This window comes from Oryctolagus cuniculus, chromosome 18 (assembly GCF_051225735.1).
Source record: "Oryctolagus cuniculus isolate XC-2025 breed Fujian yellow rabbit chromosome 18, ASM5122573v1, whole genome shotgun sequence".
Taxonomy (NCBI): domain Eukaryota; kingdom Metazoa; phylum Chordata; class Mammalia; order Lagomorpha; family Leporidae; genus Oryctolagus; species Oryctolagus cuniculus.
Window position 1 is genome coordinate 13,132,910 of NC_142884.1, and position 136,837 is coordinate 13,269,746.

Below are 136,837 nucleotides of genomic sequence, written 5' to 3' on the forward strand. Positions count from 1 at the left end.
TTCCTGTCGCTGGATTGGCCGGTTCGGCCGGTTTCTCAGACACGGAGTCGCACGGGGTGTGCCCTGCTGTGTTGTATTCCCCCCACGTGGAGGCGGGGACCCGTGTTTCCTTCCTTTTGACGGCTGCGTAGTACTCCGTCCCACAGTGGTCAGTGCTGGTCCGAATGCCGGCAGACGAACATTCGACTGAACAGCTGCCTTCCGTTACCGTGAGCGCCTGCGCAGGGGTGGCGTTCCCGGCCGTTTCATTTTGTCAGCAAAGTTAGATTATCCGGCTGATGGTATCACTTCACGCACACACTCCCTGTGCCTAGGGAGCCCCTGACCTCCAGCAGAGCCCCCTAACACCTCTCCCTCAGACGGCCAGTTGCATTTGTCTCCAGCTAGAGTGAAGTGTGCACCAGACCTGTCCCAAGGTCCTGGGGCCACCGTCCACTCCTGGCTCTGGGTGCCGGCTGGGTCCTGGAGCGTGGGCTTCCCCTGCTTCAGATTCAGCCGAGGCAAATCCTGGGAGCCAGATGGGGGCACAGGTACTGGGGTCCCAGCCACCACATGGGGGACCTGGGTGGAGTTCGAAGCTCCTGGCTTCAGCCTGGCCCAGCCCTGGCTGTTGTGATCATTTGGGGAGTGATCCAGTCATGGGAGATGTAAATAAATAAATAAAGTTTAAACAGAAAAGAAAGGTTCTTGGAGTGGACAGTGGGCACAGGTTCAAGTGCGCCCACCGGTGTTCCGGTCCTGAGTTCCCGCCCCTGAGTCCCTGCCCGCAGAGACGTGGGCAGTCCTGAGAGCTGGGACCAACGGTCACTGGCCCCCAGGCAGCAGACCGCTCCGGGGCCTTGGCCTCCAGCTCCCTGGAGGCCACGTCTCGTCCCTCCCTGCCGATGTTACCCCGAGACGGGAGCCGGGGAGGGGCCTGGGCCAAGCCCTCGCCGGCGCCTGGCTCTCGCAGACCCCGATGTGTGCTTCCCCCAGCGTCTCCAACAGCCGGCACCACACAGCAGCCTCGGAGACCCCCGCGGCCACACCCTGAGGTCCTGCACGGGTCGGGGGCGGGAGCAGGGCCTCGTCCGGTGGTGCAGCCCGCGGGGCCGCGTCCTCGCCAGCGCCGGTGCCTCTCGCTGGCCCGGTCCCGACGCAGTCACCTCCTGGTGTCTGTCTGTGGCGAGCTGTCCTCACTTGCCACGGATCTGTAGGAGACAGCCTGCGGTGGACATGGCACAGTCAGCCTGGGGCCTCTCTCCCGCCCCCTGCTGGCCTGTCCACGCCAATGCCGGACCCTCAGCCTCCTCCCGCTCTTCAGGGAGCCCCCGCTGCACTCACCCCGTTGGCCGAGGCGCTGGAGTGGTCCGTGCCTGGAGGAGACACAAGGAGACTTGGAGGGACAGCGCCGGGAAGCCCCGCCGCGGGGTCAGGGCCCCCAAAGTGTTTTTTTATTTTTATTTCAGATTTTATTTACTTGAAAGAGACAGATAGCAAGGGACGGATAGGCCCACAGGGACTGCGTATGAAACTGGCCCAGTGGGTAAGAGGCCTGCATCCCACACCACAGGGCCTGGGTTCGAGTCCAGCTTCCTGCCGACTCAGACCCTGGGGGGCAGCAGTGAGGCTCAAGTGCTTGGGCCCTGACACCCACGCGGGAGACCCGGATGGAGTTGCCAGCTCCTGGCTTCCCCTGACCCGGTCCTGGCCGTTGGCAGGCATTTGGGGAGTGAGCTAGCAGGAGGGAAGTTCTCTCTTTCTCTCTCTGTGCACCTGTCAGGAGCTGGGGCTGGGCCAGGAACCAGGAACTCCGACAGGCAGGGCCCCCCATGTGGGCGGCAGGGACCCAGGTACTTGAGCTACGTAGCTGGAATCCACAGCGGAGCCGGGACTCGAACCCGGGCCGTGTCTTGCCCACCGCGCCAGGCGCCCGCCCAGCCTTTGCAATGTGGAGGGTGGGGCTGCAGGTTCCCGAGTTCCTGGGTCCCCGCCACCATTCTCTAGGGCGCCCTGCTGAGAAAGGCGATGGGGGGGGGCTGTGGGGCCCAGGGTGCGCACCTGCCCACCTTTGTCCTGAATGAAGAACAAAGTCTTTCTGGGGGGAGGGGCCTCCAGACCTCTGCACGCTCTGCCCCCCACCCCCCTTGCTAAATATTTGTAAAGTCAATGAGCGGTGGGCGGGCCTCCCTGGTGACGGGATCTTTCCGGTAAAACAGGGGTGCCCTGTGGTTCCCCGAGCTGGGGAATTAGGGAGAGGCTGACGGGGGGGGGGCAGGGGGAGGGGGGAACTCACGGGAGCGGCTGCAACGCCGCCGGAGGTAGAGCAGGATCCCCAGCAGGATGAAGCCCAGGACGCCCCCGAAGACCAGCACAAGGACGGTGTTAGTGACGGACATGCCCGAGCCTGGCTGCTCCCCGGGCCGGGCCTCTGGGCGAGAAGGAGGAAACGGGTGTCAGGTAAGGGGGCTTCCGGGGTTCCTGTCTGCCTGGAGGACACACCCCAGATTTCCTTTGGGAACTCCTCGGTCTAGGTGGGTCGGGTGGACCTGGCTCCACTCTCCGCTTCTAGGAGGGGACGCTGACTCAGGCCCAGCCAATCAGAACACCCATCTCTCCGGGCTGCTGTGATTGGTTCATCGACCCAGGTTGGGCCAATGAGAGGCAGCCCTGGGACTTTGGCTGGAGCTATTGAAAATGATTTTTTTTTCCACCCCTGGGATGGCTTATGTCTGCAGCTACTGGGAGCCACCTTGCTCTCCTGAGGACAAAGCCAGCATAGGAATGGCAAGAAAATGCCTGGGCAGGCTGGCGCCGCGGCTCACTAGGCTAATCCTCTGCCTAGCGGCGCCGGCACACCAGGTTCTAGTCCCGGTTGGGGCGCCGGATTCTGTCCCAGTTGCCCCTCTTCCAGGCCATCTCTCTGCTGTGGCCAGGGAGTGCAGTGGAGGATGGCCCAGGTGCTTGTACCCTGCACCCCATGGGAGACCAGGATAAGTACCTGGCTCCTGCCATCGGATCATCGCGGTGCGCTGGCTGCAGCGTGCCAGCCACGGCGGCCATTGGAGGGTGAACCAACGGAAAGGAAGACCTTTCTCTCTGTCTCTCTCTCTCACTGTCCACTCTGCCTGTCAAAAAAAAAAAAAAAAAAAAAAAAAAAAGAAAATGCCTGGGCTGCGTGCTTGCAGCACCTGGATCTAACCATACCTGAAGCTACTTCCAAAAAATGCCTCCCACTCATTGCTCGGGCTACTTTGAGCTGTGCCTCTGTCAAATGCAACTTAAGAGTTCTGCCCAAGACACTTGGGAAGGGACTCGGCCTGGGTTGACAGCAGGGTGCGGCCAGGCGGCTGGACGTCAGAGCCCATGATGAGATCTTGCCTGCCTCTCCCTCGGCGGGGACCCCCCTGGCCACCTGCTCCCTGCCCCACCTCCGGGGCACCCCTCACCTCTGACCAGGACGGGCAGCTCCCCGCGCCCAGTCCCTAGGGAGTTGGTAACGAGGCAGATGAAGGTGGTGTTGACCGACTCGTCCACTTTAGTGATCTGGAGCTGCCGGCCCTGGGCCACGGCAGAGGGTGGCAGGGGACCCGTGGTCCTGGGAGAGAGCAGAGGGAGAGAGTGATCCGGGTGAGGAAGTGGCCCTCCACGGGGACGGGAGAGAGCCGGCCCCACGCGGCCCCATCCCGCCTTTGAGCACTGACCTCCTGGGCCCAGGCTGCTGCCCCCTGCTGGACTCCCTGGCTGCAGCCTGGCCTCCTTGTCTGCCCTCCCCGTGGCCAGCAGAGGGCGCTCGCGGCCCCCCGAAGTCCGCTCAGAGCCAAGCCTCTCTCGGCTCGCCTAACTCAGCAGGGACCTGCCCCAGACGCCTCTGCCCACGGCACCCATCGCTCTCCCCTTCGCTCCCACAGCCTGGCCCAGCCCCGCCTGGTGCAGCCACCTGGGGCGTGAAGATCTCTCCCTCTCTCTCTCCCCCTTACAAAAAAGAGCAAAGGGACAGGGATCCCTGTGTCCCACCAGTACAGTGACTGGTGACCTGCACATGCAATCGAACCCCCGCAGCTTTAATCTGGGGGCCGTGGGTGCTTCGAGTGCCCGGGAGGCGGGCTGCCGGGCTGCGGGGGGCTGCCGGGCTGCGGGGGGGCTGCGGGGCGGGGCCAGCCGGCGGGATCACGCTGCGGTGGGAGGCGAGTGGGGTCTTGAGTGTTCGCCCGGAGATCCTCAGGACAAAATGTCGGGGGACATGGGGCCCTGTGTGTTGGACCCGGGGAGCTGCGTCCCCAGGCGGCGGGGACACGAGTGGCCCTGTGGGATGTGACTGAGCCGGTCGCACGGGGTGATGGGGAGACGGGATTGTTCAGGGGCCGGAGGTGTGGAGCCGTGTCCAAGTGTGCGATGTGGGTAATCATTAACCCAGATAAGGGCAATAGCGCCGGGCACGCGGAGTGCCGGGTCAGCAATGAGGCCCAGACACACCCAGGGCAGGGCGACCACGGTGAGACTGAGCACCCCTCCACTGCGGCCCTGAGTGTACCACGCTGTCTACTTCCTGCAGCCCTCCTCCCTCAGACCCAGGGTCCAGGCCCCGCCCCTTCTCCCTCAGACCCAGGGTCCAGGCCCAGCCCCTCCTCCCTCAGACCCAGGGTCCAGGCCCAGCCCTCCTCCCTCACACCCAGGGTCCAGGCCCAGCCCCTCCTCCCTCAGACCCAGGGTCCAGGCCCAGCCCTCCTCCCTCACACCCAGGGTCCAGGCCCAGCCCCTCCTCCCTCACACCCAGGGTCCAGGCCCCCAGCCCCTCCTCCCTCAGACCCAGGGGTCCAGGCCCCCAGTCCCTCCTCCCTCACACCCAGGGTCCAGGCCCAGCCCCTCCTCCCTCAGACCCAGGGCCCAGGCCCCGCCCTCCTCCCTCAGACCCTGGAGTGCAGACCCCCAGCCCCTCCTCCTCCAGACCCAGGATCCAGGCACCCCGCCCCTCCTCCCTCACACCCAGGGGTCCAGGCCCAGCCCCTCCTCCCTCACACCCAGGGCTCCAGGCCCCCGGCCCCTCCTCCCTCAGACCCAGGGCTCCAGGCCCCCAGCCCCTCCTCCCTCAGACCCAGGGTCCAGGCCCCCAGCCCCTCCTCCCTCACACCCAGGGGTCCAGGCCCCGCCCCTCCTCCCTCAGACCCAGGGGTCCAGGCCCCCGGCCCCTCCTCCCTCAGACCCAGGGGTCCAGGCCCCGCCCTTCCTCCCTCAGACCCAGGGTCCAGGCCCCCAGCCCTCCTCCCTCAGACCCAGGGTCCAGGCCCCCAGCCCTCCTCCCTCAGACCCAGGGGTCCAGGCCCCGCCCCTCCTCCCTCAGACCCAGGGTCCAGGCCCAGCCCCTCCTCCCTCAGACCCAGGGTCCGGGTTTAGCTCCTCCTCCCTCAGACCCAGGGTCCAGGCCCCAGCCCCTCCTCCCTCAGACCCAAGGGTCCAGGCCCCCAGCCCTCCTCCCTCAGACCCAGGGTCCAGGCCCCCGGCCCCTCCTCCCTCAGACCCAGGGGTCCAGGCCCAGCCCCTCCTCCCTCAGACCCAGGGTCCAGGCCCCCAGCCCTCCTCCCTCAGACCCAGGGTCCAGGCCCCAGCCCCTCCTCCCTCAGACCCAGGGTCCAGGCCCCCAGCCCCTCCTCCCTCACACCCAGGGTTCCAGGCCCCCAGCCCTCCTCCCTCACACCCAGGGTCCAGGCCCAGCCCCTCCTCCCTCACACCCAGGGTTCCAGGCCCCCAGCCCTCCTCCCTCACACCCAGGGTCCAGGCCCCAGCCCCTCCTCCCTCAGACCCAGGGTCCAGGCCCCCAGCCCCTCCTCCCTCACACCCAGGGTTCCAGGCCCCCAGCCCTCCTCCCTCACACCCAGGGTCCAGGCCCTCAGCCCCTCCTCCCGCAGGCCCCGCCCCTGACTCACGTGCTCCAGTTGTAGCCGGTGGGCTCTGGGTTGCTGCGGACGTCACAGGTGAGGGCGGCCTTGCTCCGGCCCAGGTACCAGTTGTCATCGTAGCCGGAGATGGAGACCTCGGGGGGGTCTGGGGGAGACGGGGAAGTGGAGCTCAGAGGCGGGCGAGTCTTGGGGTGGCCCAGCGCGTGTGGTGCCCGTGCGGGCAGCCCGCAGGGCCTCCCGGACCCTGCCCTTTCTGCTGGTTTTCCTGGCAGCCTGGGCCCTGGCTGGGTGTCCCGAGAAGAGGCCTGGCGGCCACTCAGCACCCAGAAACACGTTCCAGGCTCCGACAAGTTCTGCAGCTAGGAGCCCCCGGCCCTGCTCCACCTGTGCGGGACCCCGGGGCCGGCCAGTGAGCAGGGCCTTTGTCTTGGGAGGGGTCAGTGCAGCTCTCCCCCCCTCCCGCCCAGTGACCGTGTCCAGGGGACAGTGTGCCACCTGCTTGGCAGGGAGCAGCCAGTGTAGACGGTGACGGGAGGAACAGTATGGGGAGCTTGTGTAGAGATGGCCGCCAGGCCAGTGTAGACGGCTGGCTGGGATATTCGAGTAGATGGGTTGAGCAGGGAAGTGGCACGGTGGGGGAGGCAAAACCAGGCAGAACAGAGTTCAAAGACATGCTGCAGAGACAGTGTAGACAGGGGAGCCAGGGTACAGAGTAGGGGAGGCCCCCAAAGCCAGCTGGCTGTGCCTCTGGGGAATTGCTATAGACAATGTGGAGGGTCCGTGTAGACGGATCTCTAGAGAGTCGGTGTAGACAACCTTGCATGCAGTTTGGAGAGTGCTTAGGAGAATTGGTGAAGTGTGTCTATGTGGCTGGAGGTCGCTGGAGCCGGTGTGGACAAGAGGGGCAGGGCCAGCTGTAGCCCAGGGAAGCCAGTGTAGACGGTAGAAGGCAGCATGAGGACTGCACATGACAGTGGATGTAGACAAGGAGGTAAGCAGGGTTGACATTGGCTTGGAGAACAGGGTAGCTGTACGAGGAATGGCAGTGTAGACAGCTGGCCAGCCAGGCAGTTTTAGGCAACACGTGTGGGACAGTGTAGACAGTCCTCAGGAAGCCAGCAGAGATGGAGTGGGGTAGCAGCGTTGACAGCAGCCAGGGGAGTTCTGGGGACATGACCTGGAGAGCAACACTGACCGTGCACACGTAGCCGATATAGATGCGGGGGTGGGGCGTGTGGCTCAGGGAGCCAGTGTAGACACAGGGGTGAGGTGTGTGGCTCAGGGAGCCAGTGTAGACACAGGGGTGAGGTGTGTGGCTCAGGGAGCCAGTGTAGATGTGGGGGTGGGGCGTGCAGGCGATAGCCAGGGGAGCCGGTGTAGAGGCGGGGGTGGGCGGGGGGCAGCCGGCACTCACAGCGCACGGCCAGGGTCACGGGCAGCAGGGCGGGCTCCCTCTGGCTCTCATGTTCCACCCTGCAGGTGATGTTCTGGCCGTCAGCCTGGCTGGAGGGCACCAAGGCGAAGAGGCTGATGACGGTGGTGGTGCCGGGCTGGGGTCCTGGCTCCTGGCTCTCGCTGGCCGTCCCGTTCAGGTGTGAGAACCAGGTGATCTGGCCGGGCGGGCGGCCGCCCGTGGAGACGCAGCGAGCCACAGCCACCGTCTCCTCGGGCTCCCGGGGCTGCTGGGCCAACAGCACTTCCCGTGGCTCCACCATGTTCTGGGGCTGGGCTGGGGAGAACAAGGGGACAGTCACCCCCACGCCCTGGGCAGCCGGGGAGCTTCAAGTCCCAGCTCTGTCCCCAGCAGCTAGGTGGCCTTGGGCCAATCCGCGCCTCAGTTTCCCTGTCTGTCAACTGGGGATGCTGATAGGGTCACAGGCAGTGAGGTACCCAGGTGGGGCCGGCGGCACAGCGCAGCGGGGGGAGCCGCCACCCGTGACGCCTGCATCCTGTCTCAGGTTCAAGTCCTGGCTGCTCTGCTTCCGATCCAGCTCCCTGCTCAGGCACCTGGGAAAGCAGCAGAAGACGGCCTCAGTGCTTGGGCCCCTGCAGCCACGTGGGAGACCCGGATGGAGCTCCAGGCAGCTGGCCCAGGTCTGGCTGTTGCTGCCATGTGGGGAGTGAATCTCTCTGTCTCTGACTCTGCCTTTGAAATAAACCTTTATAAAGGGGGGGGGGTATTCAGGGAGAACCCTAACAATGGCACTTGGCGCATAGCAAGCACTCAGTAAACACCCGGGTGGGGAGGACCCATGGGCGCAGAAGCGGCCCCACACGACCATGATCCAGAGTGGTCAGAGCTGGGCCTGGGAGCCCTGCAGGACCACAGGAGGCTGGGCTGGTGGTCAGGGAGGGCTCCAGAGAGGAGGCGAGAGAGGAAGCGACGGGCCCAGGGCACGTGGCTGCAAGTGGTGGAGCTGGGTTTACTTATTTTTCCTTTTAAGTTAATTTTTTAAAAAGATTTATTTTATTTATTTGGAAGGCAGGGTTAGAGTGAGAGGTCTTCCATCCACTGGGTCAGACCCAAAATGGCCACAGTGACCAGAGCTGGGCCAGATCGAAGCCGGAGCTTCTTCCGGGTCTCCTACAGGGGTAAGGGGCCCAAGCACTTGGGCCATCGTCTGCTGCTTTACCAGGCCACACCAGAGAGCTGGATCGGAAGTAGAGCAGCTGGGATTCAAACCGGCGCCCATATGGGATCTGGCACTGCAGGTGGTGGCTTCACCCGCTACACCACCGCGCCGGCCCCCAGGAGCTGGACTGTTCACACAAGGTCTGTCACCTTGACCATCTCGGAAGCATCCCTGGGTGATTCCCAGCGCTGGGGCTCCCCCACCCCACCAGCCACCTGCTCGCCGCTCGGCAGGACGTCTCCCCCTGCCCTGACTCACGGCTTCTGTTTCCCGGCTCACCCTGCCCGGGAGGAATCCTAGTTTCTCTGGGGCCACAAGAGTTCCAGGCCCCTAACATCTCAGCAGCTGCTGGCCCCGGCTTATAGAAACCGAAACAGCTGTGGGTGTTTGCCACGGTCTGCTGGCTGCCAGTGACTCAGCAGTGGCTGTCATGCCCCGGGCTGTAGCCAGGGCAGGGCGCGAGCCAGCAAGGACGCCGTGGAAAAATCCTGGGTACGGAGCCGCTTAAGAAATGGGTCTGGCGTGGGTACCTACAGCTCGTGTCCCACTTTATTTCTCTATCTGTGGAAGGCAGGAAACTGGGCACCGTGGGGGCAGAGCAGGACCACTGAGCGCTCCTGCCGGCTACACAGGAGTTTGCGCTATCAACACCAGGGCTGAAGCATCCGAGGTTTCCAAACCTCCGGCCTCAGGAATGCCCAGGGATGGGGCGGGGGGCGGGCAGAGAAGGAGGAGAGGTGGACGTCCGCCCCGTCCTGCCTGACGCCCAGAAAAATGAAGCCGGGAGCCCGAGCGGTGCAGTCCCCGGGGGCTCGGGAAAGCTCTCCTCTGTGGGGCACCTCCTTAGGGTCCCGGCCACCCTTGCCTTCTCCACCAAGTGACGTCAGGATCAGGGACGGCGCAGGGGGCTCCCGTGGGTCAGCTCTGCCTCTGTTCCACGGCCTCACCTGGAGAAGGTCACTGAAGCCGTAGGCTGCTTTCTAAGGGTGGATCTGTTATTGCCAAGCCCATTTTAGGGATGAAGCCAGGAGAGGCCGGGAACAAGGCACTGGCCCAAGCTGCTGGGGGGTGGGGTGCTGGGCTGCAGCCCTGGACAGGCCCCTTCCCAGGCCTCTCCACCCCCCACTTCCACCCTGGCCCGCTCCTCCTCCCGCTCACCCAGCACACGCAGCCAGGTGCGGGCGCTCCTGCTGCCCTGTGGAAATGTGGCAAACTGGCAGGTGTAGTTGGCCTCGTCCTCGGCGCGCAGCCCCGACACCGCCAGCGACGCGTTCCACAGCTCCGCGCCGGGCCTGGCGGCCACGAACTCCAACCGTCCAGGCTCCGAGACGCTGGCGCCCCGCGTAGAGTGGAAGACCGCGACGTTGCGGGCGCCTCCGGCCGGCTCCTGCCGCATCCATGTCACTTGCGTCACTCGCATGTCGGCCTCCAGCGGCAGGTAGCACGGCAACGTCACGGTGTCGCCCAGGAAGCCTTGTATCCATGCGGGCGCCTGCACGGTCGCTGCGGGGGCGGGGGGGAGCGGGGACAGGTGAGACAGCGTCAGAGGGGGCGCCCGGGACCACCGCGGCTTGCATCTGCACACTGCGGCTTCGCGCCGCCAGGGAGCGGGGAGCGAGGTGGGGTCGAGGCATGGGAGTGGGCAGGCAGGGTGCCTGGGTTGGACCCGGAACCCGGCCAGTGGCCCTGTGTTGTAGCTCTTATTACCGTATTTCCTGCAATTACCGTATTTTCTCGATCTCATGAACATTATTAAAAAACAACAACTGTGGTTTTAAAAAATTAAATGCCCAGCCGGCGCCGCAGCTCACTAGGCTAATCCTCCGCCTAGCGGCGCCGGCACACCAGGTTCTAGTCCCGGTCGGGGCGCCGGATTCTGTCCCGGTTGCCCCTCTTCCAGGCAAGCTCTCTGCTGTGGCCTGGGAGTGCAGTGGAGGATGGCCCAAGTGCTTGGGCCCTGCACCCCATGGGAGACCAGGAGAAGCACCTGGCTCCTGCCATCGGATCAGCGCGGCGCGCCGACTGCGGTGGCCATTGGAGGGTGAACCAACGGCAAAAGGAAGACCTCTCTCTCTCTCTCTCTCTCACTGTCCATTCTGCCTGTCAAAAAAAAAATTAAATGCCCCATTGAAGCCCTTCAGTAGCAGCAAGGACTTCCACAGTATTGTCCACTGTCTGGGTCAAGAACTTTCTCACTGCTGCTGAGTCATCGATTGTAAGATGCACCATGACCAGGTCAATTACTGCAGGATGGCCCCAGCTTCGGAAGACCCTGGGCCTTAAAATCCATGAAATACGGTGTCATGGCAGATGCATGCAGGCTGGAGAGAGGATAGGGGTTCCTATCGCAGGCGGGGAGGCGATGGTAGCCCAGGGTTCGGGTGCCTTCAGATCGGGCGTGAGGCAGGTTAGTCGGGCTCGCTGTGGGACTAGGAGCAGGGAGCACCCCCGGGATGCTCCGTGCAGCTCAGGAGCCGGCTCAGCGCCCCGTGTTTCATTCTCAGTCAGCTCCCCCGAGGCCAGCACTGCGGTTAGCACCACTTTTCAGATGGCAAAACTGAGATCCAGGGCTGGCGCCACGGCTCACTAGGCTAATCCTCCACCTGCGGCGCCGGCACACCGGGTTCTAGTCCTGGTTGGGGCGCCGGATTCTGTCCCGGTTGCCCTTCTTCCAGGCCAGCTCTCTGCTGTGGCCCGGGAGTGCAGTGGAGGATGGCCCAAGTGCTTGGGCCCTGCACCCACGTGGGAGATTTGGCAGACCTAGCTCCTGGCTTTGGCATGACCCAGCCCTAGCCAGCTGAGGCCATTTGGGAGTGAACTAGCGAATGCAAGTCTCTCTCTCTCTCTCTCTCTCTCTCTCTCACTGTGCCTTTAAGGAAAAAGAAGAGATACAGTGTGATGCATTCTTGTTACTCTCAGTACGGACACTGGAGCAGGTGGGATGACTAAAGGACTCTGACCCTCAGCCCGAACCACTCCCTCGCCTTGGGCTCTCGCGCCTCAGTCTGCTCGTCTGTAACATGAGGGTTGATGGGCGCATTAAAGGATGGATATAAGTGTGTAAAAGCCTTGGAAGCTGTGTAGACATTAGCCTGTGTGTGGAAGAGGGAAATGGAACTTTTTGTGCCCAGGAGAAAGGATGTAATTGGGGGGGGAGGGTCCCAGGGGGAGGGGTCCCAGCCCTCTCCTGGGGGGCAGCTTTAGGGGTATCTTCCCCGCTCTGCACCAAGGGGGCTCTTAGGTCCGAGAGCCCCGTGTGGATAAGGCCCTGGGAGGATGTTTGGGAGCCGCCACCCAGCAGTAGCCCAGGAGGGGGGGGTGGGGGCAGGGAGAGCCGGAGGACCCCTGCCCACATCAGCTCCAGTCCTCAGCTCTCTGCTCGGACTCCCGCCTGGTCTGTCCCATGGATTGCACTACACTTGGCCACCTCGAGTGCCGCCATGCCCTGTCCCAGGGCTGAGCGCTCTCTCACGTGAAGACCAGTAGCCAAGGGAACACCCAGCCCAGCACTTCGTCATGGGGAGGAGGAGCAGGGAGGAGGTGGACAGAGGTGTTTGTACCGGACGCCGCCTGCGGGGAGAGGGCACGGCCTGGACACAGGTGATCGTGCAGGGGGCGCACGCTGCTCTGTCGCTGGCTGGCCCTGGCTAAGGGGGTCTCTCTTGCTCGGTGGGGCTCCCCCTTCTTGGGGTCCAAGCTTTCTTCCCTGGCAGGCGGCTGTGGGGATGACCCTGGGCGAGGCAGCCTCCCCCCGCTGCCCCCTTCAGTCCTCTCCCACAGGCTCGTGAGATCCACAGTTGTGTTTTCACACCCACAGGACACACACAGCCATGGTCACTGCCTCAGCAAGCAAGGCCTGGGCACAGCCTGGGCTGGGACACCTCAGGCTCCCCCGCCCCCACCCTGCCGTTGCTCCAGGCTGCAGGGGAGGGGCCGAGCCCTGGCACCTGCTGGCTCCCTGAGCCCTCGGGCACTTGCCCAGCCATGCCTCAGTGGGAGATGTTCCAGAGCCAAATACCTCAGCTGGGGGGTGTGTGGAGGGAATGGGGGGGATGGGGGATGGAGGGAATGGGGGGGATGGGGGGTGGAGGGAATGGGGGGGATGGGGGATGGAGGGAATGGGGGGATGGGGGGTGGAGGGAATGGGGGGATGGGGGGTGGAGGGAATGGGGGGGATGGGGGATGGAGGGAATGGGGGGGATGGGGGGTGGAGGGAATGGGGGGGATGGGGGGAGGGAATGGGGGGGCTCTGAGTCAGAGGCATTTCCCCTTCTGGGGGAGGCAGGGAGTGTTCTGTGAGTCACCTTTTGGGAACTGCAAGGCTACACACCGCGTCATCATTTCCCGTGTCGCACTTGACATTGCTAAACACCCTGTGCAGACACTGCCTGGGAAGGTGAGGGCCTGCCCATTCCCCTCCGCCACACACACAGGTGCACACACACAGGTGCACACACACAAACTCAGGGTGGACTAACTCAGGGTCCCTATCAGGCACAGGAAGCACTCTAGGTGAGCAGGGCGAACTTCTACATTTATGAATGAATGAATGCATGGCCAGGCCTTCAGTTAGCCATGCTAGGGTCGCAGTGGGCAATGGGGTCATGCCACACCCCCCCACCCCTGTCCTCTCCCACCCCAACCCCTACCCCCCCAACCCTGCCAGGCACCAGGCTCCGCATGGCTGCCGCCTGCCTGGCCAGGGCGTGGCGGCCATGGGGTCCCCCAGCGGCGGACGTTGAATCACTCTCCGGCTAATTTTCCCTGGGCCTCGCCCGTGGGGACTCAGGCCGGTTCCTAAGGCGGCCGGCCGAGGGGAGGGGAGGGTCCCGCCCGGGGAGGGAGGTGGGCGGCGGCGGGTGGGGGGGCAAGGCCGCTGGCCTGCGGGCAGCCGGGGAACCGCGCGCCGCGGCGGGGCAGGGGACGGCCGACCCGCGCGGGGCTCACTCACCGGCTCCGGGGAGCGCCCAGCACAGCGAAAGCAGCAGCTGCAGCGGCGGCAGCGGCGGCTCGGAGGCCGCGGCTCGGGCCATGCTGCGGCCCGGCGCTCCCTCCTCGCCTCGCCGGCGCCGGCTCGATCTGCCCGGGCCGCGCAGTAGGAACGGGCTGAGCTCCGCCCGCACAGGGGCGGGGAGGGGAAGTCCCGATCCGACCCGACCGCGGGGCAGGGGTGGAGGCGGAGCTGCGCGCGGTCCGGCCGCAGCCCGCAGGGTGCGCGCGGGTTCCCGGGGGGCGCCTCAGGCACAGGAGCTCCGCTTTGCAGGGGAGGACACGGAGGCGCAAGTGAACGCTATTACTCTCGCTTTACCCTTGTCACTGAGCACTGTTCAGGAGGCTGGTGATTCATGTCTCATCCGACACGCATTTCTGGGGGCGGGCAGGATTCTAGGCACCGGGGAGACAGCCGCGAATAGCACAGACAGGAGCCTCTGCCTTGGAAGGAGCTGACGCTGTGGTGCAGTGAGTTTAGCCCTCAGGCGGTAGGGTGGAGGAGCTGCGATCCCGTGGCAGGTGCAAGCCCCGGCTGCTCCACTTCGGATCCAGCTCCCTGCTCATGGGCCTGGGAAGGCAGTGGAAGACGGCTCCAGTGCCTAAGCCCCTGCCACCTACATGGGACTGTGGATGGAGTTTCAGGCTCCTGGCTTCGTCGTGGTGATTTGGGGAATGGACCAGTAGATGGAAGATTCTCTCTCTCTCTGTTTTTATTTTTAATTTATCTTAATCATTTTAAAAATGATTTATTTATATTTATTTGAAAGGCAGAATTACAGAGCAGCGGAGGCAGAGAGAGAGAGAGAGAGAGAGAGAGAGAGAGAGAAGTCTTCTATCTGCTTGTTCACTCTCCAGTTGGCTGCAACAGGTGGAGCTGCACCAATCAGAAGCCAGGAGCCAGGAGCTTCTTCCGGGTCTCCCATGTGGATGCAGGTGCCCAAGCACTTGGGCCATCTTCTACTGCATTCCCAGGCCACAGCAGAAAGCTGGATCGGAAGTGGAGCAGCCAGGACTCACACTGGTGCCACATGGAATGCCTTAACCAACTACACCACAGCACCAGCCCCTTAATCATTCTTTTATATAAAAAAATTATTTTATGTGAAAAGCAGAATGACACACACACACACACACACAGATCTTCTATCCACTGCTTCACTCCCCTGATGGCCACAACAGTGGGGGCTGGGCCAGGCCAGAGCCAGGAGCCAGGAGCTCCATCCAGGTGTCCCAAGTGGGCCGCAGAGGCCCAAGCCCTTGGGCCAATCCTCTGCTGCTTTCCAGGCCATTAGCAGGGAGCTGGATCGGAAGGGGAGCAGCCAGGACTCACACTGGATGCTGGCATTGTAGGTAGCAGCTTAACCCATTGCACTACAACACTGAACTCGTAACTTTGCCTTTCAAATAAAGAAAGAGCAAAAAAAAAAAAAAAAAAAAAAAAAATCCCTGCCTTTGTGCAGGCTGGGTTCCAGTGGAGGGAAACAGACGGTTAATAGAGCAATGCACGGGAGAGGAAGAGAGAGAACGAGGGAAACGCCCCTGTAAGGATAGGAGCAGAGGCTGACCGTGGGAGGGGGAGAGAGAGACCCTGGGCCATCGTCCAGAGAGCCTCTGAGAAGCAGAGGTGGGGCCCCCGCTGGCCAGGGTCCCCGGGAGACCCCCTCCCTGTGGCTCTGCCCCCCCCCAGTCTCCCTGTGGGTTTCACCTGCTTCTGGGCGGCTCTGTCCCTGGTGGCCACGCCTGGCGCACCTCACCCTGGATGTGTGTCTGGGATTTCTGAGTGGGACGCGGGTTGTTCTCTCGGAAATCTCCGAATTTTCCTGCATCCCAGTTCGGCCGTTATTTCCCGGCTGGGCACCCGTGACCCTCGAGGTGCGCTTCCTCTGGACGCTGACGTCACCGCCCGGGCTTCCCCCACTTCCCAGGCTTCCCTCAAGCTTCTGGCTGCTGGGGGGCCGCCCCTCCCACCCCCCGGGGGTCTGGGCTGCGCGTCTGGGGGCCCTTCACCCCCTACTCCCTGAGCCCATGAATCCTGGGTGACAAGGAGGTGCCTTGAGCCTGAAAATGCCATCCAGTCCTTGATCCTGGACGGTGCCACGTAACCACGCAGGCTGTGGGTCCAGGCGGGGTCGAGGGTCAAGGGTCAAGGGTCAAGGTGGATAAGAGGATGGGGTCTGAGCTGGGAGTCAGGAAATGGGAGGGCTTCAGGGAGGGGCCAGGTGGGGGTGGGGGCCTCCGGGGTTGAGAGGCTTCGATGGCCAATACTCTTGCCCACCCCCCAAAAAAAGGCCATCAATACAGAGGGAGGTCACAAGTTCCGCGCCGTGGTTGGCTGAATTAAGCCCAGAGTTTGCTGCCTGCTTGATGGTGGGCGAGGGGTGTGGAGCAGGGGACCCGGCCACCAGCTCGCGGCGCGTGGGTTGAGCCAAAGGGCAGTATAGCCCCCTGCCTGGCCACCCCCTCTTCCAGAAAAAACCTGGTGTGGGCGAAGTGGCCATAAGGTCTAAAGGGGACAAATAAAGGGGACAAATCCGAGCCCCCACCACCACCACGAGGGGTGGTTCGGTGGGCGCTGAGGACGGAAGGTGACCTGCGGGGTCTCTGGTGTCTGGGGCAGCCGCAGCGGAAAAGATGCGCCTGCTTCGAGGCCGGAGGAAGAGGACTTGGTAGACAGGCTGGGCTGCGGCTGACCCGCTTGACCCTTCCTAAGAAACCCCGCGGCTCTGTAGGCGCCACTTCCCTGCAGCCCCTGGCCACGCCCCTCCTCTCCGCCGCACGGCAGGGGGCTCCGAGGCTGTGGGGGCTGGGGTAGGGGGAGGGTGTGGTTTCCAGGGTTCCTCTTTCACCACCGATGCTGGGTTTCTGTGTCAGGGAGGGGATTTTATCAGTCAGAGTGGCGCTGGCGGTGCCGGTTCCTCCGTGGGGAGACATTTGGGGGTGAGGTCCAGGCATCTTGCTCGTGGCATTGGATGCCCAGGCTGCCAGCAGGTGGTCTTTCGCGGTGGAGGGGACACGGATCCCATGGTCATGGAGAAGACCACCCCTGTCCACCACAGCTGCCTCCTACACACTCCACTGTCATTCACTCTTTTGTTATTATTATTTTTAAATATCTACTTTGTTTATTTGAAAGGCAGAATTAGAGAGAGGGAGAGACAGAAAGAGAGATCTTCAATCTGCTGGTTCATTCCCCAGGTGGCTGCCCCAGCCAAGGTTGAACCAGGCAGAAGCCAGGAGCCAGGAGCTTTTCCCAGGTCTCCCACGTGGGTGCGGGGGCCCAAGCACGTGGGCCATCCTCCACTACTTTCCCAGGTGCATTAGCAGGGAGCTGGATCAGAAGTGGAGCAGCTGGGACTCAAACCGGTGCCCATATGGGATGCCGGCGCTGCAGACGCCACAGTGCTGGCCCTGAGTTTAATCTCAACCACTAGGCCATTCTTGGTGTAGCTCCAGGGAGTCTCCACCCTCCTGCTCTCCGCGCCCGGTGACCTTTGCACTCTCACTGGGGTTCTTTCGGCTCGTGTTTTCCTTATCCTCTTCCAGTGCTAGCTGCATTTCAGGGTTCAGTTTATGGTTATGAATTACCAAAGGGGCAAAGAAGCGTGAACGTCCAAGGGGCAGGTGAGGGGCATTCCGGCGTTGGCCCGGCAACGGAAGCCTGGCAGCTTATCTTAATGACTGTTGATCCCATGAGCTTTGGGGTGAGTGCCATGGTTCGCAAGATGGCAGCCATCCCGGGGGCCGCTGCCTGCAATGCTGGCGTCCCAACTGAGTGCTGGTTCGAGTTCTGGCTGCTCCACTTCCGATCCAGCTCCCTGCTAATGCACCTGGGAAAGCAGCGGAAGATGGCTCAAGTGCAGGGGCCCCTGCACCCACGTGGGAGACCCGGAAGCAGCTCCTGGCTCCTGGCTTCGGCTTGGCTTAGCACTGGGTGTTGCGGCCTCCTGGGGAGTGAACCAGCAGATGGGAGATCTGTCTGTCTGTGTTTCTCCTTCTCTCCCCTGTAACTCTGCCTTTCAAATAAATTTTTAAAAGAATCACTTAAAACCCCCCAAAAACAGACAAAAAGAATCCTTACACGTCCCTGCCCCTGAGCCCCAGCGGTTCTCTTTGCAACATCCCAGCTCTGGCCCCCATCCCTTGCTGACCGCCCCAACACGGGCCCTTTGTCCCCTACAGTCACTTAATCCCTGCGTGTTCACTGAGCACCAGCTAAGGGCTGGGCCCTGTCCTGGGTTCTGAAGATGCAGCATGAGTCACAGGCAAAATCCGAGCTCCCAGGCTGGCGTGGGGGGTGGGGACGCGGCGGCGGGGCGGAAGATGATACAAAGGGACGGGTGCTGGGCGGCAGCAGGGCGAAGGCCAGGACGAGGAAGGAGGCCTGGGAGGGGCGAGGAGGCCTGGTTCTCAGTGCCCCTTTGTGGCTGCTTCTGTCCCTCCCTCCACTCTCTCCTCTGTGCCCCTCCTTCTCTAGGCAGATCCCAGACGCTCACAGCTAGAGTGCGGCTCTGTGACTCAGGTGTCGCTGGTGGACTTTCGCTTGTAGGTGATGGGGCAGGCGGCGGCCCCGGGCAGGAGGCAGGGGTGCCGCCGCACTGAATTCACCGGGACCTCCAGGCGGGCGAGACAGACATAGTTCTGGAATAGCACAGGGGGTCCTGCACCTGCTCCTGGGGGGTGAGGTCTTGCAGTCCAGTCAGGGCCACCCTCGCGGGAGTTGGTGCTCTTTCTCTAGGTCAGAGTCGCTCTGGGCCTCCCTGAGGCTGTGCGAGCCGCCGCGAGCCCACCTGCCACCGCTGAGAGCGGCACCTCTGTTGTCCACGGCAGATGGCGGTGGGGCACGGGACGTGGCAGTGTGGCCAGCAGAGGCCTGGTTGACTGTATTATTATTGTTAAAAGAGTTATTTTATTTATTTGAAAGGCAGAGTAATGGGGGTGGGGGAGAGGTCTTCCATCTGCTGGTTCAATCCCCAAGTGGCCACCACAGCTGGGGCTGGGCCAGACCAAAGCCAGGAGCCACGAGCTCCATCCAGGTCCTCCCATGTGGGCCATCCTCTGCTGCTTTCCCAGGCACATCAGCAGGGAGCTGGATTGGAAATGGAGCAGCTGGGACTTGAACGGGCGCCCATATGGGATGCTGGCATCACAGGTGTTGGCTTTGCCCACTGCGCCACAGTGCCAGCCCCTGGTGGACTCTAGTATTGCCCCCAAGTATTAGTTGCCCTCTCTGCAGGAGGATTCTACTGCCCCCCCACCCCCAACAACAACAACAAAAGCAGGCCAAGTCATGTGACTTGCTTTGACCAATGAGAGGGCAGCGGAAGCGAAGTGGGCGGACTTGGTGCAGAAGTAGTGAAGCTGTGGCCTGGTTCATCGATTGCTCTTCTTCCAAGGTTTTATTGGTTTATTTAATTCAGTGGAAAGAGAGAGACGGCGAGCTCCTACGTGGTCACTCCCCAGATACAGGCAACAGCTGGGGCTGGGCCAGGCTGAAGCTGGGAGCCCTGGGCTCCATCCACGTCTCCCGTGTGAGTGCAGGGGCCCAGGCACTTGGGCCATCTCTGCTGCTTACCCAGGTGCATTAGCGGAGAGGTGGAGCAGAAGTGGAGAAGCTGGGACTCGAACCTGCGCCATGTGGGATGCCGGCATGGCAGGAAGTAGCTTAACCTGCTCTGCCACAGTGGGTGAGGTGGCAGCATTGTTTTGTCTCTCCCTGATCTCATGCAGGGAGCTTTCCATAGGCGGACATTGTAAGGCCAGCACAAAACACCAAACACCGGAGTTAGAGAACAGGTTTAGGAAACCTGGCGGGCTGGGGGGAGAGGGCGAGAGGGTAAGAGAAAGGAGAGATGAGAGAGAGCACATGTCCAGGAACAGGTCCCTCTTAAATCTTTGCCAGGAGCTGGGCCATCTGGTCACCCGGCTTCCAGCAATGGCAGGGGGCCACAGCCCAAGATGGCTGTGGGTGTCTGGGGGTGGTGCGCAAGGCTCAGCGCTGGGCGCCCCCCCCCCCGATCTCGCGCTGTTTCCGTGGGCAGGCGGAGAGTCTTCTGCAGGGCGGGGACCTCACGTTCCCCACGTGGACAAGGGCAGCGGCCACCCGGGCCTGCTCCCCAGTGGGATGCACCGGCTAGGCATCGGGGGCTGGAAGGAAAGCCCTGGAAACAGCCCCTGCCTCAGGCTCACACCACCGCCTTCTGGGGGCGGGCGCAGTGAGGGCTTCAACGTGGCAGCTCCCCTCACTCCTTCCTCTCCCTTCCTCTCAGACAGGAAGTGCTTCAGTCCGGTGGCTAGCAGGAGCCACACCCGCGGTGGGGCCACCCCTGGAAGCCCTGGCCGCCCCTTGGCCCCCACTGTGGTTTCTCAGGGTCCTGCCCAAGCCCCAGCCCTGCCGGCTCTGAGCTGTCGCTGTGGGGTGCTGTCTCTGGCCCACGCCAACACACACCCAGGGTGTCAGTTTCAGGTTGCAGGGCTCAGGGCTGGGAGTTGTTTCCTGCTTCATGAAAGGGAGCCGGTAACAGCACCCACTTTTCAGGGTTTGGGGAAGCAAAGGGAAATGATTCATGGGAGCAAACCTCATCTCTAGAGACCTTGCTGTGTGTGTGTGTGTGTGTGTGTGTGTGTTCTCTGGTATGGCCGACTCCTCCTCCAGAAAGCCCTCCAGGAAATTCTCTCTTGGGTCCTGTAGCCCAGCCCCGACAATTCCGAGCCATCAGTATCTGGGTACAGGAGTGTCTCCCACACTGGGCTGTGGGTACCAGGAGGGCAGAGCCGGTGCTGCTGTGGTCACCGCTCAGTCCCCAGAAGTGCCCAGCGCAGGGTCCCGCCCACCCGCACCAGGCACGAGGGGAGGGCGTATCGATTGAATGAATGACTGAGTGCATCAGTGACTGGCAGTTGTTGAGCTCTGGCTGTCCTGTGTCCACTCTGACATCCACAGTCATGTCCCTGTTACGCTGTTAATGCCAGGACTTTGCTCACGCCATGGTGTGTGTGTGTGTGTGTGTGTGTGTGTGTGTGTCAAAGAGAGACAGAGAGAGAGAGATGGAGAGAGAGAGAGAAAGAGAGAGAGAGAGAGAGAGGAAAACAAATGAACTTGGAGGAAGATTTCAGGTAATTTGAAGGAAAGAAGAGGCTGGGAGTGGGGGGCTGGGATTCGGCGCTGGGAGGGCGGGCCCACACCTGCAGAGCACGGAGTCTGCGGGGGGGGGGGGGGGCTCTGGGAGCACCTGTTGGGAGAAGGGCTGACCCAGATGTGGTTAAGCTGCCCAAACGGCCGCAATGGCCAGAGTTGTGCCGATCTGAAGCCAGGAGCCAGGAGCTTCCTCTGGGTCTCCCACGTGGGTGCAGGGCCCCAAGGACTTGGGCCATCTTCTACTGCTTTCCCAGGCCATAGCAGAGAGCTGGATGGGAAGTGGAGCAGCCGGGTCTCAAACCAGCGCCCATAGGGGATGCCAGCACTCCAGACAGCAGCTTCACCTGCTGTGCCACAGCTCCTGCCCCACAACTCGATGTGCGGCACAGAGCTGACGTCCGATCTGAGTGCCGTGTGATGAGTGAGAGGAACTTTGGCGCAACCAGAGAGGTCACGGAAGGCTTTCTGGAGGAGGTAGTGCCTGTGCTAACCTTGAAGGAGGAGAAAGAGCCTGCCGGCTGCGGAAACAAGAGTCAAGGTGACAGCCGCCTGGGGTGGGGTCCCCCTGGGGGCCGAGCGTCATTTGAAGCACACCGCTGGCACGTGGCTGCTGCGCTGTGGGGGGGGAGCCACATGTGGGTGACAGGACCGTGGAGTAGGCTTGCCCAGCACCCACAGCCCGGGAAGAAACAGTGCAGAACGCGGCCGAGGGCGTGACTCGTGGCGTGGCCGTGGTCTGTGGCGTCGACTTCTCCGTGAGTTGCAGGCTCTTCCGGGCCGTTTCTCAGGAAAGCCCCTAGATTTTACTCACGTCATATTCACAGGAACCCTGGGAGGTCGGGGTTGTGATCGTCGCGGTCTGGATGGGGAAAGGAAGCTCACAGGGCACCGAGTCCCTGGACGTGAGAGGGGCCGGCATTCGCTGCCGCTCAGTGAGCACCACTCACTCTGTCCTCACACCCCAGCAGGTGACGGCGTCAGCCGTGGCTCCATCTCCCAGATGCCGACACCGAGGCTCACGGCTGAAGTCACTTTGGCAAGCCCGCGAGGGTCCCTAGGTGATGGGGCAGAGGTTCAAATCTAGGGAGTTCCGGCTTCAGGACCTGGCCGAGGTCCTACTCGCCCTTTGTCTCTGTCTGGGAAGGACACTCTGGGCTGAGAATGTTCTAGGCAAAGGCATGGAGCTGGACCTTTAAAAGAAGAATTAGGGGCCAGTGCTGTGGTGTAGTGGGTAAAGCCACTGCCTGCGATGCTGCCATCCCATATGGATGCCGGTTCTAGTCCTGGCTGCTCCTCTTCCAATCCAGCTCTCTGCCATGGCCTGGGAAAGCAGTAGAAGATGGCCCAAGTCCTTGGGCCGCTGCACCCACGTGGGAGACCCGATGTATTGTGGTTGATTTCTTCTGAGAGGATTCGTTCCTGAGAGGAGGAGCGTGGTGGGGGCAAGAGGCGCGGAACCACCACACAGACCTTGGGAGTCGGATGAAAGCAGGCCAGAGGCGAACAGCCTGCAGACTCGTTTATTTCAGTTGGTACAGCGGCTTATATAGCCAAGACAGCCAGTCCGGTCCAGGGGCGGTCTATGCCCCAACCAATCACAGCCTGTTGCCAGCCAGTTTCCAAAGCCATCCAATCACAGCCTGTTGCCAGGCAGGCTCCGTTTACCATGTGGGTTTCAAAGCCATTCCTGAGTAACTGACACTCGCTTGCCAGCGGCCATCTTGGCATGGCCTTCTCATTCTACCACATTTCCCCCTTTTCGTTTATTTTTGAGCAACGGGAGGCATGATTCTTGGCTATACCATTGTTGACCCCGTTTCCATGTGGTCTCTGTACGCAGCTGTGCCTGTCTTAGGTTGTCCCCCAGGGGATCTTACCCGTCATTGACTAACCAGTGCTCAAATCGAGAGACCACAGGAGTGCTTGCTCAGATGGGGGTAGGAATGAGGAACAATGGTAATCAGGAATGGCGTGACCACACACAGACTGTGGGCTGTCTGAGTGGCTGACGAGAGCTAGTGGGGTATAAAGCAGTAATGGATGTGGCTATGGGCAGTTTCTCAGGGTAGGATGATAGGGCAGGTGCATCTGCTAATAAGGCGGAGTCTCAGTCTTGTTCAGCTGGTTCTGGTTGGCTGTCAGTTGCAGGCTTGATGTTTCTGGCTGGTACCCAAATGGGCTGTTCCGCATTCTCTGGAAAGACACAAGCATATCCTCGACCCTTGGTTAGCAGAGGGTGTGGTCCCTTCCATTCTCCTGTCAGGGGTCTTTCCTCCTAACCATAGGGGCTGGGGTCTGGGATGGAAAGGATCCCCAGTGATTCCCTTGGGAATCAAAAGTAAGAAAATCGATAGTGAAAAGGACCTCAGTCAAAGCAAGCTGTGGGTCTGGGGGCATAAGATGGTTTTTCTGTCTTTGTAAGAGATCTTTAATTGTCCTATGAGTTCTTTCACTGATGGCCTGTCCCTGTGGGTTGTATGGGATACCTGTGGCAGACTGTATGTTCCAGGATTTCAGGAAGGAATTAACCCCTGGGAGATCAGTACAGTTGGGAGAAATAAGGGCACTAGTCAAGGTTCTACTCCTTAGCCAGGATGGGCTGGTAAATATATTTTTGGACAGCAAATACTCAGTACAGGTAGCAAAGACGATCCCTTTGCAGTCTTTAACCTGACCAATAAGCCAATTGACCAGATGTTCACAACACTTAGAGAGCTAACTGAGAACAGAACACACCCATGGTATATCTCACACGTAAGATCACTTACTGGGTTGCCTGGCTTTATTTTCCAAGGCAACAGAAAGGTTGATCATCTTATCTCTTGCAACACAGCTTCCATTGGACACTTAGAACAAGCCCGTATTTTACACCAAAAATTTCATATGGCAGCAAGCAACATAAAATTGCTTTTCCCAGAGCTAACAGTGAGCCAATGCAAACACCTAGTGCACTCTTGCAAGAATTGTGCACCCCTCGCCCCGTTAGGCCCACTGCAACAAGCAGGAGTGAACCCACGAGGCCTTGCTCCTAATAAGCTCTGGCAAGTGGACGTCACCCACATGAACTCCTTTGGTAAACTTAAGTGTGTCCATGTGGTGGTAGATACCTAGTCAAAGGCTGTATTTGCAACAGCCCAATCCTGAGAAAAGGCTAGTAATGCGATAAAGGCGGTTAAGTCAGCCATGCTGGTCCTTGGTGTCCCCTGGACCATAAAGACTGATAACTGGCCAGCGTATACACCACAAGAATTTAATTCCTTCCTGACATCCTGGAACATACAGCCTGCCACAGGTATCCCATACAACCCACAGGGACAGGCCATCAGTGAAAGAACTCATAGGACAATTAAAGATCTCTTACAAAGACAGAAAAACCATCATATGCCCCCAGACCCATAGCTTGCTTTGACTGAGGTCCTTTTCACTATCGATTTTCTTACTTTTGATTCCCAGGGGGTCAGTCCAGCTTATAAACACTGGGGATCCTTTCCATCCCAGACCCCAGCCCCTATGGTTAGGTGGAAAGACCCCTGACAGGAGAATGGAAGGGACCACACCCTCTGCTAACCAAGGGTCGAGGATATGCTTGTGTCTTTCCAGAGAATGCGGAATAGCCCATTTGGGTACCAGCCAGAAACATCAAGCCTGCAACTGACAGCCAACCAGAACCAGCTGAACAAGACTGAGACTCCGCCTTGTTAGCAGATGCACCTGCCTTATCATCCTACCCTGAGAAACTGCCCATAGCCACATCCATTACTGCTTTATACCCCACTAGCTCTCATCAGCCACTCAGACAGCCCACAGCCTGTGTGTGGTCACGCCATTCCTGATTACCATTGTTCCTCATTCCTACCCCCATCTGAGCAAGCACTCCTGTGGTCTCTCGATTTGAGCGCTGGTTAGTCAATGACGGGTAAGATCTCCTGGGGGGGGGGGGCTGGCGCCACGGCTCAATAGGCTAATCCTTCGCCTAGCGGCGCCGGCACACCAGGTTCTAGTCCCGGTCGGGGCGCCAGATTCTGTCCTGGTTGCCCCTCTTCCAGGCCAGCTCTCTGCTGTGGCCCGGGAGTGCAGTGGAGGATGGCCCAAGTGCTTGGGCCCTGCACCCCATGGGAGGCCAGAAGAAGCACCTGGCTCCTGCTTTCAGATCAGCGTGGTGCGCTGGCTGCAGTGCGCCAGCCGTGGCGGCCATTGGAGGGTAAACCAATGGCAAAGGAAGACCTTTTTCTCTGTCTCTCTCACTGTCCACTCTGCCTGTCAAAAAAAAAAAAATCTCCTGGGGTACAACCTAAGACAGGCACGGCTGCGTACAGAGACCACATGGAAATGGGGTCAACAACGGTGTGGTCAACGATCATGCCTCCCGTGTTGCTCAAAAATAAACGAAAAGAGGGAAATGTGGTAGAATGAGAAGGCCATGCCAAGATGGCCGCTGGCAAGTGAGTGTCAGTTACTCAGGAATGGCTTTGAAACCCACATGGTAAACGGAGCCTGCCTGGCAACAGGCTGTGATTGGATGGCTTTGGAAACTGGCTGGCAACAGGCTGTGATTGGTTGGGGCATAGACCGCCCCTTGACCAGACTGGCTGTCTTGGCTATATAAGCTGTTGTACCAACTGAAATAAATGAGTCTGCAGGTTGCTTGCCTCAAGCCCACTTTTACTGGGCTCCTGGGGTCTGTGTGGTGACTCTGTGCATCTTGCCCCCACCATACTCCTCCTCTCAGGAACGAATCCACAGCAACAATTGACCATCAAGGAAGTGTGCAACCAGAAGCACTTTTGCTGTAGGAGATGGCTAAGAGACGGTTGCCCAGCTCACCTCACTGAGACTGCCAGGAGACTGGAAATACCCAGGCTGGAGAGTGATTAAGTCCCGTCTGGCTCATTCCTGCGCGGCGGCACTCCCGTCATGCACGAGGACCAGGAAGAATTCAGTGCCACGAGGGCGGTGACCTGAGCCAGCACCTGCCGCAGCCTTGGCCAGGGTTAAGGATGTGTGGACCGAGAAGACGGCACACAGCAGGAGCACACGCGGGAATGGCGGGGGAGGCGAGGCTGTGTGTGCACACGGCTGGTATCTTCATAAAATAGAGAAGTCTATTTACTTGACTAGCAGAGAGAGAGAGAGAGAGAGAGAATCTTCCCTCCTGCACTAGCCAGGGTCTCCCGCGGGGATCGGAGGGTGCTGGCTCCTGGCCCCCTCCCACGGCTGCGCTAACAGGCAGCAGGGGTCGGCGGTGGAGCTGGGCTGCCTCCCCTGCCCTCCGGGATGGGGTGGGGGATCCCAAATGGCATCTCCAGGATGGAGGCAGACGCCCACCCAAAGCGTCGCTCCAAGCCGAGCCTGGAAGTGTTCAACAATCAGTGTTCAATAATTAATTAATACGTGAATTAAAGAAGGAATAAGCGAGGTTTTTAGGGGTCTCTCGTGCACACACATGCATGTCCCCACACACATGCACATGCCCAAACCAGACTGTCCCTGCAAATCCTAACACCTGTTTACTACCTCTGCTGACTTAGGGAAAGTTACCTAATCGCTCAATTTCCTTATTTATAAAATGGGAACAATGTTTCCTTCATACCTCTTTTCAAACAACATGTATCTGTTTATTTGAAAGGCAGAGTTAGAGAGGGAGAGGCAGACAAACAGGCTGTGGCTTAACCCGCTCCATTCCTGATCCAAGGACCAAGGATTCGCAGCTGCGTATGACTGGCAGTCCCTGTCCCAGGCGGATCTTGCTGCTTCCAGAGGGCGGATGCCTGGAGCCAAGTGTGAACATGATTTCTCCAAGTTCATGTGTTGGACACGGAATCCTAGAATCCAGACGTTGATGGTGTTGGCAAGCAGGGCCTTGGGGGAGGTGAGGAGGGAAGGTGGGCTCCCCCTCAGCCTTGGCCGCCTCACAAGAAGAGGAAGCCGGCAGGATGCTGGACACCGCACCCTCCGGAGGTCTGAGCCGAAGAAACTTCCGTTCTGCAGAAGCCCCCGAGGCTCTGGGGTTTTGTTACAGCAGTGGGACATTGCCTGAGCCCCCCCGCTCCCGCCCCGGGGTGCTACACACCCGCCGTTGCACACGGCCCCGAGTGTCGGCCGTGCTGGGGCTGGGAGGCCTGCGGAGCGGGCCTGTGACCATGTAGGGCAGTGGCCTAACCAGGACACAGGGCTACCGCCTGGCGTTCTTCCCATCAGGAGTCTGACCACTGCTTTGATCCGCCCCCATGCTAAGTCCCCAGAGCAGCCTTAACAATGTCTTAAAAAAAATCCCTTGGGGAGGCTTTTAAGGCTCAGGATGTTGACCGGATGTTCAAATGCTAACTTAGGTAGAAGAATGAGGAGGACTGGCCGCTGCGTGAACCCCTCCTGGCCACCTCATTGGGTCCCGCTGTGCAGGCGGGTGGTGGTGGTGGTGGCGGGGGTGGGGCCTCAGACGGCAGCACCAGGACCCAGCTGGCACTGGAGCCCTGGCTGTGCTCCAGGGCCCACACTCCACCCTCCCAAGCGCTACCTTGTGGACCCCTGCAACAGCTCTGAAGTTGGCTCAGGTCCATTTTCCAGGCAGGGAAACTGAGGCACAGTCAGCCCGAGTCTCAGACTCTAGGTCAGAAGTGGAGGTCCAGGAGTTGTAGGGGGGCCTTGACCTCTGCCCGAGGTCCAGCCAGGCCACGGCTGTTCAGGCCTGAGGGTCTTCCGACTTTGCCAGCAGCGCTTCCAGCTCGTCCCAACACGAGGCCACCTGGCCTCCCACCCTAACCTGTCTCTGATCCGCATTCCCAGGGCCCGAGCACCTCCCCGCAGCTGTGAATAGTGAAGCCCTGGTTCCCCCCGAGCAGTGTCTGCAGCATTCCTCTGCTCTTCCACACACAGGGCTGTAACCAAGGCCTTTAGGGATATAGATATAGGTATAGGTATAGGTATAGATATAGGTATAGGTATAGGTATAGATATAGATATAGGTACAGGTATAGATATAGGTATAGGTATAGGTATAGATATAGGTATAGGTATAGATATAGATATAGATATAGGTACAGGTATAGATATAGGTACAGGTATAGATATAGATATAGATATAGGTATAGATATAGATATAGATATAGGTATAGATTAGGTATAGATATAAATATAGGTATAGGTATAGATATATAGATATAGGTATAGGTATAGATATAGGTATAGATATACGTACAGGTATAGATATAGGTATAGGTATAGATATACGTACAGCTATAGATATAGGTACAGGTATAGATATAGGTATAGGTATAGATATAGGTATAGGTACAGGTATAGATTAGGTATAGATATAGGTATAGGTATAGATATAGGTATAGGTACAGGTATAGATTAGGTATAGATATAGGTATAGGTATAGGTATAGATATAGGTATAGGTATAGATATAGATATAGGTATAGATATAGATATGAATATAGATATAGGTATAGGTATAGATATAGATACAGGTATAGATATAGGTATAGATATAGATATAGGTATAGGTATAGATATAAATATAGGTATAGATATAGATATGAATATAGATATAGATATAGGTATAGATTAGGTATAGATATAAATATAGGTATAGATATAGATATAGGTATAGGTATAGATATAGGTTTAGATATAGATATAGGTATAGGTATAGATATAGATTAGATATAGGTATAGGTATAGATATAGATATAGGTACAGTTATAGATATAGATATAGGTATATAGATATAGGTATAGGTATAGATACAGATATAGGTATAGATTAGGTATAGATACAGGTATAGGTATAGGTATGGATTTATTATTTTTTTGAAAGGCAGAGTTACGCAGAATCAGAGAGAGGTCTTCCATCCGCTGGTTCACTCCCCAGATGGCCACACAATGCCCAGAATTGGGCTTATCTGAAGCCAGGAGCTTCTTTCAGGTCTTCCATGCGGGTGCAGGGGCCCAAGCACTTGGGCCATCTTCCACTGCTTTCCCAGGCCACAGCAGAGAGCTGGATGGGAAGTGGAGCAGCCAGGTCTCAAACTGGCGCCCATATGGGATGCCGGCACTGCAAGCGGCAGTTTTCCTATCATGTTACAGTTCCAGTCCCTAGGGACGTATTTGAGGCGTCTTCAAAAAGTTTCTGAAAATGCTTATTAAGAAAAACCTTCATGGATTAAAAATATTTTTGCACCAAAATAAATTTATTTTTAAAAAATATTTATTTATTTGAAAGGCAGAGTTACGGAGAGGTAGAGGGAGAGAGAAAGAGAGAGAGAGAGAGAATGAATCTTCCATCCGCTGGTTCACTCCCAAATGGCTGCAACAGCAAGAGCTGCCGACCCAAAGCCAGGAGCCAGGAGCTTCCTGTGGGTCTCCCACGCGGGTGCAGGGGCCCCAGCACCCGGGCCATCCTCCACAGCAGAGAGCTGGATCAGATGTAGAGCAGGCAGGACTTGAACCGGTGCCCATATGGGATACCTACACAGTGCTGGCCCCTAAAATAAAGTTATCTTTAAAACATATTGATTTTCCTTTTAATTGAAAGGGGGAGGAGAGAGAGAGAGAGAGAGAGAGAGAGAGAGAGAGAGAGGATCATCCATTGGGCTGGGCCAAGCCAAAGCCAGGAGCTGGTAACTGAGTCTCCCCCATGGGTGCTTGGGCCATCACCTGCTGCTCTGCGGAGACTCGGAGATGTGTCCCCTGGAGTCTGGAGATGGGGGGACCTACAGCGGTAGCTCTCCAAGTGAGAGCTGGGCAGAAGCGGCCTGAACCTCCAGGGTGTGGGGTGGACCAGGGAGGCCATGGCTTTCCCGCAAGGGGGTGGCAGAGGCCCGGGAAAGCCGCCTGCTGGAGCCCATGCCCACTGAGGGGCTCCTGTCTAATTGATTCCTCATAGCGACCCCGGGGGAAGGTGTGGCCACTCTCACTTTCCATGGACTCCTCTATGTCACACAGCCATTCATGGGGCTTCCTCAGGGCCTTTGCACCTGCTGTTTCCTCTTCCTGTTCCCCCAGATTTATTTATCTGGAAGGCAGAGAGAAACTGAGAGAGACCTTCCATCCACTGGTTCATGCCGCAAATGGCTGCAATGGCCAGCCCATACCCAGGAGCCAGGAGCCAGGAATTCCATCTTCCGGGTCTCCCACGCGGGCACAGGAGCCCAATCACTTGGGCCACCTTCTACTGCTTTCCCGGGCCATAGCAGAGAGCTGGAGCGGAAGTGGAGTAGCCGGGACTAGAACCGGCGGCACTGCAGGCCGCGGCTTTACCCGCTGCGCCACAGCGCCGGCCCGGCTTGTTCCCCTTCCTGGCATTAGCCGCCCTGCCTTTTGGCCAGTTTGTCTGAGGCCTCTGCTGGGCGTTCGGCCGGTCGGAAGAAGACCGCTGGCGGGCGGAAGGCACCCCTCGGCGAATCTGTTCACAACGTCACGTGCACGGGCACGCTGGTTCCCACGCGCTGCCACTCACTCTTTCACCCAGGCAACGGCACCTGGATAAACCAATCAGCTCCTGGCGCAGCGGGTGAGGGGCTCCGATCTGGCCAATCAGAACACGCCATCCCCTGGCTACAGTGATTGGTGGAGGGCTGCACATGTGACCAAGCCCAGCCCGGAAGCCGGGCCCCGCGGAGCCCCGCGTGCGGGGAGATCGCTGGAGCTGGAGGGGCCGAGCCCCCGCGTTCCCAGCCCGCGGTTCTGAAGGGCGTCGCCATTCCTGGCCGTTGGGCTGTAGGGTGTACGTGGGTGACCTGGGACACAGGGGCAGCAAGGCCGCGTAGGAACGGGCCTCTGGCCAGTGCGGGCCACTCCGAAGGGCGTGAGTCGCACAAAACCCTCCTGGCCTCGCCATTGTGGAGTTTGGAGACCCCCGGGATGAGCTGGATGGAAGAAGCGGCGGTGGCGGCCGCTCGCTGCTGGCGCCGGCGCCCTCGAGGTGACCGGCGTGGGAGGAGAAGCCCAGGCCCCTCTCTGGAGACAGGAGCAGAGAAAGGTCGCCGTCCCGGGACAGAAGCCCCCAGCCCCGTCCCGCGCCCTCTCTAGGTCTCATGGCCCCTCGGGGTCGAAGGAGAGAACATGGGAGAGCCCTTGGCAAGAGGGCGGCCCGCAGGGACACATCGCTCACAGGAGCGGGCGCAGGGGATTCAGGTTTTGTTGGAGACGCCACGTGTTTGGTGCATTTCTAGGACGTTCTGCCTGTTTGGATTTGTCTCTTGGACAGCGACGCACGGAAAGACGGAATTCCCTGTGGTGTGCAGTGGGTCGCGTGGGGCTGGAACACCAAGGGTTGCTTTACCGCGGTCCCGCAGGCAAGGCTGGATTCACGGTTGAGCCTTAGGCTTGCAGAGGCCGGTGACCGCTACGTCCTGCCCAGCTGAGAGAGCGTGGTGTTTAACACTGTAGGAACAGCACTGTCAAAACCTGAACTAAGATGGGCTTTTTTCCTTAGCTGTAGGTAAACCAGCTGTCTTTAAAAGCCACTGTGGGGCCGGCGCTGTGGCGCGGTGGGTTAACGCCCTGGCCGGAAGCACCAGCATCCCATATGGGTGCCAGTTCTAGTCCCGGCTGCTCCTCTTCTGATCCAGCTCTCTGCTGTGGCCTGGGAAAGCAGTGGAAGATGGCCCAAGTGCTTGGGCCCCTGCACCTGCGTGGGAGACCTGGAAGAAGCTCCTGGCTCCTGGCTTCAGATCGGCACAGCGCTGGCCATTGAGGCCTTTGGGGAGTGAATCAGCGGATGGAAGACCTCTCTCTCCCTCTCTCCCTCTCCCCCCACCCCCGCCTTTACCTCTCCTTCTGGTGTCCTGGGAAAGAGATTTCTGATGTCATCAAGACGCCTTGATTCAGCTGTGCTTGAAGTCAATCCCGATCCTGCAGGCTTTGTGTTAGGCTGGTCTATATGATTGTGGTGTTTCTCCTGAGCCAGCTGGCATGGGACTCAGCCTCCTGCCTTCGAAAGAACACGCGCTGAGGGGACAGAGTGGAGTTTTGGAGGGTGTGGCGCTCGACCGAGAGATAGAGGCTGGATGGGGGCGGGAGCAGGGAGTTACGGGTGCAGTTGATCCTGGAGGGTACAGGAGGATTTAGCAGGCCAGTGTTTCTGAGAGTGGCAGAGCCCCCTCCAAACCTCTGCCCTGGGGGACCAAACTCTAGCAGGCTTTTGGGTAACGTGGCCCCAGCTGGTTAACATGGCGGAGAACTCAGTGCTGCCGGGAGAATTCTGCCTGCTGCGGTGAGAGGCGGCGTGCCCCCTGCCGCCCTTTCTCAGAGCAGTTCCTGCCGCGGGCCGGACGTGCTGTTCTTCACTGACCCTCCAGCAGGGGGTTTCAAAGCCAGTCCTTGGCCTGCGCTGCGGCTCACTAAGCTAATCCTCCGCCTTGCGGCGCCGGTACACCGGGTTCTAGTCCCGGTCGGGGCGCCGGATTCTGTCCTGGTTGCTCCTCTTCCAGGCCAGCTCTCTGCTGTGGCCCAGGAGGGCAGTGGAGGATGGCCCAAGTGCTTGGGCCCTGCACCCCATGGGAGACCAGGAGAAGCACCTGGCTCCTGCCTTCGGATCAGCGCGGTGCACCGGCCGTAGCGGCCATTGGAGGGTGAACCAACGGAAGGAAGACCTTTCTCTCTGTCTCTCTCTCTCACTGTCCACTCTGCCTGTCAAAACAAAACAAAACAAAACAAAAACAAAAACCAACCAACCAACCAGCCAGTCCTTGGCCATGGAATCATCCGGAAGGGTTGGCCTCATCTTGCATTCTTTGTGGGAGGAGGGACTCCTGCGTGGGACCCCTGGCAGCTGGCAGAGGCCCCCACTGGTCCGTCCACCCTCCCTACCTGCACCTGTGCCCCACCCACCCCGTGCCCTCACACTCCCACTGAAACGCGCAGCTCAGACTGGAACCGGGCCGGTGCTGAGCAGCCACGTGTTGTGGCTTTCGGTAGCTCCTGGCTTTGTGGACCTTGACTGGTCCCGGGACCTGAGCCTTCTCCCACCGCACTCACCATCCCCTCCACTTGCACCTCCCACCTGCATTTTAATTGGCTCAGTGTTTTTCTTTAAGACCCAGCTAAAATAAACAACTCAGCAACAGCCACAAAATCCCATATAAATATGCAACTTAGAAGTAAGTGCAGATGAAATCAAAAGGAGGGTGAAAATAAAATATATTGGGCCCGGCGCTGTGGTGTAGCAGGTAAAGTCGCCGCCTGCAGTGCCAGTATCCCATATGGGCACCAGTTTGTGTCCTGGCTGCTCCACTTCTGATCCAGCTCTCTGCTGTGGCCTGGGAAAGCAGTAGAAGATGGCCCAAGTGCTTGGGCCCCTGCACCCGCGTGGGAGACCTGGAAGAAGCTCCTGGCTCCTGTTCAAAGACAACTTTAAAAATATCTGCCTCTGGCTGATTGGCAAGCGCTGCTAAGGTTAAGGTCAGCTGTGGGGATTACATAAGGAAAGGATATAAAAGTAAGAAGAAAAACAAATGAAGGGGGTACTGATGGCTTCCCAAATGCTACATGTGTTGCCCGTGATGTCTTATTGCGGTGCTGTGGTTTTAAGTTTCTAATGGACGGGAGTCTTTGTAAATAAATCTTATCTTTCTTCCTTTTTTTTGACAGGCAGAGTTAGAGAGAGAGAGAGAGAGAGAAAGGTCTTCCTTTTCCGTTGGTTCACCCCACAGTGGCCGTTGCGGCCGGTGCACCGCGCTGATCTGAAGCCAGGAGGCAGGTGCTTCCTCCTGGTCTCCCATGCGGGTGCAGGGCCCAAGCACTTGGGCCATCCTCCACTGCCCTCCTGGGCCACAGCAGAGAGCTGGACTGGAAGAGGAGCAACCGGGACAGAACCGGCACCCCAACCAGGACTAGAACCCAGTGTGCCGGCGCTGCAGGTGGAGGATTAGCCTAGTGAGCCGCGGCGCCGGCCATAAATCTTATCTTTCAACTTTCATGGGTATGTGGATGTTTATTCGTGAATCGAGCCTGTCGTATTTATTTTATTTTATTTATTTATTTATTTATTTTTTGACAGGGAGAGTGGACAGTGAGAGAGAGACAGAGAGAAAGGTCTTCCTTTGCCGTTGGTTCACCCTCCAATGGCCGCCGCACCGCGCTGATCTGAAGCCAGGAGGCAGGTGCTTCCTCCTGGTCTCCCATGCGGGTGCAGGGCCCAAGCACTTGGGCCATCCTCCACTGTACTCCTGGGCCACAGCAGAGAGCTTGGCTGGAAGAGGAGCAACCGGGACAGAACCGGCACCCCAACCAGGACTAGAACCCGGTGTGCCGGCGCTGCAGGTGGAGGATTAGCCTAGTGAGCCGCGGCGCCGGCCATAAATCTTATCTTTCAACTTTTATGGGTATGTGGATGTTTATTCGTGAATCGAGCCTGTAATATTAAAGTCTGTGCACAGCTCTCGGCCGTATCACTATCTGGTCAAAACAGGCTAGCCCTGGCCGTTGCAGCCATCTGTGGAGTGAACCAGCGGATGATGACCTCCCTGTCTCTTCTCTCTGTAACTCTGCCTTTCAAATAAATAAAAAAATTTTGAAAATGAGATGTATTTGTGACATAGTCTGTGAAAGTTTTTTGTTACCATGGAACATGGGCTCCACTTGGAGGAAGTAAGCGTGGCATTGGCTAACACCCAGAACTTCACTTTGAACTTGGTACTGCTCCAGCGTAGTCTGAATTCTACCTGTACCTGTAAATGTATCCATTGGCTTGTGTATCCCTTCAACAACCCAGGAGGCAGGTGCCACCCTTTTCTCTTTGCACAGATGGAAACTTGGGCACAGAGAGGTTAAGTGACTTTCCTCAGGCCACCTGCCCAGTGGCTGCGCAGACCCAGGTTTCAGGCTCCAGAGTCGGGTCTTAACTTTGCACATAACCACCTCTTTTTTTAAAAAATATTTATTTGAGAGGTAAAGTTACAGAGAGAGAGAAGGAGAGACAGAGAGAGAGGTCTTCCATCTGCTGGTTCACTCCTCAAATGGCCACAATGGCCAGAGCTGAGCTGATCTGTAACCAGGAGCCAGGAGCTTCCTCCAGGTCTCCCACGCGGGTGCAGGGGCCCAAGGACTTGGGCCATCTTCTACTGCTTTCCCAGGCCATCAGCATGGAGCTGGATCGGAAGTGGAGCAGCCAGTGACACAAACCGGTGCCTATATGGGATGCTGGCACTGTGGCTTTACCCACTACGCCACGGAGCCGGCCCCATAACCACCTTTTCTCCTCATTTAGACCTCTGCCACCCCCAGCCGGCAGATATTATCATAGCCATTTTTTCACGGAGTTGAAAGAAATTGTCCACTGTCCCAGGCTGGTACATGGCAGGGCCAGGATTTGTCCCTAGGGAATCTGGCTCCTGACTGTGGCCCCGGGATGCGTGCAGAAAGGGGAGAACCTTCCAGCTGAAAGACAGCTGGGCTGACCCTGCGCTTCCCTCCTGACGTCACTTGGAACCCACTTCCCCAATTGCAAGGGGACTCCCTGCAGCCTGTGATGTTGGCTTTATTTCCCCTTGGTTAACTGTAACAAACCCACACCACTGTCCCCAACGCGTGCTGGTGTGCCCGGCTGCCTCCTGGGAGAACTGGCTTCGTCTCTCCCAGTCAAAGTTTACCCGATTGGCACCCTTGCCCTTCATTCCCCCCACCCCACCCCTGCACTTAGCTCCATCCCAAGCACCCTCACTTTCTGCCTCCTGTTCTCACCGTGCATTTCCTGATGGTCAAGAGCAAGTGCGGGCCTCCTGACTCCTCGGGTCCCCGCGGGATCCGGCATCTGAGAACCTGCTCTGTGTGTGGGTAGCGTGGTGAGCCGGCAGGAAAGCAGCAATTAGTTAATAGCAGGGCAAACACCGGTGGCAGGGTGTCTTGGAGAGGCTGTATCGCAAAAAGCAGTGTAAGGTAAAGCGGGCTAAGAGACACATCCTCTTCCCTGCCTTGTAAATGATTTATTTGAATGGCAGAGTGACAGGAAGCGAGAGGGAGAGGGATCTTCCATCCACTGGTTCACTCCCCAAATGGCTGCCACACCAGGAGCCAGGAACACCATCCGGGTCTCCCACATGGGTGGCAGAGGCCCAAGCACTAGGACCATCGTTTGCTGCTTTCCCAGGCGCATTAGCAGGGAGCTGCATCGGAAGTGGAGCAGCCGGGACTCGAACCCGTGGCGGCAGCTTAACCCACTGTGCCACAACACGCAGCCCTCTCCTCCCTGTCTCACTGGGACTAAGTCTAGGGGGCAAATCTTATCCTGTGTGTCTCATGCTTTTATGGCGAGGCTGTCCCTGTCACTCCCAGTCAAAGCCCTGCTCTGCCCGGCCCAGGAGTTTGGGAAATCCCGGGCAGGACCGTGAAACGGAAGTGACGCACACTCGGCGCCCCTGTGTCTGGTGGCGGAAGAGAGGACTTGCTCCGCCTAGTTCTCTTCAAGAGCCAATCAAATCTTTCCCATCAACCCCGGCAGAGTTGCTCTTGCTTGGTATTGGTCAGAATTAGGTCACATGCCCATCGCTGAGACTGGGGGCATCGTGATTGGCGCTGGCGTTGACCAATCAGGGTGTGTCCTGCAGGGGCGGGGCACACGGAGGCCGCCTGCATGAAGCAGATTCGGTGAGGTATAAGTATCCTTTGCCGGAAACGTCTGGGGCCGGAAGTGCGTCTGGGGCCGGAAGTGCTTCAGGCTTCAATTTGTTTGGATTTTAGAATCTTGGCGTCTGTGTTTCCCATACACCTTGGACACATAACCCAAAGGAAATGTCCGCGGTATTTTTGGAGCGCGTGTGTGTAGGTCGGGAGCCGCCGCGTGAGGCCCGGTGTGGAGCTGCCACTTGTCGCGCTGTCACGTGGCACCAGGAGTTTCGGGTTCTGGAGCTGGGGTGGCGGCGCCCCCGGGAAGCACCCGTGCCCGGCCCTCGGTGCGCACCGGCAGGCGCTGTGTGTGGGCCGTGGCTCACTCAGGTCGTCCAGCGCCCCCCCCCGCCCCCCCCCCGCCCCGCCCCGCCCCGCCCCCTACCCCCGCCCCGCCCCGCCCCGCCCCCTACCCCCGCCCCCCTCTGACCCCAGCCCCTCCGCCCCGCCCCGCCCCCACCCCCGCCCCCGCCCCCTCTTACCCAGCCCCATTCACCTGGTGCTTGGGCCGCGCTGGGCCTGGCACCTGCCCTTGGAGGTGGGCGCGCAGAGACTGCCCAGGAGAGAGTCACCTGCAGCCGCAGGCGTGTTGTCCGATTTCCCAGGGGGCAGGTGTTCGTGCAGGGGTTCAGCCCCCGCTCGGGACGCCCGCATCCCACACGGAAATGCTGGGGTCTGGGGTCCAGGCTGCTCTGCTTCTGCTGCCGGGCGGCCTGGAGACAGCCGGGGGTGGCTCCACTAGGGGGGCCCTGGGTAGAGAGCCAGACTCCCGGCTTCAGGCTCCCCCAGCCCTGGCTGTGGTGGGCGTTTGGGAAGTGAACCAGTGCATAGGAAATTTCTGATTGTCCTCTGGCACTTGCTCTCCCTGCCTTTCTTTCCTTCTTTTTTTTTTGGACAGGCAGAGTGGACAGTGAGAGAGAGAGAGAGAGAGAGAGAGAGAGAAAGGTCTTCCTTTGCCGTTGGTTCACCCTCCAATGGCCGCCGCAGCTGGCGCACCGTGCTGATCTGATGGCAGGAGCCAGGTACTTCTCCTGGTCTCCCATGGGGTGCAGGGCCCAAGCACCTGGGCCATCCTCCACTGCACTCCTGGGCCATAGCAGAGAGCTGGCCTGGAAGAGGGGCAACCGGGACAGAATCCGGCACCCCGACCGGGACTAGAACCTGGTGTGCCGGCGCCACAAGGCGGAGGATTAGCCTAGTGAGCCGCGGCGCCAGCCCATGTGGTTAATATTTACAATTGCTAATGAGAAGCTTTGTGTTTTCTCCCCAGTCATTCATGCCCAGTGTGCAATCGCCCCGACACACGCACGCCAGGCCCCGCCCATTTCAGCCACCCAGCTGTCCTGTGGGGCCAGAGGCCACCGCCATGGACAGCTCTGGAAGCAGGATCAGAGAGGTGTGGGGACTGGCTCAGGGCGCACAGCAGGGCCCAGGTCTGTCTGAGTACTCGGTGAAGCCTGGGCGTGAGGCCTACCCACGCGTGCTCACGCCAGGGGTTCTCCAGTGCTACGGCATCCAGGAATCACCTGTGGAGCTAAAAAGACATGTGGACCCCAGCCCCACCCACACCTACAGCGTGAGGACCTCAGGGGTGTGGGCCCCGGGAAGGTGCACTACAGGCGCCCGAGCTTGCGTGCTGTGTCTGCGGGGGCACCTGGGGCGCCCCTGATCCCCGACCGTGCAGACCCCGGGGGCTCATCAAGATCCCTGTGCTGGCCAGGAGCCCACCCGGAGCAAGTCACTCTTCCTTCGTGTTTTAGGTTTACTTTATGTATTTGAAAGGCAGAGTTACAGAGAGAGAGAGAGGTCTTCCATCTGATGGTTCACTCCCCAGTTGGCCGCAACGGCCGGAGCTGCGCCGATCCGAAGCCAGGAGCCAGGAGCTTCTTCCTGTCTCCCACGTGGGCTCAGGGGCCCAAGGACTGGGGCCATTTACTGCTTTCCCAGGCCAGAGCAGAGAGCTGCCAGGACTAGAACAGGTGCACATATGGGATGGCGGCACTGCAGGCGGCGGCTTTACCCGCTACACCACAGCGCCAACCCCTTAGTCATTTCTCTTAAAACAACTTAGTTATTTTCTTTTATTCACTTGAAAAGCAGAGGCAGAAGTAGGGGAGGGAAAGGAAGAGAGAGAGAGAGAGAGAGAGAGAGAGAGAGAGAGAGAGAGAGAGAGGTCTCATTTGCTGGTTCACCCCTCAAATGTCCACAACAGCTGGGACTGGACCAGGTCAGAACCAGGAGCCAGCGGCTCCGCCCAGGTCGCCCACACGGGTGGCAGGGGGTGAGCTTCTGGGGCCGTCAGCCACAGGTTACGCTGGAGCAGGCAGCTGGGCTGGAGGACAGGGCCGGGGCTTGACCCAGGCGCTCTGGCCGGGAGGCACCGCACCAAGCCCCTGCCCCCTCTTAGTCGCTGGCTCCGCCGGGCTCGGGGGTTTTAAAGGCAGGCATCCACCCACCTGCGTCACCTCTCTTCTTGGAAACAAGTCTGCGGGCATTTCTGAAAGCCACAACGCCCCCCTCCCAGCCCCGCGCAACCCCCACTCCGTCTTGGGGCTCTGGGAGCGCCCCCTGGCTGCACAGGCCCACGCGGCCGGCGGCCGGCCCTCTGCGGCTGGCTTGTTTCAGGGTTGGTCTGACCTCCTCGCGTCTGCGGTGTTTCCTTCTGCTTTGAGGCCGAGCATCCCCCCTCCCCTCCGCGTGCGAGGACCGCACCTGGCTTACCCGGCCGTCCCTTGATGGGCCCTTGGGTTGCTTCCGTGTCTGGCCGTTGTGAGTACAATTCCCTGTCTGAGACCTCGCCCCGCAGTCTTCTGGGTCTGTACCCGGAGGTGGAATTACTGCGTCGTGTAGGGATTCACCGTAAAAAAACATTTATTCATTTGAAAGACAGAGACAGGGATCTTGCATTCACTGGCTCACCCCTCACAACAGCTGAGGCTGGGCCAGGCCGAAACCTGGAGCTCCAGCCAGGGACTCCCACGTGGGTGCCGTGGTCCAAGCCCTTGGGCCAGCCTCCGCAGCTTTCCCAAGTGTCAGCAGGGAGCTGGATCGGAAGTGGAGCAGCCGGGACTTGAACCCGTGCACTGCACCACACTGCCCCCCAGTGGCTATGGCGTGTATTACACCCCTCCCTGGCAGTGCACCTGCGCTGTGGCTCCTCCAGGTCCAGGGCCCGAGGCTTCGGTTCTGCCTGGTTTTCTTGGGGGGGGGGGGGTCCGATCAAGGAGAGAGGTGTATTCAGCTTGCGGGGCCAGGATCCCGCCGCACCTCCCCCTCCCTCCACCCTCGGCCTCCAGCGAGGGACCCTGGCAGGGGCGGGCGCACCTGCGAAAGGCAGGGACCATGCTGGCTGTTTGGACATCTCTCTTCCGTGGGGTCTTTGGAGGGTGCTGCCCACCAGGACCTCAGCGCCCCCTGCTGGCCATCAGATCTCTCTCTTTTAAGTTTTTTTTTTTTTTTTTTTTTTTTTTTTTTTTTTTTTTTTACAGGCAGAGTAGACAATGAGAGAGAGAGAGACAGAGAGAAAGGTCTTCCTTTGCTGTTGGTTCACCCTCCAATGGCTGCCACGGCTGGCGCACTGCAGCCGGTACACCGCGCTGATGCGAAGGCAGGAGCCAGGTGCTTCTCCTGGTCTCCCATGCGGGTGCAGGGTCCAAGCACTTGGGCCATCCTCCACTGCCTTCCCGGGCCACAGCAGAGAGCTGGCCTGGAAGAGGGGCAACCGGGACAGAATCCGGCGCCCCGACCGGGACTAGAACCCGGTGTGCCGGCGCCGCAAGGTGGAGGATTAGCCTAGTGAGCCGCGGCGCCAGCTAAGATTTTTAAAAATGTATTTATTTGACCCCCTCTGCAAAACTGGCCAACACCTACACACCATTAAGGTCTCAACTTAGACATTGTGTCCCATAGGAAAACTTATCTGATTCCTTGAAACCCAGTTTTGGTACCTGATTGCTTGGCTCCTTATTATGTGGCATTCTGTACTCCTATGGGAACTTCTCAGGCTGTGTTGTAGTAGTTACTTATCAGCTCCTTCCGTTAGAATATGCCCTGACAAGAGCAGGGACCACGCCTCTCATGTCCATAATCGCACTGCCAGTGCCTGCCACGAGACCCGGCACATAGTAGGCGCTCAAATATTTGTCAAGTGAATCAACCAAGTTCATTTATTAATGTTCTCTCTATATTAACAAAGATCTACAGTTGATTGTACTTTAGGGTTCGTTGACTCCAAAAAGATACGCATTGTGCATAAAGAGAATGAATCAATGTATACATTGTGATTTGTATCGTCTGTTCACTTTTGGTGGGGGGATATTGCTGTTATTTGCATATGCATCTAGTATTTCTGCAATACACTGCACTTCTAAGAGGAACTGTATCTTGTGTTGTGCTTGGTTGATTCACTGTCTCTCCAGGAAAAAAATATTTTGCAATACACTTGGTCACTGATGCTACAAAAAAAAAATGTATTTATTTGAAAGGCAGAATTAGACAAAGTCCGACCTCTGCCCCGGCACTTTCTCCGCCTCCACGCCCTTCCCCCAGGTCTCCCTGACCTCCTCACGTGTTCGCGGCTCGTCCCCTCCTCGTGCCCCACTTTCTTCCTCTGGGCGGCTCTGGTCACTTACCCCTGGACCTTGGTGCGTGGATGGCTGCCCACCCCACGTGGGCTCCAGCGGGCAGGGGCTTTGTCGCGGTCACTGACGCACCCCCAGCACCCCGCCCCGTGACCGCCACTTGTGGGGCTGGCTTACCAGCTGCTGGGGCAGGAGGGGCCCGGTCCTCAGCCTCCTCCCCTCCCTGTGGCCCCCTCCTCCCGCCCCCACGGCCTCGCTCCTGCGCAGGTCCCTCCTGTCTTCCGCCTCTGCCCTGCCTCGGGTTGGCTTGTAGTTGGGGGCGGGGTCTGCCACAAGCCCCCGCAGCACTCGGACAGTGGGCACTTCATCCGAGGACGGAGTAGGGGCGGGGCCTCGGGAGGTGGTTAGTGGGATCAGCTCATTGGACTGGATCCCCGTGACCGCCTCAGGTGGCTTTGTCAGGACGCCAGGACAGAGTGCGCCCCGGGGGCCCTGCTGGGGGCCTGAGGGATGGGGCTGCCCAGGCTGGGTCTGTGCACCCCCAACACCATGAGCCGGCACGACTCCGTCCTCCTTAAGTAGGTTGTGTTGTGGTCACAAGAAGCTGACCAGAGCCGCCCTCGCTGTCTCTGGGGACCGCTGTCTCCCGTGTCCCCTCCCGTGGCCCTCCGGGGTGCAGGTGCAGACAGGGTGCGCGGCTGACCCTGAGCCCGGGCTTTAAAGCTCAGCTGCCTTTGTGTGCCCTCGTCCACGACCGGCCGCCTCCTGAAGTTAATGACGGGGGACATCCCTTCGTTTCCCTCGGAGGGACCTGGGGCGGCGCCAGCTGAGAGACGCAGACTGAAATGGCCACCGGGGTGGGGGTCGGGGTCCTGGGGATGGGCGAGAACGAGTTAGGAGGAGCTGTGGGATGTTGTGTCTCTGTTTCTGTAGGATTTATTCATTTGAGAGCGAGCGAGCGAGCACTTTCATCAGCTGGGTCACTCCCCAGATGGCTGCAGTGGCCAGGGCTGGGCCAGGCTGAAGCCACGAGCCTGACCTCCATCCAGGTCTCCCATGTGGGTGGCAGGGGCCCGGCTACCTGGGCCATCCTCTGGGGCTCCTGCCACCTATGTGGGAGACCTGGAAGAAGCTCCTGGCTCCTGGCTTCAGCCTGGCCCAACCCCAGCTGTTGTGGCCATCTGGGGAGTGAACCAGTGGATGGAAGACCTCTCTCTCTCTCTCTCTCTCTCTCTCTCTCTCTCTCTCTCTCTGTCTCCTCTCTGTGTAACTCTGACTTTCAAATAAATAAATAAATCTTTAAAAGTTTGTCGAAAATACATATTATGAAAAAAACCCTACACGTGGATTTCTAATTTTTTTGTTGCCCCGTAACAAACTCTTTTAATTAGATTTTCCACAAACTTTTTGAAGTACATCCGTAGGTCCGGTCACTTCCTCCTGAAGATACCGTTTTGGAACCAAAAACATTGCAGCGGGAGCCCAGGGCTGTGGCAACTTTGCCCCCTCCCTGGAGCAGGGCTCTCACTGTGGGCAGCCGCGCCACCTGCTGACCAAAGCGAGCCCTGCAGATGCGCGCTCCTGCGTGTGGCGCATCCCTGCACACACACACCCCCCTCCCACGGCTGCTGGGCTGTTCTCACTGCTCATAGAGGAGATCAGAGATAGCCAAGGCCAGTGGGACTACTCAGAATTTCCACTTTTTTTAAAAAAAGATCGACTGAATTGAAAGGCAGAGTGATAGAGCAAGTGAGAGAGAGAGAGAGAGGGATCTTCCACTCACTAGTTCAGTCTCCAATGGCTACAGCAGCCAGGACTGGGCCAGGCCCAAACCAGGAGGCAGGAGCTCCTCTGGGTGTCACACCTGGGCGGCAGGGCCCCGGGGAGTTGGGCCCTCCTGCGCTGTCCTCGCGGGCGCAGTGGCAGGGAGCTGGGTTGGGAGCGGAGTAGCGGGGGCTTGCGCGGGTGCCCGTCTGGGCTGCTGGCGCCGCAGGAGGCAGCGTCGCCCACCGCACCACCACTCCAGCCCCCCCCCACACCTCCTCTCCCCGCCCTCCCAGAGCCTGTTTTGGCCGCTGGATTCGGAACTCTGGAGTGGCGGTTCTTCTCTCCGCGTCGGGAGGTGTTGTGCCACTTCCCGCTGGCCTCCGGGGTTCCCGACGAGCAAGCTGCTGGCTTTTGCAGGCCTGGTTCTGTGCTCGGTGGTTTTTTTCCGGGTGCTTGCAGGAAGTTTCCTCTGCCTTTGGTTTCCTGTTGTGGGGGCGATGTGTCTGGGCACGGACTTCTTTGCACTGTGTGATGAGTGGGGGCTGTGTTCTCGGAGGAGGAAGTCTTCTACTAAATGCCTGGCTCCTTTGAGGACGATGTATTTTGTGAATTACTCACTCACCTAATTCTCCCATTATGTTGTCTTTTTCCTGTTGTTCCCCAGGGACTCTTTTTAGGGATTTTAAGCTCTTTGCCTGTTGTGTTATCCTTAACATTAGCACGCTGGGACAACTGTGGAAGCAATGCCGTGAGCGGCCACCAGGGGGCAGAGCTGCTCTCGCCAAGTGCGGGAGACCTGGAGCAGGGGAGGGGAGGGTGGGCTCAGGACTCGCTCCGGCCCCTGGTACTCTTGCTTCCAGTCTCTGAGAGTTTCCTGCTTAACTGAGGGGACATCAGTAGGGATGGCCACCATCATTTTTTTTTTCTGGGACTCATCAGTAACACCCCTAAGTTGGAGGCAGGGTACCGCTGTGGTTAGAATAGAGGGTTTGGCGTTAGGGGTGGGCCTGATTCCCACCTCCTCTGCTTGCGAGTCGTGGGGCTGGGAAGTGCCTTCACCTCTGTTGCCGCCTGCACGCTCTGGGATGAAAGCCCTCACCTGGGGCCGAGCGTTGGGCACAGGGCTTACGACACTGCCTGGGGGGCCTGCACCCCGTGCCCGAGCAACCGCGTTGAAGTCCTGCCTCTGCTCGCATTCCGGCTTCCTGCCAACTGGGGGAGGCAGCAGGCCGTGCTCGAGGACCTGGGCCCCTGTACCCACACGGGAGACCCCGGCCCAGTTCCCAGCTCCCGGCTTCAGCTTGGCCCAGCCCGGCTGTTGTGGACATCTGGGGAGTGGACCGTGGGCAGAAGACCTCTGTCTGTCTCTGTCTCAAGGAATAAAAAAGAGGGGCCAGGCTGGCGCCGTGGCTCACTAGGCTAATCCTCCGCCTTGCGGCGCCGGCACACCGGGTTCAAGTCCCGGCCAGGGCGCCAGATTCTGTCCCGGTTGCCCCTCTTCCAGGCCAGCTCTCTGCTGTGGCCAGGGAGTGCAGTGGAGGATGGCCCAAGTGCTTGGGCCCTGCACCCACATGGGAGACCAGGAGAAGCACCTGGCTCTTGCCGTCGGATCAGCACAGTGCGCTGGCCGCGGCGGCCATTGGAGGGTGAGCCAACGGCAAAAGGAAGACCTTTCTCTCTGTCTCTCTCTCTCTCACTGTCCACTCTGCCTGTAAAAAAATCTCTGTCTCTCTCTCTCACTGTCCACTCTGCCTGTAAAAAAAAAAAAAAAGAGGGGCCGGTGCTGTGGCGTAGTGGGCTAAGCCTCCACCTGTGGCGCTTGGCCTCTCGTATGGGCACTAGTTGGAATCCCAGCTGCTCCTCTTCCAACCCAGCTCTGTGCTACAGCCTGGGAAAGCAGTGGGGGATGGCCCAAGTCCTTGGGCCCCCGCACCCGCGTGGGAGACCCGGAAGACGCTCCTGGCTTTGTTCTGGCCCAGTTCCGAGTGTTGCGGCCATTTGGGGAGTGACCCAGCAGATGGAAGACCTCTCTCTGTCTCTTTCTCTCTGTATCTGTAACTCTACCTGTCAAACAAATACATTCTTAAACAAAGACCAAGAAAGAAAAATTAAAAAAGAAAAGCATCGCTTGATTTGGGCGGAGCTGGCTGCTCGGCGTGGGTCTCTCACATTCATTCACAGAACGTTTATTGAGCACCTGTTGTGTCGCTCACTGTCCCTGCCCACAGGAGCCCACAGGCACCAGGGGGCATCCGAGGCGCTGGGTGCCTTAGAGAGAAATAAGCTAGCAATGCGGGCTGAGCTCCGGGCCGTTCGCAGGACGAGGGGCCGCCTGGACAGCAGCCCGAGTGAGGGCAGCGGCAGACCGCGGGGATGTCTCTGAAGAGTGAGGCGGGGACAAGAGCAAGTGCAAAGGGCCTGAGGCACGGCCGTGCCCTGAGTGTTGCAGAACACAAGGCCAGCGAGGCTGGAGCGGAGGGCGGAGACTGTGCCCGGGATTCAGTGAGACCACGGCTGTCCAGCGCGAGGGGACTCCTGCTTTAGGTTTTCTTTCTTTCTGTTTCTTTTTCTAAGATGTATTTACTTTGAAAGGCAAAGTTATACAGAGAGGGAGAGGGAAAGAGATCGGTTTTCCATCCGCTGCTTCACTCCCCAGATGGCCACCAGGGCTGGGCCAGGCCCAAGCCAGGAGCCAGGAGCCTCATCCAGGTCTCCCACGTGGGTGAAAGGGCCCAAGCGCTTGGGCCATCTTCTCTCGCAGGTGTGTTAGTGGGGAGCTGGGTCAAAGCAGAGCAGTGGGGGCTTGAACCAGATGCTGACGTCACAGGTGGTGGCTTAGCCCACGGAGCCCCAGGGCCTGGCCCTGGGCACTTCCTCCGTCGGCTGCAGACGGTCTGGGTGTGCACGCCGTAGTCACCGGCGACCCTGGCTTCAGAGCGGGGTTCAGTGTCAGCCTCACCTACCCCACGTGTCTCACCCTGCAGCCACCAGTGGGAACCCGGGGCCCTCTGGCCAGCAGCTCCTCCTGTCCACTGTCCACCGCTGGAGTCCACACCCATGAGGCTGCCAGGCGCCACGAGCACGCTGGCTGTCCTTGTGGGGACCTGAGCTGACCAGAAGGAGATGGAGGAGCCCTGGGCATGTGTCCGCCCCAAGCCCAGGCCCTGGTCCTCGGGCATCAGTGCCGCCTCCCAGGGTCTGCCCCAGCGGGAGCCGGAGCCGGGCATCCATGTGGGGTGTGGGCATCTCACCCCTGGCTGAATGCCCGCCCTTAAGCCAGCTCTGGACTTCTCTTACTGGCTGCTACAGTGTACGTGTTGTAGGGACGAGGAACGAAGCCCGGATGTGCTCGGGGCAGACGCAGGTCAGCGTGAGGGGCGCTGTGGGGGAACCGAGGCGGGTGTGGGTGACGCCAGGCTGTGGCGGGCGGGCGGCTTTGCCCCGGCCCGGGGAGGTGCCAGGCGGCTCTGGCTGTGTGACAGCCGCGGGATCTTGGTGACCTGCAGCCAGTGGGCTGGTGTTGTCCAGGCCCGCTCACGGTGCAGCCGGACGGGGAGCTGTGTCTGCCAGCTTCCCATTGGGCAAAGCGGGCCTCGTGACAAAGACCGCTGTCAAGGGCATGGGCACGGTCTGCCCGGTGCGTGGGGACTGCAGTTACTTGACAAGGAATGTGAGGTCCACCGTGGGGGCGGGGGTGGGGGAGAATTGCAGCTGATGGTTTAGGCTTCCACCTGAAAGATGAGCAGGAGTCGGGTTATTGAAGAGTAGCTGGAATAGAGAAAGGGGTTGGTATGTGCAAAGGTCCTGGGGCACCGAGGCACCAGCAAGAAGGCCGCATGGGGGCATCACAAACAAAGAGAAGGGGAGCAGCATGTGGGGCTGGAGCCCACATTCAGAGCCCGTATCCTGAGGGCAAGGACAGCTCTTGACCAGGAGAGACACAGCCCAGTCTCTCCGTGGCAGTCGACTGGGGAGGGGAAGACACGAGGAGTTTAGGAGGCTGGTCCGGAAGCTGGGCGGCGGCGGGGGGGGGGGGGTCATTGCAGTGTCTGTGCCTGGCGTCTCTGTGGAGGAGGCGGGAAGGCCCCTGCAGCGTGGTCTAGCCGGAGCAGGAGTCAGGGTTAGCGCGCAGGGCCCCGGCCCCTCTGCACACGCGGCCACCGCAGCAGCCCTGAGCATGCGCGGGTTTGAAGGAGAAGGAAGAGACGCGGGTGGAGTGCGCCTGGAGGAGGTGTGGCCCCGCGTGCTCAGTGCTGTTAGCGGCAGTGACTGTCAGGAGTGGGCGCCCGGGGCTACACTGTCTGCGCCTGCCGGGCGCTGAGTGGAGGAGGGTAAGGCGCGGGGTCCGGCTCGCGCCTGGAACCCCGCCGTCTTCCGCCGTCCCTGACGGAGCCCACGCCTCCTGGCTGCCGTCACCTGACGTGAGTCCCCCTCCCCTCCCACAGAGCCTCGCAGCCATCGGGCGGCTCAGAGACAGCCCTGCCCCCTCCGATGAGGACCGAGGGGCGCTGCGCCCAGAACGCAGGGTCCTCGCCCCCTCCTAGGACGCGACCCTGGAACTACACGGGGCCCCAGCAGGGTGAGGCCGGCCGTTCGGCCACCTCCAGCCTCAGCAGCCCTTCCCCGAGAACATGAGTGGGCAGTTCCCAATGCCCTCTGCCCGTCTTGTGGGTCCCTTGGCAAGTTCGAGTAACAATAACAACAACAGTCAACACCAGTTACTACTTCCCGAGCCCGTTCCTTACTACTTACTGCGCCCTGTTCCTGCCTCAGCTTCTTCACTCCTCACCCACAACCTGTAGGGTGAGCACTGTGACTATCCCCATTTCACAGATGCCAAAACGGAGGCTCAGCAGAGGTAAAATCAGCTTCCCAGAGCTGCCCGTGGCAGTGACGGATCGGATCTGAGCAGCCAGCTCCCAAGCCGTACCCCTGACCCCTTGCTAGTCCTCCGTCCCCTCTTGTCTGCTGACCCGTGTGGGAAACTTCCAGGCCATGTCCTCAACGTCCCTCGATTCTGAGTGGGGAGACTGAGGTGGGGAGGGGTTTGGAAACCAAATAAGGCAGGGAGGAGGAGGAGAGGGCGCGTCAGCCGGCCACAGAGCCGCCTTCTGGGCGCGCGGGGTCCTGGCTTGGCTTGTTCTCTGGTGGTTTCATTGTTTGGAATGAATGAAAGACAGGATCTTGGTACACAGTCCCCTGAATGAGTGACGGGCAGGATCCCGGTACACAGGTTCCTCGGTCCAGGCACTCAGTGCAGACTCGCTGGGCACCCGCACTGTGGCAGGCGTGCGTCTGCCCCGTGGTGGCTTTACCTGCTACACCATGGCGCCAGCCCCAGAGAGGTTCGGTGGATGACCACGGTCACACAGCTGAGATCTGAGCCCAAGGTATCTGGCTCCAGAAACGGTGCTACTAAACCCACATGCTTGCTTTCCCACGACTGGAAAACAACCGCACACGAGACACCAGTCGTGTGAAGTCGTGGGGCTGGCACTGAGGCATAGTGGGTTAAACCCTTGCCTGTGGTGCCGGCATCCCATATGGGTGCTGGTGCGAGTCCCGGCTGCTCCACTTCCATTCCAGCTCCCTGCTAATGCACCTGGGAGTGCAGTGGAAGATGGCCCAAGTGCTTGGGCGCCTGCACTCACATGGGAAACCCAGAAGAAGCTCCTGGCTTTGAATTGGCTCAGCTCCAGCCGTTGTGGCCGTTTGGGGAGTGAACCAGTAGATGGATGACCTCTCTCTCTGTCTCTCGCTCCCTCTGTCTGTAACTTTGCCTCCGACATAAATAAATAAATCTTTTTTTTTTAAAGATAAAACCCCAAGCTTGGGACTGGGGCTGGGAGTCAAGGCTGATGGTGCCAGGCGTGTCAGACCTCGATCTCAATTCTGTCTCCTCACCCAGGTCCCTGGTCCTTCTCCCCGTCTGCAGGGGTCATCGCAGCATTGCCATCAGGATCCTGGCTATCCTTGCTCTGGTCACAGGCCTGGTCTGTTTCTTCTACATCGGGAGTGCCAGGCGGCAAGGCCGGGGTGGGGCCAGCTCCAGGCCTTGCCTGGGACGTGTTGCTGTCCATGGTGCTGAGCCTGTCCCTGACTCCTGGGGCATACAGTGGTTTGGCAGCTTTGTTCAAGAATGGACGTGGGACCTGGGCAGAGTTTGTGAAGACTGGCAAATACTGGAGGCACAGAAGAGTGGGGGCTTTGGGGCTTCAGACCCTCACTGCAGACAAGAGACAACTCCGTCCAGGAGGCTACACAAGCCACCGTGGAGGATGAGCATGCTACAGAGCCCAGTTCCAGTCAGTGATGCCATGCTGATTCCTGGGGCAGCAGTGAGGGCGGGGAACAGACCGACTCCGGGAGCCCAGGCCTCCCTCCGCAGCCCTGCCCCCGGGCTGCTGTGTGTTATGGGCAACCCCGGTCCTACAGGAGCCTCAGTGTCTCCAGCTGGAACACTGATGAGGGTGGAATCAGGAACTCCGGAGGGTCACGCTCGTTCCAGCAGCCGTGGAGAAAGTGGGGCGACATGCCAGCACTCTGTGTTTCCCGGTGAACTGACTGTTGCAGCCAGCCACAGCATTCCTTCCTGCCGCATCCAAAACCCAGTCTCATATCCATCCCAACACAGAGCCCCAAACGCTCTCTGCTGATGGATAGGCGTTGGCCAAGGGCACAATGAGAGTCCTGACTGTCGCTCCCCCTCTTCGTGGAGGAACGACACTAGACCCTGCGTTGTTCTTTTGTCTGCTCGGCCCTCCCCGGGTTTGCTGCTAGTTCTTCCCGGGTGGGTTACCGATCCTTCCACCTCCATGGAAGGGCGGTTCCCCCTGCCACTTTCCCCACTTCCGTGGGGGAGCGGCACGCCGCCGGCCGGCTCTCTTGGGGGCTGCACAGGTGTTCCTGCAGATAGATGTTCCTGGTGCATGTTGTCTCTCTCCTCCTTTATAGTCCTCTTCCGCCAATCCCAACTCTGCTACCCACACGCCGAGTACGCTGCTCTCCTCCAATCAGGAGCAGGATCAGCTCCTGCAGGTTATTGGTCGAACTGGAGGCAGCTGTGTAAAAGTTGTTTTTACTCCTCTCCCAGCGCCATATTGTGGGAGAGCAGATGCATAGAATAAGTCTTAATTCCAGTAACTTAGTCTAGTCCGAGTTGCTCCCCACACCTGACCATCTCCCAAGCTAGGATTCTAGGAGGATGGGCCTCGTGATCTGGGAGGCCCTCTAGAGCCTGTCCAGTCCTGCTGCATTTCACAGAGAGGAAAACCAAGGCCAAGGAGGGGAAAGGGCTGCACTCAGGCTTCAGAGGGCCCGGGCACAGCTGGGGCCAGGGCCTGGGTCTCTCTCTCAAGCCGAGCCTCCAAACGGCCTTGTCTAACCCAGAGCTTGATTCCCAGGATGCTCCCAGGCCAAGCCCACTGGGGACAGCTGGGGGGCCCTAGTGAGGGGGCAGGTTGTACCATGTCTTTCCTGGGGATGGGGTTCTGGAAAAACAGCCCCTTTCCCCATCTCCCTCCCCAACTCCAGCTCTGGACTGGGATTTACTTTGTCTGGATAGACTGAGGCCCATGTGTTGCCAACACACACATGTCCCAGGGTCAGACTGGAGTCAGAAAGGTGGGTGAGCTCCTGGGGGTCCCTCCCTGCCCCCCTGGCCCCCGGCACCCTTCATACCCAGCCGTCCTACCTCTGCGGGTGGGGTGGTCTAATCCCTCGAGGATACCAGGGGCCAGGCTGGGCCTCTGCAATCTGCCCCCTCCTGCCCCCTCCTCCTCTGGGCCTCCCAGGACCCTCGCTGGCACTGCCCCCGCTCTTCCTTGGATGTCTTCTTGCTTGGAAGTGAGAGTGCCTGGCCTTGAGCCCGCTGGGGGTTGCCTCTGAGGCCAGAAGCAATTCCTGGGGGTTTCTGGGAGGGGCCCCCCTCCAAAGGCCCCTGAGCGCCTCAGATTCTGCCCCCAGGCCCCCAGAGCAGTTTTATGAGGCAGGTCGACTAAGGCAGCTGCAGGGAAAGTGCATTCTGGGGAATTTATATTTGGCAGCACTGAGACGCCATTTTGGGTGAACCTCTCCTCGGGCATTGCAGGGTCAGGGATGGGGAGAAGGTGGCTCAGGGCCCCCCAGGGAGCTGGGGCAAATTCCTGAATATGGGCTCCTGGTTTCTTCCTTCTACCTCCAGGGCTTGGCATTGGATTGCCGATGAGGTTGTACTGGCCCAACATGTGGTGGGGTGAAAGGGGGTTGGAATTGAGGGTGCAGACTCCTGGGACCCAACCCTGCTTCTGATGACTGTGAGAATCCGGGTGCGTTTCTTCCTCTCTGGGCTCCGAGGAGTGCAAGTCATCACCTCCCAGGCAGTCTGGCAGGGGCACCCACGGGGTTTCTCTGCTCATTTGCAGAGTGAGCTGCCTGGAGGCCGTCTCCCCAGCCCAGGAACGCACCACCCACACTTGGTCCAAAAGGAGTCAAACTATGAGGCATTTTTATGCCATACGCAATCTTTTTCTTTTTTAAGATTTATTTTACTTGAAAGTCAGAGTTACAGAGAGAGGAGAAAAGACAGTGAGAGAGAGAGAGAGAGAGGTAGAGAGATCTCACATTTGCTGGTTCACTCCCCAAATGGCCACAACAGCCAGGGCTGGGCCAGGCTGAAGCCAGGAGCCAGGGACTCCATCCGGGTCTCCCACGTGGGTACAGGAACCCAAGCCCTTGGGCCATTTTCCACTGCTTTCCCAGGTGCATTAGCAGCGAGCTGGATTGAAAGTGGAGCAGCTGGGACTTGAGCCAGAGCCATATGGGATGCTGCTGTCACAGGCTGTGCATTAACCTGCTGCACCACAGTGTAGGTCCCGCCATGCTCAGTTTTTGGACAGGTGGAAAGCTGTCACTGACGCACTTTTCCTCACGTCTGGAGTCTTTTTTTTTTTTTAATTTTATTTGACAGGTAGAGTTATAGACAGTGAGAAAGAGAGACAGAGAGAAAAGTCTTCGTTCCGTTGGTTCACTCCCTAAATGGCCGCTATGGCCGGCGCTGCACTGATCCGAAGCCAGGAGCTGGGTGCTTCCTCCTGGTCTCCCATGCGGGTGCAGGGCCCAAGCACCTGGGCCATCCTCCACTGCACTCCCGGGCCACAGCAGAGAGCTGGCCTGGAAGAGGGGCAACCAGGACTAGAACCCGGCGCCCATATGGGCTGCCGGTGCCACAGGCGGAGGATTAACCCAGTGAGCCATGGCACTGGCCCCCCATGTCTGGAGCCTTAGGCTGAACCGTCAAGAGTTCCCTGCAGAGGTGTTTTCGGCTGCCTGCCTTGCATTTTCATGCCCTCACTTTGTGTTTCATTCCCCCCCACCCCGCCTTCCCAGAGTGTTCCCTTACCTGTTCTTACCCTCACCACTGCACTCACTCCCTTAAAAAAGAAACAAATAGGAGAAGACACAGAGTGAAGCAAGGGATTGAGGCTCCTGGGGAGGGGTAAGCATGGAACGTTTGGACTCTCAAGGGGTGCAGGGGTGGAGAGGGTGAGAATGAGATTTTCTGAAGGTCAAGAGTGTGAGGAGTCAGGATGACAGATGATTGGCAGATCCATGAACCAATTGGAGCAGCAGGTAGACAGCTGTTTGTAAAAGTCTGGGTAGATCAGGGCTGGAGATAGACACTGGAATTATCATTGGGGCCAGATGAGCTGCTGTGCGGGGGTCCCAAGGTCACCTCACACCCAGTGACGTGCTGGGATTCACAGACCCATCGCTTAGGCCCACGGCTGTGGCTTGTTTCAGCAGGACAGGGTGAGGGGAAAGGCGCCTGGGTGGAGCCCAGGGGATGCCGGGGTGAAGCACTGCCAGCCGGGGAAGCCTGCCCAAGTGCGGGTGCCCAGGGCTTTTCTAGTGGGGCAGTCACTCCAGCGTACACCACCTGCCTGTGTGGTGACCTCAGGAACTGAAGCTGCCCCAGCCCCACCCCCACCCCGGGGTTAGTAACACTGGACGAGCAGGCGCAGGTCTGCAGACGGCCACGGCACAGTTCGGTTCTCAGGAGCCTGCCGAGGCTCGGCCATGAAAGTAGACTTTGCTGGGAGCGTGCAGAGTTGGAGCAATGGTGCCCTGCTCCAGGAACTCCAGAGACGGAGTGCAGACAGTTGGGGCTGACGGCTGAGCCCTGGGTCCCTCTGACGCTGACGGCAGGGGTCAAGTAAAGGAGCAGGCAGGATGGCAAGACTGTGTCCTTACAGCTGGAAGACTGTAGTGATGACACTAACTCAGATTTTTAAAAAGTATTTATTTATATATTTGAAAAGTTACACAGAGAGAGAAGGAGAGGCAGAGATTGAGAGAGAGCGAGAGAGAGAGAGAGAGGTCTTCCATCCACTGGGTCACTCTCCAATTGACCGCAACGGCCGGAGCTGCGCTGATCTGAAGCCAGGAGCAAGGATTCTTTTCCAGGTCTCCCACGTGGGTGCAGGGGCCCAAGGACTTGGGCCATCTTCCACTGCTTTCCCAGGTCACAACAGAGAGCTGGATCGGAAGTGGAGCAGCCGGGACTCGAACTGGCACTCATGGGATGTCGGCACTGCAGGCGGTGGCTTTACCTGCTACGCCACAGTGCCGGCTCCCTAACTCAGATTTAAAGAAAGCAATCCGTATGTACGGTGTAGGAGACCAGTGTAAAAATACTTTCTTTTCTCCCCAAACGTGGATTTATTTATAAAGAGTTACAGAGAGAGATCTGCAATCCACTGGTTCATTCCCCACATATGGCTGCATTGGCCAGCGCTGGGCCAGGTTGAAGCCAAGAGCTTCATCCGGGTCTCCCAGGTGGGTGCAGGGGCCCAAACACTTGGGCCATCTCCTGCTGTTTTTCCCAGGCCATTAGCAGGGAGCTGGATGAGAAGTGGAGCTGCCAGGACACAAGCCGGTGCCCATCTGGGATGCCGGCACTGTAGGCAGCGACAGTACCCGTAAGCCACAACGCCGGCCCCAGTGTTAAGACTTTTTTTTTTTTTTTTTTTGACAGGCAGAGTGGACAGTGAGAGAGAGAGACAGAGAGAAAGGTCTTCCTTTTGCCGTTGGTTCACCCTCCAATGGCCGCCGCGGCCGGCGCGCTGCGGCTGGCGCACCACGCTGATCTGATGGCAGGAGCCAGGAGCCAGGTGCTTTTCCTGGTCTCCCATGGGGTGCAGGGCCCAAGCACTTGGGCCATCCTCCACTGCACTCCCTGGCCACAGCAGAGAGCTGGCCTGGAAGAGGGGCAACCGGGACAGAATCCGGCGCCCCAACCGGGACTAGAACCCGGTGTGCCGGCGCCGCAGGCGGAGGATTAGCCTAGTGAGCCGCAGCGCCGGCCTCAGTGTTAAGATCTTAAATGCTGTATTCAACAATGCCCTGAGTCACCACAGTTTATTACCCAATTGCACTTTGACCTTGACACAGACTATTTCTGAGCTGGGACCAGTGTGGGGTGGGGGTTGGAGGAAACAGGTGCCCTTTGGGTGCCAGGACCCCTGGGCCAGCAGGGCAGGGCAGGGAGCAGGGAGCGTTAGGCTGTGCACTCTTCACATGGTTGAGCACAGCGAGCCAGCAGGGGTGCTCCTTACAAAACAGTGTTATCACCTTCACAAGGGATACAAGGCAATCTCAACTACGCCCAGCATGGGACCCCCGGGGAGAGACCCCTGTAGGGCTCCTGGCCGCGGTTGGGGTACAGATCTGCCTGCCCAGGCAGCCCTAGCCCCTCAGCCAGGCCCACCCCGGCCCGTGCACTTGGCTCTTTACTGCCCTTCCTTCTCCAGGTGGGCAACCTTGGGGCTCCCACAGCTGCCTGCAGGAAATGAGGCCGCTGAGGCCACAAGCAAGTAGACCGCTGCTCCTGTCTTGGGTCCAGCTGGTCCCGGGAGCCAGGGGAGGGGAGGGGAGGGCCTCCCTCTGTCTGGGAGTGCAGCTCCAGCTCCCCCCTGCCTGGTGGGGGGGCTCTTAGCCTTGGTTCTCTCTCCCAGGCAGCCTGAATGCCTTGTCCGATGGTTCTGGGGGGCTGGGATGGAAGGAAGGAGGCCCAGGGTCAGGGGAATCAGAAATGGTCAACTCTGACATCACAAGCACCAAAACAAGCAGTCCAGGGCTGGGCGCCGTGGCGCAGTGGGTTAAAGCCCCCCCTGCAGCACCCGCATCCCATATGGGCACTGGTTTGAGACCCGGCTGCTCCACTTCCAGTCCGGCTCCCTGTTAATGCACCTGGGAAAGCAGTGGAGGATGACCCAAGTCCTTGGGCCCCCAGCACCCACGTGGGAGACCCGGAAGAAGCTCCTGGCTCCTGGCTTCGGATCAGCTCAGCTCGGGCCACTTTAGCTTATTTGGGGAGTGAACCAGCGGATGGAAGACCTCTCTCTCTCTGTAACTCTGCCTTTCAAATAAATAAAATAAATTAAAAAAAAAAAAAAAAAAAAAAGCGCAATCCAGCCTCTCTGGGGCTGAGTTCTGACGTTTCCAGCTCGCTGGCGGAAAAGCTTTCTTAGAGGGGCCAGCACGGCTCTAGCGAGGCGGCAGCGCCCACCCCCACCCCGGCCCAGCCACACCCGCCAGCCTCCACCGCGCCGATTGGGGGGGAAGCTTTATGAATTCCGAGGCCAAGATAGGAAACGCATTGCAGGGGACAGGTCCAGGCTCAACCCTGTGAGGAGGGCGGGGGTGGGAGGTTCTTGTGGCTGCAGAGGGGCAGAGGGGGTGCGAGGTGACAGTGTCTGGTCACTTCCCAGCTGGACAGCGAGCCCAGGAGAGCCACTGCCGGCCACGATCAGGCAGCGGCTGGAGGACTCTCGGCCCTCCCGGCTCCCGGCTGCCGCGTGGTTCCCGCAGACTCCCCCACTTCTACCCCCGCGCAGGTTTCCGATAGCGGTGATTCTCAAACCAAGGTCCGCACCCCTGCCGGTCTGAGCCCTGGGGGCGTCCCTCAGACGATCCACCTGCTCCAGCATCCTGGGGGCCGTTGCCTCCCGGTTCTGCAGCAAACGGGCTCCCCGCTCCTCTCCCCGATTCGCCGGTGTTAAGCCGGCCTGGACTGACCTAGCTCAAGCCGCCAACGCCACGCGTCGCCGCCCCGCCTCAGCCTCCGCTGCTCCTGTCTCCCGGGGCCGGGACACCATCTCTGACAGCTCGCTCCGGCCGGGCGCCCGCCTAAGCGCCGCCGCGCCGCGGAGGCTTCTGGGAATTGTAGTTCTGGCTCGCCGACCACAGGCCCACTTCCGGGTTCGGCCTGAAGCGCCGCCATTGTCCAGCGCGCCGACGCTTGCAGCCGCCCCGACCCGCGGTCCTTCGTAGTTGGTCCGGAGCAGTGTTGCGGATGCAGATGAGGGGAAGGGACCGGACCAGCTTAGCCCGAGCCGGTCGTGCTGCAGAATCCAGGCGGGGCATCTCTTAAGCCGGCTTCGTCCTGCTGCAGAGCCGCGCTGGGCACCGAGGCGGGGATAGGCCCAGCCTGGGCAGCGAGCCCAGGGACGCCCAGGTTGGTGGGGCCGGGGGGCGGGTGCGCGCATGCGCAGCGTCTAGGCGGGAAGCGGGAAGCGGTGGCCAGCGTGGGTGGGTTGCTCGGCTTCTGAGTGGACAGCTTCTTTACCTCCGGTCACCGGGCTCGGTGCACCAGGGAGCTGCAGAGTCCGCGGCTGTGCTTTGCGCGCGTGCGCGGATGTCCGGTCCGGTCCCGTCGCGCGCTTGTCCGGGGCCTGAGGATGCTCCACCTTGGCGGAAGACTGGGCACCTGCACGGAGGTGCGGGAGATCCCAGGAATCCCCCTTCTCCGGGCCCCGTTAGTGGAGGGCTGAGGACGTGCAGGTGGAAGCACACTGGGGGCCGTGCCACTGTCCCTGCACCGTTGAGCGCGTGCTGGGGTGGGACGCACACCGCTCTCCTGCCCCTCGCCGGTGGGGAGACCAGGCTGCAGGTGCAGGGCGTGCCCGAGGAGAGGCGGTTCCCAGTGGAGGCAGGGCGGGCACATCGCTGCTGCCTGGGGAGGAGCGGGTCGCTGTGAACGGCGTGTTTCTAGGGTCTTCGCTTGGGCTGCCGTGATCGCGGGTACGAGAGTGCTCGGGTTGGGAGAGAGACAGAGGCCGGGCCTCAGATCTGGGCCTGAAAGGGGCTAACTCTGGACACCCAGGGCCTCGTGTTTGGGCAGGAGGGTTGGAACAGCCCAGTTCCCCCGGGGGCGTCTCTGCCATGGGCTTGAGGGCCTGCAGGCTGGGCGTGCCCTGTGCTGAACTCCTGTTGAGGGGTTCCCGTGTTCTGGCTGCAGGCAGGCAGTGGGACAAGCGCCCCTCCCCTCCCGGGCCTGGGCGGAGGCTCGCGGGTGCCTGAGGTGTCCCTGGTAGGTTGATGCGTAGAGTGAGGGGTGCAGATTCTTGTCTCAGGAGCAGAGACTGTGCGAGCTCTCCAGACTGGCACAGGGCACAGCCCCTGGGTGCAGCATCTGAGCGTGGACTTGGTCTCTCTATGTGAGCCTGGGCCAGTGGGAGTGGCCAGCCTGGGCAGGTGGCCCCTGGGTAGTGGCTGCTGGCCCAGAGGCCTGGGGGCTCTCATTTGCCCCTACAGGCTCTGGTCTTAGGAAGCACGGGGTATGTTACAGCCGTGCTGTGCACACGCACTGGCATTGAGGGGGTGGAGCGGGCACGGACAGTTCTGTGACCTGGATGCCCGGGTGTGTGGGGGGAGCAGCTGCAGATTCAGGGCTGTGCACACGCCCAGGAGGCTGGGGTGGGCGGGTGTTAGACTGAGGGTGCCAAGGCCTTTGTGTGAGTGTCGCCCAGACCACAGCCTGATGAGGCCCGGGTTGGTGGAGAGACGGGACGCCTTGAGCCACAGGTTTTCCAGGTGGGGGTTAGGCAGGGATAGGGCAGGTGTGGCTCAGGTAGGGGCCTGTGCAGGTTCGTGGTGGAAGCAGGTTTGGTGCAGTTTCAGTGTACAGTTGCCTTGTGAAGCCCCACTGTGCGGCTTGAGTGAGGATCTGGTTGGGGCAGGGCGGGAGGGAAGAGGGAGAGGGGGCCGCAGGGTGGGCTTTGCAGGGCCGCCCTGCTCGGTGCAGTATGCTAAGCGTCGAGGCGCGTGGCAGGCACAGCCTCTGTCTAGCGTCTGCCGGCGTCGTTGGAGGCCCCCAGTCCTGGGCAGCTTCAGGCCTGAGGACAGCCAAGGTGCTCGGCTCCTTGAGCGGGCTGTGGGAGGCCATCCGTGCTGCGTGGCTGCAGGCCCAGACCTGGCTGCTGGGCGGGCAGGGTGTGCTGAGTCCGTTTGTGGGCGTGCGGTGGGGCAGTCGATGGCTGTGATTGGGGCCCCGCTGGCCAGAGTCAGGGAGAGGTCCAGCTTTGGGACTGCAGGTGCAGGTTGGCAGAACGGCCTGTACTGGGGGGCCTCCCTGTGCCGGGTGTTTGTGGGAGTCCCAGGACCCGGTGGAATAGGGCGGGAACTGCTGGGTGCTGCGGATTTTGGTGGTGGGCTGAAGACCTGGTTTGTGGCCCAGGATAGTGGAGGAATCGGGTTGGGGCTGCAGAGGCTCGGCTGGGGTGGTGGTGGGGAGTGTGGGACTCTTGGCGTGTGCACAGGGGTCTGGGCAGGGGTCTGGGCAGGAAGAGGCATACTTGCCGTGGGCGCTGCATGGTAGGAGCAGAGACTCCTGCAGGGGCTGGGGGCGCAGGCTGGTGGCAGGGCCACTGCAGTGCCTATGGACCTGCCCGAGAGCCGTCCTTGGGGCCCGTCCCCTGAGTGCAGCCCGTCCTGCCCGAGAGCTGTCCTCGGGGCCCGTCCCCTCGGTGTAGCCCGTCCTGCCCGAGAGCCGTCCTCGGGGCCTGTCCCCTCAGTGTAGCCCGTCCTGCCCGAGAGCCGTCCTCGGGGCCCGTCCCCTCAGTGTAGCCCATGGCCTGCCCGAGAGCCGTCCTTGGAGCCCGTCCCCTCGGTGCAGCCCGTCCTGCCCGAGAGCCGTCCTCGGGGCCCGTCCCCTCAGTGTAGCCCGTCCTGCCCGAGAGCCGTCCTCGGGGCCCGTCCCCTGAGTGCAGCCCATCCTGCCCGAGAGCCGTCCTCGGGGCCTGTCCCTTGAGTGCGGCGCAGGCCCTCAGCACCTGCGTGCCTGGAGGAGAGCATGGACGAGCCGGATGGGAAGACCCCGGGCCCCCGAGGGCCTCCGCACAGGGGAGTGGAGCCGCCCTCGCCCCTGCTCCCACGCAGCCGCACCGCCCGACCCTGGGACCCTGGGCTTGGCGCCAGGGCTCTCTGGGCCCTGGCCACAGGCTCCGACAGTCTGTGCTGCACATTCCCGGGCCCCGCTGCGTTCCGTCGGGGCTTAGCCCAGAGAGCTCCTTCTGGGAGGAATTCGGCGTCGTGGTTCAGAAGGCCTCTGAGTACCAGCTGGCTTTCGCCAGCGGTCCGCGGCTCTGCTGGAGAACGGACAGTGGGAAGTACTGGCAGTGTGCAGGGAGCTGGGGCTCGGTAGTGTGCACAGTGCGGCTGAGTGAACCGTGGGGAGACCAGGAAGTGGCGTCCGGGACTGATTTGCTAATGCATTCTCACTGACATCAAGGATCTTCAAGGTCCGTGCTGAGGGAGGAGCACTTAGAAATCCTCACCTTTGGAAACAGGGACGCAGTGTGTGTGTGTGTAGAAAATTGTCAGGGGACAGACCGCACAGTTAACGACGGTTACCTGGGAGTCACGTTATAAATGATTTTTAAAAATTACTTTTCCATGGGGCCGCTGCTGTGGCGCAGTGGGTTAACGCCCTGGCCTGAAGTGCCAGTTCGAGTCCCAGCTGCTCCTCTTCCAATCCAGCTCTCTGCTGTGGCCTGGGAAAGCAGTAGAAGATGACCCAAGTCCTTGGGCCCCTGCGCCCATGTGGGAGACAGGAAGAAGCTCCTGGCTCCTGGCTTCAGATCAGTGCAGCTCTGGCCGTTGTGGCCAACTGGGGAGTGAGCCAGTGGATGGAAGACTTCTCTCTCTCTCTACCTCTTTCTGTAACTCTGTTTCTCAAAATGATTAAAATAAATTAAAAAAGGCCGGCGCCGCGGCTCACTAGGCTAATCCTCCGCCTAGCGGCGCCAGCACACCGGGTTCTAGTCCCGGTCTGGGCGCCGGATTCTGTCCCGGTTGCCCCTCTTCCAGGCCAGCTCTCTGCTGTGGCCAGGGAGTGCAGTGGAGGATGGCCCAGGTGCTTGGGCCCTGCACCCCATGGGAGACCAGGAAAAGCACCTGGCTCCTGGCTCCTGCTACTGGATCAGCGCGGTGCGCCGGCCGCAGCGCGCCTCTGCGGCGGCCATTGGAGGGTGAACCAACGGCAAAGGAAGACCTTTCTCTCTGTCTCTCTCTCTCACTGTCCACTCTGCCTGTCAAAAAAAAAATAAATAAATAAATAAAAAATAAATTAAAAAAAAAAAAACTACTTACCCAGGGGCCAGCGCTGTGGCGGGCAGGCCTCACGTGGGCCGTCCAGGAGTCAGCCTGGGCCAGGCGAGGAGGGCCCCTGGGCAGGGGAGGCTTCGCGCAGGGTGGCAGCGCCCACCTGGGCCGGGAGGAGCGTCTGGGAGGGAGCGGGCGTGGCCGCGGCGCTGGGTCAGCTGTGTACAGGAGGGCTGGTGGGGCCAGCCGGTAGGAAAGGGAGTCGCAGAGCCGGCCGGAGCGGCCAGTCCTTCATTGCCGTAATGAAATATCTGAGGCGGCCCAGCTTCCAAAGAAAGGAGGTCTACTGGCGCCGCGGCTCACTAGGCTAATCCTCCACCTTGCGGCGCCGGCACACCGGGTTCTAGTCCCGGTCGGGGCGCCGGATTCTGTCCCGGTTGCCCCTCTTCCAGGCCAGCTCTCTGCTGTGGCCCGGGAGTGCAGTGGAGGATGGCCCAGGTGCTTGGGCCCTGCACCCCATGGGAGACCAGGAGAAGCACCTGGCTCCTGCCATCGGATCAGCGTGGTGCTGAACCAACGGAAAAGGAAGACCTTTCTCTCTGTCTCTCACTGTCCACTCTGCCTGTCAAAAAAAAAAAAAAAAAAAAAAAAGAAGGAAGGAAGTCTAGTTAGCTCACGGTTTCTGAGGCTAACAGCATGGCGCAGGCTCAGGCGGGGGCCTCCTGGACCGGGTCACCTCGTGGTGGGTTGCAGTGGCCGGGGCGCGTGTGGGAGGAGGGGTCACGTCTAGATGCCAGAAGCCAGAGATTGGGTGAGGCCAGGCTCAGGCTTTGTAAAAATTCTCTTGAGAAAGCTCCCCAGGGTCCAGAAAGAAGGTGGCCTTAGGACCTCCCAGGACCTCTTTAAGGCTCCACATCCTCTCCCAACACCACTGCCCTGGGGACCCGGGACCCAGCACAGGAACCGTGGCCGGGGAGGGCCCACGACGCCCCAACCGTAACACCAGGTGTCTCGGGTCAGAGCAGGGCTGGGCTGCGGGTGGGGATCGGGAGAGCACTCGGGTGCAGGCCGGCAGCACAGGGAGTTGGCGGTGTTGATGTGGGCTCGTGGTGTTCACTGTCTGTGGATGTAGAAGTAGGTGAGGTGTGTGCCCGTGTGTGTCTGCTGTGACGGCCGGGAGTGGTGACGTCCCAGCACCACTGCTCACGCCGACGCTCAGTGATGACGACAGCTTCTGCAGGCTTCCTCGGTTTATTGTATTTGTATCTGTGTGCTTGTGGTCACGCAGACCCACGCTGGTACCCTGTGGGCAGAGATCGCACGGGGTACGAATGCTGGCAGGCAGTGCTCACTGGGGGCCATCTTGGAGACTGGCTTAATTTTAATTATTTTCAGAAGATGCGTAGGGACTTGATTTGGGCCTGTGGGTATAGGAGCTCTGGCAGACAGAGAAATCAAGGGAGCCAAGTCTCGGCTTTGAATGGAGACCAGGGGTGTGGTGGGCCTGTCTAGGAAGAAGCCGGGTCAGTGTCGCCTGGGAGGGGCCCGTGGCTCAGACACTTGGGAGCAGCTGGGCAGGGAAGGTCTTGAGCCGACTCTGAGCCCTGCCTCCGGGCCTGAGGCCGAAACTCCTGCCAGGAGGCGGCCGGACCTGGCCTGCGCGTTGCCCGCCTGCACTTGGGGACGGCTTTGGTTTCTTGCCCTGTTGAACCGGTGATTCAGAAGTTCAGGGCCGTCCCTAGGCCGGTGGCTCTCCTGGCCCTCGGGCTCTGCCTCACGCCTCCACGGGTGATGCTATGTGAGGTCTGTGCTTCTGAACCTCCCAGAGAGAGAGGGCTTCCCGCGGGCGCGCCGTGCACAGAGCTGCAGGAAGCAGGGCCCGTGGCGGCTCTGAGGTGTGTTTGGGGACGTGGCTCCGTCGCCCCGAGAATGCCTCCGGTAGGGAAAGGCGTGTTCAGTCACGTTGATTGGTGAGTGAGCCAAGAGCGGACAGCCCTGTTGGAATCAGGTCTGATGGGAGGCCGGCTCAGCCGGCGATGGCTCCGCTCGTCTCTGCTCTGTGCTCCGGGTCCCAAGTGGTCGCACGCATGTCACACAGAGCTCTTCTGACTGTGGAAGGCAGCATCTAATTCCTGATCCTGTTCTGTAAAGTGTGCAAAAAAAAAAAAAAAAGTACTTGTTGATGACGTAGAGAGCTGACTGCTGAACAAAAGGATCATTAAACAAGGTCCCAGGGCTCAGAGAGCGGGGGCAAGGTTTCGCGCCATCCGTGTCCCGTACTCTGCGCTTAGCTCTCGTGCTGTCACTCAGAGCGGTGTTGTGGTCCTGCTCCGTTCTGAGGACAACACACGGATGAGAGATCAGTAATTCTTTTTTTTTTTTTTTTTTTAAGATTTATTTGAAAGGCAGAGTTATATAGAGAGAGGTAGAGACAGAGAGAGTGAGTTGTCATCCGCTGGTTCCATCCCCATACGCTACAGCAGCCTGGCAGGATGAAGCCAGCAGTCCAGAGCTGCATCCAGGTCTCTGACATGGGTGGCAGTGGGCCAAGCACTTGGGCCACCCTCCTCTGCTTTCCCAGGGCATTCGCACGTAGCTGGATCGGAAGTGGAGGAGCCGGGACTTGAACCTGCGTTCATATGGAATACCAGTGTTGCAGGCGGTGGCTTAACCCGCTGTGCGGGGACGCTGGCCCTCAGGAGAATTCAGACCCAGGAGAGAGCTGTGTAGAGATGGGAGTCGTTTGAAAAGAGTCACTTTGCTGGTCCAGTAAAAGTCCAACAAGAGCAGCTAGGAAGTCACAAGGGAAGAAGAGGTGAGGCCGTGTGCTGTCTGGGGACACCTCGCGGCGTCCGTCCGGGCGACAGTGGAAGGGGGAGGAGCTTTGTCAGGTGACCACTGGACCTAAGTGACTTCATTGAAGTTTATTACCAGCAGTTTCCATACTGGTGAAATACAAGTATCACTCCCTTTGCAAAAAGGTTTCCCCGGGTGTATGAGATGAGACTGTCTGGAAATGCTCTCTGTGGGCACTTGGCAGCTGGCGTCCTCGGGGGGAAACTGGAGAAGCTGGGATGAACTCCAGGAGACGTCCCCGGAGCGGCCAGTGGGGCAGCGTGGACGCATGAGTGGGCTGGATGAGGTTTGCTCCCCAGGGCTTCATGCGGGGGAGGCTTGGTCCCCGGGTGCCGTGGGAGGGGTAGACCGTGAAGAGGCAGGGCTGGGCGACAGGCCCTTAGGGCGTCGGGGGCAGTGCCCTCCGAGGGGGGAGTTACTGTAGGAGTGAGCCTGACCCCTGCGTCCCCCTCTGCCTCGCTGGCCCTAGAAGTGGTTTCTTACCTCGCGTCCTCCTGTCGTGGTGCCACCTGCTGTTGACCCGCACCGGAGGCCGAGCTCGTGGTGCTGACCGACCTGGACTCCAGCCGCTGAAACTGCGAGCGAGGTGGACTTTTCTTCCCCAGGAGCCCGCCTCCGTGTCGTGTGACAGCCGTGAAAAAGGGATTTCTGCGGCACCCCTGGGAAGTGCAGGAGCGTGCGCGCTGTCATACTTCTCGGACGAGCCGGAGAGTAAGGCGGGGGTAGGTACTGGAGGCTGGCGCTCAGTTTTCTGTGGGGAGCGGGCCCCCGACAGAGGCTTCCTGTGGCCCGAGGAGGGACTCGCTCAGCAATGATTGGCAGCCGCCAGGGACCACAGAAGCAAACGGGAAGGACAGGAACACGTGCTCTGGCCCTTTGCCCGTGGCCGCACACATGACACACACGTTTTCACAGCACGGATCACACACGTTTCACATGCAGCACACATGACACACGTTTCACAGCACGGATCACACACGTTTCACATGCAGCACACATGACACACACGTTTTCACAGCACGGATCACACACGTTTCACATGCAGCACACATGACACACGTTTCACAGCATGGATCACACACGTTTCACAGGCCGCACACATGACACGTTTCACAGCACGGATCACACACATTTCACAGCACGGATCACACACGTTTCACAGCACGGATCACACACGTTTCACAGCACGGATCACACACATTTCACAGTCAGCACATGTGACACATTTCACAGCACGGATCACACACGTTTCACAGCCAGCACACATGACACACACATTTCACAGCACGGATCACACACATTTCACAGTCAGCACACATGACACATTTTACAGGCAGCACACATCACACACACATTTCACAGGCAGCACACATGACACACATTTCACAGGCAGCACACATGACACATTTCACAGGCAGCACACATGACGCATGTTTCACAGGCAGCGCACATCAGGATATGCCTCCTGTGTGGCAGCTGCAGCCTCCTGCATCCTGATCGCTCACTGCAGTGCCGGCATCCCAAATGGGGGTCGGTTCGAGTCCCGGCTGCTCCACTTCCAGTCCAGCTCTCTGCTGTGGCCTGGGAAAGCAGTGGAAGATGGCCCAAGTCCTTGGGCCCCTGCACCCACGTGGGAGACCTGGAAGAAGCTCCTGGCTCCTGGCTTCGGATCAGCTCAGCTCTGGCCATTGCAGCCATTTGGGGAGTGGAACAATGGTGGAAGACCTCTCTCTCTGCCTCTTTCTGTCTCTCTCTGCCTCTGTGTTACTCTGCATTTCAAATAAATAAATAAATCTTTTTTTTAAAAAAAGTAGAGAGGATAATGGGAGCCAGCGAAAGAAAGATGTATGAAGCAGGAGGTGTAGCATAAAGTGTGTGTTGATTGTGATTGGAGGTATCAGTGTGAATTTGTGGTCTCTAACACACAGATAGTTACCGTAATAGATAAATGACCATATCAATGACTATAAAAGAGGTCCCGTCTCCTTGTGTATTCACTGTTTTATTTCTTCTTGGTTGAGTTGCACATTCATTTTCTTTTGTTTGTTTTTCTACTGAGGCTACTTTTTTTCTTACGGATTTAGAAGTCTTAATGCTGGTTGATCATCTCTAATCTGAAAGTGCAAAAATCTGAAATGTTACAAAAATCTAAAAGTTTTTAGGAGCTGATATACCAGAAGTGGATAATTCTACATTTGACTTCATGTGATAGATTGCAATCAAAATGTACGTCACTGAAAATATTGGATAAAATTGGCTTCAGGTTATGTGTTAAAGATAGATATGAGACATAAGTGAGTTTTGAGTGTGGACTTGGGTCATTGTGTATATGCGGATATTCCAAACTCTGAAAAACATCTGAAACACTTGCAGTCTTGGACAAGGGTCATTTGACATTTCATACAGATGCTGATTAATGGTGCCATTTTATTTGGTTATAATTCTGTGATTTTGGCATGTAGGCGGGACCAGCCTCGCTAGACAGTTCTTTCACTCCACACAGTACCGGGTCGTTTCCTCAGCTGGCAGCAGGGCTAGCGGGGGGCCGCAGGGAAGCCGGCTGCCCAGGAGCAGGTGTGATACAGGTGCTGGTTAGCGTGAGAGGCTCGTTCAGCGTGACCGCTGCTTTACAAGGAAGTCACTGTGGCACAGGGTGCTTTCCCCCACGACGTTCTCTAACTGCTCTCTGTAGGTGGCAGGTTCATAGTCAGAGCAGTTTGTGTTCGTAACGCGCCAGGCAGGTGCGGCGGCTGCTCCATCAGTCAGGGGAATATTTGACAGAATTTTTCGGGTGAGTAACTACTCGAGTGAATGAGTTAGATGGAAATGACAGGAGGGCTCTGAGTAGAAAGGAAAAGAATATGGAGTGGCTGGGAGACATTGCAGCAGCCGGTCGCGGACGAGCGAGAGTGAAGTAGAGTGGAGCAGTGTGATGTGGTCAGAGAGGCCAGAATGGCCCCTGTCGTGTGGAATGTGGGGCTTCCAGGGCCGGGGTGTCCTCGGGGGCTGCTGAGGAGCGGCTCTGAGAGCTGAGGGTCGGGCGGTCCTGGGAACAGGTCACTCAGGACACCAGCCCTGATGCCGTGCACACTTGGGGGTGCGCCCCGGCTACCAGCCCAGGCGTGCGTCTGCAGTTTCTCTCCCTTCGCGTCCTTCGTACAAAAAGGCGTGCTGCTAACGGGAGCCGCTGCGAATTAAACGAGCAGCAACCCGTACGACGCGCTAGCACACTGCTCACTCCTAAGTACTTCCTTTGAGTCAGTTCCTTCGTCTCATCAGAGCCCTAAACGAGCAGTTGCTGTAACCAGAGCTGGGGAACCTTTTCTTCTGCCCAGGGCCGTGCGGGTATTTATAACGTCATTTGTGGGCCTTGCAGAATTGTCAGCTTAGAAATTAGCCTGCTGCAGATTTGTTCCATTTCGAGTCCCGCCCACAGTTGCCTTGGCAGGGAGGGTCATGTATATGGCTCGTGGGTGGGATGTTCCCCATCCCTGCTGTAGACAACGCAAGGAGAGGCCGGCAGGTTCTCATATTAGAGGATGCATCCCAGGCGTTAGGTCCCCTGTGGGTGGGGCTGGTGGCTTCAGGAGGTGTTGCTGTGGATTCGTTCTGAGAGGAAGAGCGTGGTGGGGCAAGAGGCGCAGAGTCACCACACAGACCCCGGGAGTCAGATGAAAGCAGGCCTGAGGCAAGCAGCCCGCAAACTCGTCTATTTCAGTTGGTACAGCAGCTTATATAGCCAAGGCAGCCAATCCGGTCAAGGGGCGGTCTATGCCCTAACCAATCACAGCCTGTTGCCAGGCAGTTTCCAAAACCATCCAATCACAGCCTGTTGCCAGGCAGTTTCCAAAACCATCCAATCACAGCCTGTTGTCAGCCAGACTCCTTTGTCATGTGGTTTCCGAAACCATCCAATCACAGTCTGTTGCCAGGCAGTTTCTGTTGCCAGCGGCCATCTTGGCATGGCCTTCTCACCACCACAAGGAGGTGGGTAGGACAAAGCTCCGGGAAGTGAGTTGGCGAGCATGAGGCTCATTGCTTATGCCGAGATCCCTGGCACGGGGCAGCGTGGCAGTCCCTGCCTCCGTGGGCTTGAGGAGAGGCTGACCCAGGGCCGAGCGGGACCTGTCTAGTGAAGGGCGGGGACGCTGTGGGCCTTCGTCCTTAGGAAAGGCGGCCTGAGGGCACCTTCCTGAGGGGTGGGCAGAAGTGTGAGGAGCGGGCAGTCTGCGACAGAGGGAGGAAGAATGCAGGGTGGGGTGGGGGAGCTCAGGAAAGCCAGCGTCCACACGCCGGAGGACTTCCAGGAAAGCCAGCGTCCATGCTTGCCTGTCCTTGTTCTGTTACTCTCTGGGGAGTTAGAAGGGGATTCCTACATGGGAATTCCATGGTCATCGGGATAAGCTTTTCCTTGAAGGTGGACAGAAAGCTGAGGTCAGGCCTTACCTGGAACTGCCCTTGGTGTCGGACAGAGAGGGCTAGCATCCAGAACCCGAGGGGCTCGCCTGGGAGGCGCCGCGCGCCTTGGCTGGAGGTGTCCGGGTGCTGGCCGTCTTGGGCTGGCTGCCGCGACATCTGCCACGTGTCTCCTCCTCTGTGACGCTGCGGGGAAACGGTGGTCATGCGAGCAGGACTGTGCGTTGTGTTCTAGGGAGGACTGAGCGTCCGAGTCGTGACTGTGGACTTCACCGAGGAGCCCCGGGACACTCGGAATTGTGCTCAGAGGACCCCGGGCAGAGGCCCGGTCCTGGAGGACCGCGGAGACCCGGAGTCTTTGTGTGAGAGCGCAGGTCTGTCTCCTGAAGCGGCTTTGCAGTCTCGTTCGTTACCCACCGGGGCGCCAGCAGCCAGCAGGGCTCGGGGCACACAGAGCTGTGCTTGTGCGTGTTAGTCCCTGGTGAAGATTAGCTTAAGCGTAGGACAAAACCAGTTTGGTTTCTTGGGCTTGAGCTTGCTCAGTCTTCATGGTTCCTAAAGGCCAAAGGCTGGACCACATTCGGCAGGGATTTTCTTGTATCTCAGCCTGAATACTCAAAGTCTGCATCTCTCCCCGTCAGCTTTTCAAACCAGACACATTCCTCTCTTTATTTTTCCAGTGTTCAAAGTTTTTCTTTTTTTTCTGCCTTCCTTCCTTACTTTCACAGAGTAATGCAGAGAGAGAGAGCGAGAGAGAGCGAGAGAGAGAGAGCGTGTGCGAGCGCAAGAGGGGGCATCCAGGTCTCCCACGCGGGTGCAGGGGCCCAAGGACCTGGGCCATCTTCTACTGCTTTCCCAGGCCACAGCAGAGAGCTGGATGGGAAGTGGAGCAGCCAGGACTTGAACTGTAGCTTCTATGGGATGCCGGCACTGTGGTGGTGGCTTTACCCGCTCACTGTGCCACAGCGCCAGCCCCCACATTCCTCTGTTTTGAGCTAGGGGAAAAGCATATAAAGAATTTCCTGTGGCAGGCAGTGTGGCACAGTGGGTTAAGCCGCTGCCTAGGGTGCCCGCCTTCCATATTGGAGTGCAGTTCAAGTCCTGGCATCTCCACTGCTGACCCAGCTTCCTGCTGATGCACCTGGAAGGCCCCGGAGAATGTGGCCAAGTGCTTGGGTTCCTGTCACCTGCGTGGGAGACTCAGGCAGAGTTCCTGGCTCCTGGCCTTGGCCTGCCCCAGCTTGGGCTGGTGCTGGCTTTTGGGTAGTGACCCAGCAAATGGAAGATACCTCTCTCTCTCCCTCCCCTGTTCCTCCCCTCTCCCTGTCTGTCCCTTTCAAAGAAACAGATAAAAAAATTTTTTTTTAACAGGCAGAGTTGACAGAGAGTGAGACAGAGAGAAAGATCTTCCTTTGCCATTGGTTTACCCTCCAATGGCTGCTGCGGCTGGCGCACCGTGCTGATCCGATGGCAGGAGCCAGGTGCTTATCCTGGTCTCCCATGGGGTGCAGGGCCCAAGCACTTGGGCCATCCTCCACTGCACTCCCTGGCCACAGCAGAGAGCTGGCCTGGAAGAGGGGCAACCGGGACAGAATCCGGCACCCCGACCGGGGCTAGAACCCGGCGTGCTGGCGCCGCAAGGCGGAGGATTAGCCTAGTGAGCCGCGGCGCCAGCAAACAGATAAGTATTTTTAAAACTCCCCAATGAACATGGCCTGCTGATGACCAGACATGGAGGGGTCATTTCTAGTATAGGTTTTTTGGAAAGATCTCCATAGAAGTCCTGTCTCACCATCCCCTGTCTCCTGCTGGGCTGTGTACATTACCACTTTCCAGGTGTGCTCTGTGTGGTCTGACTTAGTGGCCATTCAGGCTTCTGCCTCTGAGCAAACCTCCACCGTCCCGAGTTGGAATCACAGGAGTCCGTGGGGCTGTTTTAGCCTGTAAGTACCCGGGTAGTTGGGATACAAGTGCCCCTTTCCTCTGTTCACTAACGTGCGTGCTCACGTCTTCCTGATACAGACTGCCAGTGAGTTTCATTCATCCGGGAACTCCTAGAAATGTAGCCGCTGGTCTCTTTGAGGGAACACAGGTCCAGTGCTGAAGAGGGTGGGAAGGCCCTTGTGTTTCTGTACAGAGGGTTGCAGAACTGGGTTGAAGGTCTGTAGGCTCTGCATAGGTGATCGCTTGTGGAATGTGCAGGTGCCTGGCACTCAGAGTCTCACTCCTCACCCAAGCTAAGGTTGAAATAGCTCCCTGTTAATGCCTGCTGCGCTGTTGAGCTGTCGTAGTTCTGCACCTGCGGCTTCATCCCGTACTTTTGGTTTCTCACACAGACTATAACGCCCATTGGTGAAAACGAGCCAACAGACATTTTGCATAATTTGAGTTTTATCCCACTGTGCCAATTCTATTGCTTTTTTTAAAAAAAAACTTATTTATTTGAAAGGCAGAATTACAGAGAGGCAGAATCAGAGAGAGAGAGAGAGAGAGAGAGAGAGAGAGAGAGAGGTCTTCCATCCACTGGTTCACCCCCAGAGTTAACACAATGGATAGAGCTGCATCAATCCGAAGCCAGAAGCCAGGAGCTTCCTCCAGGCCTCCCACGCAGGTGCAGGGGCCCAAGGACCTGGGCCATCTTCTACTACTTTCCCAGGCCATAGCAGAGAGCTGGATTGGAAGTGGGACAGCCGGGTCTTGAACTGGCGCCCATATGGGATGCCGGCACCACAGGCAGAGGCTTAGCCCACCGCGCCACAGCGCCGGCCCCTCTATTGCTTTCATTGACTAGGACGCCTTCGTTTGCTTTTTTCCAGATTTGGCAGCTGCACTTGGCAGAAGACTCCATGTCAAAGCAGAGCACATCTGACGAAGAGCCGCCCGGTGAAGTGAAGACAGGGAGGCTGACGAGGGAGGATCCCTGGGTGTCTGTGTGTGCAGAGGCCCGTGATGGCACGGCCCCGCTGAAGAAGCGCCGGGAAAAGCAGGATCGACTTTTGCAGGAAGTGGCGCTCACCCAGAGGAAAGCTGTTACCCACGCAGGAGTCTGCGAGCAGGCCGAAGTCGGCGAGAGCGGGCTGGAGTCCCGTCTGCTGCTGCTCCCAGGGCTGCCTGCAGGGAACCATTTCTGTAAACACGGGTCGTGTGACACAGACGTGCATCCTGCTTCTGTTGCAGACGGTTACCAGGAGAGCAATGACAGCGAGACCCTGTGTGAGCAGAGTGAGTGGGGCAGACACGCCGAGGGCGTTCACGTCATTCAGTTTACAAGAACGCCCACAAAAGATAAAGCCCGTGGGCTTAGAGACAGCTTTCAGTCTCTTAGCCACGCTGTGCCCCTGCACAGGCAGGAGAACATCTGCGCAGGAGGGGAAACCTTGGGTTTCCAGGAATGTGGGCAAGTTTTGAACCGCAGCCCGCCCCGCAAGGAACAACAGGGAGTCCCTGGGGAGGGGAGTCGGAGTGCGTGTGCTCAGGTCTCCCCGAGCTCCCCTCCTGCTCAGCACGGGAGGAGTCATTCGGACGAGAAGCCTTTTGAGTGTGGGCAGTGCGGCAAGGCCTTCAGTTGGAGCTCCCACCTGGTGGCGCACCAGCGCACGCACACCGGGGAGAAGCCCTACGCGTGCGGCCAGTGCGGCAAGGCCTTCAGCCGCAGCTCCCACCTCGTGTCCCATCAGAGGACTCACACCGGCGAGAAGCCCTACCGCTGTCCCCAGTGCGGCAAGGCCTTCAGCCAGAGCTACGTGCTGGTCGTGCACCAGAGGACGCACAGCGGGGAGCGGCCCTACGCGTGCGGCCAGTGCGGCAAGGCCTTCCGGCAGAGCTACAAGCTCACGGCGCACCAGAGGACGCACACGGGCGAGAAGCCCTACGAGTGCGCCCAGTGCGGGAAGTCCTTCATCCAGAGCTACAAGCTGATCGCGCATCAGAGAGTGCACACCGGCGAGCGGCCCTACGCGTGCGGCCAGTGCGGCAAGGCCTTCAGCCAGAGCTACAAGCTCGTGGCGCACCAGAGGACGCACACGGGGGAGAGGCCCTTTGAGTGCAACGAGTGCGGCAAGTCCTTCAGCTGGAGCTCCCAGCTCGTGGCGCACCAGCGCACGCACACCGGGGAGAAGCCCTACGCGTGCGGCCAGTGCGGCAAGTCCTTCAACCGCAGCTCCCACCTCGTCATGCACCAGAGGACGCACACCGGCGAGAAGCCCTACGCCTGCGGCCAGTGCGGCAAGGCCTTCAGCCAGAGCTACGTGCTCGTGGTCCATCAGAGGACGCACACGGGGGAGAAGCCCTACGCGTGCGGCCAGTGCGGCAAGGCCTTCAGGCAGAGTTCCTGCCTCACCCAGCATCAGAGGACGCACACCGGCGAGAAGCCCTACGCGTGCGGCCAGTGCGGGAAGACGTTCAGCCTGAGCGCCCGACTCATCGTGCACCAGAGGACGCACACCGGCGAGAAGCCGTTCACCTGCGGTCGGTGCGGGAGGGCGTTCATCAACAGCTCCAAGCTGCTGCGGCACCAGGCGACTCACACGGAAGAGAAAGCGGCCGGCTGACTAGTTTGGGCGGCGTCAGCCCGAGTTCGTTCCTTCCCCTTATTCTTCCTCAACACCTGTTCTAAGGGTGCACCTCGCGGAAAGAAGGGGATAAAAGCAGTGTGTGGAAAACACGCAGTGTCCTGTGACTGGTGTCTGGGAGTTCACGTGAAGGAGGGCAAAGCCTACCAGGTGCAGATTTTAATGCAGCAATTCCACGTAGCGAATCAGACGTGGCCCCGTGACACTTCCCTGCAAGAGCGATGCACAGCGGCACGCCTCCTTGCCGAGAGCCCTCTGCCTGACCCGAGAGAGAACCGGCTGGCGTGCGGTGCTGGCCAGCGGGGCAGGAGTGAGATGCTCACCCTGCCGGGCTCGCTGGGAACCACGGGAGAGTGCTGCGGTCAATAGCACTTAGGCTGGGAAACCGTGTCTCAGTGCGGCGTGCCCATGGCTTCCCCGTCAGGATTCCTACAGCACTTCCTGTCCTAGGTGAAGATGTTGTAAAATGCAAGACAGGGATCTAGAAGTAGTAGTCATTTCAGGAAGCATTATGAGAAATGTTTGTGGACCACAGTTGAAAGCGATTATAGGTGTATGTCTGTGTTTGTTTTATGTCGGGTCTGTCTTTTTGGAATGTATACTCTTTTTGCGAAAATAAATGGTATGGTTAGTAAAAAAAATTAATTTAAAACAAAAAGGAAACAACAAAGGTTTCTGTCTTGCTTGAGGACTTAGTAACGAGATCGCAGAGTTCTGAGACTTCTGTTTGGATGGGTGTGAGCGGCTCACTCTTGTTTTGATTTGATTTAACTTAACCGAGAGGCAGAGGTACAGAGCGGGACGCCCTGGGACTGCTCCCTGATGAAGGGGCCGTCTGGGTGGCAGTGGGACGCGAGGCCCCGCCGTAGTCTCATCCCCTACATTTAGTTGGCGAGAGGACTTTGAGTGAGGCGAGCTGTGTCCCTGTTCTTTGATCACGGCCCGGCTCACTTGTCTGCCTGATCTTTTTCTCTACGTTATGAATTCTGGTTGTGGCTGACCGTGTGCTCGAAGCTGCAGTCCCAGACAGCTGATCGCGGAGAGCTGAGCAGAGAAACCGGAGAACAGAGGTACATTCCCTAGAGGGGAGGACAGCCCCAGGTGACATGGGATCGGGGTTACCCCAGGGGAATTCTGTGCCGGGGAGTGACCCTCGTGGGGCTGTCTCTTTGAAGCCGAAGCCAGAGGCTCTGTTGCTCCCGGCCGTGCCGAAAGCCTGCGGCACGGTTGCTGATGGCTGGAAATTGGCTCCTCCATCCTAGGAGTTCCCACTCGGCTCAAGAATGAGCAGGGGGTCTCCACGTGCTGGCTTTTGGAGAGGCTGTAAAATCGTGAAAAGCGCTAATTTCCCAATGAGACCAACATAGCCTTTGCCTAAGATACCACGAGCGCCAGTGCTAGGTACACTCGCTGGTTTGCACCGAATGCGGTACAGTTCACTGAGACCACGAGGAACCATGGTTGTACGCATGGGTATGAAAGTAACTGGGCTAAAAATGACGGCTCGAGGTTTCAGGTTTCGGAGGTGGCTTGTCACCAAGGATCTCTTTAGTAAGTGTTGAAAACAAGTCACTGACAGCATGAAGCTGGTAAAACTGAATGTGTGTGTGTGTGTGCGTGTGTGTGTGTTTCTGGCTAGGCTGACTGTGTGAGGCGTCTGTAGTGAGTCCTGACTGCATATGTGAATTCCTGGGTGATTATTTAGGATTTAACTGTGTTGAAGTACAATCGATTCAGTACCTAAACAAAAATGTTGATTTCTCTTGGCAGGAAGGTGTTTTAATTAAAAAAAAAAAAAAAGTTCTACCAAAAATAAAAAGTTAAACAGAGGCAACATGCCAAGCGTATGTAAATTAAGTGGCTGAGACTGAGTTTGAGGATTCAAAAAGAAACCACTAGAACAATACTTCATCACTGGTAGCCGCATGCAGTCGGCGGTTGGGATCTAATTCGTTGGCAGGCCCTCCTGGAGACCTAAAATCTGGGTGCTGGAGTCCCTTTATAAACCAGCTTCGTGGCGTAGTGGGTTAATTCACTGCCTGCAGTGCTGGCATCCCATATGGGCATGGGTTCAAGTCTTGGCTGTTCCACTTCTAATTCTTCTTCTTCTTCTTCTTTTTTTTTTTTTTTTTAAAGATTTATTTATTTACTTTGAAAGAGTTACACAGAAAAAGGAGAGGCAGAAAGAGAGAGAGAGAGAGAGAGAGAGAGAGAGAGGTCCTCCATCCGCTGGTTCACTCCCCAACTGGCCACATGGCTGAAGCTGAGTCAACCTGAAGCCAGGAGCCAGGAGCTTCTTCCAGGTCTCCCATGCAGGTGCAGGGGCCCAAGAACCTGGGCCATCTTCTACTGCTTTCCCAGGTCATAGCAGAGAGCTGGACTGGAAATGGAGCAGCCAGGACTTGAATAGGACAATGGCACTGCAGGCGGTAGCTTGAGCCACTATGCCACAGCGCCGGCCCCGGCTGCTCCACTTCTAATCCTGGAGGATGGCCCAGGTGGGACATGCGGAAGCTCCTACTTAGACCTGGCTCAGCCTTGGCTGTAGGGCCACCCAGGAACTGAACCAGCAGATGGAAGATCTGTCTCCCTCTCCGTCTCTCCCTCTCTCTCTGTGTGACTCTGACTTTGACATAAATAACTAAATCTTCTTTAAAAAGTCGTATAGCATGAAGGCACTTTCAAAAGTTCATGAAAACATGAATAAGCTTAAACACTTTCTGCACTGAAATAAACTTATCTGAGTTGTTTTCCTGTACTCTCCTATTTCATGTGGGCTCTGCACGTTCTCCCCTCTTCTTGGAATCCTAAGTTACCTAACACGGTGGCAATGTTGCGTAGATGGGTGGTAGGCTGTCTCTAGGGAATAGTGAGGAGGAGGCGTGCGTAGGTATTCAGGCAGGCACAGCCATCTGAAGCCCGACCCGGCTGTACCCTTCAGTGACGGTGTGGACTTTTCTTTGCACACTGACACAGGATCGCTCTGTTAATCTGCACACACTTCATTCTTGTGGGTTCAGCAGAGTGCTCTGGGGGCAGCACACTCAAGTTCTGCTTTTTGAAACTTTCTGAAGTTTGTTTTCCAAAGACATCTTTAAAGATTTATTTATTAATGTTGAAAGAGTTACAGAGAGAAAGAGATCTTTCTTCCGCTGGTTCACTCCCCAAGTGGTCACAATGCCCAGGGCTGGGCCGGACCAAAGCCAGGAGCAAGGAGCTTCTTCCAGGTCTCCCACGTGGGTGGCAGGGGCTGAAACGTGAGCCATCCTCCGCTGCTTTTCCCAGGCCCTTAGCAGGGAGCCGGATTGGAAGAGGGACAGCTGGGACGTGAACCAGCGCCCATGTGGGATGTTGGCATCTCAGGCAGGGCTTTCCCTGCTGGGTCACAACACTGACCCCTTCTCAGATGTTTCTGATCTGCTGTTGGCTAGCTCCTTGGTTGTGGAACCTGTGGATACAGAGGACGTAGAAATTATTGTGTAAAAATCACAAAACCCAAATTGCATTTTGCAGTATAACATAGGGGTTTTCAAGTTTCCTTCATACTCCAATAAACTTAGAAATAAAGGTGACCAAAATGGTTTTTTAATACCTATAGATTAAGAAATACTCCCTTAGAACCAGGTTTTGAAAAAGCAAATCACAGCTTTATTTATTTATTTTTTTTGACAGGCAGAGTGGACAGTGAGAGAGACAGAGAGAAAGGTCTTCCTTTTTCCGTTGGTTCACCCCCCCCCAATGGCCACCGCGGCCGGTGCACCGCACTGATCCGAAGCCCGGAGCCAGGTGCTTCTCCTGGTCTCCCATGGGGTGCAGGGCCCAAGCACTTGGGCCATCCTCCACTGCCTTTCCTGGCCACAGCAGAGAGCTGGCCTGGAAGAGGGGCAACCAGGACACAATCCAGTGCCCTGACTGGGACTAGAACCCGGGGTGCCGGTGCCGCAGGCAGAGGATTAGCCTAGTGAGCTGCGGCCCTGGCCTCACAGCTTGATTTTTAAAACCATCTAGGAAGCATTACATGAGACAATGTAGTGGCCAAACCCTTGGAACTTGGGAAAGCTATTAGAATAGAGTTTACTGCTCTACGTGATTAGTTTTGAATCAAAGGAGAAAGCGTGAAGACAAATATGGAGGCAGTTGTGGGGGGGGCTCGGGTTAAGCCGCCACCTGTGCCCCCGGCCTCCTGTATCAGAGCATCACTTTGAGTCCTGGTGTCTCTGCTTCGGTCCAGCCCCCTGCTAATGTACCAGGGAAGGCAGCAGAATGCTCAGGTCCCTGCCACCCATGTTGGAAGCCAGGGTGGAGTTCCCGGCTCCTGGCCCTGGCCCGGCCCAGCGCTGGCTGTTGTGACCATTTGGAGAATGAACCAGTGGATGGAAGATTGATCTGTCTGTCTCTCCCTCTCCCTCCACCCCTTTCCTCACTCTGCCTTTCGAATAAATAACCTTAAGAAAGATAAACACGGGGCTGGTGCTTTAGCGTAGTGGGTAAAGCCGCTGCCTGTGGTGCTGGCATCCCGTTGTGGGTGCCAGTCTGAGTCCCAGCTGCTCTGTTTCCAATCCGGCTCCCTGCTAATGTGCCTAGGAAAGCAGTGGAAGATGGGCCAAGTCCTTGGGCCCCCACACTCTCTGCAGGCTGGGGCTTTAACCAGCTGAGACACAGCACCAGCCCCTGCCACACTCTGAGATAGGATGGGGTTTGTAGAGCAGAACTATACCATTCCCATCCCAGCTAAGGACTCGGAATGCACCTTGGCAGGGAGGAGTCTCACACACACACACACACACACACACACACACAGTGGGAGGAAGTGTCCCAGCCTCCATGCCTCTGCCTGTGGCCCAGCTGGGACGGAAGATTGTGCACGTGACACTGACCTCGGCGGGGCTGACGAATTCCAAGTCTGTCTGGCTTGTTTTGCCCCGCCCAGCTCTAAGAGGCACACATGGGCCTTGTTCTGACACAGCAGGGTCAGCCACCCCCGGCCACCCCATGTCAGAGTCCCAGTGCCAGTCCTGCCACTCCACTTCCTTCCAGCTTCCTGCCGCCGAGCCTGGGAGGCAGTGCATGATGGCCCAAACTCTTGAGTTCCTGCCCCCCAGCCCCGTGGGTGGCCAGCAGGGAGTTCCGGGATTGTGGCTTCAGCCTGGCCCAGCCCCCGTCATTGTGGTCGTTTGTAGAGTGAGTCCTCTCACTCTACCTCATAAACAAACTGGACATCCTTCATCAATGCCTACTGACATAAAGAAAGCAATTTACTAAGAAACAGAGACTATTTACAACTCCTTAATGCTTATTCAGGGGCCAGCATGGTGGTGTAGCAGGTAAGTCTGCTGCCTGCAGTGCCGGCATCCCATATGGGCGCCGGTTCTAGTCCCGGCTGCTCCACTTCCGATCCAGCTCTCTGCTGTGGCCTGGGAAAGCAGTAGAAGATGGCCAAGTCCTTGGGCCCTGCACCTGCGTGGGAGACCCGGAAGAAGCTCCAGGCTCCTGGACAGCAACAACCCAGGGCAGCGCCCAGGGCTGACCCCGAATGCACCCGAGCACTCGCGAGTCTCCGTCTAATCAGCATCACGCGCGCGAGCAGAATTTAAAAAGTAATTTCCAAGGTAAGGTCTTAGTAGATGACCCGACCTCACGGCGACCCGCTCACGAGCGCCCACGCACGACCCGTCGCCCCCGGCCTCCGACGCGGGCTGCGGCCTGTCTCCGCCTCCACCGTGCGGGGCGTGAGCATTAGGGGGAGCCACGCTTGGACCCCGGATTGCGGAGCCCCTGGGCTGCCGGCCGCCGGGCCTCAGGAGCACAGCACCGGACGGCTTTGGCCACGGAGAGTCCTAACTTCCCGCCTCGGAGCGAGCAGCTGTCCGTGAGGCGCGGCGGCGGCAGGCCCCGCCCCCCCGAGGGGCAGCTGTCCGTGAGGCGCGGCGGCGGCAGGCCCCGCCCCCCCGAGGGGCAGCTGTCCGTCAGGCGCGGCGGCGGCAGGCCCCGCCCCCCCGAGGGGCAGCTGTCCGTCAGGCGTGGCGGCGGCAGGCCCCGCCCCCCCCGAGGGGCAGTTGTCCGTCAGGCGCGGCGGCGGCAGGCCCCGCCCCCCCGAGGGGCAGCTGTCCGTCAGGCGCGGCGGCGGCAGGCCCCGCCCCCCCGAGGGGCAGCTGTCCGTCAGGCGCGGCGGCGGCAGGCCCCGCCCCTTCCGCGCTCAGGCCCGCCCCCGCGGGTATTTAAGGCGGCGCCCGGGGCGGGGCGCGCCTCAGGAGCGCGGCGTTGGCATCTGTCGGGCCGGGCGGCGTGCGCCGGCCTGGACTCGAGTCCGACGCCGGGAGGACGCTCGCCTGGGTAAGGGGATCCGCCCGTCTGCCGCCTCTGCCAGCTCCCGCCGTGTGGCCAGGGCGCGCCCCCTCCCACCCACACGCAGCCTCGTCCCTGGGGGGCCGCCGGGCCGCCCCTCGTGGCCGCCCTGGAGGAGACGGGGCTGCCCCCCGACCCCGCCGAGGGCCGCTCCCGGCCCCCGGCCCAGCCCTGGTGCGCCGACGTGTGCTCGCTCGGGCTCTTCTCCGAGGCCGCGGCGGCGTCCACCGTCTACCACGTGTTCCTCCTGCCCTCGTCGCCCGGCCTGGCCGCCGCCCCTGCGCGGGGCCCCTGCCCCTCGCCCCCGCCGCTCGGGCCGGCCCCCGCCGCAGCCCGCTACTCCCCGGCCGCCCGCCCGGCTCGGGGCCCCCCTGGCTCCCCGGGGACACCCCGGGGCGCCTTCCCCTCCCGCCCGCCCCGCAGGGCGTCTCCCCTGTCCCCCAGCTACTCCCCACCCGTCCCCAGATTTCCGCAGGTGCAGGCAACACCTCGATACCCACGAACTCCACCAGGGGCCCGCGTCTCCCCTCCCCCGCCCTTCAGGCGCGCCCCCGTGAGGCCCCGCTACGCCCCGGCCACCCCTGGGTACCTGGGGGAGTCCACTCACCTGACCCCGAGGACACCTGAGAACTCGGGGACCTTCCCGTGTTTCACCCCCCCGTCCCGCGTCTCCCCTCCCCCGCCCTTCAGGCGCGCTCCCGCGAGACCCCGCTACGCCCCGGCCACCCCTGGGTACCTGGGGGAGTCAGCTCACCTGACCCCGAGGACACCTGAGAACTCGGGGACCTTCCCGTGTTTCACCCCCCCATCCCGCGTCTCCCCTCCCCCGCCCCTCAGGCGCGCTCCCGCGAGGCCCCGCTATGCCCCGGCCACCCCTGGGTACCTGGGGGAGTCCACTCACCTGACCCCGAGGACACCTGAGAACCCGGGGACCTTCCCGTGTTTCACCCCCCCATCCCGCGTCTCCCCTCCCCCGCCCTCCAGGCGCGCTCCCGTGAGGCCCCGCTACGCCCCGGCCACCCCTGAGTATCTGGGGGAGTCAGCTCACCTGACCCTTGAGAACTCGGGGACCTTCCAGTATTTTACACCCCCGTCACGCGTCTCCCCTCCCCCACCCTTCAGGCGCGCTCCCGTGAGGCCCCGCTACGCCCCGGCTACCCCTGGGTACCTGGGGGAGTCCGCTCACCTGACTCCGAGGACACCTGAGAACCCGCGGACCTTCCCGTGTTTCACCCCCCCATCCCGCATCTCCCCTCCCCCGCCCCTCAGGCGCGCTCCCGTGAGGCCCCGCTACGCCCCGGCCACCCCTGAGTATCTGGGGGAGTCCGCTCACCTGACCCCGAGGACACCTGAGAACTCGGGGACCTTCCGGTATTTCACTCCCACGTCCCGCGTCCCTTCTCCCCCACCCTTAAGGCGCGCTCACTTGAGACGCCGCTATGCCCCGACCACCCCCAGTGGTGGCCAGCAGACACAGTCTACACCGAGTGACTCCCGGCCCTCCTCGTGTACTGGCGGCGTCTCCCCCACTTCTCCAGCCACCCCCAGATCTCTGCGGGAGTCTGCTCAGCAGACACAGGGAAGGCCTTGTAACTTAGAGGGCCCCCCAGGTGCCTCCCCCAGGTCTTCTCCTGCTCCATCCGGAAGCATCAGGACCACTCCTCTGTCTCCCGGCTGCTGCTCAGTCATCCCCAGACTTCGGCGGAAGTTAGCCAGACACACTCGGGCAGCGTGTGGAGACTCACAAACTCCAGCACGGGCCTCTCCTGTGCCCCTCATTTCCACTCCCCCAGGCCCCAGGGATTCTCCTGTGTCTCTCAGCTGCTCCCCAGCCACCCCCAGATCGAGTCGGGAGCCTGACCAAGAGACCCAGGCAACAGCTAGTGGTGACTCACAGGTCTCATATGTTACCGCTGGGTCTCCTTCCTCTCCCGCAGCCCTCGGGGATGCGTCTGTGTCACCTAGTCACTCTCCAGACACCCCCAGGTCTCAGCGAGACTCAGCCCAGCAGACACAGGGAACACCCAGTAGCTCACAGTCTTCACCGGGCGCCTCCAGCGAGTCCTCTGTCTCATTTTATGTGACATTCAACAACTGTCCCATGTCACCCAGTCACTCTCCATCCTCCCCCAGGTTTCAAGAGTCAGCCTGCTATACCCCTGAAAGTCCTGGTAACTCACAGGAGTCTCCACACTCCCCTGTGTCACCAGTCTCCTCACCCTTGGCCCACGGGGACTTTGCTGAGTCACCTAGCTACTCCACCTTCCCTAGATCGCCGGGGGAGACTAGCCGCCTGACACAGGAAACACCTATGTGCCGCTACACCTCACTGAGCCCCTTTCCCATGTCTGATCTCTTGCCCAGAGTCCTCAGGGACTCTCGGGACTCTCCCAGACCACCCGGCTACTCTCACACCACCCGTCGGTTTGTGCCGGAGTCAGCCCATCACCCCGGGGAAGCTCCCCATGACTCTCAGACCACCCCTGATGGTTCCCCTCTGCCTGTCACCTGCATAGTAACAGCTCCCGCATGTGCCCTCGTGGCCATACCCTCATCTTCTGCCTCACTGGGACAACCTCAGGGCGGCCAAGCTACTGCGCCCCATGACCCTGTGTCTTGTTCCTGCAGAAGAGACCCTCTTAGCTTTCATCCTCACCCTCATGCCTGCCCTTCTAGTTGCTACTGTCACTCAGTGGCTCGCAGAAGAAGCACCTGCAATGGCCAGTGTCATCACCCTGGCCGTTGTCCCCCTCAGTGGGGCAGGGTCATGTCCCTGCCTGCCAATGCCAGGATGCACCTGGCTGCCTTCATGCCTACAGACCACACCAGCAGTGACAGGGCAGGCATGACCCGCCCTGCCTGGTGGTGACACTGTTGGTGTGAGCACCCAGTGAAAGATCTCTGGCTTATAAATAAGGCCATTTCCTGTTCTTTATATTTCTGCCATCCACACTGGTTCTGTCTTTCTGCCTTGGTATAGAATTTTTTCCTACTCTCTGCTCCCAACTTAGTGCAGCTGCAGTTCATCGCTGATGCCCTCCATGCAATTAATCGATGCATTTGAAGGGCACGATTCAGTGGCGCTCAGTGTATTCCCACCATTGTGCAACCATAGCCACAGTCAATTTTTGAGTTTTTTTATACCCCCAAAAGAAACCCTGTGTGCATTAGCAGTTGCTACTTACTCTATCTTTAACTACCACCTCTACCCTCAGTCCTAGGTCACAAGGAATCTACTCTCCATTTCTATAGATTGCCTGTTCTTACCAATGGAGTTTATAAATGGAATTCTGAGTTGTGAATTTTTGGGACTGACCCTCTCTCACTTAGCATAGTGTTTTCAAGTTATCCTCATTGGTGTATGGACCACAGCTTCATTCGTTTTTCTGGCAGAATGACATCACATTTTATGAATATGCCACTTGTTATTACCCATTTAGCTACTGGCAGACACTAGGTTGCTTCTGCTTTTTGGCTGCTGTGGGTATTCATGTCCAAGATTTCATGTGGGCGCATATTTTTCTCCTGGTACTTACTGGGGAGTGGAATTGCAAGTCACATGGAAACCCTGCATTTACCTTTTTAAGGAATTTGCAGACTGTTTCACAGAAGGACTGCAGCAACTGGTGTTTCCATCAGCCTGTATGAAGGTTGCAGCTTCTCCATTTCCTAGCCAAGCCGCAATACTATCTTTTTTTTTTGTCGTTGTTATATCCATTCTAGTGAGTTTGAAGTGGTATCAATATTTTTCACTTGTAGTTCCTGATTCTAATGACGCTGAACATCATTTCATGTGCTTGGTGTTCATTTATTTAACTTTGGAAAATGTTTATTCAAATTCATAGCATAATTTAAAAATTGGGTTGTCTTTATTATTGAATTGTAAGAATTTTATATATATATATTCTAAATACAAATTGTATGTCAGATACATGATTTGCAAGTATTTTCTCCCATCCTGTAGTTGTCATGTCACTTTTTTGTTGGTATTGTTTTAAACACATTCTAAGTTTTGATAATATATAATTTGTTTCTTGTTTCTTGGTGTCATATCTTAAAGAGGCTTTAACTCAAGGTTATTAAGATTTATTCCCATATTTTCTTCTAAGATTTTTATCTTTTTAAGTTTTACATTGATTCACAGTTCATTTTGAATTAATTTGGTGTGTGGTTTGAGCGAGGTATCCAATGTTATTCTTTTACATAAAGGTATCCAGTTCTCCCAGTATGATTTGCTAACAAGATAGTCCCTTCTTCCATTTAATTGTCTCAGCACACTCTGAAAATCAATTGAATATAAATGTAAGGACTTAATTTTGAACTCTCAGGTTTATCCCATTAATCTGTGGCTTTTAATCTCGGTACCACATGGTCATGTCTATTGTTTCTTTGACTGCTAGGGTACTTCAAAAATTCATGGAGAGTGGAATTAAACCATATTTATTTTGGTGCAAAATGGAAATCCATGCTTAGTTTCTTCATAGCTGCATTTCCAGGAGCCTTTTGAAGACCTCTCATTTGTTTAAATACAGGAAGTCTGTGCCATCCAGTTCCATTCTTGTTTTGCAAGATTGTTTCAGTTATTTGAGGTCCATTGGATTTCCATATGAACTTTAGGATTAGTTTGTCAATTTCTGCAAAATTGCCAGGTAGGATTTTGATCGGAATGTGTAGATTGCTTGGGGAATTATTACCATCTTAGCAAATTAAGTGTTCTTTTTCATGAACATGGTATGTCTTTCCATTTATTTATGTCATGTATAATTTCACCAATATTTTATAGTTTTCATAGTATACACAGTACATTTTTTTGGTCAAATTTATTTCTAAGTATTTTTTTATTTTTTATTTTATTGTAAACCAGATTGTTCTCTTTTAAAATTTTAATTTAAACATAATAATTATAAATATTTATGGCATATAGTATGATAATTTGATACATGTATACACTGTGCAGTGGTCTCTGTCAAATCAAGGTAATTAGAATTTCCATCTCCTCAAATGTTTATCACTTCCTTGTGTTTAGGAATCTTATTAGAACTTTCTTAATTTCAGTGTTCAGTGTTACTGTATATAAATATGATTTATTTTTGTGTATTATCTTATACCTGGAAACTTTGCGGGACTTGATTTTTAGTTCACATTGTTGTTATAATGGGTTCTTTAAGGTTGTCTCTATGCAGAATATTCGAGACTCACAGCCTTCCCCAGGTTCCTCTCCTGCATCCCCCGGATTCTCTCCAGTGTCTCAGCTACTCTCCAGTCATCCCCTGGTGTCTTTGGGAATCAGCCAGGCAGACACAGAAAACACTTGGTAACTCATTCTTCATGGTTTTCGCCCCCAGGCTCCTCTCAGTGTTTGTGGCACCCAGTTACTCTCCACCTTCCCTGGGGTTTCTTCAAGATTCAGCCCACTATACCCACAAAACCGCTCATTAGCCAGAGGTTAGGGTTAGGGCTGTTGTCAGAGTTCCTACGTGTATTTCCAATTTTCTTCTTTTTCAAGGGAGGGGAGGTGTACCAGGTGACCCCAAGCTGAACACAGGAACATGACTCACACCCACCTCCATCTGGACTCTGGGCTGATCCCAAAGGAGACCTCACACCACAGAGGCCTTTGGGAAATGTAGTCTGAGCCCCTGGGTCTACACTTCTGCTTCTGGCGAGCACAACTCAGTGGTGGTTTCTTAGGAGATGGTGAGGCGCATTGGAGGACCTTAAGAACCAGAGTCATCTTTAGGTCTTGGTGGGGAAGGGTGGCGTGTGGCAGTTGGAGCCAGGGGATTTCAACGTTCTGGGCCTGGCTGAGTTACGGATTCTGGAGGTTGAAGCATCCCAGGTTGATGGGGGCGGGCTTGGGCCCCTGCACCTCACACCTGCAGGCCTGGAGCTATCAGGTTGAGGCCTGCGGCTCCAGCTTTGAGACAGCCTGGCTGTCTTGGATCCATGATACCTTGAATTCTTTCGGGGTAGCCACCCACCCTCCACTATACTAATTCCAGCATTTTCTGTCCCCGAAGTCATTTCTGTAAGCAGCTGCAGAAGTTGATTTTCCTGTTCTCTGTGTATCCCTTTGAAAGGCATTAAGCCCTGTACAAGCTGTAAGATGTTTTGATGTAATGTCGTTGGCTGTGTTGCTGTAGTGTCTTGGGCACACACTGGGTGATGTCCACTCTTCTGTATTTTTTTGAAAGAGAGGAAGAGACAGATCTTCCATCTGCTGTTTCACTCTCCAAATGACCACAATGGCCAGGGCTGAGCCAGACCAAAGCCAGGAGCTTCTTCCGGGTCTCCCACGTGGCTGCAGGGGCCCAAGCACTTGGGCCATCTTCAGCTTTGCCAGATGCATTAGCAGGAAGTTGAGCAGCCGGGACTCAAACCGCTGCCCAGATAGGGTGCCCGTGTTGCAGGCACTGTTCGCTGCACCACAATGCTGGTCTTGATGTCCACACTTCCACGTCATACAGCACATGAGAATCACAGCTCTGAGCTCAAAGTCTGGGAGTGTGTCGTGCTTCCCATGGCTTCCTGGAAGCTGCAGCGAATGTATGCGGGTTTGCAGACAGGTGGCTTTGGGCAGCCGCAGTGGGGTGTGCCTTTCTCTCAGCTCTGTAATGAAGGAGCTCTCTTTGAAGTTGAAGGTATTTGTTGATGAATTGGACATAGTACATGAGAAAGAGAAAAACTAAGGATCACTCCAAAGTATTTAGCTTGTTCATTTGAAAGAAGAGAAGTTCCCCTGGAGGTAAATCTGGAGTTTGGTGTTGCGCTACCAAGTTTGAGATGCTTTTTAGACGTACAAGTGGAGGTGTCAAGTTGGCATTGAGTCATCAGTGTATAGATGCTCCTTGAAGCTGAGACTAGATGTGTTCACCCAGGGGTTGAATGACCACGAAAAAGAACTGCATGGACTGAATCTTGAGGCAGTCCTGACTTACGGAGAGCAGACATATGAGCGCCCCCTGTGCCAGTCCCATGCCCGGTGGAGGAAGTAAATGAGACAAGCCAGCTCAATTGTCATGCTGGTTCCGAGGTCTTAGCAAGGGAGGTGCTGTGGAAGGTGGTAACCAGCAACTTAAACCAACTGTTCCTGGATGCTGGAGTGAATAATTTAGTGAAGGGGTGGCAGGAGAGGTTTCATTTAGAAAATAAGTTCTTGAAATGAGTCCAGGGTCATAATTCAGCAGGTCCATGAACTTGAATGGGAAGAATATTTTTACAGGGTCTAAACTTTAAGTATTTCCTTTAATTATAATGTAGTCAACCAACCACGGTAATATTAGGAGTACTTGTGATTTGTTACCCATATGTATTGTAGACATTTTTATGCCATGTTGTTGTTGAGTGGTATTGCAGACTATTTATATTTTAGACTCTTATTTTTATATGTTTTAAAAGATTTATTTGAAAGGCAGAAATACAGAGAGAGAAGCTGGGGGAGAGAGGAGGAGGAAGAGGGAGAGAGAGTTATCGATCTTGAATTTGCTGGTTCATTCCCATTCCCTAGGTGGCTGTAATGGCTGGGACTGGGCCAGGCCAAAGTCAGGAGTCGGGAGCTTCTTCCAGGTCTCCCACCTGGGTGCAGGGGCCCAAGCACTTGGTTCATCTTCTGCTGCTTTCCCAGGTTCATTAGCAGGGTGCTGGATTGGAAGTGGAGCAGCTGGGATTCAAACCCATGCCCATATGGAATGCCAGCACTGCAGGTGGGGGCTTCACTGTCTAGGCCCCAGCACTGGCCCCTGTTTATATTACAGCAGCTAAATTCATACTTCATATATAAGTGTTGATACAGAAGCACACACTTGGTCCTTTAATTATTCTGAAGATTATATTTTAGTAATTAGCTTTCTGCAAAATCCTGCATGTTTCATTTTTATTTAAAGCATTTATTTTGGAGTAGGCATTTGTCCCAGTGGTTGAGATGCCACTTGGAAAGCCCATGTGCCATATTGGAACCCTTGGGTCTGAGAAGGGCCCTGTGTCTCCCTGAGACGTCAGCTACCAGGCCCTCTGCAGACACTTCTGGGGCCTTCCCCTGCCCTCTGCCTCACTCATGGCTCTCGGGCAGTGGCTGTCCATCACAGCTTCTCAGGAAGTGCCCCCAAAACCACTGAGCGATGGCATTCAGAGGATGTGAAACTTGCGGAGACTGGAGCTCTGGGGCTTGGAGGAAGGGCCTTGGACTTGAGCACTTGAGGTCCTTGGAACACACAAGTGATCGGGCTGCAAACAGTGAAGGTGGACGCAGGGCCTCTGCCCTCCCGTGTCCCTTGGAGTTTGCCCGAGTCTGGAGGCTGTGGAAATGAAGAAGGCCTGCATCTTCTGCCTTGGAGCGTCGGGTGATCAGAATAAAGTGAAGCTGCTCCTGAGCTAGATGGGACGAGGAGGACTTTGACCTCAAGGCATGCCAGAGAGGTAAGAGTTAATGAGGGCCGGCGCTGCGGCTTACTAGGCTAATCCTCCGCCTTGCGGCGCCAGCACACCGGATTCTAGTCCCGGTCGGGGCACCGGATTCTGTCCCGGTTGCCCCTCTTCCAGGCCAGCTCTCTGCTGTGGCCCGGGAGTGCAGTGGAGGATGGCCCAAGTGCTTGGGCCCTGCACCCCATGGGAGACCAGGAGAAGCACCTGGCTCCTGCCTTCGGATCAGCGCGGTTCGCCGGCCGCGGTGGCCACTGGAGGGTGAACCAACGGCAAAGGAAGACCTTTCTCTCTCTCTCTCTCTCTCTCTCTCTCTCTCTCTCACTCACTGTCCACTCTGCCTGTCAAAAAAAAAAAAAAAGTTAATGAGGTGGAGAATCCAAGGTGAGTGTGGAGAGAGAAAAAGCTGGGTGGGTGAGGAGAAACCAGTGGGTAAAGGGGCATAGCTTCCCGCGGTCCAGGCAGGGGGTCTGAGCGAGCCAGGCCGGCACCACCACCTCCTCGTCATGGCTGTGTTCTCCTCTCCCAGCTCTCATTCTCAGGCCTCCGCCCCTTGCCAAGACAGGACAAGACCGGGTTTCAGGCGGATCAAGCTTTCTTGTCTCCCCGTAAGTACTGCCTCATGCTTCAGGGAGGAAACACGTCCTCCTCCTCGGGGAAAGGGAGAGGAGAAGGCGGTGTGTTCTGTGAGGACAGCACAGTTCTCTTCTCTTTATCCACGCAAGAGCTCGGAGACACAGAGGGTGTGGTCCGCTTTTAGAGAGGGTGAAGTGAGTGAGTGCGGATTTGAAGTCAGGTCAGGAGGGTTCTGTGTTCTGTCCGCCATTCCGCTTGCACACGCTGCCTGGCAATAATGCCATTCTGTGGGAGCTCGAGTGGGACCCTGAGCCCCGGCCATGGGACAGGGCCTCTCCACCTGAGGGACCCTCCTTCTCTCCCTGGGATGTTCTACTCCATGGGACAATGCACTTACTCATTTATAGATGTAATATTCTCCGTGTCCAAAGTACAGCATGAACAGTTCAGAGTTAACACATTGGAGGCCAAGTGTCATCTGCAGCACATTTTTAATATCCTTATTTTAAACAAAGGAGTACAAATAAAGACCTAAGCATTTTTGTTTAGAAAGGGAAACAAGAAAACCCAGTGGATGGCTGGCGCCGCGGCTCACTAGGCTAATCCTCCGCCTTGTGGCGCCGGCACACCGGGTTCTAGTCCCGGTTGGGGTGCCGGATTCTGTCCCGGTTGCCCCTCTTCCAGGCCAGCTCTCTGCTGTGGCCCGGGAGTGCAGTGGAGGATGGCCCAAGTGCTTGGGCCCTGCATCCCATGGGAGACCAGGATAAATACCTGGCTCCTGCCATCAGATCAGCGTGGTGTGCCAGCCGCGGCAGCCATTGGAGGGTGAACCAACGGCAAAGGAAGACCTTTCTCTCTGTCTATCTCTCTCACTGTCCACTCTGCCTGTCAAAAAAAAAAAAAAGAAAGAAAACCCAGTGGTTGATAATCACGTGAAAAGATGATCAGCCTCTATGATCAAAGCAATGGAGACTGAAACAAGGTTAAGTGGGATTCTCTCTCTAGCACAGGGACAAAGAGCTGGAAGACTAGGGTTTCCTGTTGGCCAGGGTGTGGGGAAATGCTCTGCATGCCTGGTCCAGTATTTCCTACTCCAAGAATTTATTCTTAGAACAAGTGTTCAAAGGGTAGTCGGGGGCCGGCGCCGTGGCTCACTAGGCTAATCCTCCACCTTGCGGCGCCAGCACACCGGGTTCTAGTCCCGGTCGGGGCACCGGATTCTGTCCCAGTTGCCCCTCTTCCAGGCCAGCTCTCTGCTGTGGCCAGGGAGTGCAGTGGAGGATGGCCCAAGTGCTTGGGCCCTGCACCCCATGGGAGACCAGGATAAGCACCTGGCTCCTGCCATCGGATCAGCGCGGTGCGCCGGCCTCAGCGGGCCAGCCGTGGCGGCCATTGGAGTGAACCAATGGCAAAGGAAGACCTTTCTCTCTGTCTCTCTCACTGTCCACTCTGCCTGTCAAAAAAAAAAAAAAAAAAAGAGTAGTTGGTGCAGCCTCATTTAGAATGGCTGCAGTGGCTAGCACTGGGCCAGGCGGAAGCCGGGAGCCAAGAGCTTCAAGCAGATCTCCCATGTGGCTGGCAGCGGTCCAAACACTTGGGCCATCTTCTGTTGCTTTCCCCAGGCCGTGAGCAGGGAGCTGGATCAGAAGTGAAGCAGCCAGGACCCAACCAGCACTCATTTGGGATGCTGGCATCACAGGTGGTGGATTTACCCACTGTGCCACAGCACTGGCCTCATCTTTATTTTATTTTATTTTATTTATATGAAAGGCAGCATGACAGAGGGAAAGAAAGAAAAAGAGTTCTTCCATCTGCTGGATCACTCCCCAAATAGCCCCAGTGCCGGTGCTGGGCCAGACCAAAGCCGGGAGCCTGGAACCCCATCTTTGTCTCCCACGTGGGTGCAGGGGCCCGAGCACTTGGGCCATCTCCTGCTGCTTTCTGGGTGCATTAGCAGGGAGCTGGATTGGAAGGGGAGTGGCTGGGACCAGAACTGGCCCATTACACCACAACGCTGGTCCTTGCTTGCCTGTCTAGTTTTCTTAATGATACAATTTATCTTTTGTGGAGTGGATTTCAGGCTGATGCTTTTCATTTTAGGAGCCACTGACCTTCCAGGACGTGGCTGTGGTCCTCACTGAGGCAGAGCTGGGGCTGCTGGACTTTGCCCAGAGGAGGCTGTGCCAGGCTGTGATGCCGGAGAACTGGAACCTGCTCTCCGTGAGTGAGGGAAACCTCTACAGGGAAGAGTACAGATCGGTGCCGCCTCACATGGGGCACCGGAATGTAAGGGAAAGAGGTGCAGACAGAGGCGGCAGGGCACAGATCTATAGCCAGACCGAATTTATTCAGAGAAAATAAGTCCTCAGAGGTGACCAAGTCCCCATGTGCACATTTGATAGTAAAATGGCACAGTCTTATCTGTGCAGCACCCCATGCCCCGGACGCCATCTTAGGCTCTAGCCATTGCTAGAAGCCAGGTGACCAGATGGCCAACCTCAGGTGTCAGCTTCACCCCCAGCCTAAAGGGGTTTGCTGCTCCTACTTCCCTGCCCGTCCCCCGGCAAAGGTTTAACAGAACCTGTTCCCAAACACCCGCCCTCTCTCACTGTCTTGCCCTCCACCCCTGGCCCATCGGGCTTCCCCCACCCAACAGTAAATCTTCCCGCTAACTCCAGTGTTTTGTGGCAGCCTTACAACATTGACAGAATGTGCGGCAGGAGACCCAAACCCCAGGGGCTGCTGGGCCTTTTTATATCTTATGTGGGCTAGGGGTGGGGTGAGTTCTTCCATACTGGTCTTTCAAATGGCCACCTAAGGGCGTGAGTCCCATTCAAGACCTAGTGACCTCCCAGAGACCCACCTCCTGTACCACCATAAGGGGGCAGGATTGTGAACTTTGAGGGCACTCTGAAATTCAGACTTGCATTGTTAGAAAGTGGCTGCGTTGGGCTGGTCCTGAGTGTTTGCCTCGTATGTCTTCAGACCTTACTGCTCCTGACTTTCAGAGGTATGACGGTCAGGGGATTGGGACTGCATTTCAGATGATTTTTTTTTGCATCTTCTCGCATTTTCAGGGCAACGCCCCTTCAAGCTTAGTAAGCTGCTGTGTTCGAAACAGGACAGTGAGCGGATGAGCAGGACGTGCCTCCGCAGCCTGGTTTCTGGTAAGTGCCTGCCTTCTCCACAGTGCCTCCATGCTTTTAGAGAGTGATACGCCAGAGGGAGTGAGGCGTCTCTGACCTTTCCTTGGGCAATGTAAGGCAAGCCAATAGTAGAGAGAATGTTCCAGAATATTTGGAGTCCTGCGGTGAATTTCCCACTTCAGTATCTTACAAGTGCTTAGTGATAAACAGATTATGCTTACTTGAGTCCTGAAAAGAAAAATGTTTAATAAAAAAGACCAGCAAACATGGGCAGATTTTTGAAGTCATCTGGAACTGTATGGTAAATAGGACAATTAGGTTGCAACCAGGCAAGCTGAATATATATATTTTAAAGATGTATTTATTTATTTGAAAGGCAGAGATAGAAAAACCACTGGTTCACTTCCCAGATGGCCGCCATTTCTGGGGCCGGGCCAAGCTGAAGCCAGGAGCCAGGAGTTCCATCCTGGTCTCCCGTACGTGTGGCAGGGACCCAAGCACTTGGGCCATCCTCCGCTGAACCATTAGGGAGCTGGATCAGATAATGGGGTGCCAGTTCTGATCCTGACTGCTCTACTTCTGACCCAGCTCCCTGCTAATGTGGGAAAGCAGTGGCAGGTGGACCAAGTACCTGGGCCCCTGACACATGCTGGAGACCCAGATGGAGTTCCTGGCTCTGACTTTAGCTGAGACTGCTGGCCATTGCAGCCATCTGGGGAGTGGACCGATGGATGGAGGTTCTCTGTTTCCCCTCCCCGCCTTTCCTTCACAATAAACCTGAAAAAGCAATGCCTGTGTCCTGTATCCGGGAGCCTGTGTTTGAGCCCTAGCTCCAGCCTCCTGCTGAGCAGACCCTGGGAGGCCTGGCCGGGGTTTCTCTCCTCTGACTTCGACCTGGCCCAGCCCCGCTACTGCAGGCCTCTGGGCAGTGAACCAGCGGATGGGAGCCGCCTTTTTCTCTGTCTTCTGTCTCTGAAATAAGTCAACAAAAACCTGCCCCCCACCCACAAAACGTTCCTGATAGCTAAGATACAGGAAACTCATTTTTCCTCTAGGCTGTTATTATTTGTCCAACTGTAAAAGATGCCTCCTGAGCATCTCTGAATTGCCTTTAACCCCGTAGGAGACATGGATGCATAGGATATGAAGTGCCTTCATGACAGAATCAGGGCCGGCGCTGTAGCGTGGCGGGCAAAACCGCCGCTTGCAGTGCCGCCATCCCGTTTGGGCACTGGTTTGAGACCCGGCAGCTCAACTTCCGATGCAGCTCTCTGCTGTGGCCTGGGAAAGCAGTGGAGGATGGCCCAAGTCCTTCAGTCCCTGCACCCGTGTGGGAGACCTGGAAGAAGCTCCTGGCTCCTGGCTTCGGATTGGTGCAGCTCCAGCGGTTGCGGCCAACTGGGGAGTGAAGCAGTGGAACCAGTGGATGGAAGACCTCTCTCTCTCTCTCTCTGTAACTCTGCCTTTCAAATAAATATAAATATTAAAAAAAGAATCAAGGTTCCTTTCACACAGAGCCCTGAGAGATGGCTTTAGAAGTCCTGAGTGTGCAGATGGCCTCAGGGACAGTTCCAACCTTCCCGCTCGTCCACGAGTGCCCGTGAACAAGAAACCCCGGCAGTATCACGGGTCTGCCAGGGGCTGAGGCCTGGCACCTGTCTCGATGGAACCCCCTCCCCTAGAAGTCCCATGACAAATCCTTTAGGGATCTGGAACGGGGCCAGGGCTTCAGGCAGGGCACACACAGGCAGCCTTGTCCCAGAGTCCTGGAGGCAGAGGGCCTACTGCTGCGACCCCTGTGGGAAGGGGTCAGGTATGAATCAGTTCTTAGTCATCCAGGGGTGCCCGTGGGAAGAAAACGTACATGTGAGGCGTGTGGGCAGGCCCATTAGAGGGCGCACCTGGTGAGAGGCCCTGGGAATGCGGTGAGTGGTCAGGGCTTCAGGTCCGCCAGAGGCTACAGGTGGGCCAGGAGCCCACAGGTGCAGGGAGTGTGGCCGGGGCATCAGCGGGTCCTCTCGGGAGAGAAGCCCCCCGCTGTGGCCAGTGTGGAACGGGGTTCAGCTGCAGCTCCCACCGCGGTGGCCATCAGGACACACAGGCCTAAGAGGCCCTCCCGGTGCGACGGGTATGGGAGAGGTTTCGGTCACCGCTTGTTCCTGCAGTCCATCAGCACGCTCACGCCAGGCAGCGCCGCTACGGGTCCCACGGCTCCTCCCACACCGGACTGCACATGGCGGGACGCCCTGCAAATGCCGCTGCAGGAAGGACTTGAGCGCAGCGCTCCGCGTCCAGCAGGTGCACGCCGGCAGCGAGTGTGGGAAAGGCTTCTGGCGGGACTGCGCTTCGCGGTCACAGATGCTGCACCCTGAGCCTTCGTCAGCAAGTGCACTCGGACAGAAGCCCGAGGCCTGTGATGAGTGTGGCAGGGGATTCGGTTGCCACTCCAACCTTCGCACCCCCCCGAGGCTGCCCGCAGGAGGAAAACCCTACACGCGCCCGGAATGTGGAAAGGGCGTCTCACAGGGCTCCGGTCTCCTTAGTCAGGAGTCCACGGTGGCGGGACCCCACTCAGAGGGGCTGTGTGCGGGAAGGCCCACAGGCGAGGGCCCACCCTCAAGGTCAGCAGAGGGTCCACACTGGGGAGGAGCCCAGTAGGCGAGGGGCACGTGGCCAGGGCCTCAGTTGCAGCTCCTGGGAGCGCAGGCGGGCAGTTTGAGGAACTGGGTCAGCACCCAGTCACTAGGATGCGTCTGCAAGTCTCGCCCAGCAGGACGGTCCTCAAAGGAATGACCCCCTCGCTTGCGGTGGTGGCCCAGGCCGCTGGGGCCCTGCCACCCGTGTGGGAGACCTGGATTGAGTTCCCGGCTCTCGGTACTGGGAGGTGGGCTGCAGATGGGGGCTGAGACAAGTAAAACATAATACATTCATACATGAATACTTAACAGACGGGGGAGGGGCACAGGGTGTCAATCAAAACACACGAACAGTAAGCTCACTGAGGCGCTAAGACTGAATGTTTCCTCCCGTTTCCATCAAGAAGCTTCCCCTTGCTCCTCTTCCTCTGCCCTGCTCAGGCCGGGGCTGCCGATGGGCAAAGACCCCCAAGGCCAGGGCGCAGGCTGGGCCGGGCGCAGCGGGGCGGATGTGGAGTGCCAGCCACGGGCCGCACAGCTCGCCCACAGAGGCTCTCCGGTCCCCACGCAGACCCACTCGCTCTCCTGAAGAACGTCAAGAGTTGTTTTACTGCCATGGCGACTGTCGTTGGAGGAGCACTTCACAGCCCCGAGGCCTCACCGGAGGCCGGCCATGCCGCGCAGAGGCTCCTGGGAGTTGTAGTCCCAGGCTTTCTTGCGCATGCGTCTTAGTTCCAGGCGCGCTCTGGGCGAAATCGGGCCGCGAAGGTGAGTGAGCTGTCTACCTGTCCTGTGCACGCACAGTTTTTTTTTTTTTTTTTTTTTTTTTTTTTTTTTTTTTTTTTTATGATTTTGATCCACCGTTGGTTAACTCTGGATGTGGAATCCAGGACACCGAGAGCCAGCCGTGCGTAATGCTGGTCACGCACGTCCGTCTCCAAATTGACTACATGTTTGCAACTCGCCCCCAAGTGTTCCCGCTCATCTCTTCTAAGAATAAGGGCGTCGTCCGGTATTCACACATTGCTGTCATCACACTCAGGAGACTGCACATCCATACCCCGATGTTTAAACACTTGGGATCCAAATGTTCCCACTCGTCCCAATAATTTCCATTTTACCTTTAAAAAAACAAACCCAGGAGCCCACGTCTTCAGTTACCTTCAGTTTAAAGGTACCTTCAGTACCTTTAAAAATTTTTTTCTTAATTTGAAAGAGTGACAGAGACAGAAAGAGAGAATCTTCCGTCTGCTGGCTCACTCCCCAGATGGCCACAATGGCCAGGGCTGGGCCAGGCTGAAGCCAGGAGCCAGGAGCTCCATCGGGTCTCCCATGTGAGTGGCAGGGGCACAAGCACTTAGGCCATCTGCTGTTGCTTTCCCAATCATATTGGCAGGGTGCGGCACTGGAAGTGGAGCAGCTGGGACTCGAACCTGTGGTCAAATGCGACGCTGACATTGTAGGTGGCAGCTTAATGCGCTGCACAAGTCCAGCCCATCTTAGTTCCTTTAAATGTGATTGCAGGAAATCAGTGTGCCATGAAAAAGTGACAAGGCTGAGTCTTGGTGGGTGATGGGAAAAGAATTCCCAGACAGCAGTGGGCTTGTGAATTGGCAGCGTCTACAGGGGGCATTTTGGACAATCCTCGGGTTATAAAATATGCATATACAAGCAACAGCAGGCTTGTCTGTGCGAGGGATTCCTTCTGTAGAAAGCTTCCCGCCAGCACTCAGCGGGTGTTCACGGACGGGGACTGGGAGGTGCTTTGTGTGACCACGGGTGTTGCACCGGGTGGGTGGTGCACCGGGTGGGTGGTGCACCGAGTGGCACAGACCCCACCGGGAATGTCCTCCGTGCTTCTCCTTTCTTCTGTACCAGGTAGGATCTGTCTGGGAGAAGGCAAGGCAAAGCCAGCTGTTTGAACAGGGAGAATGCAGTACACAGAACTGCTAACCAGGGAAAGCTGTTAGCCGCATACTGAAGGGGTAGAGAACTCCGGGGCATGGTGGAAGTAGCTCCCAGCCTGGTGGAGACCGAATTCTGTGAGGAGGGCTCCATGGACGTGGAGCTGAGAGCCCCAGGAGGAGCGGCGTGCTGGCCGGCTGGGGTGGCTGGGGTCGGAGAGGAGCCCCGGGGGCTGCTGCGTGCTGAGGGGCCCCTCCCTGGCTGGTGCGGGCTGTGCGAGGTGGGCTCTGTGAGAATGCGGCTGCAAGGATCGCAGTGGAAGGAGCTGTGGCTGCTGCCGCCGGGGGGGGGGGACCTTAGGGTCCTGGGGGGATGAGAGGACAGGGAGCAAGCCCCAAGGAGGAAGCCCCTCCTCCGTTCCCCAGCCTAGCAGAGAGCCCCCTGGCGCCCAGGGGTCGGAGCCGCCTGGCAAAGCAGACACGCGGCTTGCAAAACCCGGGGTTCCGGCACTACAAGCGTGGCTTCACCTGGAGGTTTGGAGCCGAGAGACAGGCTCATCTCCCAGCAGTCAGATTACAGGCAGGAGGTTGCCCCCGCAACCCCCAAAGTGCCTGCATTTGGAGTGGAGCCTTCGAGGAAGGAAATGAGGTTCAATAAGGGTGCATCCGTGATCTGTGGGGTTAGTGTCCTCACAGAGAGAGACGCACGGGCAGGCAACAGGCTGCAGCCCATGAGGTTGTACAGGGAAGGGCGAGTGTGTGGCCCTTGGGGGCTCCCGCAGCCCCTGGCCAGCGGGCATCCGATGCAGCCAGTGAGCCCCCCCCCCTTCCCCTTCCCTTCTCTAACATTCTGGCCCTCACTCTTCCCTCCTGTTTGTCGGCGTGAGATTATGACGTTCACTTGATCCCTTGATTGCTTCTTGAGAAAATTCACTGTTTCGGATAAACTAGAGCGAAAGGAATCAAGCAGCGCTATCTAGAGGACTCTGTGAAGTCAGTCTCAGAACTTCCGCCCCAAGGGGGCTTGGCCTGCCTGCCCCCAGGGGAGACTCCAGTCCCAGAGGCCTCTGTGTCCCTTCAGCCTGGAGGCGGGACCAATGAAAGCCCCGCCCTTCGCCTCGAGGAGAAGTGGGAGCTGTAGTGTTTGCTGTTCCCTCCGGCTTTGCGGCTGTGCGGGTCCCTGGTAGAGGGAGGGCCCCGGGGGTGAGGATTCTTGGGTTCCCCTGGCCCTTTAGTTGGGTCCGTGAGTCAGCACTGCCCTTCTTAGCTGCGTAGTGTTGGACGAGTTACTTAATCTCTGTCAATCAGTTGTTTCCAGGGTGCACGTGTATGGCTGGCCTAGGGCAGTTGTGAGTTAAATGAAGTCGTGACTTTTAAAATGCTTAGGATGGCGATGACCCAGGGAAACACTGGTTGTTTTTGTGGGTGCACAGGGCCGCAGCCAAGGCGACAGCGGTAATGAGCGAGTCTAGAAAAACGCCAATTGCCCTACACTGAAGTCACCGTAATAAAGATAGAGAGGACACACAGCAAACTGGGCTGAAAGCGCTATGCTTAAAGTATGAATCCTGGAAGATCATGGATAATGAAACCCCGATAGGAATGAGGGTGTGAATGCAACAAGGAATAAGAGCAGGTACAAAAAGAAGCAATAGGTATAGCAAGCAAGTATATGGAAATATGATTACGAATTATCAAGTAAATGATATGTTGGGGCCAGTGTTGTGGTGTAGTGGGCAAAGGGGCTTTGAGTCCCAGCTGCTCCACTTCCAATCCAGCTCCCTGCTAGTGTGCCTGGGAAAGCAGTGGAGGATGGCTGCCCAAGTGCTTGGGCCTCTGCACCCATGTGAGGTAGACCTGGAAGAAGCTCCTGGCTTCAGCCTGGCCCATTCCTGGCTGTTGGGACCATCTGGGGAGTGAACCAGTCATGGAAAATCACTCTCTCTCTGCCTCTTCCTCTCTCTGTAACTCTGTTTTAAAAAAAAAAAAAACCTTACAAATAAATGACATGTAATCTTAAAAAATTTTACTGGAAATATATGGTGTTCATCCTGGTGTAGAGAAAGGACTACTTTGTATAGTCATTTTTTTTTTTTTGACAGGCAGAGTGGACAGTGAGAGAGAGAGAGACAGAGAGAAAGGTCTTCCTTTGCCGTTGGTTCACCCTCCAATGGCCACCGCGGCTGGCACACCGCGCTGATCCGATGGCAGGAGCCAGGTGCTTCTCCTGGTCTCCCATGGGGTGCAGGGCCCAAGCACTTGGGCCATCCTCCATTGCACTCCCTGGCCACAGCAGAGAGCTGGCCTGGAAGAGGGGCAACCGGGACAGAATCCGGCGCCCCGACCGGGACTAGAACCCCGTGTGCCGGCACCACAAGGCGGAGGATTAGCCTAGTGAGCCGCGGCACCGGCTTGTATAGTCTTGATAGAAGAGCAAATAGGAAACTCTTGGTAAGGAAATTATAAACTCGGTGATATTTAGAGGCATCAATCAGGGTAAGGAGTGGAAACGACAGGGTTGAAAGGGGGTCCGGAAGGGTTTGCTAAATTATATCGAATGCACGATGTGTCTGAGCAGAGCCCTGGAGGAGATGGCAGAGTAGGAAGAGTAGTTTCCTGAAGAAACTTCTTCTTCTTTAAGGTTTACTCGTGTATCTGAAAGAGTTAGAGAGAGAGAGGGAGACAGACCTTCCATCTGCTGGTTCACTCCCCAGATGGACTCAGCAGCCCGGGATGGGCCGGGGCCAATGCCAGGAGCGAGGAGCTTCTAACAGGTCTCCCGTGGGGGTGCAGGGCTTTCCCAGAACATAGCAAGGAGCTGGATGGGAAGTAGAGCAGCCGGGACACAAACTGGCGCCCGTACGGGATGTCCCGCTGTGTTGTGTCAGCACTGGCCCGTTTGTTCCTTTTCATTGTTGGCAGTATTCCCTGTAGCTGTCTGGAGGAGAAACAGCTTGGGAAGGGAAAAATGGACAGAGCACGATGCAAAGTTTTGACGCCAGTCCTGGAAACGGAGGGCTGTATTCTGCCTTTAAAAAGGCTCTGGCTGGCGCGGGGCTTAGCAGAACCAGTTACCTCTGTGAGTGTGGAATGGGGCAAGTAGCTTTTTTTTTTTTTTTTTTTTTTTTAATATTTATTTATTTGAAAGGCAGTTACAGAGAGGCAGAGGTAGAGACAGAGAGAGAGAGTGGTCTTCCATCCACTGGTTCACTCCCCAACTGGCCACAATGGCTGGAGCTGTGCCGATCTGAAGCCAGGAGCCAGGAGCTTCTTCCGGGTCTCCGTGTGGATGCAGGGGCCCAAGGACTTGGGCCATCTTCTACTGCTTTCCCAGGTCATAGCAGAGAGCTGGATGGGAAGTGGAGCAGCTGGGACTCGAACCAGCACCCAGTTGGGATGCCCGCACTGCAGCCGAGGGCTTTACCCACTATGCCACAGCACTGGCCCCGCCTATTGTATCTTTACATTTTCTGTCATTTCTGTCCAAAAGTTTCACCTATTGTCAGACTGATCCTCTTTTAATAATATATAAACTGTAAGATAATTATTGAAAACTCCACAGTGTTGTTAGCATGGTTTTTTCTCAGAATTATCGAGAATTTTCACATAGTGGCTGCTGAACCTTTTTCTTTTACCCCGTGGCGAGAGTACCTGCCCAGAACTTGAGAGGACCCCAGGCGGAGCTTTCGCGTGACCTTGCCCAGCCATTTCCAGCCTCGGATGTGCCGTATTTGTGGCAAACGTTTATTCAGCCTCTAGACCGAGCCTCCCGTTTGCAGGAAGTATTGAGGTTTCAGTACAACATGGACACCATCAGACCAATCCAGAACCCGAGAAAGCCGGCCCGACAGTGGCCTGGCTGCTTCGGCAGGGCACGGCGGGCTGGTGAGAGCCGCAGACAACACCCAGCACGGCTAACCGGTCAGTGTGACGGGCACGGTGCATCCGGGTATTTGGCGCCCAGCAGAGAAGTGGGCACTTCGACTTCCCCTTTCCCTTTCTCCCTGCTGAAGGCTGCTGGGTTGAGCCGTCAGCTTTCCCACTTTCCTCTCTGCAGGACAGAGCCGCATGGACACCGGGGATGCCACAGCAGCTCGGGGATTCCACGCAGGTCGCCGCTCCCCACACTGGGACTCTGTCTCCGGTCAATGCTGTCCCCCCCTCGGCCGCAGGGCCCACATTCACGTTCAGCAGCGAAAGCCACGGAGAGGCGGGCACACCGGCTGCTCCCCTCGGCGCCGGCTCCGGCGTCGCGGCCGCGGTGGCCGACTCTTGGCGTCGGCGTCCATTCACTGGCGGCCCCGGCAGGAATCCCCCCTGGTAGGTAGAGGTGGCGCTAGTCAGAGTTCTAGAAGCATCCGCACCCTAGGAGAATAGAGCCAGAGCCGAGGTGTGCCGTCAGCGCACGTTCGGCTGGGAAAGACGCGGGAATGCCGCCAATTCCTGCGCGCCCTGCCGCACGAAAGCGGAGTTTCGGACCTCGTTTCCAGCGGGAATGTTGAGAAACACAACCCAGGCGCGCAGCATGGTGGCCGGCACTTCCGCCCTAGGCAGGGCTGGGAATTCTGGGAAATGTAGTCCGGGCACCTGGCGCCCTAGGCTCACTTCCGCCACGGGAGCCCAAGGAGGGCTGGGAATTCTGGGAAATGTAGTCCGGGAAGCTGGCGCCCTAGGCTCACTTCCGCCACGGGAGCCCCCAGGCCCGGTGCCCACTGCCGTCGGGAATTCTGGGAAGCGGAGTCCCGGCGGCCGCTGTGGGCAGAGTCACTTCCGCCGCAGGTGTGCGAGGCCGCGGCCTCGGTTGCTCTCAGAAAGGTGAGCCCTGCACTGCCGGGTCTCGGTGTCCGCGCGCCAACGCCGCTCCTTCCTCGTCTTGCTGTGAGCCCGGGGCAGCCCGGCCGGCGACCTGGGGGAAGAGAAGCCGCCCAGGGCGAAGGGCGGGCTCGGGTGCCATTGACTGAGCCCCCGCAGGTGTGGCGCATCCCTGGCCGGGCCGGGGTCCCGCGGGGGTCCCGCGGCGCGGGCGGTGAGGCGCTCCTGGGTTCTGTCTCCCGCCGGCCCGCCCCTGCCCGGCCGCTGGAAGCCGTGCATCCTGGTCTGGTTTGGGCTTGGTTCGGGTTGAAGAAGAGGGGTGCGCCAGCGATGGGCTGGGGTTGCCGTTATAGTTAGTTCCATTTCTCCCAGCCTCCTTGGGGAGTTTTGGGCCTGAGCCATAAAGTATTTAAACACGCAGTGCTGTGACTCGAATCGGGTAGTTTCATTGGGTTGCGTTAGTTCTTAATGTGTTTGCGATCAGGTAGAGAAGCCGTTATTTGCATCTTCGTAGAGGGCCACGAAAGCTGTGAATACGCTTTGACGCCTTGAAAAATGTTTGTAGACATTGCGGTTTTTAAAAATATATTTATTTATTTGAAAAAAGTTATTGGGGCGTGGATATATATATATATATATATATAGAGAGAGAGAGAGAGAGAGAGAGGTCTTCCACCCGCTGTTTCACTCCCCAGATGGCTGCAATGGCCGGGGCTGTGCCAGGCTGAAGCCAGGAGCCAGCAGCTGCCTGCGGGCCTCCCGTGTGGGTCGGCAGGGGCCCGAACACTTGGTCTGTCTTCCGCTGCTTTTCCCGCATGCGTTGGTAGGGAGCTGGGCCAGGCGGTGGAGCAGCCCGGACACCAGTTGGCGCCCGGATGGGACGCCGGCGCCACAGGTGCACCTTGGCCCGCTGCTCCACCGCGCGGCCCCGTCGTCTGCAGCGTGGCTGCATTCTGTCTGAAACACTTACAGTCCATGTTTGGGCTTTAGAAATGATTGCGGATTATAGAGTATATAGAAAGCCTATAAAGAAAAAGCATCCGGATCACAGGACGTGGCAGTGACGTTGTTATTTTTGTTTTCTTTTGTTTATTTTTACCTGAGCTTTAAAGCCGAGGTTTCATTGGTTTTGTTTCTCCTTTGTGTTTTTTTTTTTTTTTTTCCTAAGATTGATTTATTTATTTGAAAGTCCGGGTCTCCCACGTGGGTGCAGGGGCCCAAGGACCTGGGCCATCTTCCACTGCTTTCCCAGGCCACAGCAGAGAGCTGGATCAGAAGTGGAGCAGCCGGGACTAGAACCGGCGCCCATGTGGGATGCCGGCGCCGCAGGCCCTGCCTCACCCACAGTTCCCGCTGAGCTTTTCCCTCTCTCCCTTCCCAGTCCCTTCCCTTCCACAGCTGGCCTGGGGGTTTCCCAGGAGCAGTGGATAAGGGACCCAGCCTGGAGGATGAGCCCTCAAAGAGAAACTGCAGGTTTCCGAGTCTCCCCAGGCGGTGGGGGCGCATTCAGCCCCGCCGGAGCCCTGCCAGGCAGGCGTCCATCACCAGGGAGATCCCGGCGGGCCGCGGCCCCACGGGGAGGAGAGCAGAGCCTTGTCCGGGGTTCCCCAGTGGGCCCCGGCCGCGCCGCTGCCCAGAGCTGTGCCTGTGAGTGTGCGTGAGTGTGTGTGAGTGTGCCTGTGAGTGTGTGTGTGTGTGTGCGTGTGTGAGCCCTCCTGGGGCCAGGGCATCGTGAGTAACAGGGCCGACGTGGTAGTCCAGGAGGCAGGACTCGCTGCAGGGTGCGGAGTGCGGGCAGCAGGTGGCCACTGGAAGAGCGGCCCTGGGGTGGGGGTGGAATTAGCGTCCCGGGAGTGAGCTGGCGGCGGCGGCAGCCGGCTTCCCGCCCTGCGTCTCGTGCTTGCTGTCCTAGGCGATGGTGACCTTCCAGGACGTGGCCGTGGTCTTCAGCGAGGAGGAGCTGCGGCTGCTGGACGCGGCGCAGAGGGCGCTGTACCGGGCTGTGATGCTGGAGAACTTCCGGAACCTGCTGTCCGTGGGTGAGGACGGGCGCCCTTCGCGTCTCCGCGGCAGCCCCGGGGCGGGGTGTGTGTGCTCGCTGTTGGGGGTCGCTCTCTGAGGGTGGGGGCCTGAGAGCCTCGTGATCGTGTGCGGCACAGGGCGGAGGTGGGCGTATTGGGGCCCGCCCCCTTCGCGATTTGTCTCGAAGCAGGTTTAGTAAAGTCACTGCCATTTCCTTACAGCGTTAATAGTTATTAACTTGAGTTTTGGGAGGCATTTTTTTTAAAGATTTATTTTATTTATTTGAAAGGCAGAGTTAGAAGAAGTAGAGAGAGAGAGAGAGAGAGAGAGAGAGATCTTCCATCTGCTGATAAACTCCCCAAATGGCTGCATATAGCCAGGGCAGGGTCAGGCAGGAGCCAGGAGCTTCCTCTGGGTCTCCCACGTGGGTGCAGGGGCCCAAGCACTTGGGCCATCCTCCACTGCTTTCCCAGGCACGTCAACAGGAAGTTGGATTGGAAGTGGAGCAGCTGAGACTCGAACCGACGCCCAGTGCTGGCGCTGCAGATGGCAGCTTTACCCATTAAGCCACAGCGCTGGCCCCTTGTTTTGTTGCTTTAACAGTGTCTTTGTAAGTAACGTGAAACTCACAGAAAGCTGCAGAAGTAAAAGAACTTATAGACTTGGCCATGTGGATGAAGATGTGTCTTTAGGAAGATGTTTTTCCAACCACTGCAGGGTCATTTGCATAAGCCAGGCCCTTTCTTTCTGACAGTCTCCGGAGGCATTGCCAGCCAGGCGGGCTCACCTGGGCCTTGGCGTCCAGAGCTTTGACTGAGACTCAGCGGTGCAGGGTGGGTGACACCTGTGTGGCTGACCGGACATGCCGGCCCCTCTAGAGGGGGAGGCGATAACACGAGGCCCCAGGCCCCCACCGGAAATCCCGTCGTTCAGTGTCTGCCCTGGACTGAGGCCTTGGGGGGAACAAGGAGCCCTCCTGTCCGAGCCGGGCTTAGGATCACCTCCCAGGAGCCGAGGCGAAGGCCAGAGCTGCCTTTGCGTGTGGTTAGTCTGTTTTGTGGAAACGCGAATGTTCTCTCTCTCTCTCTCTCTTTTTTTTTTTTTTTTTTGACAGGCAGTGTGGTCAGTGAGAGAGAGAGACAGAGAGAAAGGTCTTCCTTTGCCGTTGGTTCACCCTCCAATGGCCGCCGCGGCCGGCACACCGCGCTGATCCGATGGCAGGAGCCAGGTGCTTCTCCTGGTCTCCCATGGGGTGCAGGGCCCAAGCACTTGGGCCATCCTCCACTGCACTCCCTGGCCACAGCAGAGAGCTGGACAGGAAGAGGGGCAACCGGGACAGAATCCGGCGCCCCGACCGGGACTAGAACCCGGTGTGCCGGCGCGGCAAGGCGGAGGATTAGCCTAGTGAGCCGCGGCGCTGGCCGCGAATGTTCTCTTAGATACCCCTGGTACAGGTAACAATACTTCTGTCTGATCCATGAGTTGCGCTCTAATTTTATCCATAAAGCCAATTGCGAGGCACTCAGAAAGTCCAGCGAAGGTGTGCGTTATCTTTAAATTCCATTTCCATGAACTTTTTGAAATCTGTTTATACGTTCCTTAAAGCACATTTTCTCACTTGAGAACACCCTGTAGCCTGGAGTCTAGGCCAGTTGTCCTGTCTCTTTAGCCTCCCTTAATCTGGAACATTTCCATAGCATTTGTCTTTTATAGCAGTGACGTGTTCTGAATACTAGTACCCTTTCCTCTATTTAAAAATTTTTAAATTTATTTTCCTTATTTGAAAGGCAGAGAGAGGGGCCAGGATTGTGGTTAAGCCACCGCCTGCGATGCCAGCATCCCATGTGGGTGCTGGATCGAGACCTGGCTGCTCCACTTCCGATCCAGCTCCCTGCTAATGCACCTGGGAAAACAGTGGAACATGGTCCAACTCCTTGGGCCCCTGTACTCACGTGGGAGACCCTGAAGAAGCTCCTGGCTCCCGGCTTCAGCCTGGCCCAGTCATGGCTTATTGCGGCCATCTGGGGGGTGAGCCAGTGGATGGAAGATTTCTCTCCTTGTATCTCCTTCTCTCTGTCTAACTCTGCCTTTCAAATAAATAAAATCTTAAAACAAAAAAATGCAGAGAGAGAGGTCTTCCTTCTTCTGGTTAACTCGTCTAATGTCCGCAGCAGCCACAGTGCCAGGCTGAAGCCAGGAGCTGGAAACCGAGGGTCTCTCCCGTTGGTAGCCAGGACCCCAGTACTTGAGCCATCACCCACTGCCTCCCAGGGTGCGTGTTAGCAGGAAGCTGGAATCGGGAGTGGAGCCAGGACTTGAACCCAGGCCCTCAGAAATGGGGTTTAGGGGTCTCAGGCTGCATCCTAACTTTTATGCACCCCCCCAATTTTAATTGGGTTCCTAATGTTTCTCCGTAATTAGAACCGCGCAGCCATTCAGATGGGCACTTCAGAGGTGCAGTGCATCCCTTGAGGGTGCTGTGTCTGGACACACGGGGTGGCCGTTGCTGCTTCCCAGGCCACGTGAATTTTGATCACCCAGTCAAGAGGCCCAGTTTCTCTTCTGTGTCATTACTGCGTCTCCCTCCTGCAGCGGCCGGGGCATCCCAAGTGTCCCCCTGTAGATCCAGTATCCAAGGATGAGCCAGCTGCCGGGGTCTCTTCCGGGTAGTTACAAAATGATGGGTTTTGGAGCTAGCGCCTCCTTCCTGTTTAGCCGTCAGTGTTTGGCATTTTGTGGTAAGAGGGACTTGTGGATTCTCTTTTAAATAAACTGGGTAGGATTTATTGCTGCAATTATTTCGGTGTTAAAGTCGTCCCAGTTTGGCTCCTTCGAGCCGGCCCCTGTGCCCTCGTGCCTCGTGGTGTGCCCCCAACATTCTGAGCGCGCCCTTCCTTTGCGGCCCGGCCCGTGTGCTGCGCCTTCGCCCAGCCCTGGCCTCAGCCATTTGTCTTCTTGGGGGGTCGTGTCTTCACGGTGAAGTCTGGCTGCTGGGCGTGGGCGTGGCCAGGGTGGCGGCTTTGCTCGTTGGTCTCGGGGAGTGGAGCTGGCCGTGTGGGGGTGTGCGTGTGTGTGCATATGCAAATGCGCATGCATATGAATGTGTGTGCACCTGAAGAAATGATCAGCTTCATGGAAAATGAAGTCTTAATTAAAGCTGTCCTGAAATTCCATTTCTCACCCACGAGACTGGCAGAGAATTCAAAAGCTGGACGAGGCCGTGAGGAATAACGCACTCTCGGTCGCCGCAGCTAAGAGTGCGAAATGACGGCACCGCTCGGGGGCGGGGTCTGACCATGGCTCAGAGAACTCCTCCGCCGTGTCCGTCTCCAGCCTGCCCCCTACAGGCAGCCGTGTGCAGGAGCGTGGACGGTGCCCTGCGGCCTGCTCGCGTGGGGGAGCGGGAGGAGAGGCCCGAGTGTGTGTGCAGAGCTGCTGGTGCTGCGAGGAGAAATCGTGAAGGCGGGGGAGGGGAGGGCTGGGAGGGGGGTGTCTGTGTCTGGTTACGACGGATTGCTCCGAAGCTTGCATGTCGCCAAACTGCAAACCCTTCGCCCTCACCTTTTGCCCAGCGCGCCAGCCCTTCAAACCCGACCTGATAGCCCAGCTGGAGCGGGAGGAGACGGTCTTGCTGGTGGCGACAGGAGCCCAGCGCGACGGGCGCTCAGGTGGGTAACCAAGGCTGACCCTGGGCAGAAAAAAAGAGAATTTTGAAAGAAATCCGTTCACTTTTGTAAGTTTTCGGCTCCATCTCGGTGGAGATGGAGGGTCGCGCCGGGTCTGGCACCCTCGGGAGAGCAGGAGTGAACACACTGCTCCAAGGAGGAGGCCGGAAGCGGCGCCTCTCGGCCTCCGAGAGTGGGGGGCAGTCCAGGCGAGCGTCCAGCTCCGTGGTTCTGCTTCTGTGGCCCCCTTTAGGCTGCCTTCTCTGAGGGGCGGAGCCGCTGCGTGCTGCCCGTTCAGCCCCGTGGAAGCAGGCGCCCCAGGGAGCGCGTGAGTAGCTGTCCTCCAGCCTCTGCTGGGCATTAATGCCCAGGCGACAGGGGGCCAGTGTTGTGGCGCAGCAAGGTCTGAGCCACCACTGGGGGTGCCGGCCTGCTCGGCTTCCGACCCAGCTCCCCACTGCTGCACGCGGGAGAACAGCAAATGACGGCCCAGTGTTTGGTCCCTACCACCCACGTGGGAGACCCCGGTGGAGCTCCTGGCTCCCTGCGTCAGCCCACCCAGCCCTGGCTGGTGTGGCCACTGGGGAGTGAACTAGCAGAGGGAAGGCTTCTCTCTCACTCGCTCACTTTGCCTTTTAAACAGATCTTTTAAAAAAAGAATAATTGGGAGACAGGCCAGTTTATGAAGATCTGCCCGTCTTGAAGTCTTCTGGCAGCCCCAGTTCCCTGCACGCGGCCGGAATGTCCCCATGCAGTGATGGAAGCCAGAGCCGGGGTTCCGGGAGCTTTGTTCGTGGGCCATGAGCCGCTTCGCACGTCTGCAGCTGCCATGAGACTTGACGTGGTCACCCCCTCGGCTCTATTGCTGAGATCCTTGGAGTTAAATCTGTCCAAGCGTCTCCCACGTGCACCGCGGCCCGCAGAGACGTGAAATAGCTTTAGAAACGAGTCAAGGCTCGTGCAGCGCGTGCACACAGGGGTGCTTTCCGTTCTCGTGAAAAGAGGCCGCCCTTGAGAGCGGCCGGCAGGTGTCGCACGTGCAGGTTAGAGGTCTGCGTTTACCCCAGCGCAGCGTTCACCCCGCAGGCTTACGATGCAGCCATGACCGAGCCCGGTGCTAGAGAGCAGGGGTGTGTGTGCGTGTGTGTATGTGCGTGAGTGTGTGTATGTGTGTGTGTATGTGTGTGTGTGCGTGCACGTGTGTGTGCGTGTGTGTGCATGTGTGTATGTGCGTGATGTGCGTGTATGCATGCACATGTGTGTGTGTGCGTGCATGAGTGTGCGTGTGTAACATTAGGACAGAAGCCCGTGTGTGTGCGTGCATGTGTGTGTGTGTGTGTATGTCCGTGTATGTGTGTGTGTGCGTGAGTGTGCTTGTGTGTGCGTGTGTAACATTAGGACAGAAGCCCGTGTGTGTGCGTGCATGTGTGTGTGTGTGTATGTCCGTGTATGTGTGTGCGTGCGTGAGTGTGCGTGTGTAACATTAGGACAGAAGCCCGTGTGTGTGCGTGCATGTGTGTGTGTGTGTGTATGTCCGTGTATGTGTGTGTGTGCGTGAGTGTGCGTGCGTGAGTGTGCGTGTGTAACATTAGGACAGAAGCCCGTGTGTGTGCGTGCATGTGTGTGTGTGTGTATGTCCGTGTATGTGTGTGTGTGCGTGAGTGTGCGTGCGTGAGTGTGCGTGTGTAACATTAGGACAGAAGCCCGTGTGTGTGAGTGTGTGTGCATGTGTGTATGTGTGTGTGTATGTGCATGTATGTGTGAGTGTGTGTGAGTGTGCGTGTGTAACATTAGGACAGAAGCCCGTGTGTGTGCGTGCATGTGTGTGTGTGTGTGTATGTCCGTGTATGTGTGTGTGTGCGCGTGTGTAACATTAGGACAGAAGCCCGTGTGTGTGAGTGTGTGTGCATGTGTGTGTGTGTGTGTATGTCCGTGTATGTGTGTGTGTGCGTGTGTGTGTGTGTGTAACATTAGGACAGAAGCCCGTGCCCACTGCAGCCGTGATCTTTGTGAAGTGAGGGCTCCCATTTGCCTTTCCCCCGGGGGGCTGCAGTGGCCCAGTGAGAAAGCCCTGAGAAACCGTGTGAACGGCCCCTTCCTTGTCCAGGCTGAGTGAGGCGCACTTGCACGGGCGGCCTTCCTTAGGAGGCGCCTGCGAAAGCTGGTGGGGCCGAAGCGAGGGATTCTGTCGGGATCCTTAGAACCAGTGCCACGATGCTTCCCCTGTGGGCCCGCGGCGCGCGCCGTGATCTAGGTGTAAAGTCGGAAATGGCCGAGTCGGGCAGTCACTGGGGCTCGTTTCTGAATCCTTCTCATCCTTACAGGAGGCGCGGAGCAGCGAACGCTGGGTCGGACCCAAGAGCTGGGACTTAGCTCTCTCCCTCCCACGGGGCTCTCCCGCCAGACCTGGCGAGCGGCTGCGGGCGACTTACCCAAGTGCCTGGAGTCCGTGGAAAGTTTTCAAGGGAAGAATTCCCAGTCCCAGGAACAAAGTGACTGCGTCCGCCGGGCCTGGGCGGGAGCACCGATCCAGATCTCTGAAGATGGGAGCTACGTATTGACTCACACAGGGCCTGGTTCCTGCGGTACCAAAAATCAAGGGTTTTTACCTTCACAGTCCCAGCATCCGTGGAGGGAAATAGGTCTGGCAGGGTCACACGACCACGGGTGTAAGTGTCAGCGGATTCCCACGAAGAAGAATTTGGGCGAGTGTCCCAGCGCCCCTTGGACGCCGCATCACAGTGATCGTCTGGGCGCGTGCAGAAATGGGGAAAGCCACGGGTGCCGTGACCGTGGAGGAGACATCCTGATGGCATCGCTACTGGACCGGGGCTCAGGTCGCACAGGACAGAAGCCCTGCGTGTGCACGGAGCGTGCGCAAGGCCTCGGTGAGAACGGGGGCTCTGCAGCTCAGCCGCAGCCCCACACGTGCAGGTCGTGTGGGGAGGACTGCAGGTGTCGCTCCGTTCCCGCTCACCCACGCATTCAGAGGGGAGACGAGGGGGGTGGGGAGAGTCCCTGTCTGCCACCTCCACGGAGCACGTGTCCCGAGGACAAGTCCTGCAGGCGTGCTGAGTGTGGAGGCGGCCTCGGTCAGGACCCCTCTCGGAGTGCTTGGCCATGTCTCCACGCGGGAGGCGCATCCTGTAGGTGCCGCGTGTCTGAGAAGGCCTGCGGCCACGACTTCTGCAGCAGTAGTGTTTTTAGGGTCCCCACGGCAGAGGGACCCCACGAACATGAGGAGAGCGGGAGCATGTTTAGTCAGAGGTCACATCCTCGCGTCCATCAGCAAATTGACAGTGAAGCGAAGGCGTCCCCAGCTGTGGAGTGTGGACGGGGTTGCTCGCGTGGCTCAGACGTTTGTGTGCAGCGTCTCGGGCACGTGGGGGCGGATCCCTGTCGCCCCGAGGAGCGTGGCGCAGACGTGGGGCTGGCCTCGCCCTTGCAGGGTCTTCAGGTGGCCTGCCCTAGGGACCCGCTGTGCCCGTACTGTGTGTGCAGTTGCAGCCTCGGCTGGAATTCCTATTCGCAAGGCCGTGAGAAAGGTCCCACTGGAGTGACGCCTTCCAAGGAGTGTGGCAATGGCTTCCGCTGGCGTGCAGAGCCCGGAGATCGGCCGGGAGTGCACGCCGGCCAGAAGCCCTACAGCTGCTCGGCGTGTGGCAAAGGCTTCAGCCACCGGTCTGTGCTGAGCGTCCATCAGAGAGTGCACACCGGGGAGAAGCCGTACAAGTGTGCCGCGTGTGCGAAGGAGTTCAGCCGGAGCTCGTACCTGCAGGCGCATCAGAGGGTGCACACCGGGGAGAAGCCCTACAAATGCGGGGAGTGCGGGAAGGGCTTCAGCCGGAACGCCTACCTGCAGGGCCACCGGCGCGTGCACACCGGGGAGAAGCCGTACACGTGCGCCGAGTGCGGCAAGCGCTTCAGCCGCAGTTCGCACCTGCAGGGCCACCAGCGCGTGCACACCGGGGAGAAGCCGTTCACGTGCGCCCAGTGCGGCAAGGGCTTCAGCTGGAGCTTCAACCTGCAGATCCACCAGCGCGTGCACACGGGGGAGAGGCCCCACAAGTGCGGGGAGTGCGGCAAGGCCTTCAGCAAGGCCGCCACGCTGCTGGCCCACCGGCGCGTGCACACCGGGGAGAAGCCGTTCCCCTGTGCCGAGTGTGGCAAGCGCTTCAGCCAGAGGTCCTACCTGCAGTGCCACCAGAGCGTGCACTCCGGGGAGAGGCCCCACGTCTGCGACGTGTGCGGGAAGGGCTTCAGCCAGCGAGCGTACCTGCAGGGGCACCGGCGCGTGCACACGCGGGTGAAGCCCTACACCTGCGGGCTGTGTGGGAAGGGCTTCAGTCAGAGCGCCCGGCTCGAGGCGCACCGCAGGGGCCACGCCACGGGGAAGCCCTACAGGTGTGCCGTGTGCACCAAGGGCTTCAGCGAGAGCGCGCGCCTGCAGGCGCACCAGAGGGTGCACGCGGAAGGGCGGCCCTACAAGTGCGAGCAGTGTGGCAAGGGCTTCAGCGGCTACTCGAGTCTGCAGGCCCACCACAGGGTGCACACCGGGGAGAAGCCCTACACGTGCGAGGCGTGCGGCAAGGGCTTCAGCCAGAGGTCCAACCTGCAGGCGCACCGGCGCGTGCACACCGGGGAGAGGCCGTACACGTGCGACGCCTGCGGCAGGGGCTTCCGTTGGAGCTCGGGGCTTCTGATCCATCAGCGGGTCCACAGTGGCGAGAAACTCTACGTCGGCGAAGCGCGCGGCCGGGGCCTGCCTCCCGCCGCGGGGCTGTAAAACGCTGTCCGCTTGCAGCCCTCGACTGGGGGACGGCGGCTCCTGTAGGAGAAAGATTTTTTTTTTTTTTTGGTAATGAAAACGTGATGTTTTCTTTCCCGCTTCAGCACTCAGGAGGGGCAGGCCACCGGCCGCGGAGCCCTGTGGCGGGGCCGTGAGGAATCCTGCCGGCGCCCTAACTCGAGTCACCGCGCGGGAGCCAGGGCCTACAGATCGCAGCTCTGGTCAGGGGTTTGACAGCAGGACGGCCCACGGGCCCACGCCCACGCCCACAGAACGTGAGCCGGATGAGGGGAGGGCTTCCAGTCCCCGCTGGGCTGCAAAACCATGACGTTCCGTAACTCCGTGCAGACCAGTATCTGCTAAATGAATAAAAAAGCATAAAATACATGTGACATGTTTGAAAGTTTTCTGAAGCTCGCTTAAAACTTACTCAAACTTAATTTGGAGGAGAGCTGTAAGTTCTTAACGTGACTTCAGATACATAAGCATCATTCGAAAGGTAGACATAAAAAATAAGCGCGTCTGAAATCACGGGGGTTTGGTTACGGCCTGGTCAGAGTTGGTTCCCGGCCTCGGGTAGGGGTGTGCAGGCTCGCTCCCCACCTGCCTCTTTCTGTCCGGTATACCATCTAGCCGTTTCAGTTTAGCTTTGTGTACATGTGTGCGTACACGTGTGGGCACTTGAAATGACAGTGGAAACGGATCATGTTTCTGGGTAACTTTGCAAAAATGGAGCACTGCACTTTGCAGCATTGAATGTCTTGCTCCTGCTCTGTGTGTTAAGGCAGAGTTTTGCGGTAACGTTTGGAAAGCGTCGGACACGATTCATGACAACAAATACTTCGAAATAAACATTGAAGTGATAATATTGGATCATTTTCGTCTCCGTTTGATTGACTGACGCCTAAGGATTGTAGTCTGTTCAGTGCAAACCTCGCGCGGCAGGGTCTGTGACAAGTTTGAAGCACTTTACTTTTGTTTGCTTCTCCCACGCACACCAAAAGAGGAACCATTTGGAATTTTTCTAAGCATTTTATGAGATATTTTGAGTATGAAGAGGGTTGCTGTGTACTTGCCAGTCTCTGTCTTAAAGGCAATACATTTTGCTGATGACTGAAAACTACAGGCTTACTGTCTGATAGCCATCGAACTCTCCCTGCGGTTCCGCGTGCGGAGCAGGGCGTGGGTTGTGCGTAGCCGCCTGGACATCGCGGCGCACTTTGTGATTAAGCAGTTTCAGAGGATTGTGCAGTTATGGTCACTTTTTAAAACTTGGAATAAATGCCCATCCAAAGGAGTTTGGATGTTTCTCTGTTCCTGTATTGTGGAGCTACAGGAAGTGTGAAACAGGTCGAAAATAACAGGACAGAACCAGGGACATTGTGCAGTGGGAATGAGGGTTGTGTCTGCGTAGTATTTCCTTCATCAGTCCGTACTCGCGGTCAAATACAGGATCGTGGAGAACGGGGAAAGCCTGCTCGTTTTCTGTACAGCCGTGTTCTCTAGCGAGCAGAATTGCGGCTGGGTTTTTTTGTACTTCATTTAACATTTTATAATGAACACTTACCAGTTTTGCCAGAGCAATGAACAGGTAGTCAGGTATTACCCCCTTCACTTAAGAACTCAGGATAATGATGGCTTCGTTTCATTAGAAGACATTTTGGCCAACATGACAGACTAAGAGCCCTGAAGCTAATTGTCAAGACCGTTTTCAAATGGGGTTCTTCTTCTTCTTTTTTTTTTTTTGAGTCCTCAGGCTTTCTCGTGTCTGCAGGTCTGGACACAGGTCCTTCACTGCAGATGTTGACGCCCGTCTGGAGCGCCCCTGCCTTCTCAGCTCTGTCTTTGGAAGGGCAGCCGTGTTAATTCTGGTCAAGTCCAGTTTGTCACTTTCTTTCAGTTGGGGAGACTAAGAACACTGTTTCTCTTCTAGAAGTGTTACTGTTTTGGATTTACACTCTGGTCCAAGAACGATTTTAATATTTTATACGGCACCGGCACCGTGTGCAGGCTGAGAGTCAGTCTTTTGCATGTGGGTGTTAAATCATTCTTGCATATTTTGTTGAAAGGCTGTTCCTACTGGGTTGCCTTGGCTCTTTTCTCAAAAACCAGCTGCCTGTGCGTGTGTGTTTCTATTCCTGCACTCTTGATCACGTCTCACTGTTCTCAGTGTTATCCTCTCACTGTGCTAACTAAAGCACTTTTCAGTCTTGAGATGGGATAGTGTGTCTTCTGACACTGTTCTTAATTTGGCTCTTTCTAAGGCTGCTTTAGTTCTTTGATGGTCTGCAGTGAATCAACCAGACAGCAAGACTTGATAATAAAATCCTGGAGGCGAGAGGTCTAAGCTGCGGATAAAAGGTGTCCCCCAACCCCCAGGTTCCTGAAGGCGAGAACCTGACGACACTTCACGGGGAGTGCTCCCGTGAGCTCCAAAATCAAGAGTCCGTCTAGAACCTGCTGGGATTTCAGAAGCGAAGTCTGTCCGAGAGTCTGAGAATCTTCAGAATACGTTGACGCAAACACTGCGCCCTTTAACCGTGGCCATTGTGCACAAAAAAAGGACACTTGTAGCCACGTAACCGTGGAAAGGGGTCATGAAGAACTCGCGGTGTAGTGTGGTACACTCGGCAGAGCGAAGCTGATGCGAGTGGAGACAGTCTCGGGGCTTGGCGCTAGCCTTGAACTCCGTCAGCAACCACATTTACGTAAAGGGGCCCCCTGCGTAAGCCGAGTGTGGCAAGGGCGTGGGCCCTGGCTCAGCGCTTCCCACGCACCAGGAGAGAAAAGCTTAGAAGAAGAGCCGGTAGGCAAGGGCCGCCGTCCACTGTCGCTCAGAGCCCTGCGGGTGTCCTGTGCGCGCTTGGTGACTCAGGGGAGACCTGCTTTTCCCGTGCGCGTGGGCAGGTCGCGTGGAGGGCTTCAGGGACACCGTCACCCAGAGGAGGCACCGTGTGGCCACAGTCGGATGATGTGTGCCATCAAGGTTGCAGTGAGACATCACAACGGGCCGCCCAGCAGGGAGCCCACCCGAGGGACCAGGCACGAAGGGAGGCATGGGACAGGGTCTGTACCCGAATCCTGAGTTCCGTAATGGAGTTTGCATGGAGGCCAGGCAGTGATAGGGAACGGGGTAAGGTAAGGATCTCGGTAAGGCTGATCTCCGCGCCCGGTGGAGAGCCCACTTGAGAGAAACTGCAGGTGTGAGGAGGGTGGGAGGGGCTCCGTGTGGAACCCGGATCTCCCTGCTCAGCCACGCAGAGACCCTCTAAACGTGGCGTGTGTCATAAGCGCTCCAGCCAGACCTCCCATATGGAAAGCCCACCAGCCCTCCGGATGGAGAGAAACCAGACGCCCGTTTGGCCTGTGGTGACGGCTTTAGTAACCATTCTTATCTTCAGGTTTACAAGCGAGTCCATAATGATGATAAACCAGTGCCTGTGATCCGTGCGCAGAGGTGTTTTCCGGAACTGGTCTTCTCATTTGCCTCTGAAACACGCTACAGAGCAAACATGCTGAAATGCTGTGTGTTAGGAATGTGTGGGTAGGGCTGGCATTTGGTACAAGTTAAGCCGCCGCCTGCAGTGCCAGCAGCCCACATCAGAGCGCTGGTTCCAGTCCTGGTGCTCCACTTCTGATCCAGCTCCCTGCTAACGTGCCTGGGGAGCCAGCAGAGGATGGCCAAGGGCTGCACCCACATGGGAGAGTAGGATGGAGCTCCTGGCTTTGGCCTGGCCCAGTCCTGGCCGTTGCAGCCATTGGCAGAGTGGACCAGAGGGTGGAAGATGGATCAGTCTCCCACTGCCGCTCTGCCTTTCAAATGCATACGTAAGGAAAGCGCTCACAAGGTCCTGGACTTTTGCAAGAGTATAATGAGGAAAGGGACAAAATTCACGTGCCCTGGAATGTAAGCCCCGGGGAGGCGGGGGTTTGTTTACGGCCGTGTGACCCTGACCTTGTTCCAGTGCCTGGTAAATGGTGGTTTCTCCTGGAATTAATTTGATAAAGAGGGAATCTCTATTAGAAGTAGGACTAATTGAGAATTTTAGTCAACTCAGCCCCAATTAGTGATAATTTTACAAGGGGAAGGATTACTGTAACAAGCCTTAAAAATGACTTCAAGGAAATTGCTAATAAAAATACATAAAATTGTGAAACCTAAAGTTTAGGATTTTTTTCAGTTGGCGCCTGGTCTCTGATTCAAGCAGTCGTGCACTGCCGTTTTGACCTCTCCGGGTGAGACTCGTACCGCCAGTGACGCAGGGCACGGGTTTTCCTGTCTGTCGTGACAGGAACAGAATGAATAACAAAACCCAAAGAACTGGTTTTCTGTCCCCTAAAGCTTCATGAGAAACGGCTGTGCCAAGAGAGGGGACCTTAATAGGCTTTGGTGCTGAACTAAGTGGTTAGATGTGGCGAGCGTTTTATACCCCATGCTTCTCAGCCGCTGCAGTGGTTTCAGGTTTGCGCGGTGGAAGGCGGCTCAGCCAGGTGTGAAGTTCGGGGCAGAGTGCTGACAGCCATGTCACTGGGGTTGTTGGATGTCCTACGGAGGGCTGACGACAGTATTCCTTTCTTAGGCTTTTATTGGCCACAGCATCTGTAGTCACATCCTTCCATTCTCTCTCTCTCTCTTTTTTTAAAGATTTATGTATTTATTTGAAAGTCAAAGTTACACAGAGAGAGGAGAGGCAGAGAGAGAGAGAGAGGTCTTCCATCTGCTGCTTCACTCCCCAATTGGTCACAACAGCCAGAGCTGTGCTGATCCGAAGCCAGCAGCCAGGAGCTTCTTCCAGGTCTCCCACATGGGTGCAGGGGCCCAAGGACTTGGGCCATCTTCTACTGCTTTCCCAGGCTACAGCAGAGAGCTGGATCAGAAGTGGAGCAGCCGGGACTCAAACTAGCACTGATATGGGATGCCAGCACTGCAGGCTGGGGCTTTAACTCACTGCACCACAGTGCCGGTGAGAATTGCCTTTTAAAAAAAGATGAATAAAATTACATTGCATAAACCCACACACGGGTACCTCAAAAAGTTCATGGGAATGGAGTTAAAAGATAAGTTTGGGGGTGAGCATTATGGTTGGGGTTGGGGAGTTAAGCCACTGTTAGGGATGCCTGCATCTGAAATTCGAGTGCCAGTTAAAGGCCTGCCTTCTCCACTTCTGCTCCAGCTTCCTGCCAGTGCACCTGGGAGGCAGTAGAGGATGGCCAGAGTGCGTGGGTCTCTGCCACCCCCATGGGAGACCTGGATGGAGTCCCAGGATTATAGCTTCAGCCTGACCCAGCCCCGGCTGTTGCCAGCATTTGGGGAGTGAACCAACAGATGGAAGCGCTCTCTCTCTCTCTCTCTCACTCTCATTCTGCCTTTCAAATAAATAAATAAACAAATAATTTAAAATAACATTTGGTGCAAAAATTTTAAATCCACACGCAGTCTCCGTGATACACATTTTCATGAACTCTTTGAAGACCTCTAGTGTGCAAGGGTTTCAGATTTTTTTGCACCAGCATAAGATTAGCTTTTAATTCAATTTCCCATGAACACTTTGAGGCGCCCCATATGTGACACATTTGCTTTGTCCACTTGTCTGTCAGCGGACTGGGGGCTGCCCTGTGTCTTGGCTGTGGTGATGACTCTCTAGTGGCCGCGAGAGCACAGTGTGGCTTTCCAACAGGGATTGGCTTTCTTTTGGCTATGCGTCCAAGAGCGAGAGTTCTCTCTCTCTCTCTCTTTTTTTTTTTTTTGGACAGGCAGAGTGGACAGTGAGTGAGAGAGACAGAGAGAAAGGTCTTCCTTTTGCCGTTGGTTCACCCTCCAATGGCCGCTGAGGCCGGCGCACCGTGCTGATCCGATGGCAGGAGCCAGGTGCTTTCCTGGTCTCCCATGGGGTGCAGGGCCCAAGCACTTGGGCCATCCTCCACTGCACTCCCGGGCCACAGCAGAGAGCTGGCCTGGAAGAGGGGCAACCAGGACAGAATCCGGCGCCCTGACTGGGACTAGAACCTGGTGTGCTGGCACCGCTAGGCGGAGGATTAGCCTAGTGAGCCGCGGCACCGGCCGAGAGTTCTTTTTAAAAGCAGAGTCATATGCTGTTGAATACACACTCTTACGAGGGTACCTCAGAAGGGAAGACAGAATTAAAAGATAAATTTTGTTTGGTGCAGAGTTTTTAAAAATCCATGCATATTTTTAAATTATTTTTTTTTCTTTTAAAGTCATTGTTAATTTAAAGAGAACAGATTTGGTGTAGTTCATAGAATTCTAAAAATATAATGATACTTCCCTTCCTCCATCTTCCTTTTTGTAATTTTTGCTGTAACTTTTTTTTAAAGATTTATTTATTATTTTATTTGAATGACAGAGTTACAGAGAAAGAGAGAGAGAGAGAGAGAGAGAGAGAGAGAGAGAGAGAGGGAGGGAGAGAGAGGTCTTCCATCCACTGGTTCACTCCCCAATTGGCTGCAACGGCCAGAGCTGCACCGATCCAAAGCCAGGAACCAGGAGCTTCTTCAGGTCTCCCAAGCAGGTGCAGGGGCCCAAGGACTTGGGCCATCTTCCACTGCTTTCCCAGGTCATAGCAGACAGTGGGATCGGAAGAGGAGCAGCCGGGACTTGAACCGGCGTCCATATGGGATGCCAGTATCTCACGCCACAGCGCCGGCCCCTCCCTGGCTTTTATATACTCCGGGCTGAGAAGGGCCAGCTGGTGGCTGGGGCTGCCCTGCCGATGTCTGACGAGGCTGGAGGGGGCAGAGAAAGCCGGAGACTCAGCACGTGACACTGCCGCTGTCCACGTCTTCTGACCCGGGAGGAAGCATCAGCGCACAGCCCCCGCGGACCCGCCCTGTCCAGGCCGCTCCTGCGTTGCACCTGCAGGCTCATGCGTGGAGGTGGGGGGGACTGGGCCTCTGCGGACTGGGCTCTCCAGCGCAGCGCCGGGCAGCAGGGCCCCCGCCCCTCGTGTTGTGTCCTTGCTCCTCGCGGTCGCCCGAGCGTGGCCCCTGGAGATGCCCACAGCCGGATGCCTGGAAGCTGCGAAGGCGCCCCCTCCCGCGGGCACAGGGGGGCTGCAGGTGTGGGCGCTGCGAGGCTCCTCCCACGGGGTGGGCGGCCGCTGACCCAGGTGGGCCCAGGGCAGCCCCGGGGCCTGATAAGAGCAGGCTGGGCTGGGAGGGCGGGGGGCGCGCGCCTCTGCCGTGGCCGAGGGAAGGGTCCGAGCAGCCTCCGACGATGCGGCCGCCTTGTCCCCCGCGAAGGACCCAGCCTCGCCGAGCCCTGGCTGCCGTCCTGGTCCTGTGAGCCCGCCGTTGTCTCCAGCACGGTGAGAGAGGCTTGGCTGGTTCTTGGCCGCTAAGTCTGTGCCAGCTCTTATAGGAAACTGACCCGCTTCCCGGCTCTCCGTGGGTGGCCCCTGGAGGACCCCCTCCCATCGCGTTTGTCTGGTCCAGGGCCGCGGGGAGGGGCACAGACTCTGGAGCCGGGCTGGGTGCAGGCTCAGTCGAGCCATTTGCAGCCGGGGGACCCGGGAGACTCAATCTCGCCGACCTGCAGCCGCCGCCTCCGTTCAGTGGGAGCGCATCTGACCTACACCGAGTGCATGGCTGTGTTAGTAACCGCGCCGGGCTGCGCCAAGCTTTTCCATGAGCGGCTGAATCAGAGTTCAAGGGAAGTGAAATGATTAAAAGATGAGTTAATTTTTGTGCAAAAAGTCTTGAAATCCATGCATGTGTGAAATATTTAAAAATTTCATGGAAATGTGTTACAGAAAACTATGTAAGGGCTCCCGGCCGTTTCTGCACCAGGAATGCTTACCGTGTCATTTTCTCTATGAGCTTTTGAAGAGCCTTCATGGATGGGCTCACCCAGTCTCCCAAGCTGCAAGGATTGAAACACTATTCAACGAACCCACACTCCGGAGATGTTTAACAGAGGGAATACACAAAGGGTCGGGGTTCTCCCTAGACTGGGAACCTAAAGAAGGGGCACCCAGCGCCTCTTCTGACTTCAGGCAGGAATTGCACCCGCAGCAATAAAAGTTCCTAAGGAAGAGGTAGGCGAAACTGCCAGTTAGAGCCGGCACCTGTTAGAGCCGGCACCTGTGGAAGGTGAAAGGCGGTGACCGGCAGGTGTAGCAACACTGCAGGGTGGCTTTCAGATAGATGCAGGGTTACCTCCAGGAAACAGCGCCCCCGCCCCATAGCAGAGGTGTGGCCCTCCCCTCTGCTCACCCGTGTGACCTCAAGACAGCCCAGTGAGGGAGGCGCAGTGAGCTGGAGCAGACAGAACCCAAACGGGATGTGCTGGGGAGCAAGGTCACGATTCCAGCTCGGGCAGGTCCATCTGAGCGCTGGCTCCGGGGAGCGCAGCGTCTTCCTGCCCTTCTCCCAGGAGGAGGAGAAGGTGACCCGGTCCCAGGTGAGTTGCATTTTTGCGGCTTATTTTGCAGTGAGTAGGTACGTCTGTTCTCCGACTTACTTTCACAAGCAGTAGTTTAAAAAGGAACATGGAATTATAAAATCTTACATTACTAGGGCACTTAGAAATCGGCTGTTCTCCGTGCTCGTTCTAGGAGATACGTATTCATTCATACCTGCATTTGCAACAGGAAAGCAGCTACAGTCCGGAAGCGTGACTTCCTAGTTTGTCACAACAGCTTCCCTGAGCGACCGTCAATCACACACCACACCGCTGGCAAGTGGAGAGGGAGGCAGAGTGTGGCTCAGCTCCCACTGCGCGCAGGCTGTTAGAATTCACTCGTCGCCCAGAACAGCAGCCCTGTAGTCGGCAGCTTTCTCGCCCCCACAGCCCACGGCTCCTCCCGCAGTGCCTAAGGGCTGTCTGCTTCGATGGCTTTGCCTCTGCACGCGAGTGGAACCCCGTGACGCACGGCCTCCCGTCGTGGCGCTCCCGGCAGCGTCCTGTTTACGGGCTTCACTCACCTTGTGAACGTATCACGACTTCGTTCCTCTTTGTGGTGACTGCTCTGTGGATGAGAGAACATCTTGTTGATCTACTCGTCATCTGATGGCAGGTTACGTCTGCACCATTTTGCTGTTACGTACGATGCTGGTTCATTCCCCAGGTGCTCACAAGGGCTGGGGTTGAGAAAGCCGGAGCCGGGAACTCCATCCGGGGCTTCCGTGTGGGTGGCAGGGACCCGATGATGGGAGCCATCACTGCTGAAATCCCACCGGAGCCGGGACTGGAGACTGGAGTCCAGCTCGCCTACGCTTACGTCAGAGGCAGGCCTCCTACCCCGCACCACCACTGCTAGACCAAATGCCTGCCCACTCTGCTTACTCTGAAAATGAGTTGTGTGACTTTCTATTACTGATTTATGAGTTATTTATATATTCTAGATACGAGTTCCTTATGACATGTGATTCGCAAATATTGTCTCCCTCTGTAGGTTGAATGTTCACATTCTTCATAGTGTTAATTGCCCAAAGCATTTAGCTTCGAAAGCTTCTGTGGGACCAGCATTGTGGTATAGTGGCTAAAACCTGCTGCCTATGATGCCAACATCTCAAATGGGTGCCGGTTCAAGTCCTGGCTGTTCCTCTTCAGATCCAGCTACCTGCTAATGTGCCTGGGAAAGCAGTGAAAGATGACCCAAATGCTTGGGACCTTGCACCCGCGTGGGAGACTAGGAAGAAGCTCCTGGCTTCACTTGGCCCAGCCTCAGCCATTACAGCCATTTGGAGAGTAAACCAGCAGGTGGAAGATCTGTCTCTATCATTCTGCCTGTCAAATCAAATCTTTAAGAAAAAATTTAAAGTTTGTTAATTTGAACTATTTATAGTCTGTATAAACGTAGCATACAGATTACATTTGGATGTGTGTTTTCATTTTTTTTTAAGATTTAATTTGAAAGGCAGAGCTACAGAGAGGCAGAGGCAGAGAGCGATCCTCCATCCACTGGCCTATTCCCCAAATGGCCACAAGCTGGGTTGATCCTGAGCCAGGAGCTTCTTCCAGGTCTCCCACGTAGGTGCAGGGGCCCAAGGACCTGGGCCACCCTCCAATGCTTTGCCAGCCCACAGCAGAGAGCTGGATGGGAAATGGGGCAGCCGGGACTCGAACTGGCACCCATATGGGATGGCATTGTTCCACCCGCTACACCTCAGTGCCAGCCCCTTCATTTCTTTTCCGTATGTACCTAGGAGTGAGGTTACTGGGTCTTAGGTAAATTTTTAGTCAGCTTTATAGTCTGAAAGACTGCTTTCCAAAGTTATGTTCCATTTTGCATTTTTTTCCCCAAAGAAACCTTTTACTCAAGGAATACAAACTTGATGCATCTCATAAGTACAATGCTGGGAACGCAGCGATTCTTCCAGCCATCCCCGCCCGCCCCCCACACTCCCACCTGCCATCCTCCCTCTCCCATTCCCAGTCCCATTCTCCACTGTCCCAGCATAGTAATGGCATGGAGGCGGTGCTGGTCCCAGTGGGGCTTCTGTTATTCTGCAGTAGGGAACTCCTAGGTTTTAATTTGTATAGCAGGACACACTGGAGAAACCAACCACCCAGAGTTCCCAGAGTACCTCCAGTGCTCCTCACCGTGCGTCTTGGCCACAGAGGGCGGAGTTGCACAGCGTGCGCGGGGCTGGTGCCTCTGAGCCGGAAAGCGCAGGTCTTGGAGGGTGATCAGGGTCTCGGCATCTGCTGGATGGTTCGGCTTCAAGCAGGTGGAGTCTCGGCTCGGGGAGCGGGGAGAGCAGGACCTCAATGCCTGGTGAGTGCAAGGCTGGCCGGGAGAACTCTCGCGGGAAGATCTGGATGCGGCAGGAGGACCCGGAGCTTCTGTTCGGCCGCACTCAGAAGAATCGGTTCAGAGTCCCCACTGGCCTCCTCAGCCTGTGTCTTACATATTTCTGGACAGAGTAGGGTTGATAAGGTCCCCTGGAGGGTGTGCGCAGGCCATGGTGGTTCTCATAGAGTCCACGCAGATCTCCTGTGGTCAGCTTGGCTCTTGCTTATTTTGGTTAATATTATGGTGAAGCTGTTTAATTTTCTGCTCCTTATACCTGCTGTGGCCTGGGAAAGCAGAAGAAGATGGCTTGAGTGCTTGGGCCCCTGTCCATGTGGGAGACCCGGAAGAAGCTCCTGGCTTTGATTGGCTTTGGATTGGTGCAGCTCCAGCCATTGCAGCCAATTGGGGAGTGAACCAGCCAATGGAAGACCTCTCTCTCTCTCTCTCTCTCTCTCTCTCTCTCTCTCTCCCCCTCCCTCCCTCCCTCCCTCCCTCCCTCCCTCCCTCTCCTCCTTTTTTCTGTGTAACTCTTTCAAGTAATTAAACAAATCTTTAAAAAAAATAAAGCTTATGCGACATAAGAATATCCTTTACTTAATACACTAAAACAAAATAAACCTTTGAGAATAAGTTTTACAGTTAACTCTCATGATACAACTCTTTGAGGACAGAAGTCCTGCATGGGAAGATGGTGCACAGTGACTCCTGTTGCTAGTTTAATAATTAACATTCTTATGTATGATGTCAGTGATCACTTGAGGCTCTTGACATGAGCTGCTGAGGTTATGGAAGCCTTTGGAATCCACCAACTCCATCAGTATTTACACAAGGCCATAAACAAAGTGGAAGTCCTCCCTTCGGAGAAAAGCACCTCCTTCCTTGACCACTTCTTTCCACTGGGGTCTCGCCCACTGGGGTCTCGCCCACTGAGGTCCTTCACGTAGGACACTTTTTGCCACACTGTCTTGGCTTTCCATCCCAAGCATGCATCCTTGTGAGATGTGTTTCTTGTAGGCAGCAAATAGATGGGTTTTGCTTTTAAATCCATTCAGCCAGTCTGTGTCTTTTAACTGGAGAGTTGAGGCCATTTACATTCAAAGTGATGATTGATAAGTAACGACTTTGCCCTGCCATTTTCCCATAAATACTCCTATTTTTCACTTCAGATTTCCTTTGTACTTTTACTGGGAAATTTTCTTCCTTTCCTTTCCTTTCATAGTGCTGGCCATGTCTCTGTGTGCGGCACGTCCTTAAGCATCTTCTGCAGGGCTGGACAGGTGGTGACAAATTCTTTCAGTTTCTGTTTGCTAAGGAAGGTCTTCATTTCATTTTCATTCATAGATGAGAGCTTTGCAGGGTACATATTCTCGGCTGACAGTTCTTTTCTCTTCAAACTTGAACTATGTCTCACCATTCTCTCCAAGCCTGCAGGGTTTCTAATGAGAAATCCGCTGTGAGTCCAACTGGAGATCCTTTGAGAGTAACCTGGTGTTTCTCTCATGCACACTGTAGAATCGTTTCTTTATGTTTTACTATGGAGAGTTTGATTACAATGTGTCATGGTGAAGATCTTTTCTGGTCATGTCTATTAGGAGTTCTGGATGCTTCCTGTACTTGGATGTCCCTTTCTTCAAATTGGGGGAATTTTCTGTTATTATTTCACTAAAAAGGGTCTTGTAATTTTTTCTCTCTTTCCACACCCTCAGGAACTCCTAGAACCCATATATTGGGTCATTTGATAGTATCCTGTAGATTACCAACAGTGTCTTTAGTTTCCTAATTTCTTGTTTTTTGTCTGACTGTATAATTTCCTGTGCTATGTCTTCTGAAGTCGGATATTATTTCCTCTGCTCCCCTGATTCTGTTAAGGCTTTCCACTGCATTTTTAATTTGTTCTATTGAAATCTTCACTTCCAAGATTTCATTTTGGTTTTTCTTTAAGATCTCAATTTTGTGGGGGGAAATTTCTTTTATGTCATGTATGGATTTCATTAGCTCATGCATTTATTTCTGATTCCTTCTAAGTAATCTGTCAATCTAGTATTGAAATGTTGTGTTTTTGGGGATTTCATGTTGTCTTCCTCATTCTTGTTTCTTGAATTGCTGCATTTATTTGGCATCTGTGGGGATAACCATTTGTTTCTTTGTTTTTTCACTGTGGTGGCTTTTATCTTTGTGCCTCTGTGGATTAGTGAAGTGTCTGCTTTTTCAGTGTATACCTAGAGGCGCATGGTGGTTGTAGCCAGGGAGGTCTGTCCAGAGTGAAGGGAGTGTCCAAGGTGACACCCAGGTTGGATGTGGTAAGTGTGTGTATATATATATATATATATACACACACACACACACACATATACATACATATATATTTAAAAATCAGAGTCAAGGTTTGTTCGGCTCTGTTGGTAATTAATTCGGCTCACCTCCTCTCCTCAAAGGACACCAGTGCCTGGGCACTAGCTAGCACTAGTGGGTATAATATTTGTACGTGCTGCCACAAGGACCACACAAAGGATCTGTGCAGTCCTTGGTGTGAGCACAGATCCAGCAGCAGCGGCCCTCACCAGGGAACCAGGGAGCCCTGAGTGTGTGGAGCCTCCCACAGTGACTGCCCGGAGTTCCAGCCACATGCCAAGTCCTCCCATGAAACCTCAGTGTCTTCACGGTCCTGGCACACCAGCCTCTCACAGTCGTGAGTATCCAGCGCTGTCAGTTCTCCCCACCAGACGGGAGTCTCAGCTCGGCTGGTTGCTGGGCGCAGACAAGAGCTGGCTCAGCTGTTATCTATGTCCAAGATAGAGCCTGCTTGGCCAGCGCCGCGGCTCACTAGGCTAATCCTCCGCCTTGCGGCGCTGGCACACCAGGTTCTAGTCCCGGTCGGGGCACCGGATTCTGTCCCGGTTGCCCCTCTTCCAGTCCAGCTCTCTGCAGTGGCCAGGGAGTGCAGTGGAGGATGGCCCAAGTGCTTGGGCCCTGCACCCCATGGGAGACCAGGAGAAGCACCTGGCTCCTGCCATCGGATCAGCACGGTGCGCTGGCCTCAGCGGCCATTGGAGGGTGAACCAACGGCAAAGGAAGACCTTTCTCTCTGTCTTTCTCTGTCCACTCTGCCTGTCAAAAAAAAAAAAAATCTTAGGAGCAGAAAAAACACGTGACCCAAGCTACTGAAGCCAGTGAGTCCACCGACATTCGACTTTCTCCCGAGCAAACAGAAACGTAAGGACGGCGGGAGGGTTTACACAGCCTGCTTAGTGGGAGCGCAGTGCTGTTCCCTGGGCAGGAAGGTGGCAAGTACTTGAGGCCAAGCACGCATCAAGCAAGTGTCACCCACATAACCCACGGGGGGGCAGGACTCGGTGCAAGTCGGCAAAGCGAGCATCACCTCTCCCATAAGATGTCCAAGTGGGGATAGATTCAGCAGCCACCAAGTGTGCTCAGGGAGGAGGGGCGGGACCCACAGCTCAGCCACTCCCACCCGTGTGTCCTCACCCTCCTGGCTCAGGGGAGCTGCACGGGTGGCGAGACTCACATCTGGCTTAGGAACTGGGGGTGGCAGGGCTGTAGGAGGGAGTCGCGCCCATCCCGGAACTGCTCTTCTGGCCAAGCATGACCCCTCGGCCGGGCTGCAGCCTCAGTTAGCTACCTGCCTTTGAATAACAAAATAATGTGCCTGCTGGCATCAGGGAAGGGCCTTGGATAGCACCCAAGGCGCAAGAAAGTGTCTCCCTTTTTGGAGACAGAGGGGCACCGGGTCAGGAAGGAGTCAGCCAGCTAACTAACAGCCAGCAGAGAACCGGGAGACTCAATACTGAGTTTCAACAGTAGCTGGAAACTGTGTCGGGTCTCTATAAAGCTACGTTTTCAGTGGTTCCCGAGAGAAAGGCAGTTAGAGCATAGAAATCCAGCGTTAAACAGGAAGCTGGAAAATTCTGCTGTCCGGCTCCAAGTGTAGGAGGCGTGGATGTCGCCGCCCCACCTGAACCATAAGTGAAGGCGGAAGAAACAGCCCAGTGCAGCCATGGCGCACTACCCGAGGGGGAACGAGAAGAAACGTGTGACGCTCCCCGCCAGAGCCGTAGCCGCACCCCCTCCACTGCACTGCCAAACGCCTTTTTCCCACAGTCCCTTTGTACAGACACCATGTCTGTTTACAAGACACCCGATGGCAGACACACACACAGTTGTGAAGAGTCGGAAACACATACAGCAAAGATGTTGGAACTGTCATAGAATTGTAAACCACCATGATTAACATGCTAACGGCCCTAACGGACACAGTATACAGCAGGCGAGACCATTAGGGCAGTATAAGCTGGAAGACGGGAATCCCAAGGAAGAACTAAAAATACTGGAACAGAAACACACAATGCACCTGACGGGCATACTAGCAGAATGGATTCAGCTGAGGAAGGAATTTCTGGGCTTGAGAAAATAAAAATAGACTTCCCAGACTGGAAAAAAACACACACACACACACAAACCCAAAACAGGATATCCAAGAACATGAGTAAATCCACAAAAGATGTAACTTAGGGGCTGGTGCTTTGGCGCAGGGGGTAAAGTCCCACCTGCAGTGCCAGCATCCCATATGGGCGCCAGTTCTAGTCCCGGCTGCTCCACTTCCAATCCAGCTCTCTGCTGTGGCCTGGGAAAGCAGTAGAAGATGGCCCAAGTGCTTGGGCCCCTGCACCCATGTGGGAGACCCAGAAGAAGCTCCTGGCTCCTGGCTTCAGATCTGCACAGCTCTGGCCGTTGCGGCCACTTGGTGAGTGAACCAGCGGATGGAAGACCTCTCTCTCTTGCCCTCTCTCTGTAACTCTGACTTTCAAATAAATAAAAATAAATCTTAAAAAAAAATCCTTATGGCACTTCCTTCCCTGGGAAACACGTGGACTTGCACAGAGAAGCGGACATATTGCCGGAAGCTTATATGTACCTGTGCCTGGGTAGGCGGTGGCCAGCAGAATGTTGGCCCCTCCCCAAGAGAAACCACGCCAGTGGCACACAGCACCCATGTATACCTGAGCCCAGCTCAACACCCAGTCTCCCAGTTGGCTGCTGGGCGCATGTGGGTGTTGTGGGCTGGGCAGCTGTGTAGCAGGCTTCCTGGGCAGACAGGGCCATTCTGCAGTGCCCACACTCCGCCGTGAGCCAGCCAGGTGGCAGCCCCACGCCCAGGAAAAGTGCACCACACCACTGGGGTCTCACGTACCTACAGCCGAGGCTACTGCAAACAAATGAGGAGGTGACAGCCCAACCTCCCTCCTGCAAGGACTCAAATGACACTTCTGAGCCCATTAGAATCAAAACTAACACACGACCACCGACGAACACCCTAGCACCCAGCCACGGGTGCAAACTCTCCCCAGCCCCATCCAAGAAAGAAAGAAATACCTGTAACTCCATCAAATTAAAAAACTGTTGAATTAGATGACAGATTACATAGGAACACAAAGAAACATGAAAAAAAAAAAAAGGAAAAATGACCTTCAAAAGGGAACACAATGATTCTTTAGCAACGGACTCCAAAGTAAAGGAAATTTATGAAGTGCCTGAAAAGGAATCCAACATGATGATTTTAAGGAAAATCCAGTGAGATTAAAAAAGAGAGAGAGAGAGATCAGGAAAACAATTCATGTCATTAAAAAAGAACCGAACAGAAATCTTGCAGCTGAAGAATTCAAGGACTGTGTAAACCACCCACGTAACAGGATGAGTCAAATGGAGAATTTCTGCTTCAAGACCTTCGAACAAATCAAGTCAGGAGGGAAAACAAAGAGGGCTCCCCTCTCCCGAGCCCTGCTCCTGGCACCGTGGCCGGAGGTCTCGGACTTGGATCAGCCTTGCTTTGCTCACTGTCCTGTCCCCGTGGAATCCCCCGACACGAGATGAGAACGGAGGCCGTCCTCACCTGTAACAGCCTGGCACTGAGACTCGAATCCAGCTCCAACCGGACTTGGATCCAATCCGAATTCAACTCCAGCCAGCATCCGACAGTCCCGCCCCTCGGGTGAGCACGCAATGACTCCTGTTCCTGTGTCCTTGGAGAGACTCCACGCCTCCCCGTCCCCGCTCAGGTGGCTGCCGGTCCTAAGACTCGGGGGTCAGGCTGCCTTCCCTCTCCCTCTCCCCGCTCTCTCAGATTGGCCCTTCACAAGGGACTGGGAGAAGGCCCCAAGATGACCAAAGAATTCTGGCCAGGGCACACTCCATTGTTTTCCAAAAAAATCTGTTGGCTGGACCCTCGTCTTCAACAAGCCAGGCTTGTTGTGGGCGCCAGGCTGTGGGGTAGGGAGCGACACTATTGAGAGCATCGTGGTTTGGAGCAGGGCCGTGGCTCTGTGGCTCCGTGGCTCCATGGCCCAGCACCTCCAGGGCTCACTGGCTACTCTCTGGGGGTCCTCCCTCTCATCTCAGCTCTGGGAGTACTGGCCCTGTCCCACTCCTCACGGGGATTGCCCCATGCATGACTGGGAGAAGGTCTCGGGGTAACTGCGAAATTCAGGCCAGGGCAACACTCTGCTGTTTCTCCAGAAACCAGTCCCTGACAGCCCACGAGGGTGTCTGGCTGAAAACCGTACTCCGGCCTTCCTTCCTCTGGGATCTGTTTGTCGGCGAGACTGGGCGAGGTTTGGAGCGAGGCCACGGCTTCCATGCCCCAGTGCCCCAGTGTTGTTTTTTTTTTTTTTTTTGAGGGGGTGAGTTTGGGTGTTTAAGATTTATTATTTGAGTTACAGAGAGAGAGAGAGAGAGAGGTTTTCCATCCGCTGGTTCACTCCCCAGATGCCGCAACGCCCGGAGCTGTGCCGATCTGAAGCCAGGAGCCAGGAGCTTCTTCTGGGTCTCCCACGTGGGTGCAGGGGCCCAAGCACTTGGGCCATCTTCTGCTATCCCAAGCCATAGCAGAGAGCTGGATTAGAAGAGGAGCAGGACTTGAACTGGTGCCCATATGGGATGCCGGCACTGCAGGCCAGGGCTTTAACCTGCTATGCCACAGCACTGGCCCCAAGATTTTTTATTTATTTGAGAGGGAGAGACAGAAAGAAAGGTCTTCCATCTGCTGGTTCACTCCCCGAATTTTGAAACCAGGAGCTTCTTCCAGGTCTCCCACGTGGGTGCAGGGGCCCAAACACCCAGGCCACCTTCCGCTGCTTCCCCAGGCCATAGCAGAGAGCTGGATCAGAAGTAGGACCAGCGTTCCTATGGGGTTCCGGCACTGCAGGTGGAGACCTAGCCCACTACGTCACAGCGCCGGCCCCAGTGGGTCCTTTCTCTACCCCAGACACTGACGAGACCTCCGTCTTTTCCTGCGTGCCCTGCCCAATCTCAATTCCTGGTCCCGTCCGTCGGTGTTTCCAGGTTCTGGGTCAGAGTCTAGGCGTCCCTTCCACAGACAGGCGGCTTTTCTACTGGGACTCCTCACCGGGTGTAGCTCCGGCGTGACCGGGGCAGGGGGAGCCGGGTCCTCCAGCCTGTGCCCCGGGGTCCCCTCCCTTCCTCGGCAGGTTGCGCCCTCTTTTGGGTCCCCTGTGCCAGGTCCTTGCGATGTAGTCGTGCCTCAGAGAGCCTCACTGGGGATAACGTCTCTTCTCCGCCATGCTCCCCTGTCTGCTCCTGCCTCGTCACCAGCCCAAGCAGTGGCCAGCACTGGTCCCCCCTCTCCAAACTCTGGCTCTCAACACCTCTGCCAAGGTGCCCGTGAAGGCGCACTGTCAAAATTAGGCCCCTAAGAATGAGCTTGGGGCCGACACTGTGGCACAGGTTAATCCTCCACCTGCAGTGCCGGCATCCCATGTGTGCACCGGTTCGAGTCCCGGCTGCTCCACTTCCGATCCAGCTCTCTTGTTGTGGCCTGGGAAAGCAGTGGAGGACAACGCAAGCCCTTGGGCCCCTGCACCCATGTGGGAGACCTGGAGGAAGCTCCTGGCTCAGCCCAGCTTCAGCCATTGAGGCCATCTGGGGAATGAACCAGGGATCAAAGAACTCTCTCTCTGCCTCTGTGTAACTCTACTGTCGCTCCCCGTCTTCGTGGAGGAACGACACAGGACCCTGCGTTGTTCTTTCGTCTGCTCGGCCCTCCCCGGGTTTGCTGCTGGTTCTTCCCGGGTTGGCTGCTGGTCCTTCCACCTCCGTGGAAGGGCGGTTCCCCCTGCCACATTCCCCACTTCCGCAGGGGAGCGGCACACCGCCGGCCGGCTTTCTCGGGGGCTGCACAGGTGTTCCCTCAAGTGTTCCCTCAGATGTTCCCCTTAGATGTTCCTGGTGAATGCCGTCTCTCTCCTCCTTTATAGTCCTCCTCCGCCAATCCCAACTCGGCTGCCCACACGCCGAGTACGCTGCTCTCCTCCAATCAGTAGCAAGTCCTACAGTTTATTGGTTGAACTGGAGGCAGCTGTGCGGAAGCTGTTTACTTCTCTCCCAGCCCATACTGTGGGAGAGCAGATGCATAGAATAAGTCTTAATTCCAGTAACTCAGTCTAGTCCGGTTTGCTCCCCACACTCTACCTCTCAAATAAATATACGAAAACCTTAAAAAAATAAAGCTCAAGGTTAAGAGGTATAGAAAAGCTATTTCTCTGCACGTGAGGGAGCAAAATGACGGTGCAAGTCCCTGTCAGATCTGCTCATTTTTTTCCCCTCCATGTTGTTGTTTCCCTAAAAAAATCTTAGTTTTTAACTTATTTTTATAATGCAAACTTCGCCTCTCTATGTGGCTGAATTTTTAAAAATTTGCCGTTATGCTCTCATGAGCTTTAAAAAAAAAAGGAACAGAATCAAAACGAATCTGACAGCTAAGGGCTGCCAGCTCAAAGGAATTCCATTTAACTCAAAACAGAAGTCACGCGGTGCAAGTGCTGCCCCGCGAGCATTCTGGGAAATGTAGTCCCGCAGGCGTGTGAACGCCGAGGCACTTCCGCTCGGGCATTCTGGGAAGTGGAGTCCTGGCGCTGTGCAGCCGGAGGCACTTCCGCTCGGGCATTCTGGGAAGTGGAGTCCAGGCGCTGTGCAGCCGGAGGCACTTCCGCTCCGGGCAGGCGAAGTCGGCTCTGGGGTTTCTCGCGCGGAGGTGAGTCCACCTCCGGTCCTGCGACCTTTCGGAGCCCCTGGGGCCTGGGCGTGGGGCCCACGGTGACCAGGTCGCCGGCCCGGGGAGGTGGAGCCCGAGGCCGCAGGGGCAGCGCCCGCCCCGCAGAGCCTCCCGCGCGTGTCTGGTGGAGTCCGGGGGTCTCCTGCCCTCCGGGGCCGGCCCAGCTCTGCCGCTGCTTGGGGCAAACACTGGGCAAGTTAGTCCACCTCCGGGCGTGTGCCTCCCAGGGGCGTTAAAGGACACGTCCTATACACGGGACGCTCAGACAGTACTGGCGCCTGGGGAAATGCTGGTTGCTACCCCAAATCCCGTGCCCGAGGTGGGGTTGGAGCCGCTGCTCTCCCCTTGGTCCTCGCCCGCCTGGAGCCGCGGGGCCTGGATTAGCCTCTAGGTCTAGGGAGAGGGGATAGGGCTCCTGCATCACGTTAACCCGCGACGCCACTTCCCGGAGAGGTTTGGGTGCGCGGCCACACGTGGGAAGCGGCCGTCCAGGGTCTCCCGGGTGCACGTTTGCAGGTAGCGGCCGGCCCGGCTCGGCCAGCCTTCCCCGGAGGCGGGGGGACCTGCCTGAGCCGTCGGCTCGGGGCTCCGGGGCGCTCCGGGGCGCTCCGGGGCGCTCCGGGGGCTTTGCGGAAAGCGCACGCGTGTCCGGAGGTGGAGCGCACGGGGCATCGTCCCCGTCCGCCGGTGACCGAATTGGGAGTGGAGTTTACGCTGCCCGTCCGCAGAAACCGGTGGAGACGCGGGACTCGGAAGCCCCACGTTGGCTGTGGGGCCAGGCCCGGGGGCAGCCTGTGGGTGGGGTTGTGCACAGGGGGTCCGGGCCCCTGTCCTCGCCGAGCCGGGACAGGGGGGTGGCTCCGTCCCACGAGGCACGTGGACTCACGGCCCCTTCCCCTGTCTGTCTCCCGTCCCCAGTTTGGCCTTGGAAGAACGCTGCCCTTCCTCGGAAGGAGGAGGAGGAAGATGACCAGGCTCCGGGTGAGTCGGGTTTGCCTCCCGTCCCGAGGACCGCCCCTTGCTCGAGGCTGGAAGCCGTCTTCCCCCGGTTCGGGAAGCAGGAGGGGGACCAGAGGCACTGGAGGCCGATGCAGGCTTCTGCCTTGATTTCCAAAGATGGAGTAAAACCTGCCCCGTGGGGAGGGAGAGGGCAGCTGGCCTGGCTGCGAAGCCGCCGGCTCCCGGGCCGATACCCGGGGCCAGTCCCCGCTCCCTGCTGATGTGGGCCCGGGGCGGCTGTGACCGAGCGCCCACGTGGAGGACTTGGAGCTCCAGTCCCGGCCGTCGGGAGGGTGAACCAGTGAAGGGTAACTGGCTCCCTCTGTCCATCTGTTTCTAAGATCAATTTAATAAGAAAAAGGAACTAAATTTTTTCTCTAAATGAAAAACCACCCCTCCATGTAAACGTGTTCACAAGCCATTTGCAATAGCAAGGTGTTTTTGATTTGACGTTTGATTGACATTTTCAATGGGACATCATTTCCATAGTTTGCCTGATCTTTTTCCTCATTTTCCATATTTCTGTGGTTTATGAATCTTGCCATTTTAAAGGCATTGACAGTGCATTTTTCCTACATGCAACTTCTCTGAGGCTTTGACCATTTCTGTCCTTATTGTCGTGGCCTCTCTGTGTGGCGAGAGTGAAGTGTGTGACCTGATGAGGTCGGATCCAGCTGGGGTGAATTCAGAGGGAACTGGAGTTTTCAGTCAAGAGCTAGATTTTTAAATTGTAAGGTCAGCATCCATGTGTTATGTTTTATTAACATGTTAGTATTTTTTAAAAGTACTACATAGTTTTAAAAATCTGAGAAATCAGAGTGGGTAAAGCAGCTGCCTGCAGTGCTGGCATCCCACACGGGTGCCGGTTCCAGTCCCGGCTGCTCCTCTTCCGATCCAGCTCTCTGCTGTGGCCTGGGAAAGCAGTAGATGGCCCAACTCCTTGACCCCTGCACCCGCGTGGGAGACCTGCAAGAAATTCCTGGCTTTGGGTTGGCGCAGCTCTGGCCATTGCGGCCACTGGGGGAGTGAACCAGCAGATGGATGACGTCCCTCTCTTTGTCTCTGTTCTCTGTAAGTCTGCCTTTCAAATAAATATATATATATTTTTTTAAATCTGATAGCCCCAGAGTCTTGCCAAGTATTTACTCTATGTGATGGCACCCAAGTGAGGATTGAGATGGTTTTAGCTATGGATGGATTTTTTTTTCCTTAAAGATTTATTTATTTGAAACAGTTATACAGAGAGAGGAGAGGCAGAGAGAGAGAGAGACAGAGAGAGAGACAGAGACAGAGGTCTTTCATCTGCTGGTTCACTCTCCAATTGGCTACAACAGCTAGAGCTGGGCTGACCCGAAGCCAGGAGCCAGGGGCTTCTTCTGGGTCTCCCACATGGGTGCAGGGGCCCAAGGACTTGGTCCATGCTCCACTGCTTTCCCAGGCCACAGCAGAGAGCTGGATGGGAAGTGGAGCGGCCGGGACTCGAACCAGCGCCCACATGGGATGCCAGTGCTGCAGGCTGGGTGGGGCTTTACTCACTATGCCACACGCCGGCCGGCTTACCGTTCTTGATGGGAATCTTTCTTGATGCATGTTGTGCTCCAGTCAGGTTGAGTAAAGGGATCGCACATGCAGTATTCGGGGGATATGATCTCGTAACATTTTTAAATTTGAGCAGCAGACAGCCTCAGAGAGCTCTGACCTGCTGGTTCACTCCCCAAGTGCCCAGACCAGGGCCGGGAACACAGTCCAGGTCTCCCTCCGGAGTTTCGGGAACAGTTACTGCGCCATCACCGCTGCCTCCCAGGATCCGCGCTGGTGGGAAGTGGAGTCGGGGGCCAGAGCTGGGAATTGAATGAACTCGGGTACTCTGGTGTGCGATGTGGGCATCGTAACCTTGGGCTAAACGCTTGCTCCATGGTCTCTTAAAAAATAAGCCAAGTAAGGTAATGTCCACTAGTAATCTCCTATCAGAAGAGTTGGGAAAATTGCCAAGATATTAGTAAATAAGAGTGAACTTGACAGTGCAGGTGGCCTCTCTGGGGACTCGGCCAACTTGTCAGGTTATCTCCTGGCAGAAGGTAAGTATTTTTTGCAGCTCTGACTTTAACCTTTAAGTGATCAAACTGCACATCACTTGCCGTGGTTAAACACAGGTCATCGCTTCCGTGGAGTCGGCCAGAGTGGGCTGAAGTTGAGGACGCGCTCGGCGGCATTCAGTGAGCAGCCGCTACGTGAGGCACTGGGAAAAGTCCTCAAAGAGGGGTATTACACCCCCCCCCCCCCGGGAGACCCATGTTTCCATGAACTTCTAGAAGCCCTCATGAATCCACTCGTTGGATCCTTTCAGGGACCCTAGAAGTGAGGCGACTCGTCCAAGGTCATGAAGTTAATGCACAGAGCTTTGGAATGTGAACCGAGGTAGTCGGCTTCCAGGGTGTGTGCTCCTGACCTTGACCCTGAACGCTGCTGCGTCTGCTGGACGCATGGCTGTTCCTGGACACGGAGAATGAGTAGCACGCCCCAGAGGGTTACTGGGGGCTTGCTGGAGTGGCAAGCAAGCCGGAACAGGCGCTGGAGCAGTAGTGTGGTTTGGAAACGAACACGGTGCCGAGTTTTGTAAGAAATTCCGTCGTGTAAAGGGTGAACCCCGTGACGGAACAGTGACAGTTGGAGAGGCTGTGTACCACGTGGAAGGTGTTTTGTTTTCATTCTCCTCCGGCAGCATTTTGATGTTTTTCTGGGAGGGAAAGAGTAGGAACTCTACTAAGAGATGCTCGGGTCCCTTTTGGCCATTGGTCCCATGATGGAGGTTACGTGCACTCCACGCCGTAAGAGGTGGTGAGGTTACGTGTGTATCATGTCATAGGGAGCGGTGAGGGTCTGTGCACTCCACACTGTAGGAGGCAGTGGGGGTCCACATGCATCATGTCATAGGGGCGATGGGGGTCCGTGTGCATCATGTAGTAGGAGGTGGTGGGGGGTCTGTGCACTCCACACTGTAGGAGGTGGTGGGGGTCCGTGCACTCCACACTGTAGGGGGCGGTGGGGGTCTGTGTGCATGATGTCGTAGGAGGCGGTGGGGGTCTGTGTGCATCATGTCATAGGAGGCAGTGGGGGTCCGTGTGTATCATGTCGTAGAAGGCGGTGGAGGTCTGTGCACTCCACACTGTAGGAGGCCGTGTGGGTCCGCGTGCATCATGTCGTAGGAGGCGGTGGGGGTCCGTGTGCCTCATGTCATAGGGAGCGGTGAGGGTTTGTGCACTCCACACTGTAGGAGGCGGTGGGGGTCTGTGCACTCCACACTGTAGGAGGCGGTGGGGGTCTGTGTGCATCATGTCGTAGGAGGCGGTGTGGGTCCGTGTGCATCATGTCGTAGGGGGCAGTGGGGGTCCGTGCACTCCACACTGTAAGAGGTGGTGGGGGTCCGTGCGCATCATGTCGTAGGGGTGGTGGGGGTCCGTGCACTCCACACTGTAGGGGGCGGTGGGGGTCCGTGCACTCCACACTGTAGGGGGTGGTGGGGGTCCGTGTGCATCATGTCGTAGGGGTGGTGGGGGTCCGTGTGCATCATGTCGTAGGGGCGGTGGGGGTCCGTGTGCATCATGTCGTAGGGGCGGTGGGGGTCTGTGCACTCCACACTGTAGGGGTGGTGGGGGTCCGTGCGCATCATGTCATAGGGGCGGTGGGGGTCTGTGTGCATCATGTCGTAGGGGGCGGTGGGGGTCCATGTGCATCATGTCGTAGGGGGCGGTGGGGGTCCGTGTGCATCATGTCGTAGGGGGCAGTGTGGGTCCACGTGCTTCATGTCGTAGGGGCGTAGGGGGCAGTGTGGGTCCATGCGCATTATGTCGTAGGGGCGGTGGGGGTCCGTGTGCATCATGTCGTAGGGGCGGTGGGGGTCCGTGCACTCCACACTGTAGGGGGTGGTGGGGGTCCGTGTGCATCATGTCGTAGGGGCGGTGGGGGTCTGTGCACTCCACACTGTAGGGGTGGTGGGGGTCCGTGCGCATCATGTCATAGGGGCGGTGGGGGTCCGCGTGCATCATGTCGTAGGGGGTGGTGGGGGTCCGTACGCATCATGTCGTAGGGGGCGGTGGGGGTCCACGTGCATTATGTCGTAGGGGGCGGTGGGGGTCCGTGTGCATCATGTCGTAGGGGCGGTGGGGGTCTGTGCGCATCATGTCGTAGGGGGCGGTGGGGGTCCACATGCATCATGTCGTAGGGGGCAGTGTGGGTCCACGTGCTTCATGTCGTAGGGGCGTAGGGGGCAATGTGGGTCCATGCGCATTATGTCGTAGGGGCGGTGGGGGTCCGTGTGCATCATGTCGTAGGGGCGGTGGGGGTCCGTGCACTCCACACTGTAGGAGGCGGTGAGGTTACATGTGCTTCATGTCGTAGGAGGCGGTGACCTTCCAGGACGTGGCCGTGGTCTTCAGCGAGGAGGAGCTGCGGCTGCTGGTTCCTGCGCAGAGGGCGCTGTACCGCGAGGTGATGCTGGAGAACTTCCGGAACCTGCTGTGCGTGGGTGAGCGCGGCCCCCTGTAACGTGGGTGGCGGCGATGTCTCCAGGCACACTGCCTCCCGGGAGCACTCGGGCTTGGCTGCTCCTGGCGCCTTCCTGCTTCCCTGTTGCTGGTGGGCGGGTCCCGGGGACGGGTCAGCACCAGCGCTCTGGGCGTGGGGTGTTGCGGTACCCGAGATGGCCGGCAGTTAGGCGGTGCCTGCCTCGTCCGTGCGAGGTGCAAAGACGTTGACTGGAAACGAGTCGCCGCATCTTCTGTTTCGGTGGCCTCTGGGCACCAGTGATGGATTCCTGATGTATTTCCTCCAGCCGGTCTTGGCGCGGGTCCGGGTTTGAGAAACACTGCTGGGGCGGGGGGGGGGCAGGGGGGGGGCAGGTGACGGGATGGGTGGAGCTTACCTTGTGGGACTGGGGCTAAAATTTTCTTAATACCCTTCCCCCTTGTTTCCACAGGGCATCAGTCCTTCAAGCCAGATGTGATCTCCCAGTTGGAGAGAGAGGAGAGGCTTCGGGTGCAGGAGATCCAGACCCAAAGAGGTAGGCTGCAGGGGGAGCTGCCGTCGTAGACGGCGGCCCCGCTCCCCTGCGTGCTCCCTGAAAACGCGGGCGCCATCGCGTTTCTGTCTCGCGTCCCCGTTGCTCGTGTCCTCCAGGTTCCGAGGGAAGGCGCCGGGGGCCGCGCAGCTGGGCTCGCCTGCCAGGCCCTCGCTGATCCTGCGTTGTGAGCGTGTGGTCCCGCGTCAGAGCTTCTTAGCTTCTCTCCCTCTGGGGTGCGCTCACCCAGCTCATGTCTGAGGGGCGTCCTCCGGCCAGGCCAGCCCCTGCGTGGCCCTCCGTGCCTCAGTTTCCGCCACAGCACCACACCTCCAGGCTTACAGTTTCCTGTTAATTATGTGAAACATAACCACCGCGCAGAGCGCACCCGCTCATTTTTAGTCGACGGGGGCAGTGTGCAGGACTCGCCTCCAGCACCTGCAGCTGCTCCGGCCGGATGCGGGGACTCCGCTCCCTCCACCCGTGCCTGCCTGCCGCTGCCTGGGGCAGTCTGATCGGTTCAGCTACTTCCTGTCGGGGGACCCGGATGATACTGTCACTTGGCGTCATCGAGGTTCAGCTGTGCGGCAGCACGCGTGGGAACCCCCTTGAAGGCTGATGTTCCATTGCAGTACACGCGTGCCTTACGTGCCTTCAACTGTGTGGACGTCCCGTTGTTTGTGTTTTCACCGTTGGGAGTAGTGACCTTTGCTGTCCGAATGTCTGAGTCCCTGCTTGGCAGTGTGTGTGTGTGTAGACTTGCTGGGCGACACGGGAATTAGGCGTTGAGGAGCACCGCCCCATCTGACGTTCCCACCAGCCGTGCACAGGGG

General features: G+C 57.3%; 4 protein-coding genes, 2 long non-coding RNA genes and 1 other non-coding gene across 14 annotated transcripts in view; 4 read left to right on the forward strand and 3 right to left on the reverse strand.

Moving 5' to 3' along the window:
• Positions 1-1,141: 1,141 nt before the first annotated feature.
• PVR (PVR cell adhesion molecule) lies at positions 1,142-13,542 on the reverse strand. Its single transcript, NM_001171117.1, has 8 exons — positions 13,461-13,542; positions 9,668-10,012; positions 7,291-7,605; positions 5,904-6,021; positions 3,429-3,577; positions 2,276-2,410; positions 1,324-1,355; positions 1,142-1,204 (listed from the first exon to the last, which is right to left on the reverse strand). Exons 1-8 carry the CDS (start codon positions 13,540-13,542, stop codon positions 1,142-1,144), a joined length of 1,239 nt encoding a protein of 412 aa, NP_001164588.1.
• A 39,310-nt stretch (positions 13,543-52,852) lies between these two features.
• Positions 52,853-56,060, reverse strand: LOC138846436 (uncharacterized). The gene is made up of 2 exons (XR_011383925.2): positions 55,647-56,060; positions 52,853-53,105 (listed from the first exon to the last, which is right to left on the reverse strand). It is a non-coding gene; the product is annotated as an uncharacterized LOC138846436 (long non-coding RNA).
• Positions 53,218-72,464, forward strand: ZNF180 (zinc finger protein 180). Of its 3 annotated transcripts, XM_089319106.1 has the most exons (3): positions 56,117-56,347; positions 63,277-63,529; positions 70,040-72,464. In XM_089319106.1, exon 3 carries the CDS (start codon positions 70,070-70,072, stop codon positions 71,771-71,773), a length of 1,704 nt encoding a protein of 567 aa, XP_089175232.1. In that variant the 5' UTR covers positions 56,117-56,347; positions 63,277-63,529; positions 70,040-70,069; the 3' UTR covers positions 71,774-72,464. The 3 variants fall into 3 exon arrangements, with proteins under 3 accessions (XP_017194611.3, XP_089175231.1, XP_089175232.1); XM_017339122.4 differs by lacking the exons at positions 56,117-56,347; positions 63,277-63,529 and adding an exon at positions 53,218-56,085; XM_089319105.1 differs by lacking the exon at positions 63,277-63,529 and having other exon boundaries at positions 56,116-56,347.
• A 5,572-nt stretch (positions 72,465-78,036) lies between these two features.
• On the forward strand, positions 78,037-91,771 carry LOC103345920 (uncharacterized). 4 transcript variants are annotated; one of them, XR_016224691.1, is made up of 6 exons: positions 78,039-78,127; positions 80,077-86,554; positions 87,087-87,165; positions 89,234-89,353; positions 90,211-90,300; positions 91,403-91,771. It is a non-coding gene; the product is annotated as an uncharacterized LOC103345920 (transcript). The 4 variants fall into 4 exon arrangements; XR_007916512.3 differs by having other exon boundaries at positions 83,308-86,554; XR_016224692.1 differs by lacking the exon at positions 80,077-86,554 and having other exon boundaries at positions 78,037-78,127.
• A 5,972-nt stretch (positions 91,772-97,743) lies between these two features.
• Positions 97,744-99,395, reverse strand: LOC127488738 (uncharacterized). The gene is made up of 2 exons (XR_007916523.3): positions 99,299-99,395; positions 97,744-99,184 (listed from the first exon to the last, which is right to left on the reverse strand). It is a non-coding gene; the product is annotated as an uncharacterized LOC127488738 (long non-coding RNA).
• A 92-nt stretch (positions 99,396-99,487) lies between these two features.
• On the forward strand, positions 99,488-110,983 carry ZNF112 (zinc finger protein 112). Of its 3 annotated transcripts, none has more exons than XM_002723110.6 (4): positions 99,488-99,634; positions 101,544-101,670; positions 105,226-105,321; positions 107,643-110,983. In XM_002723110.6, exons 2-4 carry the CDS (start codon positions 101,547-101,549, stop codon positions 110,102-110,104), a joined length of 2,682 nt encoding a protein of 893 aa, XP_002723156.4. In that variant the 5' UTR covers positions 99,488-99,634; positions 101,544-101,546; the 3' UTR covers positions 110,105-110,983. The 3 variants fall into 3 exon arrangements, with proteins under 3 accessions (XP_002723156.4, XP_089175230.1, XP_051695054.3); XM_051839094.3 differs by having other exon boundaries at positions 99,498-99,634; positions 100,327-101,670; XM_089319104.1 differs by lacking the exon at positions 105,226-105,321.
• An 18,802-nt stretch (positions 110,984-129,785) lies between these two features.
• The window catches only part of LOC100353388 (uncharacterized), a 13,266-nt gene continuing 6,214 nt past the window's right edge, over positions 129,786-136,837 (forward strand). Inside the window, exons 1-4 of the mRNA XM_070062131.2 lie at positions 129,786-129,928; positions 130,868-130,930; positions 135,347-135,473; positions 135,924-136,007. Of these exons, the coding sequence (XP_069918232.1) occupies positions 130,916-130,930; positions 135,347-135,473; positions 135,924-136,007 (226 nt within the window). The 5' untranslated portion in view covers positions 129,786-129,928; positions 130,868-130,915. The remainder of the gene's footprint in view (positions 129,929-130,867; positions 130,931-135,346; positions 135,474-135,923; positions 136,008-136,837) is intronic.

What these genes read in the sequence shown, in the direction of transcription:
- PVR (NM_001171117.1), bottom strand. Translation starts at nt 13,542, where the DNA reads ATGGCCCGAGCCGCGGCCTCCGAGCCGCCGCTGCCGCCGCTGCAGCTG. An exon ending in CTGGGCGCTCCCCGGAGCCG is followed by an intron (nt 10,013 to 13,460) that starts GTGAGTGAGCCC and finishes CCGCCCCCGCAG; the next exon opens with CGACCGTGCAGGCGCCCGCA. An exon ending in GCGGCGTTGCAGCCGCTCCC is followed by an intron (nt 1,356 to 2,275) that starts GTGAGTTCCCCC and finishes TGTCTCCTCCAG; the next exon opens with GCACGGACCACTCCAGCGCC.
- ZNF180 (XM_089319105.1), top strand. Translation starts at nt 56,309, where the DNA reads ATGCTCCACCTTGGCGGAAGACTGGGCACCTGCACGGAG. An exon ending in GACTGGGCACCTGCACGGAG is followed by an intron (nt 56,348 to 70,039) that starts GTGCGGGAGATC and finishes GCTTTTTTCCAG; the next exon opens with ATTTGGCAGCTGCACTTGGC.
- ZNF112 (XM_002723110.6), top strand. Translation starts at nt 101,547, where the DNA reads ATGGTGACCTTCCAGGACGTGGCCGTGGTCTTCAGCGAGGAGGAGCTG. An exon ending in CCGGAACCTGCTGTCCGTGG is followed by an intron (nt 101,671 to 105,225) that starts GTGAGGACGGGC and finishes CCTTTTGCCCAG; the next exon opens with CGCGCCAGCCCTTCAAACCC. An exon ending in CCAGCGCGACGGGCGCTCAG is followed by an intron (nt 105,322 to 107,642) that starts GTGGGTAACCAA and finishes TCATCCTTACAG; the next exon opens with GAGGCGCGGAGCAGCGAACG.